Below are 102886 nucleotides of genomic sequence, written 5' to 3' on the forward strand. Positions count from 1 at the left end.
TTTTATGTCTACATTCATGGGGGCTCCTTTTTGGGCCACGCCGAGACCTGACAAATTTCATATAAAAAGCTTTCGTTTTTAATTGTGATGAGGAGGTTCTATCCACTAGCCACACCAAAATATCCTTCTTTAGCCTCCAGCTTCTGCCAGTATAGGCGGTGTGAGTTTTCGCACTTGTGCGGGATGCGTAATATTGGAAAGATGTCCGCTCGCCTCGCCATAGGCTTCGCATTTACGTGGGAGCAGAAGAACTGACACACCATTTAAGCCGTGTCGCGAGCAGAAGGCATGGAACGAATGGCGCAGATGTCGGAATTCAGAGCGTCAAAGATCACACGGCCTTCCGCCCGTCTCAGGGTTCAACCGCTTTGTAGAGGGAGTCGGGGCCGCGTGACATTTAGGGCCCGCGGAATTGTCGGCACTCTGAGATGTGGCGCTATCGACGACTCCCCGCCGACCCGCCTGGGGGAGGGTCGATGCGTAAGCGCCAAGGTGGAGGAAAGACAACATGAGGGCAGAGAAGAACCTTTCACACTGAATCGATTTGCACTACTGTATTGCTGCTTTCAGTTCCAAAAAATAAAAACTGTCCATCAAACAGAGTCCTTGAACACAAACATAAAGCCGAAGCAATAGAAAAACAGTCTTATTCTTAAAGACTTTCACACCAGAAATGCTGCCAAATTGCCACTTCGCACTCGCAGCCATGAAAGCTTTTCAACAATCTAAGAGTGTAAAGTCGGGTTGAAGACTTAAAACGTTTCACGCAACAAAGCTCCTAAATTGCTGCATAGAGTCGATAGCTCAGTTTGCGTTTTACACAGAAAACATAGAAAACCGTTGTGGGGCGAATTAAAAATCTTGCTTTTATAGCCTTTGTAAAAAAAAAAAACAACACCAATATAATTGTCACATGGATAGGTTGTTAAACTGCTGCATCACTGCTCTGACTGTTTTCTTTGCAAATCATTTTTTACAAATAATCCATGTAAAATAGTTACAGGTTGAAAATTATCTCACCTAAACGGGCTTTATAAAATAGAAAATTATTAATTTACACACAGATATTACACTCAAAAATCAACTCACTTAAGTGCATGCTGTTAATACAGAATTCGGCCTCTTGAAAATGTTTGCAGGGTACATGAAACTGCATTAAAACATTTAAAAAACGAAACCTTGAAAAAAATTTAGTACTGTCGCCTTCAAAGTGCAGTTATTTTTTTTTACACAGAATCCAGCCTCATGGCACTTATACTGCTGTTTAAGCATCTAGTCCAGGGGTCAGCAACCTTTTTGGTGTGGAGTGCAACTTCCAAATTTCCTTGTAAATCAGTGTGCCACACCAAGATTAATGACTCGCACAACATTTTTTTAATATCCAACAGAGCTGTAATTTTACACCAATCCAAATCAAACAACAACATGGATATACATTTTAATCGAATAACTGACCAATTTATCTTCCACTATTCTTGTTAGTCAATCAACTAAATAATGAATGTGAATAACAAGTGGGAAGGCCTGTAGCCATCCATGACTTCAACTTTTTGCCACAAGTATTAACCAGAATCAACCATTCTTCATTAACAATGAACTACAATCATAAAACAAGTGCTATGGACAGCTACCATACCATTCATCAATGATTGTTGCAGAAAATATCAAAACTTGAAATAACAGCAGCAAAGCAGAAGGCATGCGCGCGCACACTTGCTTCTTTAAAATATTCGCCATGAATAAATGGTTTTCTGTGCTCTGCTATGCAGTGAGCAATGTGATAGCTTGCTTCAGTGGTGGTGTTTTTAGCAATGACACAGGTGTTCAGGGTCTGTGTTTGTTTGCCGTACCTGGACACTACGCATTTTAACGTCTCCGCCATGTCAGACTCATCCCTGAATTCATGATCATGTTTCGTCTTGTAATGACGTTTAACACTTGCTGTGCGAGGTATAACGCTCTCGAGGCATATTGCACAAAACAGCACGGTCATTTTTCGCACAAAGCCTCATTTGTCTGTCCACGCTGGCTGGAAAGAACGAGATGTTTTCGCTAGAGGAGCCCTCATGATTCGTTCAATTATGGCGCGCGTGTGTGTTTCGTTGGCTGGGTTAAAACACGGATCTCTCTTCTGCGAGGCGCCGCGCAAGCCCACACTGACACACGAAGCAGAGGCGGAGGGGCGCTAACGTAAAGCCTATAAACAACAAGGAGCGCAACTGAAAATGTCTAAATTCCAGGTAAAAATGCGCATTTTTAAAATATAATCATTATTATTTTGCCGTGCGCTCGCGTGCCACCGGTTAACCGCTTGCGTGCCACTGTTGGCACGCGTGTCATACATAGTTTGCCGACCCCTGATCTAGTCGGTAATAAGATCACAGAATAATCTTCCAAACACATTGCAAAATGTCTTACCTTGAGCATGGCAAAGGATGTCTCTCGTATTTAAACCCAAGTAGTTTGGCTACATTAGAATAATAAAGGTACTTTTCACACAGGGATACAGTGAAATTGCAGAGCAAGAAGTCACAATTTTATCTCTTTCATACAGAACCCTGCAAAGTCAGGACAAAGGGAACATTGTCAAAAAACAATCTAAATATGGGTTTTTCACACAAGTGTCGCAATATGGTAAAACAAGAATTGCAACAAACTCCAGTGTTGTTTTTTTTCCAATTTCCCACATAACACAGTGAAACACGCTTTTGCCTTCATTGTTTCATACTAAGGAGTGTAAATCCGTGTTGAGACAGTGACACCTTTTATTAACAGCTAACTCTTTTCTCACAGAATTTAGCCACGGTGTGATATTTCTATATCTTTGTGTGCTTTCTATATTTCTATATCTTTGTGTGCTTTTATTACACGACCATTTTTAAAATATGTCAATTATATCAACACAACCCCACCCGGTAATTTTTCGTTCTGTATATAAGGGCCACTAGCCAGTAATTATTTTCTCTTAAAAGAAGATTGTGTGTTTGTTTTGGAAATTAGTCGAAATGGCCACCACGATTCAATGTTGTATGCCAAGGGTGGGCAAACATTTTGGCTTAAACTTCTTTTTAAAGGGCCAAGAGGAGAAAAAAAATATATACAATGTTTTGTATATAGCGATACAGTCTCGAACACGAACCTCAGCAATACCTGAGTGCAGCTCCTATGCTGTTAGACAGAGGAACGAAAAGCTACTGGACTTGTTGTAGCTTTGAGGAGTGGTAGGATTTATTTTGTTAAATCTGTTTAATTTCTGGCAGCATGGCGGTGCAGTGGTTAGCGCGTGTGCCGCACAGTTCTGAGGTCATGAGATCGAACCTCCTGTGAGGAGTTTGCATGTTCTCCCCGTGCTTGCGTGGGTTTCCCCCGGGCATTTCCTCCCACATTCCAGAAACATGCATGTCAGGTCAAATGGCTGGTCCGAATTGTCCCTTGGTGTGAATGAGCGAGTGACCTGTCTGTCCCTGTGTGCCCTGCGACTGGCTGGCAACCAGTTCGGGGTGTCCCCCTGCCCACTGCCCGAAGACAGCTGGGATGGGCTCCAGCACCCCAGCGACCTTACTGAAGATAAGCGGTGCAAATAATGGATGGATGGATGGATGGATGTTTTATTTATTTTTCAGTTTGACAGCCCGGTCATCTACTCAAATTTTGTTGTTAACCTATTTTTAGTAGCAAAATTTACGTTTATCTGCACTGATGGGGTTTAGAATTAACGATCAATCTATTTTGTGTCAGAATAAGTTACACAAAAATACACTTTGAATTTCAATGACAGTTCAAATGTATGACAAGAAGGTTCATTAAATAAGCAAAGAAAACACAATTACAATGTTTTCCAGTTCAGGGGATCCCAAATGCAATGGGTGGAGAAGCACATTTTCCGTTACTGGCTCCATCTAGTGTTAAAACTGAGAAGTGCAACAGAGTTGAGCTCAAGCGCCATATTCGATTATATTTTCAGAATTTGCTGCGGGCCAATAAAAACAGCAGTTGGCCCGCGGGCCGTAGTTTGGACGCCCCTGTTGTATGCGGTTCAAACATCATTTGCGTGCGGATAAAAACAACAACAGGAAAATGGCTGACTGTAAGAGGTTGGTTGATAGGATCCTAAAGCATTTATGACCAAATGGAACCCTTGTGGTCTTTCAAGTCAAAATGAGTTAGTTGTTTTTCGGTCTGACCCACTTTACCGCGGCAGTTCTATCCCGCCAGGTGTCGTGTTCGCCGTCATAAAAGATGGAACTCCAAATTAGTTAGAGCAAATTTTGAACAGCTTCCAAGTTAACATCGTTTTTTTCAGACTTACTCTGCAATGAAGTTCTACTCTGTATTAAGGTGGAGCTTACACTCTTTTACAGCCGTTAGTGTACGAGATGAGTGAGAGCTAGTTTTTGTTTTAAACTTTGCCTTTGGTTAAATGGTGACTGATCCTTTTTATAATAACCATCAAACTGCTTATGTGGCAGTTTCACAATGTTGCGTGGGACCATGTCAATGGGATCTTTACTTATTCGCTCTGCTTAGTGTGCTTGGAGCTCATGTTATTTGTTGATGTTGTCATGTATGACATATAGCATTCAATTTAATTGAACATGTCTACCCCACGACGGTGTGTGTTCCATTGTTTTGTGTTTATTTTTCTATATGACGCGCTGATTAGCATTCCACTATGTTGTGCTTTCTTTTTTTTACTTTCTTTTTCAAGGAACCACACAACTTAATACATGTGTGGCTCCTATCTCACTTTAAATTGAGAATGTCTTTTACGGTCATTAAAAGAGACGAGGCATACCATTACACCGAGTTGGGCCCTCAATGTCGTGGTTGCCTTTGTTAATGGGAGCCATGTTACTTTTTAGCGTTTCAGGATCTGATTTGGATCCCATACTATATGGCGATGGCATTGTTTTGTACAATTCCTAATCCATTAGACTCGAATGCAGTTGTTCCACAATGTTGTGTTTCCCTTTGTCCGTAGGCGCAATGCTACTCATTACCCCTCCTCAGTCTGCTTTGGATCTCACCCTATATGGTGATGGCATTGTTTTAAACAATTCCCAATTCATTAGACTCAAATACGGTCTGACCACAATGTTATGTGTGCTTGTTCCGTGAGAGTCATGCTAGCTTATTGCTTAGCCCAATATGCTTTGGATCGCACAATATAAGGTAACGGCATTGCTTTAGGTGATTAGCATTTCATTAGACTCAAATGTGATCGCTCCACAATGTTGTGTGTGCCCTTGTCTGTTGGACCTATGCTACATATTAGCCTTGTTCTGTCCGCTTTGGATCCAATGCTTTAAGGTGATTGCATTGTTTCAGACAATTAGCAATCCATTACACTCAAACACGGTCACTCCACAATGTTGTGTTTGTCTTTGTTTGTGGGAGCCTTGCTACTTAGTAGCCCTGTTCAGTTTGCTTTTGATCTCAACCTATATGGTGTAGGTGTTGGTTTGGACCATTAGCAGTTCTTTGGACTACAAATTCACAATATTGTGTGGGTGTCCTTTTTTGTTCTACACTTTCCTCAAATTATTAATGCTACCAAATGTGCCTAAAGTCTCACATTGTCTGAATAAGTAATCTTCAAGTCTAATTACCATCGTAGTAGAATCTGACAGGTCGCTGCTCCATAGGGTTGTTTGCCTTTCATGGTTGTTTTCCACTTTCATCTTGTCATAAACTATGCCTAATTTCTCTTGGGTCAAGCATTGTCTGCAGACAATATCTTTAATCAAGATTATAAATGTGGTAGAATCTGACAGACGGTCGCGCTATTGTGTTGAGTGTCTCCTTGTTGGTTTTCCACTTAGCTACACAACTTGAAAACTGTGCCAAATGTCCCTTGGATCGTCACATTATGTGGAGACGGCATCTTCAGTAATCTTCGGTTTCTATAGCATCCTTCCACAATGTTGTGTGCGGCCTTGTTGAATACAGTAGATGCTGCCCTGCCACATCTAGGTCTTTCAATACAGTATAGCACTATTATTGTGTGTGCATTTGAACAACCTAGTCATTTATTATTCCAATTTTCCCTTTTTCTGGGCCAATCCGCCTCATCTGGCAATACCGTCAAAAGCTGCTTTCAAAGCGACGGGCGGTCATGTTGTGGGGTGCACGTGGTGGGTCGCTTATGGGAGTTCAGATGTAATTCAAATGCAATTCTGGTGTCGGGAGGAAATGCTGCTGTAAATGTTTGATGAGCATAGGGCCACTCAGCCGGGGCCTCCTGCCGTGGGACACCATTTTCATTCTATTAGTGTTTCTTCATCTGGAGGGACGAAAGCATGACCAACTTAGGTGCCGAGGTGCCTAACTTGTTTGGGTGTTTGGGCAATTGGGTTGGCCATGGTCCAAAACTTTTTGTGTGTGTTTTTGCTTTTTTTTCCCTTTTATTTTCTTAGTTATTGCATTGTCTTGTCACCCCTCTTGAGGGATATGACCAAGGTAGATAGATAGATAGTGTTTCTTAACCCACATCTCGACCCTAAGCAGTCACACACGTGCGCTAATACACTGGTCCCTCACCTTTTCTGTACCACGGACCGGCCCTATGTCGACTATTGTAGAACCTATGCTGTTAGGCAGAGGGAAGTAAAGCTACAGGACTAGTTCTAAGTTTGATGAGTGGCAACGTTAATCGGGGAAACACCAAAGTCAAAATGAATTTGACCAAAAGCTGGCAATTTAATGGACAATAGACAAGACGATGAAAAAATAGACAACATTTAACACGAACTATGGTAAAAGAACCCTCTGCCTTGGTTTAAGGTGTTGAATGCGAAGTTTGAAATGTTGTTCATCTTTTTTTAACAATTGTGTTATATTTAAATTTCAGTGTAATGACCTGTCATCTACTTTCAATTTCGGTTGACTGAGGGACAGCTTCTTCCCCAAAGCTATCAACACACTAAACCGCAGTTGTGAAACAGTTTTAAAGTTCAATACCCCGGTTTTAAGTGCAATATCCTGGTTAAAGTAATAGTTTTATTTCGTACTGTTAAATGTTTGCTATTGTATTGTTTACTTTTTTAAATACTTTGAATTCATTTTCAAAATATTGTGCAAATGTATTTTAGTTGTCATGTTTACTTTGTTAGTTTTAAGTGCAATATTTATCTTTTCCGGTTGTAAGGGAAATCTTCTGGTTGTGTATTGTTTTCTATTTTAGATATGAGTTTCACTGGTTTCTCAAGGTTCAGCAGTCCTCAATCAAGAGCAAAGGAATAATCCAATCCCAACCGCGACCTTGATGTAAAGCTTTATGATGGATCAGATCCTTGTTTGATTCAGAGTTTAGAGTAGCTCACCACTCGGATCACCGAGTTTTCCAATGGGCCAAGGAACCTGATCCACCGCAATGATATTGTCTCTGACTGGTATTATCGGATTAATTGTTGCTGCCCTAATCCCTAGTAGTCTAGTGGTTAAAATTTGGTATTCTACCCGGCCTCGAATCCCATTGCATTCAATGTTGTGCAAATTAGTTCAACAACATTTTCCGACTGATCGACTATTGGTCCTCATGTATAACATGCACCCAAACTTGGATTTTTTTTGTGGGGGGGCTAAAAAAAGGCGCGTCGTACACGAATAAATGCGAGACGAGCAAAAGTAAAAGGGTTTTTTGCTCGGGATCGGCCCAAGGCCCTGAGGTTGCCGATCACTGCAATAATAGACAAACCCGAGCCTTTATTTCTCCGACGTTTATCGCATATGGCAGGTGAAATCTCCCACTTCTCACTCCCACACACCCGCGCTTGGGCGACATCCTGTCGGCTTATTATCATTTATTTAAGGGAGGGATGCGGAGGGGGCCACGGTGGGTTTGGTACCATCTGGGCCACGCTGGGATCAGCAGAAGCCGAGAGCTTGATCCAGAAACATCACTTGACATCAGCGGCCTGCTCTGCCTGTCAAGTGAAGGGAGACACCGTGCTGCCCCAGCTACCATGATAGCATCATCATCTAAACAAAAACGCCCCCCCGTACAAAACTGCCCCGACATCCCTGTCAGCAACAAGGGGCCGACTGCCGGCATTGGCACATCACACGCTCTCTCGATGGAAAACGACACGCTACATAAATTCACTACTGTATTATGCTAATGCTACTTCCTGTCAGATGGAATTAGAATTCTTGTTTAGACCTACCTCGGTTATTAATACCAATTAATGTAACTTGACCGTCTTTAATTTACTCAGGGTTCGTACGGGTGCTCAAAAACCTTGAAAATGCTGGAATGTTTTTATTGGTTTGAAAAGTGTTTGGATTTCGGGTAAAATGCTTGTAAATGCTTGAAATTGTTGCCATGTTTCTCGGCCTTCTGACTCGATGGACCACGCATTAGAGGTAAGGTCTTGGGCCCGAGTCTTAACCCGGGTTTGGGTTTAAAAGGTCAATCATTAAGTCGGGCCGGACCAGAACTCTCTCTTGCCATTTTTTTCTTTCTTTTTTTCCTTTCGTGGAAGATCTGCACAGCATCCACTTACTTAAGTATTTTTTTAGATGACTGTTTTTTTACTTCTACCTGAGTCAAATTTTTCTGAAGTAACAGTACTTTTACTTGGGTGACGGACTTGCACGCTTCGGCGTCAAAGTTATATTATTCAAATAACTCATAAAGAACATGCTTAACATACTATAAATTCCAAATCACAAAATCCAAAGAAATGTTTATCCCCGGTGTCTCAGTAGAAGATGCGCAGCTTACTCTTTCTACGTCCCTTACTTCAGATGTCATTTCCGCTTCTCGTCAACAGCTTACAAGCTTGGCAAATTTTCTTCCTGTTTTTCACCTGCATATTTCACTATTTTCAGCCTGTAATCACAAGAATATGATTTTCTTTTCGGTGCCATTTTGTTCAGTTTCATTTGACTGCACTTTAACAAAATGCGCACTTCAGACCCAAGTGTTCATTTCGGCGCTGCACTTCGAAGTGTAAACTTGGTTTGAGGGACTCGGCACCGAGCAATGTCTCTCTAATTTTCCACGGGTCTGAGCGTTCACACAAAGTCGGTGAGCAACGCTTGAAACAGCAGTGAGCAACAGCAATCCCAAGTGTGGCAACTTTTTATCAAACATGTCCAAAACTTGACATCACGTTATATTTTGCCGGGTTTCGGGCAATGCAAAAAAAATTTTCACTTTTGAATGAATTGACCAGTGTATTATTGCAAAGGTTGTACGGCCAACAAACGTCATTTGTTTTTACAACAATTCTTTCACAAGATTTCCATTTCTTTTTTTTCTCCTTTTCTTAACTCCTTTTTTTTCCTAGTATCTTTTGTCGTTGACCAGCTCGGTGGCCTTGGGGGTATGGCGCCCGCCCCGAGACTGGGAGGTTGTGGTCATACCTAAGACTTAAACATTGGTACCCGTTGCCTCCCTGCTTGGCGTTCAGCATTAGGGGTTGGAATTGGGGGGTTTGGTCACCTAATGACTCCCAACACCTCAGTTGGGTTGAGCGAAGGGGCTGGGAATCCCCTCCTCTGAATCAATCTCCCAAAAAGTGTCAGAAATGACTCTAGCCACCTCCCACTATGGGGATATGGCTGTTGTATATAATATAATAATAATCTTTTGTCGTGAACATTTTTGGGGGCTTATTTAGCTTTTTGCTTGTTTACGTGACATAACACTTTAGGTCTCCCTCCAAACTCGTCTTTTATTGATTTCGTCACTTCGGAGCAGATGCTCGGCATCCTCATCTTCGTTCCCCTCCCCGTCGGACCTGGAGAGCCAAGATGGCGGCGTCATGTAAATTTGATGGCGCCCTCTGCTGAGGGAAGGCAAAAAGAGAGAGAAAACAGGCTGCCGCGCGCCTGAAATATTTAATAAGCTCCACTTTATGTTGCATTCTGGAGTCTCTTTAATGCGGCCGCCTCGGCTCTGGCTAATCAAGGGCCTTCGGTCGGAGAACGAATCTTTGTTTGTTTGTTTACGTTGGTTGAGAGCGCTTAATTAAGATACTTTTCAATTAACACTAATGTTTGTCTCTTATTTTCTTTCTCTTTAGAAACCTTCTGGACCGAGACACATTCTCCAAATCTGATCCGAGTAAGACGCACAATACTGGGCACACACAACGCATCCTAGACATGATTGCATTCAACATTATGGCACAATACAACAGTTTTACATAATACATTATCTTGCAGAATGAATATACAGCATATACTCGCATATATGCCTAAATCACATAACCGAACCCCTCATAATGGTTTGAAAAAGCCACATACTAAAAGATGGGTAAAACCTAACTAAACAATGATAATTATTGATAATATACCGGTAATAAAAATCCAATAAAACAATTTGAAACCATTAACTTTACCTTTAAGCACTGTTGTCCCCAAAAATCACACAAAAGACAGGAGTAAAAATACGCCTTGAAGTTGGGCCTACCATAAGCCCAGTTCTTTATTAAACATGCAGTTATATACTCTCTCATTACTGTATGTTACGGTTAAATAATGATATAATCAACACTGGACATCAGTAGCAAAAACATCTCCATGTTTGTTCAAGAGGTGTTATTCCAACTACTCGTTCGGCAGGCTTCCTCTGGCAACTCAAATAAGACTCACATTTTATTGCGAGGCTGTCCTTTAAGGTTTGTATTGAGTTGACTGTTCCTTTCGACATCATTCCCTACTTTGTCAGCTGAAAGATTTCTTGGACGTTCTTGTTTTATTGCCGAAGTTGCCACTAACGCTTGAACCAATCCATGCCATGAATACAGTCAAGAGCTTCGATCGTAGACACTCGTACACCGATTTCATATTTCGCAATCGATTTTTTTTGTTACTTTTTTCACATTTTCTTCACCTTATCACTCACTTTATGGGAACCCATTACCATGGACAAAAGGGGCAATAAAACACCCAAAATCACAATAAAATGAGATGTAGTCTCTCTCAAACACAATTTGTTCAGCGCTGATTGACTGAATAATGAGAAGATGGCACGGCCATCAGCCATTGTGGACACATGATTGAGGCTGAGGTACGGATGCAAGGCAAAGCACCTGCGTCAACAAGACAGTCTGATTTACGAGGATTGGGCTCAGCAGAGCTAAACCGATAGAGACTCTGTATTGGGTGTTTATGCCTGTCTTAACCTCCTTGTGTACTGTTTTTTTTTTTTTTTTACACATATAAGCCAATACCTGTTTCAGCATTCTATTTTGTAGTTTAAAAATCAGCATATATGCGAGTATATACAGTACTTTAAACAAAACATTGACACACACAACATTGTTGGGTGACCAGGCTACTAGAATGTTAACTTTCAAAACATCGTCTCCCCGATATATGATCTGGGTCCAATTTCCACATGACATACAATTATGGCACATACATTTGTATTCACACAACACAGTGGGGCGACTGTGTATTATCTGGAATACAACGTGCCATCTAGCCTGTTTCATTTAAACACAATGTAGGATTTAAGACGGACTGAGTGGCTAAGAACAAAAGAAACTTGGATACACAACATTTTTACTTTACATTGATTGAGTGTCTACTGACAACGAGAGTTCCACTGGAGTGCCTAAGTCACTCTAGAATAGGGGTCTCCAACCTTTTTCAAGCTGAGAGCTATTTTTTGTTACTAACTAGCGGAAAGGGCTCCCAGTTCAATATGCATTTATAAAATAACAACTCGTCTTGTTATCACTATGTTATTGCTAGGTTAATTATTGGAAGTAGCGTTAACTAGATGTCGTCAATAACTTAGAATACATTTAGTAGCAAATATTAATGAATATAAGCTATTTTCAGAACAGGTCCACGGGCACCTCAGCTGTCCTTACGGGGCACCTTGGTGCCCCCAGGCACTATGTTCGGGACCCCTGCTCAAGAATGTTGTTGACGTTCATATTTATCCTGTAGAAATAGGGGGTTTATTTGTTAAACTCAGTGGTCTATTGACCTTATTATTTGGAGACAGCGGCTTCGGTTTCAATTCCAGGCACTCCACAATGTAGGTTTTTAATTAAGCTTACCCCTCTTTCCACAGTTTCCACACCGCTGAAGAAGGTTTTAGTGTCGATAGACCACATTGACTCACGCGACATTTTAGGATGATCACAAGACTTTTAAGACACTGTCTCCCTGATATAAATTCTGGTTTGCATTATCACTTTCCATACAATTCTGGAACAGTTTGTATAAACACAACATTGCGGGACAACCTTGTGAATCTTTGGAATACGGCATGACATCATGACTGAAACGCGAACAGATGTGATGGTGCTAATGAAACTTAGATGCACACAACATTGTGGATTGACCACTTACAGGGATACCCAAAATCAAAAACATACAAAATGTGAGAAAATTGTACATATTTTTGCATTATATATATATATATATATATATATATATATATATATATATATATATATATATATATATATATATATATATATGTGTGTGTGTGTGTGTGTGTGTGTGTGTGTGTGTGTGTGTGTGTGTGTGTGTGTGTGTGTGTGTGTGTGTCATTCTTTTTCGAGATAAAGCATTTTAAAGTCTCTGACTTCCTGAGCTCTGAAGAACACCAGCACCTTAGCAAACCAGTCAACGTATTGGTTTACATGTTAAAAAGTCAAAAAGTGTTTGAAGAAAACTTTTGGTAGCTTCTGTGGAGAATGCCTAGGTGCTGTGAGCAGGTGGGTGCAGCAATTGCACAACAAATGGCATGCACTCAAAATGTGGCGAACTGCCAAAATAACACCCAGAGAGCAAAAGGGTGCTAAACCAGCCGGAACAGGGCAGGCTAACCGGCTGCTAAATGGGCTAACCGGGACCAATCGGCGGAAAAACGGGATGCTGGCTGACCAAAAGCAGCCAGGATATCCAGTAGCCAGCAACAAAAAAATGACTATCTGAAACACACATGATGAACCCAGCCGGGAAAAAACAATGAGCAGGGCAGGCGAGCCAGCTAGCTGACTGCTAACGGGGGCTAACCTGGACCAAACAAAACTGGACCTTCGGAAGCCTGCAGGCTAGCTGGGAGCTATATGGACAATATTATATTTATTGCACACAATCAGAAAAGTCACAATCGCATACCTAAAAGAAAGCGAAGGCAAAAAAACGAATGCTGTACACAAGGGCATGTAAACTTACCCCGCGCAGCTTTTGATGATCAAAGCGCGCAAATCGGACAAAACAGTCAGAAGTCCCCCTAGCGACAGAGTAAAGAAAGTTTATATCACTCCAAGAGAAACCATCGCCGTCTGTTTTTCAAAAGGTCTTGCCATTGTTTTGAGTCATTGTTATCATCCGTAGACGTCTCTCTGGGGGATATGAGGTCAAACTGTCAACTTTAAGAATTAATATTTGAGATCCATGGAGCGTGGAATATTTTGGAACATATTTGCATGATTGTGGGGAGGGACACAACACGTTCCGATATGCAATGAAGGATTTGGGACCCACTTGAAGGCTTGACACGCAAAGTAACCACTGACAATAAAACACAACGTTTTGGATCAACCACTTAAACAAGATCTTGTCCTATGATGTAAAAGCTGATGTAAACTGGAAAAATATAGGGAATATCTTAATTGCAATGGGAAGTATTTATATCTGAGACGCATAGCTAATGAATAAATAAAGCACAATAAATACACTATTGTATCGCCAACCTGAAACGTCTTCGAGAGGCACAAAAAATTGAATTTAATGGAGAAAGAGAAAGGCATTGTAGGAAGTATTTCAGCCAATAGCATATCGGAATGCTCATGATGGTGTGACACAAATTCCAGACCAGTGTATTCATGATGTCGACGTATATTGGACAGGCATTCCAGAGAGGGAACTTGACATACAAAAATTTTGGGTACGCAAAATTATTTATTGTTTATGTCGTACAGTGAGGGAGATGCCATAAAGAGGGGCCAAAATATATTAAGGTAGTAAGGCAGGGGTCACCATATCCTAGGGGCCTACTACACTGACTAACAGCAGGGATCCTAGAGGGATAACTATACATACGCGCTAATTGCAAATTTTGAATTAATATGTATTTGGAGAGGGCAGCACGGCGGCGCAGTGGTTAGCGCTTGTGCGGCACAGTTCATGTCATGGGAACCTGTCGTGGGTTCAAATCCAGCTCCAGACTTTCTGTGCGGAGTTTGTATGTTCTCCCCGTGCTTGCGTGGGTTTCCTCCGGGCACTCCGGTTTCCTCCCACATTCCAAAAACATGCATTTCAGGTGAATTGGCCGGTCCAGATTGTCCCTAGGTGTGAATGAGCGAATGAGTTGTCTGTCCCCGTGTGCCCTGCGATTGGCTGGCAACCAGTTCAGGGTGTCCCCTGCCCACTGCCCGAAGATGGCTGGGATGGGCTCCAGCCCCCCCGCGACCCTAATGAGGATAAGCGGTACGGCTAATGAGATGAGATGAGATGAGATGTATTTGGAGATGCGAAATAATCAGTTGCTGATGTCGTATAGTGGGGAAACCGCTGTAAAGAGGGGCTGAAAAAAAAATCTTGTTTCTCATGTTGTAAAGCGGGGGCGCCCGTATTTTAGTGGTTTACCATACTTACCAATAGCAGGCAGGCATCTTAGAGACGTAACTACATACGCAGGAATACAGGAAAATTTAAATTGTTGCATTTTGATCAAACAAAATGATGTTGCGCGTTTCGTATCATGGAGAAAATGACGTAAAGAGGGGCAAATGTTGCAGAGTGGGATCACCGTATCCCGGGGGATACTGTCGCATTCATAAAAAAGTCCATAATATAAGTGCATTTTGAGGGCATTTCCTTCAACATGGCCCCTTTCTTTCCTTCCAGTTTAACGAAGTACAAGACATAAACATGCACGTGCATATATAAGAGCAACAATATGCACCAACAGTGGATTTTTATCCGGCTTTATAAGCTAATACGAATACGGTACGCCAGCGTGTGCCGGAGGCTCCGAATATGTGGCCGTGTATGTGTGTGTTGAGGCGCTCTAATGCTGTGTGACTGTGGCCAGTGACTGTCAGCATAGCAGAGACATGGACGCAGCACAAGTGCCTCCTTGTATAAACGTTGGCCCCGGCACCGATACTCGTCTTTCCTCCCGCTCTCTCGGATATCCCCAAAAGGACTACCTTGATTTACGTATTTCATTTGCACTTACATCCTCTCGGCTAAAAAGAAATAAGCGTTTTTAATTGCGTTGTGCATCCTATTGAACTGCTGGGGTCATTCCACATTGTTGTTTGGCTGTGTTGTTTACTTGGAGTATTTCAGAAAATCCAGATGGAGGGTGGTACTTAAAGTATTCCCCTGATTTTTGCTGATAATCCATTTTATAACCACCCGTATTATACATACAGTACTCAGTAAATAAACTGTATGTACATAATATATATATATATCATCTCATCTCATCTCATCTCATTAGCTGCACCGCTTATCCTCAGTAGGGTCGCGGGGGTGCTGGAGCCCATCCCAGCAATCATCAGGCAGTGGGTAGGGGGCACCCTGAACCGGTTGCCAGCCAATCGCAGGGCACACAGGGACAGACAACTCGCTCGCTCATTCTCACCTAGGGACAATTCGGACCGCAAATGCATGTCTTTGGAATGTGGGAGGAAACCAGAGTGCACGGAGGAAACCCACGCAAGCACGGGGAGAACATACAAACTCCGCACAGGAGGTTAGGTAGCTGGATTTGAACCCACACAGGAGGTTCCCAAGACCTTAGAACTGTGCCGCACACACGCTAACCACTGCGCCGCCGTGCTGCCTGTATATATATATTGTGTGTGTGTGTGTGTGTGTGTGTGTGTGTGTGTGTGTGTGTGTGTGTGTGTGTGTGTGTGTGTGTGTGTGTGTGTGTGTGTGTGTAATTCTCTCTGTTTTAGAATATTTTCATGAAGTTTCTCCAATGCAAATAAAAAATAAAAAAAATCATACATTCTGGATTTATCATCACTCAACCAAAATATTACAAGCCTTTTGTTAAGAACCAGAACAGGATCAGGACCCAAACAAGTGACGTTCTCACACAAGCTTTTTATTTTACGGGAAATAGGGGAGTCATGCACGTTAGGCAGTGGTCTGCCGTGAAATAAAAGGAAGCCAGAGGCTGACGAGATCGATACCAATTGCCGGAGTTGATATTGGACAGATGGGGTCGATACCGGACAGGACGGGACAGACAGGATGGATAATGAAACAAGATATCGAAAATAAACATGGCAAACTAGACCGGAACGAAAACTGGAAACCAAAATTAAACAGGACAAAATTAACGGGAATAATACTGGACAGGAAATACCAACAGGACCAGGATCGAGTCAAAACTCACGTCTTCCGGGGCTGAAGTTTGTTGACAGACTGACAAAGGAAAAAATAAGAGCACTGAGCTTAAAAAGACAGAAAGCCAATCTGTCAATGAGTCGCAGCTGGCGCCACACGGGCGGGGCCAATTGGGCGCCATGGCAACCGTGACAGTTATTGGTTTATTTTAGTTTGTTAATTGACTAAACTGTTGACTTGTGATTTAGTTACTTGTTAGATAAGTGACCGACTGACTTTGTTGAGAACACATTATCTGACAAACTCATTGCCGTAGTCTCTTACTAATTTAGTTACTAAAGACGAATATTACTCAAGTATTTTGATGTCTGAATGAGTGACAATTATTGACCTATTTTTATTATTTTGATATTGCAAATTAGTTGACTAGCTTACTCGTACATCTTTAAATGATGTTCTAATATGTTGAGATTAAATATTTGAGTATTTGCCATTATTCATTAATTAATTAATTCATTCATTCCTTCATTATATACACCACTTATCCTCAGTAGGGTCGCGGGGGTGCTGGAGCCCATCCCTAGCTATCTTCAGGCAGGGGGCAGAGGACACCCTGAACTGGTTGCCAGCCAGTCGCAGGGCTATTTGCCATTATTAGCAATGTTAAAACAATAAAAAAATACCGTATTTCGAATGATTAATAATGGAACAAGAATCTTTTTTGTATTTTTAATTGCTTCATAGAAAATGAGGAACTTTATCATAATATTTAAATTTTTAGAGACTTAGATTAGTTCAGTGATCCCCAAACCTTTCTGTATAAAGTCTGACAACATGTTTACAGTCCAGCTCAAGGGTGGCATTAAACATGTTCATACTTTTTCTATATTCACAATAACAATAATAATAGTAATAATAATAATAATAATAATACCAATTGGTGTGTATCTATTGTGTAATTACTTTCAACATTTGGGCGTCCTCATAACATCCCACCCCAAACAAATGACAAATGCGCCAAATTACTGCATCACACTAGTCGCTAATGTAACGTTTAGCGCAAAATGTCACATCTATCTGTTTGCCAAGTGATCAACAATACAAACTTACCACATAAATCAATAAAGTGCGTTGGCGTTGTGTGTTCTCGATATAAGGATTCCACAAGCTGCAGTGATCGATCTTTCCTCCATTTAGCATTTGTCTAGTTTGTTTACTGTCTTTGTAACATGACATATGGACTGCACTTGACCATTCTCCACCCTGATTGGTTATAAGCCAAGAAGTTTGGTTTGATTCATCCCTCGTTCTATGGTCAACACGCGAGGGTTTTCAATATCGACGTGACAGTTGCACCGATCGACAGGGAACTAAACCCGCTATTGCGAAGCCCACTGATTTTAATTCAAACGCCCCGTCCTAAAACCCTCATTTTAAATTCCGTGCGATGTAGTGGTTCCAATAAAACAAGGAAATAATAGAATTCATTTTTCTGTGCAGCGCAGTACCTTCATGGCCCGGTGGTTGGGTATCAATGAACTGTGGTACCTCTACTTACGAATTTAATTTGTTCCAGCAAGACATTGTAAAATGAAACGGTTGTAAATAGAGACACCTTTTCCTATTGAAATAAGTGCAAATATGATTAATCCGTTACAAGGTCATCATACGCAACCAAACCCCCATTTAATCAACCGGAACTGCCATGGAGGTACATTCATTCTCACTCAATGTTCATAAATATAGCGCACATTGGATACAAAACAAGAAAAAAGGCTAAATAAATGCTTAAGATGAAGTTACTGTACAGTACAACGCTTTATTAACCAAGAACAGTTTAAACAGCAGCAACCGAATGAAAGTGTTAAAATGTAAAAAGTCTGTGTAAATGCCATCCACTTGGGCACACTTTTCCATTCCCTTTGTCCCACTTGCGTTGCGTTTCCCACAAGTTGTATTTGAAGAAAGAGAAAGGGTTGCGCCCACGATCCTGTGATTGCTGGACGCGGGAAGCAGGTCACTCTGAACGCGGAAGTGGATCCTCCGTGGCGAGCGATGGCGGTGTCGGGAATGGAAAATATGGGTCAGCAGCAAAAACGTGGTTGGGGGCGGAAGCAAGTCGTAAGCCAGGAAAGGAGAGTAGACGTGGTCGGGGACAAAAAGAGGTCGAAAGCTGGGACGAGAGAGTAGACGTGGTCAGGAGCAAAAACGGGTCGACAGACGGGAGCAAAAAACAGGTGGGAGTCAGGGTCGGAAAAGGCTTGCCTAGTGTTAACTGAGGTTCGCAGACGGACTGACAAAAGGGGACAGATAGGAGTGGGTTTAAATAGGGACAGGGAGCCAATCAGAGTCGGAGGCAGTTGGCGCCAAAGGTGCGGGCACAGGTGATTCACATCTGTAATCATGACAGATTTTCTGTATCATTGTCTTCGTCAAAGTGCCAATTCGCCAACTCCCACTTTCACTTTGGCGATGATATTTTGTTTTTTTTTCAATCGTGAGGGGAGCACTTGCCCTTTTTTCCCCTCCACTTTTTGCAAGACCCATGGTTAGAAATTAATTATCTCTGTAAACTGTAAAGAGCACTATAAACAAAGTGCAATGACGAAATAATTTAACGGACTAAACCATTTGGCAATTGAATGCATGGGTTTGCTAGGCTCTCACCTCGCTGACACATGCAGGATGCTGTTGGTAAAAAAATTTAGTTGCGGCGTCACTGACTTCGGATACTGGAAAACTGATCGTATAACGAGGAAGATTTTAGTCGGACACGAAACTCAGAGGTCAAAACTTTCTTTAACTGTTCAATCGTACATACAGTAGATGTACCACTGCATTTGTATAACACACGGTTTACGTTAAGTGACGTTTAGGTTTCTGTTTCACTTGTGCACATTTGTATTATTTTGATGGTCCTAAGCTTTGTGGGACTTTTAGTTCACAGTGGAATGTTAGACACAATCTCTGCCTTACTCGTTAAAAAAGCCTCATTTGCATTGGTTATGTTCTCCGGGATATTTGTGTTTTATATTCTGCTCCCACGTTGAAAATGCTACATTCCATGTATAGTCGATGAAGCAGTTGTATGCATCCATATGCAGTGTAAGTCTATGCTTCGGGTAAGTCGAGTAGAGAGCACGTCGTGTAAATAGACGCAATACAGCTATTGAGCAAACAAACCCCGTACTGGGTTGATTTTGGTGAGTGACATGAAAGAAATGATCGGTTATTTAATGTCAAACATTAACTGCAGGAACAGTCTATTTGCATAATAACGTCAATCGTGCTTGCCCTCCTGATGTGATTTCCCTCAAATGGGATTATATTTTTTTTTACTTGACATGAAAATCCTTAATTTAGATATTGCCAATCAGTGCCCAGGAAACAGAAGGTATTTCTCCAATTGGTTGAGGACTAATTCATAGAAAAGAAAACGCAATAGGCTGAGGTAACACTGTACTCTGTGAAGACAGCGGCTTCAGTGATAGTTGTAGACACTCCACAGAGTTGTGTGTGCACCATTGTTTTTTTTCCTGAGAGCAACATAAATCATTAACTTCACTCTAGCTCAAATGTTGCATTAAAAATAAATTGCCATGAACGGCAATTAGCCTTACAAGTAACAGATTGGACCTGTCCACAATGTTGTGTTATGTTGACGGTTGACTTCTAGAGCGATGCGAGATTTATGTGTTCCACTAAATGGGCTCTACATATTTTGTGATGGTTTAAATTCAATTACAGTAGATTAATGAAGCCGTTCGGCAATGTGCTTGTTTCATTGTCTTCTTTAGAGCTACACAGCTAAGCTTCACTCTGTCCCTGATGTTACATTAAAAGTAGAGATGGTGCTAGTAATTCACGATGGTAACTAATATTGGCTCCTCGTCCTCACCTGTCGTCACACGTGTATAAGAGTCATTGACAGATTGGGTTTCTGTCTTTTTAAGCTCAGTGCTCTCATTTTTTCTTTGTCAGTCCGTCAACGAACCTCTGCCCCGCAAGACGTGGGTTTTGACTCGGTCCTGTTTTTCTGTTGGTATTCCCTGTCCGGTATTGTTCCCGTTTATTTTTGTTCTGTTTGATATCGGTTTCAAGTTTCGTTCCCGTCTATTTTTGTCCTTTTTATGATTCTCTCCAGTTTTTGTTCCCGTCTAGTTTGTCCTGTTTATTTTTAATATCCTGTTTCATTATCTATCCTGTCTGTCCTGTCCGATATCAACTCGGGTAATTGGTATCGATCTAGTTTGCCTCTGGCTTCCTACCAGACTGCTGCCTCACGTGCATGACACACCATTTCCCGTAAAATAAAAGGCTTGTCTGAAAATATCACGCGTTTGGGTCCTGATCCAGTTCCGGTTCATGACCATATCCTTGTGATATGTTTACTAATGAGCTGTTTTGTTCCACTTATTTTGTTTTGTTCCACAGCTATCTTCAGTGGGCAGGGGACACACAGAGACAGACAACAATTCACTCGCCCATTCACACTTTGTGACAATTTGGAACGGCCAATTAACCTAACATGCATGTTTTTGGAATGTGGTAAGAAAACCACGCAACATGAGAGAACATGCAAACTCTGCACAGGAAGGCTGGTAACTGGATTTGAATCCATGACAGCAGAACAGTGCTGCGGGCTAACCGCTCAGCCGCCATATATATATAAAATCTATATATTGGGAAGAAGGGCTGGTATAGAAGGGAAAACCAGGTACTATTGGCATATCGGTACTCAAGATTTGGGTGCTATTATTTGTTTGGGAAAAAAAAAAAACCATCATCGACAAAAATGCCTGGGTTGCTCAACAATGTTGTGTCATTTTAAGTTTGTCTTCTAAAGAGATGTGCAGCCCCCCAGTCGCTTTCAAATCTTTACATTCTGTGAAGACTGCAGCTCATCGATGGTTTGAAATCAATTCCATTAGACGGATAATGTCACTTCACAATGCTAAGCGTGCGTCATTTTGCTTCTTCCTGAGTGTTACATAAACCCATTTTTAAATTCACTTTAAAAAGAATGTGTCGGAAATTGATGTTCCAATTGAGTGTCTGGGTTGCTCCACGATGTTGTGTATGTTTCAGTTCTTTTAAAGAAATATGGGAATTATTTGTTCGACCCAGTTGGTTATAAATCTTTATATTATATGAAGACAGCAGTTTAAGTTTTGCTTTAAAATCCATCCTTTGAGACTTAAGAAGCCACTTCACAATGCTGTGCATGTGTCATTGTTCATCTTTCCGAGAGTTAAATGAACAAATATTAAATTCACTACGTCCCTGATTGTTTTGGGTCTGACACACCTCCTATGGCCAGAGAGCCCCAACTGGGGTTTGAAATGGACACGGGTGTGTCCAATCGCAACCCACCGGTACCCAATTAACCTGAACCCTTTGAAAAGGACATTTTGACCTGCACACATTTAATGGGTCATCTTCAGATTTAATTTTCTGGTTTCCGGTTTTCATTGTAATTTTCACTTCCACTACTACGCGATGTTTGTTTGTGTTTGTTTCCAGTTTCTTTGTTCCATGCAAAACTTAATGTCCAGTTTCGGTGTTTGACTTCAAGTTTAGTTTTTGTTTCTGGCTTCTTGTTTGGACGTTTTGTTTGTTGCTTTGTGCACTTTGTTCCTGGTTTTCTTATTTAATGCGACCTCCTTTGAGCACCTCTACCCTCAGATCTTGCATCCCATACATGGGTCCACACCTGAAAACAAATTCACCATGTCCCAGAAATTACATTAAAAAGATTATGTGGGCAAATAATGTATCAATAGAGTGCCTGGATTACTCCACAATGTTGTGTATGTTCAAATTTGAGAGTTCTGCCAGTTCTGCAATCAATCTCTATATTATCAGTGTCAGAAATAATGTGTGCCCGGACGCCCGAGGCGTGCATCTTTTCGTCGGGCGTACAACTTACACAACCTTGGCTGACAACTTTTTCAAGAAAGAAAAAAAAATATTTTGTTTTAATTTTTTTCTTTATTTTTCCAAAATCAAACGTTTGCTTTATTCCGATTTCAGAATCTTCGTTCGGTTTGGAAATGTCGGAATTTTGGTTTGTTTGGCAATTTGCATACTCGGAAGCAAATCAGAAGCCTGCATCGAATGACTTTGTGCTTCCGGACTTTCCCGAGCGTTATAAGGTCGCGCATTTGCATATCATTTTCCAAATTAGACGCACAGAGAACACAAGAAATATGGATAAGTGGTTAGGGATCAAGCCAAATCCTCAGCCCCAAAAAAAAACATTCAAAAGAAGCTAACAAAATTGATGACGCTACAAAACATAAAGGTAAATTAAAAGCATCGTGGAAAAAGGAGTTCACGTGGCTTGTAGCAGATGACGCAACGCAAACATTGCATGAATGGAGATGAGTAAATACAGGAACAAACTGATGGCAGATGGAAAACAGCAATGTCATATATATGCCATAAATGTTATAAGTAGATTTATAATAAATTTAATTTTAAAGTGTTGTTCTGTTATGTATTCTGATTATTAATCCTTAATACTTTGCAACAATGTTTGTTTTTTTTTGCGATTAGTCGTCTTATTGTATTTCAAGTTGTGAAAAATGGAGCAGGTAACTTTTTCAGAGTTGTCTGCCCTGGTGTCCGGTAAATTTTTGTCATGAGTTTCAGACACTGATATTATGATGTTATTAATAAGACAGCAATTTATGTGTTGGTTTGAAATTTATTCCATGGAGCCGATGAAGTCAATGTTAAGTGTGCGTCATTGTTTGTCTGATCGGGAGTTACAGTACATAAACTGATAGTTGAATTCAGTTTGTCTCAGATGTTACATTCAAAATAATCTCTCCAATTACCGTTCCAATTTCAGTGCCTGGGTTCCTTCACAATGTTGAGTATGTTCAGGTTTTAGATGCGATTTATTTGTTCCTCCCAGTTGGCCACAAACCCTACTTTATGTGAAGACAGCAGCTTAAGTATTGGTTTGTAATCAATTCTAGGAGATTGATAAGTCGCATCACTGTATTACGCATGTGTCACTGTTTTTCTTCACGAGAGTTACATGACGGATTGTTATACTCTACCTCCCAGATGTTACATTTATAAGAATCTGTTAAGGTTCCAATTGAGTGCCTGTGTCGCTCCACAGCGTTGTGTATTTCACGGTTCTCCATTATGACATCATTTCCTCACACTCAGCGAGACGAGCGCATCTCCAGTACAGTCACGGCGGCGGCACAACGCTAATGAAATGTCACTTTAGTGCCGGATGATCGCCCCGCTCTGCTTTTCCACCAGCGCCGCGTCTTCACGGCGGGAGAAGGGGGGATTTGGGATCCCTACGGAGAACCAACCCCCCACCCACGATCTCCACTCCCCGAGGGAGGCGAGGCGGCCACGTGCCGATATTATCGAGCGTCCTCACTCAATGAGGACATTCCGCCGCACTCTAACCTCACTTTCTTTTTCATCTACCGCCTACGCAAACAACAACCTTGTCCCCCCTGTTGCCTAGACCTCACTCCCATCTCCCCTCTGTCATACCATCATCCTGCAAGGCAAACTTAGAGTGACATTTAATTAGGGGAGTTTTCCCGCCACAACGCCGTCCGCAGGGAAACTCGCTCTCGGCTCGTCGGCATGAAGTCGTCAAATGTTGCTTTTTAAATGCTCTCTCCGTCTCTTTGCAGTTTGTGTGCTGTACACTCAGGGGATAGCGAACAGAGAATGGAGAGAGGTGAGTCACGAATTGCATTTTTTGGGGAGGGTAGGGATGTATAAAATGCTGATTGTCAACTGGCCAGTCGGAGCGAGAGTGTTGTTTTCACGTCTATTTGGGCTCCACAAGAGGAAGAAACCTTTTTTGTCAACAAATGTATCATGCATCACACACGGGGAAACACACAAAAGCTGGCGAGCAGGTTAGTGCCACGCTTTGATGCTGTTTAATGGGCAAAATCCGGATTAGTGTAATTGTGTCCCAGGTGGGACACAAGATGTTTTCAGATTGTCAGGCGGACACCCTGCTGGGTGCCACACATGACTGCTGGCGACAATTTGTGTTTAATAGATACCGTGATACCTCGGTACTCTACCGTAATCCAGGATCAATTCAAGTCAAATTTTTTTTAAAGGCCTTAGTCACAAAATTTGTCCAAAGACTGCACAGGCCACAATTACACCAGCCCCTGATCTTAAACCAACATGCGGGCAAGGAGTAACTCAAAAACCTCAGCATGAGGAAAATAAGCAGTGTTGGGCATGTTCCTTCAAAAAGTTATTAGTTAGAGTTACTCACTACGTTTTCCAAAAAGTAACCGAGTTATAACTGAGTTACTCTGTAGTAAAAGAAACTAGCTGATTTAAAACCTACATGAGAGCAAGGAAATTTAACCTCAGCACAAGGAAAATGAAGAAACCTTGAGAAGGGGCCGCACATGAGGTAATCCCCCTTCCAGGATGACCAGGCTGCAATGGATGTTGTAATAACAATTAACACACATCTTTTAGTATCATTCCGCCTGTGGTTTTTTTATGTTTTTGTATTGTTTCCCTCCAAGACAGTAATTTACATTTACGCTAACTTTTCTGCTATTTTCCCCAAAATTTACCTGAAACATTTCCTTCTGTAGGCCTACGGGTGGTAATTGTTCCTTAAGATAGTAATCTTTATCTCGCCTAAAATCTTGTCATCGGTAATTGCGTATTAAATATAAAGTTATATTTAGGTACATAACTAAACAGCAAACATTTTACATTTAACGATTACATATCGTATCCCTTCCAAGGGGGAATAAAGCCCAATTTTTCAAAAAAAAATCCAATGCAAAGAAAGGCGGTGCTCTGAGTTGTTTTATATATGCTTTGGACTGAATGACAAACTAGGGTACTGAACATCAGCCATTTTGGTATTTTCTCCAAATTCTTTCTTCAGGTCACATGGTCGCGAGCCTCTGAACACTTGCTCTTTTATTCGGAAGTACCACAGGGTTCTTACTGGTGCTTGAAATTCTTGGAAATGCTCGAATTTTAATGCTGTGTTCTCAAGGATTAAAAAATGCCTGAATTTTGGGTGAAGCGCTTGTAAATGCCTGAAATTGTTTCTCAACAAGCCTGCTTAAAAAGGACGCTCACACTGCTCTCTGGTGGCTTTGCTTGGCCATTGCGTATTGTCATGATTACCGATATGCTTCACCTGTACCCGCTCCTTTGGCGCCAACTGCCTCGGACTCTGATTGGCTTTCTGTCCCTATTCAAACCCACTCCTATCTGCCCCCTGTTGTCAGTCCGTCTGAGAACCTCAGTTTACACTAGGCAAGCCTTTTTTTTCGACTCTGACTTCAATCTGTTTTTTGCTCCAGTCCGTCCCCCGGCTGTGACCCGTTTTTTTATTCTGATCACGTCTACTCCCCTGTCCCGGCTTACGACTTGCTTCCGACCCCGACCACGTTTTTGCTCTCCTGTCCCGGATACTGACCCGTTTTTCCGTTCCCGACACTGCCATTGCTCGCCACGGAACTCCCACTTCCACGTTCATAGCGACCTGCTTCCCGCTCCCAGCAATCACCAGATCGTGGGGGCAACCCTTTCCTTTTTATTCCAATAAAACTGAGAGAAACGTAAAGGAAGTGGGTCCTGTCTCCGTTCTGGTCCTGACACATATGGTCTTGCTCGTGATTAACGGCAGCTGGCATCAGTTTGTATGGCATTGTATTGTAAAACGCCATCGCCCTCTAGAGGACAGTTGGATGCTACACCTAAACTGGGCAAAATGAAGTGTGTATTGGTTCAAGGATTACGCATCAAGTATGGACATTTATTATGGGACATGAAGTGAATTGCAATGGGAAACTACATACTATCCATCAATCTTTTGTCATATTTAGCATTTTAGCCACTAAGTTCCAGACTATATTTAGCAGCTGTAGCATATAGAAAATACCAGCGTGTGTGTTTCTAATTTTTTGTCTATTTTTCTCTTTCAGTTTGGCAGGACAGAAGTGATCGACAACACACTCAACCCTGATTTCGTCCGCAAGTTCATTTTGGATTATTTCTTCGAGGAGAGGCAGAATCTGCGATTCGACCTGTGAGTTAACCAATGAATTGTGCACCTCACTCCATGCGTCGTAGCAAAGCTAAGCGTGAAATATTCATGCCGTGCGCGGGAGGGGCGATGTACGTTATTCGGCCTTTTAAATAAAAGACACGTTTTCTTGTCACTCGCGTTTTTTTTCTGTTTTTTTCCCCCGTTTGCGAGCGGCGTTCTCATTCTGCTCGGTCGCACCCGAAAAGGAAAAATAAGTCAATTTGACTTGAAGATGCTTTGTGGAGACAATGATGGGAAGGCAAGGCCGCCGTGTCCATCACCAGGAAGGCATCTTGAGGAAAAATGGAGCCCTTCGAGGCGTTTTTGTCATTAGTACAATCGCAAACGAAGTCAATGGAGCAAAGATATGGCGTAGGGAAATGGAGGTGCGACCAGAAAATTGGAAATTCTAACTAAACAAAACGGATTCACCATTAGACATTATTCTTCTTCCATGTCCTTCCTTATCTTTCCTCCATTTATCTTCTTTGTTTCTTCCTCCTCTTCATTTTTCATGAATTATATACAAGTAGTACAGTGGTACCTCTACTTACAAATGCCTCCACATACAAATGTTTCAGGTTACAAAGTACCTGAACAGGAAAATATTGCCTGTAGTTCCAAAAGTGTTTCAGGATACAAATTCAAAAATACAGTGCAGTACACGCTGCCATTCTTTCTGGCAACACGGTGCATATGCATGAATCCCGGCATGCTTTTCTCGTCCCCTTTCTGCTCTGTAAACAGTCAACTGTATGGATCATTTCCACTTACTCCATGAAATAAATGCAGCAAAATGGACAAGGAGAAAAGAAGAAGATACTGAGAGATCGTGCTAGGAATCAAGTTGACTGAACCATTTCAAGGCATTGGAGTGTTTCCGGCATCCGCATGAATCCTGGCATGCTCTTCGCGTTTCCTTTCCGCTCTGTAAACAGTCAACTTTATGGTACTGCTCCAATAAGCTATCATTTACAATTGACCCAACGAAAGACAGGCAGCAAAGTGGACAAGGAGAAAAGAAGAATAAGATACTGAGAGATGGTGCCAGGAATAACATTGACTGAACCATTTCAAGGCATTGGAATGTTTCCGGCATCTGCATGAATCCCGGCATGCTCTTCGCGTCTCCTTTCCGCTCTGCAAACAGCCAACTATGTGGTACTGCTACGAAGAGCTATCATTTTCAGTTACCCCATGAAAGACATGCTGCAAAGGAGACAAGGAGAAAAGAAGAAGATACTGAGAGATGGTACTAGGAATCAAATTGACTGAACCATTTCAAGGCATGGTTTATTGACATTTTTGTTTTGTTTTAGTTTTATTTTTTTAATCTCGCGTTTTTCACTATCCAGTCTCCATTATCTGCACCGCCTATCCTTGGTAGGGTCGTGGGGGTCTTCGAGCAGTGGGCAGAGGACAATGAACCGGTTGCCAGCCAGTCGCAGGGCACAAAGAGACGTACAACTCACTCTCTCATTTACACCTAAGGACAATTTGACCAGTTAACCTGACATGCATGTTTTTGGAATGTGGGAAGAAACCGGAGTGCCCAGAGGAAACCCACGCAAGCACGGGGAGAACATGCAAACCCCGCACAGGAAGGCTGGTAGCTGGAATTTGATCCCATGACCTCAGAACTCAGCTGTGAAGGAAAAGAGTTTTTAAAATGCTATCATTTTTGGGGGTGCTTGGGTTAAAATTTGAGGGTACTTGAGCACCCCCAAAAACGGGCTGGTTACGCCCATGACCTGAACTAATTGCTCAAACGTTTCTCCTTTCTCCGCCGTGTCCTTTAACATCACTAAATGAGATCGCAGACAGCACAAGGAAGTGGAATCCTATGTGGAACAGTGCCCAGTGATGTCATCCACAAATTTGGTGCCCACGAGGCGCCGCCGGGTATCTGCCTGTGCACGTTATTGTGTGCGCGTGCTCAAATCAACGTCCATCCGTCACGTTTTTTTTGTTTTGAATGCCTGCATTCCTTCCACTTTTTTCTCGTACACACATACACACACACTAGCTTCTCCTTACGAAACGGTTTCAGATGAATAATTCATGAGACGTCCAAAGTGACAGAGGCCAACGGAACGCATGAAGCGCACCTGTGCCTTGCGCCGCTAGCGCACACATAGCATTGAGACAATGCTAACTGTTCCATGGTGTGTTGGTCGTTAGTAAAGAAATTGAAAAATGTAGTTAATTGCTTTAACTACAGTAGAAACTCAGGTATGACATTCACTGTCTTTGAGGTGGGGGTTGCAGAGGGAATTTCAGGGTTGGTACGGGCGCTTGAAATCTATGAAAAGGCTTCCATTTTAATATTGTTTTTGTGACAATGCTATTTCTTCCATGGTGTGTTTGATGTCATCATAAAAAAATTGTAAAATGTAGTTAACAGCAATAAATACAGTAGACCCTCGGGTGTGACAGACATTCGTTCTGAGGCGGGTGTCGCAGAGGGAAATTCAGGGTTGGTACGGGTGCTTGAAATATTTGTAAAGGCTTGAATTTTAATGTTGTCTTTTTGGGACATTGATAAGACTTTCATGGTGTGTTTGTTGTCATCATAAAAAATTAAAAAATGTAGTTAAACGCTATAATTACAGTAGACCCTAAGGTAAGACATTCATTCGTCCTGAGGTGGGGGTCGGAGAGGGACATTCAGGGTTGCTACGGGTGCTTGAAATCTTTGAAAAGGCTTGAAATCTAATATTGTTTTTCGAGACAATGCTAACACTTCCATGGTGTGTTTGTTGTCATCATAAAAAAATTGTAAAATGTAGTTAGGCGCTATAATTACACTAGACCTTAGGGTAAGACATTCATTCTGGGTTGGGGTGGCAGAGAGAAATTCAGGGTTGGTACGGGTGCTTGAAATCTTTGAAAAGGCTTGAATTCAAATGTTGTGTTTTTAAGTCATTGCTAACTCTTTTGTAGTGTGTTTTTTGTCATCATAAAAAAATAGTAAAATGTAGTTAACCACTATGATTAAAATGTAGTTACAATTACAAATACAGCAGACCCTTGGGTAAGACATTTATTCAAAAAGTGATATTCAGGGTTGGTACGGGTGCTTGAAATCTTTGAAAAGGCTTGAATTCTAATATTGTGTTTTCAAGATTTGGAAATGTGTGAAGCGTTTGTAAATGGTTGAAACCGTTGCCTTGTTTCTCGGTAGTCTGCTTTAATAGACCACGTATTAAATGAAGAAAAGTAAAACAAGTCTGCTTAAAAATGACGGCAATGCTGCTCTCTACTGGGTTTGCTTTGTCATTGCATTTATTTTACATTCGGCATTCAAGTACAGTGGAACCTCGGTTTTGGAACGCCTCTCAGTTCGAACAAAATTTTGAGAAATTCTTGCTTCGCTTTTCGTTTAAAAAAGTTCGAATGCCAGTACGCTAGGGGCGATGCTGAGCGGCGTACGGGTGTAGATTGCCCCCACCCCTCGTGAAGAACTGTTGTCACGTGACCAAGCACTTCTTTTTGCTTTCGTTTTTAATATCGGTGAACGGTGTGTTTTAACCCCTAATTATGTCTCGGAAGAAGGTCGGTGCAAGCAGCAAAGTTGTTACAGGTGAAAAAAGAAGAGTAGTGCGTACAACTATTGCATTTAAGAAAGAAATAATAGCAAAATATGAAGAAGATGTGCGAGTTTCCCTTCTTTCGAGGGAATAGAGCATGGCTTCTGCAGACCACCTCAGAGGTAAGAAATCCTATTCATAAATCTTTTCTTTATCCTTCAACCGCTCACCACTTGTTGTGGAGACCCCGGTGCTAAATGACGTGTAAACGACCTGATTTTTTTATTTTCACTCGTTCATGTTAGCGTAATCTTTCGTACGGAAGATTACGCTAACGCGAACGTACGATTAGCCTGGGTTAGCTTCATGTTTACGTTCATGGTAAGCCTTCAAGGATTTGGAACGGATTAAAATGATTTTACATTACTTTTAATGGCAAAAATGATATTCGGTGATCGACCAAATCGGTTTTAGAACAGGGTTCTGGAACGGATTATGGTCGAGAACCGAGGTTCCACTGTAAGTCTAAATCGCCACCATAACTCACCAGATATGACACGGATATTCCTAATGATGCCCAGCTCGACATGTTGTCTTTGTCAATTGTGACTCTGAAAATGCAACTCACCATACAAATCTTCCCTGGCTCTATTCAAACTCGTACTCCTACTCCCACTGTTTTCGGTCTACAATGCGCACGCATTCTGTGTTGGTCCGGTGATGACGTTGGCTGGAAAGGGATCCATATAGGGAGAGGTTTGTCTTAAAAGTTTTTACACACGTATTGTTCAGATCCACAATATATTTACGATCGATTCAAGAGCTAAATACTATGTCTTGATAAATGCACATGCAAGATTAGAAATTGCATGTGTAAATCAGATACATATTTGTGAAACTGAAAAACACGTGTGAAGATTGCAGACATATTTTAGGAGTATTTGATGACCTCTAACAACAGGGTTATGGATTGATTCTCACCAGATTTTTTATTTATTGGTACTGGAGAAATTGGAAAAGTGGCTTGAAAGCTTCTTAAATTCAGCCTTGAAAACAATGTATGAACCCTGAATTTTGAACTTTTGTCAATCATGGGAAGACACACCCACACAATTCGAGGATTCTGAGCACGTCTGTCATTTTTGGCTGTCTGAGGCTCATCTGGACCGTTTCCAGGTGACATTTCGTCCTTTTGCTAGCAAATTCGGATCACGCGAACTCGACAGATGGCTGCCGCTTAATCGCAAAACGTTTGAGTTTCAGGCACAGGAGGAAAAATCGGATTTAGGACGATGTACTGAACTTGACCTTTCCTTGCTTTTTTTTCTCAGGTACGATTTGGATTGCAAGAGCGACAATCTCTCCAAACATGTGAGTTTTTGCTCGTATGTTGGGTTCGTAAAAGACAACATAATAATGTCTCACCTGAAAAATGAAGTTCTCACTAAAATATACAAAGCTACCAAATACAAAAAGAAAAGGTCAGTATTTAGCATTTTTATAAGCAGGATTCTCATTGTACAACCACAATACGGTAATAAAAATGTTGTGCTTTTCACTTATAGTGAGAATTGAAAGTAGCTACCATTACATGATTCAGATAAGGACTTTATTACCATCCATGGATTGTAAACAACAATATCAGTGTTTCCATTTGGTCATTGTTCTTTATAAAACTTGTATGTGAGGCTCCCCGATACTACTATTTTTCAGACTGATCCCATCACATGTTTTCACTTCAAATCAGGGCTCACCAACTAGTTTTCAAGCCGAGAGATCATTTTTGTTGCTGGTTAGGGCAAGCATCTTCAAAGTCCGGCCCGAGGGCTAGTTACGCCCCCAATCAATTAATAATATGTGGGCTGCCACTAATGTTGACCGCAGTATAAAATACATTTGTACAAAAAAAGGAAATCGCTATTTCACCAGATGATGTCATGACCACAATGGAAGTAGGACCCAGAAGCGTAACGTTAATCACAAGTTTATTGAGATACAGAGGAAAAGCAGCGCCCGCGATCCGGTGCTCGCTGGACGCGGGAAGCAAGCCACTCACAGAATCGGACCGTGTTCCGGGGAGGGAGATTGTAGCGTAGTAGACGGAAAAAACGGGTCGTTAGTCGGGACGGGAGAGCAGAACATGGTCAGGGTCAAAAAACAAGTCGTTAGCTGGGACAGGAAATCAAAACGCGGTCATGGTCAAAAAACGGGTCGTAGCCGGAGACAAAATGGGAAATAAGGAACGAACGTGTGGAAAACGGGTGAAAAACGGGACCGGCGGGCCTTGTGAAAACAGAGGTTTGCTGACGGACTGATAACCGGCGAGTGAAACGACGGAGCTTAAGTAGGACGGGGAACCAATCAGGAAGCCAGCAGCGTCTGGCGCCAAACAAGCGGGCACAGGTGAAATAATTCAGTCATCATGGCAGATGATTGCAATAGCCACCTTGCCCTTGGCTTTCTGAAAGATTTTTACCCCAACCCATTTCTGACATGGCAACCGCAAATAAAATTTAAAAAAGAAAGTTAACTGAGAGGGCTGCCGCTTCCAGGACAACACGACATTGGAGTAATTTTTACACCCAAACTCCTGCGTCTGCCTAATTTGCCAAGAGACTGTGGCTGTTTTCAAATAATATATGACAAAAGGCACTGCCAGACTTAACATGTTGACTGCAAAAGGTTAACTGGAAACGAAAGCTGTGAAAAGGTAAGGCAACTGGAAGCTGTTGACATTGCACAGCAGCGCTTTTTCACAAGACCCTTTGAGGCAAACGAAAGTGCTACAAAGGTGAGCTAGGAGGTCCCGACGCTGATCGCCGAGCACTGCAAACCTTTCACGGAGGGTGAATTTTCTAAAGACTCTTCAAAGAAAGTCAGGTCGTCTAGTTGGCCCTCACTTGTTTGCCCCTTACCAAATCTGGCCCGCTTTCCGAAAATTTTGGACACCCCTGGAATAAAGAAAAGGGCTACCTGTTAGATATGCATTTCTTAAATAAAACCTTATTTTATAAATATGTCATTACTATGTTACAATAATGTTATTACCAGGTTGTAATTATTAGAGAATGGTTAAAATAGGTTTTGTTCACCGCTAGCTCTATCGCTAAATATTGGGCTAATTTTTAAAAAATTGGGGGAAAATGTCCAGTTTATTTAAATATACTGATCATCAAGTTCTGATGACGGTGAGGAATGGAAATTCCTTAGAAAGTGACCATGACCCATCTCCGCTAAGCTTTTTTTTGAGAGCAGGTCCACAGGCTACTCAGGTGTTCTTAGGGTCCTACCCTGATTATTGGGTCATTACATTTGTTTTATTTAAGTTATTATTACCACGATTATTATTGTTAATTTTACTACAGTATTAAAAGTATTGGAGCGTTGGGTACGTTACGATGGTATACCTGCAGGATCAGCTGCCTTCTAGTTGCCATTTAACAAACAGGAACTTAAAATTAGACAATCTATAAATTACTTGGTAGCAATGTAAAAGAAAAATTAAATATTGCAATAAATTGTTTTTCGTACAGAGGAAACAACATTTTATGCACTAGAGGCATTGATATGTGCTATCGCTAATTATGACCACCAAGATATAAGTAAAAAATGTATCAAACATCCTTAATTCAAAGCTGTTTGGTGTGGGAGTGACTTCAAATGTTGTATTGATAAATGCAATTTTATTTATGAATATTGTCTTGAATTAAAGGAAAGATGGCCAAGATGCATTAGGTAGAAAAACAATGGTTTTGAATGTATAATACTTAAAAAGATAATTACATATTAATTGGGGGGCTTCAAATGTACTTTTTACTGAAAAATATTTTTTTATTGTTTATTTTTTTGCTGAATTAAAAAAAAAAACACATCAAAGAGGCGAAAACTGGAATTACAGCGCTTATTAATAGATAATAATAACAATAAATTAGATAATGAAAATGGGACTTCAAACGTCGACTTTTTCTAAAAAATACGATTTTCTTTTTGAAAAACAAGACTTTTAATGGCTAATGATCATAAACTAAATGGCAGTTGGGGGTAGGGGTGGCTACAAATGTCGATTTTTCTTTAAAAAAAAAAAAATCCCCCCCTCAAATATATGGTGAAAAAGAAAACATTGGAAATACAATGCTTTTTAATGGATGATAATAATTAGTATTTTATTACATTTTGATCCCGGAGTGCCACGTCTAATCCTGTCGTGAACGATGTACACTGCGTTGTAAACAATGACAACAAATAATATTTTATTCAAAATTAAATAAAATAAAAATCCAAATGTCCAAGCTTTGGACTTCCCGTCCCAGCTTTTCTCATCCCTTGAGCTATCCATTGCTTTCCAAATGGAATCCTCCTTGTACAACCTAACGCCTCCTCCTCCTCCTCTCGGTGGCCCCTCGCCCATATTTTACTTCAATGATGCTGCCGGTCTCTTTTTGAGCGAGGCACCAAGGCCAAGAATGCCGAGGATGCTCAGATGCATCTTGTCATCGCCGCAAATGTGTGGGATTGCAGACGGCCCAAGCGGCCCCCTCCCTTATTATCCGCAAACTCGCCGACATCCACTCGCCCGACTATAAATAACACCTTTATTGGAGAAAGCGAGCTTTTCATTAATGAAGGCAATTGTGGTACAATGACCAAAAGAAGTGAAAATCTTTGCACCTTCATGAAATCCCTCAACGATCAAAATTACCCTGACATTACGTCATTACCGACTGAGAGTATACAACTGTAACACAATAACAATTATAGTAAGGCTGCAACTAACGATAATTATTTTCATAATCAATAAATTGGTCGATTATTTTTTCGTTTAAACGATGACTAGGATCTCTTAAATACGTTTTTAATTTCCTCCTCTTTATTAAACGCACAGAATGTTATTTAATATAAAATAATTAAAAACAATCCAAGTATTTTACAATTATGCGTGTGTATATGTGGGGTTACATTTTGGAACAAACTGAGCTAAAAAAATGTCCAAGTATTCACCTGTTCAAATCCAGATACAAAAGAAAAATATTGGCATAGTACGGAGAGGAAGAAAATGGCGTTTGAAGGATATAGCAAAAGATAGAAGTAAGCAAATCAACATTGCTATAATTATTATTATTTTTATATTAATATGATAATAATCCATCCATCCATTATCTGCACCGTTTATCCTCAGTAGGGTCGCAGGGGTGATTGTGCCCATCCCAGCCATCTTCGGGCAGTGGGCAGAGGATACCCTGAACTGGTTGCCAGCCAGTCGCAGGGCACATAGGGACAGACAATTCGCTCGCTCATTCACACCTAGGGACAATTTGAACCGGCCAATTAACCTGAAATGCATGTTTTTGGGACGTGGGAGAACATGCAAACTCCACATGGGGAGGTTGCGGTAGATGGACTTGAACACTGAACCTCGGCACTGTGGGGCTGCGCGCTAACCACCCATCCACCGTGCTGCCTTATAATAATAATAATAATAATAATAATTGTCATAACTGTCAGTGAATTGTTACTATTGTCATTATTGGTGACTGAGGATAAGCGGTGCAGATATTCGATGGATGGAAGGATGTTAGCTCTAACAAAGAACCTTGCTTATAAAAACGGAGCAATATATGGGGGAATTTATAAATTAACACTGTGACAAGCTTAAAAAATGATATTGTACTGAAATTGCCCAACTGACAGATATTTTGCTCTTTTTATTAAAAATAGCCATGTTTCTTCTTGAGGAATACAAGAGAAATTATTGCGAATTGGAATAGAATTGTATAGTGTTGGCTTTTTAATTGAAAAAAGACAATAAACAACTAAAAACTAGGAAATTAGGTTAAAAAGATCAAATATTCTCTCAACTTGTGACTCATGCTTGTTGTAGATTAAAAAAAAACTGCCCCCGGAATGTAAAGCAGTAAATACATCGTGGTCATCCTACATGAGTGCTTATGTGAAATCCAGCGAGCTCCTCTCGGAAAGGTGGCATGTTTTGTCTTGCTGGGTTACAGTTCTGTCCTAGCCGCCATCTTTGCAGAATGTTTGTCCCCGCGGGATGTGAACGAGCACTACGTTTGTGTATATGTGTTTCTATCATTGCACAGACCTCTTGTAGTTTTTGAAGCTTTTGAAGCCAATCATCTTGCGGAATCTCCCCCCCCCACCTAACATAAACAAGGACACTACTAGAGGTCCTCATCTCATGCCAAAACTATTGTGCTGCGTTTAAAAGAGCCAGGAAATTTACAGTACCTTGGAAATGTATTTCACCCCCCATAGAACTTTATGACATATTGTAATATTTCAGGCTTTAAAGTTATTGATTAGAAACTCTTAAGTTTTTTCTAAGATTTAACAACATGTAAGATACAATCCTGAAAAGAAAAAAAATGTATCCAACATTTAATATTGTGCTAACAAATAAAAAATGTAAACGTAGGTGTTGCATAAGCAATGGCCCCCTTTAAGCTATCACAGCCACAAGTCTTTTGGACATCTTTAAATAGAAATATTGGCCCATCCTTCTTACAAAACATCTTATGTTCCTTAAGGTTTTCTGGTGATTGTCTGTGCACAGCATTTTTCAGATCAATACGTTCCCAAGTCCCCGTAAGTGCTTCCACAAGGATTCGTTCTCGTTTCATTCATTCATATTTTAACAGCACAAACGCGGGTTGAGAACATGCAAACTAACTTGTCAGGATGTCTTTATTAACGTTGAAGTTTGGGGGGGATGTTTGTGTCTCTAAGGATTTCCTTGGACAGGCCTTCTGCACGCTAGGTGAGATCGTGGGCTCGCTTGGAAGCCGTCTGGAGAAAGCTTTGAGGTAAGTCGACAACAAAAACGAGGACAGAAAACTCACAGGAAGAGTTCTAAAAGCAAGGTCGTTTCCTTTGAGACGAGACACTGAAAACATACATTTTGACCTTTATTTTTGGATTGGTTAGCCAATTATCACCAGTTACAATATAGCACGATTTTAACGTCAAATTGTTCCCAGTAAACCAGCTGCTGTTTGCCAAGACAATTATTAAGTTCGCCGCTATTTGCGAAAAGGACAGCTACGTTAGTTGCAATCTGCCGACTAGCTATCTAACACCTACTCGCATGCTTTTTTTTTGAAGATTTCATTGAAGATGTACCGGTAAAAACAAATAAGATATTAAACAGTAAAAAAAGAAAACATACATGAAAACTTCAAGCATCGGTTATATGTTCAAAGGCTGTACGAGAAAATAAAATTATCGAGTTCAACCTCTTATGTTTTTATGATTGAACGTCTTTTTTAATATTCAACCATCCATCAAATAATATATACATTCCTGTCAACCTCAGCCAATTGCTCCCATTATTAGTCTTTGCAATTCCCCCATAATAAACTTTACAAATGCAATGTGGCACCTATTTACTCACAACAAGACATACTATGAAGAATTAAAACAAATAATTCATGTAAACAATTATACCTTATATACCAAATAAATGCACGATTAGGAGAACATCTAGTAGTGTACCGAAACAATATTAACAATCTACGATTACGTTGTTTTTTGCTACCATTGACCGAAACCATCCGGATTACAGTAGAGCCAAAACGGGCAAGACAAGATCGCTTTATCAGGACCAGAACAGGATCAGGATCCAAACACGTGACCTCACACAAGCATTTTATTTTACGGGAAATGGGGAGCCGTGCACATTAGGCAGCGGTCTGGCGTAAAAAGACAGAAAGCCAGAGGCCGAGGAGAATGATACCAATTGCCCGAGTAGATATCGGACGAATGGGGTCGATACAGGACGGGACAGACAGGATTGATAATGAAACAGGATATCGAAATTAAACAGGACAAACTAGACGGGAACGAAAACTGGAGAGAATAATAAACAGGACAAAAATAGACGGGGACGAAACTTGAAACAGATCTAAAACAGGACAAAATAAACGGGAACAATACCCGACAGGAATTACCAACAGGAAAACAGGACCGAGTCCGAAACCATGTCTTGCGGTGCAGAGGTTTGTTGAAGGACTGACAAAAGGAGAGTGACAGGACTGGGTTTGAATAGCAGGGAAGCCAATCTGTCAATGAGCCGTGTCTGGTGCCACATGGGTGGGGCCAATTGGGCACCATGGCAACCGTGACAGGTTTTTTCATAAAACTTTTTTTTTTAATTGCTATAAGGCATAGTCAATTTAAAATGATAAAAAATATCTTATAAATTAAGAGGAAAACGTACAAGTTGATAGCTGTGCCGATCACAAAGAGAAATTGCCATGTAGCAAGGTTAGAAACCTATGGTAAGGAAAAGCTAATGCTTTCGCAATACCCTGGTTTAAAACATAAAATAGCAAAAAAGCATATGGTAAGGTCCTACTTTTGTATAATATACATACAGTATCTATGAATATATATTATTATAAATACATAAGTGAGGGATAGTTGAAATTGTATTTACCTTTCGTATGACGTGACTTGAGCTGGTACAAGGGAGTTAGTGGTGGATGCAGGGAGGGAGACGGAGGATTAAAAGTGAAAACTCATTTTAAACTTTCGTTTGCGTCGATTGTCATGCCCTTAGAGCAGACCGGGGTGCCCCAGTCCTCGAGGGAAACATGTCCTGCCTGTTTAATATCATTAAAATGAGTCAAAATTTGGCTCATTTTTCTTCTTTTTATGCATACAGTAGTTTCTTTCTTTTTTGTCTTTTATATTCAGCTCAAATATAACCCAACACCTATAGAGCCCTTTCAGTGTTTATAAACAAGTGTGATGTAGCTATTGTTAAAGCAGAACGGCAGAATATATGTCAGTTTATAGCAGCCCTTAAACACAAAAATATCATAGGAACAGCTCAAAATAGCACGAAATATGTTCAAGCAGCAAAATAGCGACTTTATTTTAGTAATCAAAGTCAACAGAAAAAACGTTCTTTTGATCGGCGCTAGAAAAGGGTGTACGAACTCTGTTATATGTAATAAATCTATGAACAATACTATGCTCAAAACAGTCTTGTAACGCTAAGCTCAGCTACTTGTCATGTTTTATGTTTCAGTGGGATTCCCGGAAAGAAATGTGGAACGTTCATCGTGAGAGCAGAGGAGCTAAGCAACTGCCGGGTAAGACTCACAAACATCCCAGGTATCCTAAATGCACCACAAAGAAAATGCCTTGACATTTGATCGTCGTATACGCAGATATCTACAGAACACTAGAACCGATTTCTAGTCCTAGAAAGCCTGAACATTCGCCCAAATTAGAATGGTTTTACAAGATTTTTTTTTTGTTGACCTGGAGAGGAATAGGCGCCACCAGGCTGTACTTGCCCAAGACACATTACAGAAAATGTTGCCACTACGACCCTAGTTAAGGGATCCAACCAACCAACCTTTGAGAACAAGTAGAAATATATGTTGGCCTGTTGGGCGCCTCCAGGCTGTACTTGCCCAAGAAACACCACAGGAAATGGCGCCCCTACAATCTTAGTGGATAAGGAATCCAACTAACCATTCAACTTCCAAAACGGGTGGAAACATTTGTTGGCCTGGAGAGCAATGGGTGGCACCAAGCTGTACTTGTCCAAAGCACACCACAGGAAATGGGGCCTCTGCCACCCTAGCTGTTAAGGGATCCAACCAACCAACCAACTAACCAACTTCGAGGACAGTTAGAAAAATGTGTTGGCCTGTAGAGGGGATGTGCATCACCAGGCTGTACTTGCCCAAGACACATCTCAAGAAATGGTCCCCCTACGAACCAAGTGGTTAAGGGATCCAACCAAACAACAAACCAACTTCTAGCAGGGTGGAAACATTTGTTCACCTGGAGAGGGATGGGCACCACCAGGCTGTACTTGCTCAAGACACACCGCAGGAAATGGTGCCCCTACGACCCTAGAGGTTAAGAAATCCAACAACCAACCAACTTCGAGAATGAGTGGAAACATTTGTCGGCCTGGAGAGGGATAGGCACCAGGCTGTACTTGCTCAAGACACACCGCAGGAAATGGTGCAACTACGGCCCTAGGGGTTCAGGAATCCAAACAAATAACAACCCCATTTCTGGAACGGATGAAAACATTTGTTGGCCTGGAATGGGATGGGCACCACCCGGCTATACTTGTCCGAGACACACCGCAGGAAATGGTGCTCCTACGACCCCTAGTCGTTAGGTGATTCTACCAACCAACTTCATGAACGAGTGTAAACATTTTTGGGCCTGGAGAGGGATGGGCGCCACCAGGCTGCACTTGCCCAAGACACACCACATGAAATTGTGCCACTGTGACCCTAGTAGTGAAGGGATCCAACCAACCAACCAACCAACTTTAAGAACAGGTAGAAACATTAGTTGGTCCGGAGAGGGATGGGCGCCACCAGTCTGTATTTGCCACAAAAACGGTGCCCCTACAATCCTAGTGGTTAAGGGATCCAACCAACCATCCAACTATCAGAATGGGTGGAAACATGTGTTGGCCTGGAGAGCAATGGGTGCCATAACCTGTCCATTCCCAAAACACACCGCAGAAAATGGTGCCACGAGAACCCGTGTGGTTAAGGGATACGCCCTTATACCCACCAACCCCTTTCCACCTTGCCAAAGGCCCGGGCTTTCACGGGCGTATCGCAGCTGAATCACGGCCAGAAGTTTCTGCCCGTGAAGCAGATGCGGTGGAAAATGTGCAAAATTGGCTAAACCCGCTGTTTACCGGTGGTATGCCCGCGAAACAGACGCCGGCGACTGTTCCACGTCCTTATCGCGGGTAAACGCGGCTGCATCGCGTTTGACCGTGCTTACACGCGGTACACACGCTAATGCACGTGATTACACCGCGATACAGGCGCAGAACAAACGTGCTATGACCGTGCTCCACCCGCGATTACCCGCTAAAATTTCGCGTCCTACCCGCGTGTAACCACGTCTTGGCCGCGGCCGTAGCACGTCCTAGCACGTTCGTTCCGCGTCTTTACCTCGTGTGTACCACGTGTGCCGCCCGCGGTTACCCGTGGTCTAAAGTTTTGAGCAGCTCAAAACTCTTTTGCGCGGCCAACCGCGTGTGAATTTCTTACCGCGTGTAAAGCACTGCTGTATTTCGTCTATATGGCGATCTCAAAGCGTCCAACATCGTCTGCTTCACGGGCAGAAATTTCTGGCCGTGATTCAGCCTCGATACGCCCGTGAAAGGCTGTGTGACCGGGCCTCAATCAAGAGAAGTAAGTCTGGGGATGTGGTGCGGCCTTATTTTCAAAAACATCGAAACAATGTTAGCCTCCAAGAGGGACTGGAGCTACTGGAGTTCTCAACAAGATTGAATTATGAAAGAAATCGGGCCAAAAGCACTTTCACCTATGAAAGGTTATTCCATTCCCCGGGACTCTATGGTACGGCGTTTAGGATTATGGCTCCGCCCACATGTACCGAAAGGTTCTGATAGGTTGGCCCGACAATCTTAGGCTCGCAGCAGTCATGCCGCTCTACAGGGCATGGCATATCTAGCCTTCTATACATATCTGTGGCTGTAAATCTGCACTATTAGTGTGCTAATCAATAGATGTTCTGCCTCCTACGTTCACTGAACACACCACGCCGAGAGTGTCACTCAGCAGTCATGGCATCACAAATACCCAAAACACACCCCAACGGGAGGGTTTGTCAGTCAACGGCCGCTCCGATACACAAACGTCCTTCACGTCCGGAATTTGTTTGTCTCTGCGACTCTCTCGACGGGGAGCTAAATTTAGAAAGCCAGTGGCCGAAAGTGGACTTTCTAAAAATAGATTCTCGGCGCCGCATAGAGCAAGAGAAGCAGATGATGTCAGCACGTTTGATGTTTCTGTATTGAGAGCTTCGTTGTGTTCGGTGTTATGCGAGCTCAGCGACAGCTACTGTAATTCTCTACGTTGCGCTTGGTTGCTAGTTGCTATGGGAACAAGAGTCTGGGAATTTTGACCCCCTGGGTTTGATTCTTTTTTTTTTTTCTTTTTTTTAAATCAATAGATAGCTGTTGTTAGGAGTCACTGTAAAAGTGACTGTAAAAAGGATCAAAAGTCAGCTTTTGGTTTACATAATTTTTAATGTTTAACTATTAACTTTTTTCATACATTTTTATTGAATTTATTTATGGATGTTTTTTCATAATTTAGTTTTTTTCCACATTTTTATATTATTTTAATGATGGCCCCACCACCTATTAGCAAATAGCTGAAAATGTGCATTTCAAAACTGTATCTGTATAAAACTGTATATTTTCCTTCAGGAGAAAATGTCACCCATTGGTTTAGATTATTTGTAATTATTAATCATTATTATACATTTATTTTTTATGAATTTATGTACAGATATTTTTCAGAATTTACATTTTGTTTTCTTCCTAAATCTTCTGTATGTGGTAACAATATGTTCCTTTTTATGTATTTGTGTAAAAAAGAAATGTGAATTTTAGTTTGGTCGAAAAAGTCACTTTTTTTTATTATTTTTCATTTTTGTCAAGAACCGAAACAGGAGAAGAACCCAAATGCTTGACGTTTCTCACACTAACTTTATTTTATGGGAAATGGCGCAGTTATGCACCTTAACCCAAACGCCAGTGATTCGGTGATCGTTGAGTGGAAGACGTAGGCAGCAGTCTGGCGTGGAATGACAGGAAGCCAGAGGCCGACGAGATCGGTGTCAATTGCACGAGCAGATATCGGACAAATGGGGTCAATACCAGACCGGATGGGACACACAGGATTGATATCAAAACTGGATATCGAAATTAAACAGGACAGACAAGACGGGAACGAAACTGGGAATAGATATTAAACAGGACAAAAGAGACGGACAGGAAACACAAGCAGGAAACTGGACAGTGTCAAAACCAACGTCTTGCAGGTGCAGAGGTTCGTTGACAAAGGGTGAGTGAGAGCACTGAGCTTAAATAGAAGGGAAGCCCATCTGTCAACGAGCCGCAGCTGGCGCCACACAGGCGGGGCCAATTGGGCGCCATGACAATCGTGACAATTTTATTATCAACTTGTATTTTTTCATTTAATTCATTTATGTTTTTTTTTAAATTATATTTTATATATATATATATATATATATATATATATATATATATATATATATATATATATATATATATATATATATATATATATATATATATATATATATACATATATATATATATATATATATATATATATATATATATATATATATATATATATATATATATATATATAAATTTAATTCCTTTTTTAATTCATATATAATGCACCCCTTGCAAAAATAAAGAAAGTAAAAAAATAATATATATAGAAAATACTGAAAAATAATAAATAAAATAATGTCTTTTAATAATGACAAATGTGCCACAAATATACTCGTGAAAACTATATATTTTTTCCAACATTTTAGAAAAAATAGTGATCATATGTATTTAAAATCACAGCCCTAAAACCCCCCCAAAAAAACGAAATAAAAAAAGACAATTTAAAAAATCATAATAATGTAGAAAAAACGTAAATAAAATAAATAAATAGATAAATATCCGCACATGTACCTTATGAAGAAAGGGGAGAAAAAGTCACGTTTAGATTTTAGATTTTTTTTATATTATCAATTATTTTGTTTTCTTTTTTAGTCAAGCTATATATTCTCTTCCTCATTATTTCCTTTGAAATCAAAATTATCCTATTTGTATATTTTTTAATTATGCCCCCGTTAAACGCAAAAGTAATCAGCCGCGAAATGTGTCTCTGACGTGGTTATAATTACAAAGCCTTTTAATATCGTTCAAACCGATCTGACAATATTACTTCCAAAAAGGAAATGACTTGTATGATTTGAAGGAATATCAATTGGAAATATTCGTAGACATGCATTCATCTCCACGAACAACTCAGTGAACGACCAAAACGGAATCAGGACCCAATTGCGTAGTGTTTACCACAGGCTTTATTGAAAGGAATAGGGAGGGCTGCGCCCACGATCCGGTGTTGGCTGGACACGGGACGCTATTCGCTCTCGCACTCAGATTGTGATCCGAATATGGAAGTTGATCTTCCGTAGCGCGCGATGGCGGTGTCAGGGACGGAAAAACAGGTCGGTAGCCGGAACAGGGAGAGCAAAAACGTGGTCAGGGTCGGAAATGAGTCGTAAGCCAGGACGGGAGAGCAGACGTAGTCTGGATCAAAAATGGGTCGTAAGCCGGGACAGGGGAGCAGACGTGGTCGGGATCAAAACAGGTCTCAGACAAACGCGAGCAAAAAACGGGACAGGGTCAAAAAAGGCTTGCCTTGTATCAACAGAGGTTCGCAGACGGACTGACAACAGGAAAGTGACAGGACTGAGTTTAAATAGGGACAGAGAGACAATCAGAGCCCACAGCAGTTGGCACCAAATGAGCAGGCACAGGTGATTCACATCGGTCATCATGACACCCAGGCTAAACAGATTTTTTTTTTTATTGTATTTATTTGTTTTTTGCTTTTCTCTCTCTTTTGAGAAAGCGAGCCAAAACAAATACTGACTCTCATCAAAACGAATGTTACGTGACTCCATTATTTACGGCAGAAAACAAGTCGAACGGAAATTCTCTTAACGGCTTCCAATCGTGTTTTTGTCGCCATGGCAGTCGTCACATCGTGCGTGTGCATTTGTTTGTATTTATTCCCTTTTTGTTTGTGTGCGATGTTGTCAGGAGTCGGTCATGCTGCAGTTCTGCGGCAACAAATTGGACAAGAAGGATTTCTTCGGCAAGTCGGACCCTTTCCTCGTCTTCTACCGCAGTAACGAAGACGGATCGTGAGTTGACAAGCTGCCGCTCGCGTTTCTCTATCTAACGCGCAAAAAGGCACACAAACGCACGCAAACACACATATAGACGCCGATTGTTCACGCTCCAGAAAGCCGTCGCGTAGACTCCATAAGCACTCAATGTGTTGTTCTTATATAATCATCCTTACGGGATCTATAGATTCATGTGTGCTGTGCACACAGCAAACTTGAAGGGGGGAAGAAAATCATCAATTAAAAATAAATAATGGTAATTATGATAATGGTAATCATAGTGGTAATAGGTAATAGTAAAATAGAACTATAACTGCTACTTTTACTATTCAACTGCTTAATAGCCTTTAGTCTACTGTAGATTTAATCAACTGTTCCAAGTGTTTTTTTCTTTGCTTTGGTATCTAACTATTGTCACGAACCGTACAAGCAGGGGACCAGAATGCGTAACGTTTCACACAATGCTTTATTAAGGGTGTTCATAGGGCAGGAGGAGCTGGAAGCCCTCGCGAACAAAGTGTGGTCGGAGATCGAAACAAGTCAGGTGGCAGGGACAAGCGGAAAGACAGGGATCGGGGATCGATATCGGAAAGGCAAGGCCTTGTAACACTAAAAAATTGCAGTACTTGTACAGTATGGTTTTTTTGTAAAAAAGGTCAACTGAATATTAATTTAAGTCAAGCAAAGTCAAGTCATGTTTATTTATGACGCCATTAATCTCAAGGAGTCTAAAAGGGCTGCACAGACAACAGATTATTGCAAACTACAGACTATTATTACAACAACCTCTGATCTAAAACCTACATGAGGGCAAGGAAAAACTCAAAAACCTCAACATGAGGAAAATGAAGAAACCCTGAGAAGGGACAGCACATGAGGTTATCCCCTCTTCCAGGATGACCAGGCTGCAATGGATGTTGCAATAACAAATAATACACCGATATTGTCAACAGGAAATATAGGTTATTCATAAGCTATAAAATAGAAGTGTGTTTTAAGCCTAGAGTTAAACAGTTCCACTGAGGTTGCAGATCAAATCTCAGGGAGAAGAGCATTCCACAACACCGAGGCCCGAATAGAGAATGCTCTTGAACCTGCAGATCTCTTCTTGGCTCTTGGGATCAATATTAATATTAACTGTATTAATTATTAAAAATATTCCCAAAATAATTATTTATTGTATTGGTATTGTAAGTTCATAGAGTTGGACTAACTATATTATTTTATTATTATGAAAAAATCTTGTGAGAAATCTTGTTCCCAAAAATAGTACAACAAATAGAAGAATGAAGGAAGGGAGAAAAGGAAAGAAAGAATACAATAGAGAAAAGCTGCCACTTGCATGTTTGCTTCTTCTGAAACCATCAAATGCTTCTGCAGTTTTATGTCCACCAATTGTCTGAGTCAGAAATAATGGCAGAGAGTTTCTTGGCTGGATGGGTCAAACTGTGGCCATTGTGAAGCTTCTCCAACATTCCGAAAAGAAAAGGCTGACGTGCAAGTGCAGTCTAGTTGCCCCCGCTGGGAAAGCCAGCCCGCCACTTAACAAATTCCGCTTTTGTCCCCATTTTGAGTTCCACGAAAGCAGGCTAAAAGTTCCGCCGGCGGGTTCCTGCAAGGTTAACGTACGTTTGTGTGTGTCCGACAGGTTCACCATTTGCCACAAGACGGAGGTGGTGAAGAACACTCTGGATCCTGTGTGGCAGGCCTTTAAGATTCCCGTCAGGGCCCTCTGCAACGGGGACTACGACAGGTACGACAGTGGTTAGCATTGCTGCTAGCGTGAACATAGCTAATATCAGTCACTATTAACTCTTTTAGTGCAAGGCGTTTCTCACAAATGGGAGAAGCCGGTGCCAGACTAACTTTTGAATGTCTACAGGACGTTTAGTAGCTATATAGGCATAGGACATATATAAAAACACTTCAACCCTCATCTTATGTTTCTAGCTTTTACCATGGTGTAGTTTCTTAAAAATGCTTGACAAAAACATCTTTTTGTTTGACGATGTATTTCAAACAGAAATCTCACTTCTGTGCTTTTATTTTACATTTGTGATTCCTACAATATTCAAATAATGCTTTCTATTTTTTAAGAAAAAAACGTAATTGCGAATTTTCAGTAAGTTTAGGACTTATATAAGTAACCTGTATTGTTTTGAAACTAAAAAATAATATGCTCTAGAACGTTACAAAGCAGGCTGAATGATATAGCATAGTACTGAAAAACAAAGCTACACATTAGGCATTGACATTCTGTGGTCTGCGAAGCCCTTTGAGACACCTTGTGATTAAGGGCTATACAATAAATAAAGTGAAGCTTAACTTACTTTTGGAAGAGTTAGGCGTCTTCCTCCTCCGTAGTAAAAAGTGTACAAAAAAAAATGATCTAACCATTTTCTCAACCGCATAAAGCTTCCTTATTCCACATTCATTTCGAAATAAACGGCTCGCCTCTTCTTTACACTTTACACCAACCATATCGAATGGATGCACGAGATATTGAACAATAACATGTCAAAGCGCGCTAGAGATACAGTGCAATGTGTTTACACATGAACTAGGAAGAGGAAGCGGATTTCTTCTTCAAGTTGGATGCTGGGTGACCTCTCACAGCACCACCACACGGCGGTAGCGGCAGAAAGAAGCATTATAGCAATGTCCTCTATTCGAAAAAAGGTGCACACAATACAAAATCTAACTTACAGCAATGTCCGGATAATTTTCGACATCCCGAAAAAAATGTTATCTATTGTTTTGGGTAAGTCGAATGGTCAGGAATCAAAACGGGTCTTAGCCGGAGACAAACAGGAGCAAAAATGGGACAGGCAGGAGTCAGGATCGAAAAAAAGCTTGCCGTGTAAAAACAGAGGTTCGCAGACAGACTGACAACAGGGGATAGACAGGACTGAGTTCAAATACTGACAGGGAGCTAATCAGAACCCACGGCGGTTGGCGCCAAATGAGCAGGCACAGCTGAGTCACATCAGTAATCACGACAGTAGGGAGCGCCTTTAGTAGTAAGATTATAAGTTATTTAAGAAATGCATATTAAATCGGGTGCCCTTTGCGTTAACTAGCAACAAATAGTAGCTCTCAGCTTGAAAGAGGTTCAAGACCCATAAATAGCCAATGGTCAATCGTGAAATGTGTGCTTTAAATATCATTCTAAACAATGAATTAATAATTAACTCATTCAATGCCAGCCTACTCAAACAGAATATGCAGGATAGTTCTTTTCTGTCGACGGCACTTAAGTAAACGATTTTGAGCGTTTTTTACTACGCAATTATCCTTTCCAAGTTCCCACTGCGGCGCGGTACATTTTTTGCAGCAATTTATCGGAGCTAAAGCATAACACTTGTACAACCACCTGTGACAAAACGTTGGTGCGAGTCGTTTTCGCAGCTAATTGCGTAACATTACAACGAATTAACCTTGAGTCGTGATTCGTGTGGAACTCTTAAAGCTGGAACGTGCGGTGTAATTTGTATTAACGGTCACCGCTTCGAGGCTAATGAATAACCCAAAAGGCAGACTCACTCCAGATACTTCAACGCCTATGAATCTCGTTCCATCTTCACTCGTTGAATCCATCATATTAAAAACGCACGTTTCATATATTACATTGAAATATATATAGATAGCATATGCGCATGGGCGAAGCGGCACTCGATAAAGATTAAAGCGTCGCCTTTGGGCCCCGAGATTAAAAAGATGGAGCGCAGCGGGTTTTAACGCCGCCACGTTCTCTTACTTAGACTCCTCCTACTTGTTAGGGGGAGAGATTTGCATTTGTAATGACTTGACCTTAAACCCGCAGCAGCACATTTTTTATTCATGCACTTTAAGGTTAAATAGCAAATCGTTTGGTGGCAGTATCTGTCAGAATAGTGTAGAAAAACAGCCTTTTTTAAAATTCTGAACTGAGAAATTAGTTGAATAATGTTTGTAAAAGAATTCTAATATAAAAAACTGATTTTCTTTTTGTCCTAGGAGCATCAAGGTGGAAGTGTACGACTGGGACAGAGACGGAGGGTGAGGACACGCTGTGACTGTTTTCTCACGGTCATGCTTGTTTCTAGTCTTACAGTATGAAATAATGTCTGCCCGGACACCCAGGGCGTGCATCTCTTACATCGGGCGTACAACTTACAAAACGTCTTCGCCCGGGTGTCCGACAACTTTTTCACGAAAGAAAAAAAAAATCCTTCGTTTTTTAAAAATGTTTTTTCTTATTTTAAATTATTTTCAAATCAAACGTTTCCTTTATTCCGATTTTGAAATCTTCGTTCGGTTTGGAAATTTCGATTCGTTTGGCAATTTGCATACTCGGCAGCCAATCGGAAGCCTGCATCGAATAACTTCGTGCTTCCGGACTTTCCCGAGCGTTATAATGTCATGCATTTGCATATCATTTTCCAAAGTAGACACACAGAGAACACAAGAAAAATGGAGAAGTGATTAGGAATCGAGCCAAAACCTCAGCCCCAGAAGAAAGATTCAAAAGAAGCTAACAAAATGTATGACGCTACAAAACATAAACATATATCAAAAGCATCGTGGAAAGAGGAGTTGACGTGGCTTGTAGCAGACGACGCAACGCGAACATTGCATGAATGAAGATGACTAAATACAGGTACATACTGATGGCAGATGGAAAACAGCGATGTCATATACAAGTAGATTTTAATAAACTTAATTTTAAAGTGTTGGTCTGTTATATTTTCTGATCATCAAACCTTAATAATTTGCAACAATGTTTTTGTTTTTTGCAATGAGTCGTCCTATTGTATTTCAAGTTGTGAAAAATGGAGCAGGCAACTTTATGGCAACTCTGAAAAGTTGCCTGCCCTGGTGGCCGCTAACTTTTTGTCATGAGTTTTAGACACTGTTACTACTCTGTTGTAACTATGTTATTACTATGTTATTGTCGGCTTGTAATTATTAGAGGTACAGTTTAAATGGGCTCAGTCAACCACTATGAAATTTGCATGAGTGATTCACATCTTGTTAAGTATATGTTAGTAGACACTCAAAGTAAGGAGAGAAAACAATAGATTTTGATTTTGCAAGGAGAACAGGAGAGGGCCAAGTCCTCAGATGAAAACATTGCTTAAAGCTCTCACCTCAGCCGTTCCTTTTTATTAAATCTCATAGGTTGCAAAAATAGATTTTCCCAAAAAGGTGTGGTGATCAAAGAACAATAACATTACTGGCCAATAGTAACAATTACATAAAGGTCAAAATAACAAACAACCATGTTCAAAAATTCAGTCATTCATTAAAAAATAACAATATTCTTTAAGATTATAAGCAATATGACAGGAACTCTCATACATCATACATTTTCCTAGAGGGTGTATTGGTTGACCACTACATGTTGCTGTATTGTGCAGAGCCATAGAAAAGCAGTGCTAGAATGCACAAGGTAGAACAAAGACTACGGAGGCCCAAAGTGACCAAAAAGCAGCATTTTACTTTTTTTTTTGCCCAAACTCTTTGAGGTGTTTAGGTACCTGTAGCAGCAAGATTGCGTACAAATACAGAATTTCAGCTCTTTTTAGGTGAGGCTCATATTTTCTTAAATGGATGCTAATTTCCCAACCTACGAGTATTTTAAGAAAATGCATGTTCATGTATTTTTGCTTATAGTTTAGATCAATATTGTTTTATTTCCCCTTTAAATATACCACTAAGACACACTCAATAGTACGCAATGTATATATGTATAGTGGTTAAATAATAAACACTGTCCTTTTAATGACTACATTATTATGTTGCCCTAATTGACAGGAAAGAGTTTTTTGTGGTCACCGCGGTCACAGCATAGTTATAATGGGCAGTCATTTTGTTGTAATTTGGAATTGATATATTTTATATTCTTTTGTAGTGCTATCTTAAACGGATTGAATGTTACAATTACCCTGCTGATTAATAAATGCTTATAATGAAAAGATGAAATTTCCTGCGGTACACTAAACAAGGTCTCATGACACACCAGTGTTCCCCGGCAAACTAGTTGAAAAACACTCGTCCACCGTACAATCTGAGCGGAATGCCGATTAATTTACATTTGTTAGCAGCATTAGCCAGATTAGCTACACGGCTCAAACTTATATCGGCTTTCACGCAATTTGCCAATGTCAGATCGGCCTACGTGGCAATTAACGCGCACGTCTGTCAATTACGCGAAGAGCCGAGTCCTTAGCGAGGCCGCTGACGCGATGTCACGCTTCTAACGGGACGATCGTGCGTCTTGGCGTCCGTAATCTTGCGTGTCTTCGTGTTCCTGTCCGTAATCTTGCGTGTCCTTCCTCACGCAGGCATGACTTTATCGGCGACTTCACTACCAGCTACAGGGAAATGTCCAGGAGTCAGTCACAATTCCATATCTATGAGGTAATGTTTCAACCCCTCATGCACACACATGCAATTTGGTTTTCTATTCACCAAATGGATGATTTAAGCCACTAGTTACTCTTGTTATTATTATTAATTATTTTTATCATAACAGTTATTATCACTATTGTTCTTAGTGTCATTATTATTGGTGTCCTAATGATATTTGGTGATAGGCGCCCTCTGTTGGCTGCGGCTGCATCGGCTCGCTACAACGGGTCAGGTGCAATCGACATTTCGTTCTGTGTACATTGTTACACAGAATGACAATACAAGGAAATTATTATTATTATTATTATTATAAGTAGCATGATAGAGTTAATAAATGGGTAAAACTATTAATTCACCCGGTTTTAACTATTATGATGATGATTATTATAACTATTATGTGACTATTGTTGTTATTATTATCATTATTAGTAATTTTGGTTTTCAAAAAATGTTGGACCAGGGTGCAGACCAGTACTTCGCTTAAACCATTGTCACAAGCCAGGAACGGAGACAGGACCCAATAGCGTTCGTTTACTCAGTTTTCATTAAGAAAGAGAGCAGTGCTTGCATCCACGATCCAATGATCGTCAGTCACGGGGAGCAGCTGGCAGGAACGCGGAAGTGGCACTTCCGTGTCGAGCAAGGGTAGTCGTTGACAGCGAGAAACAGGTCGATGGCCAGGACGGGGGAGCAAAACAGAAACAGGTCCAGAAACAGGTCGGCAACAGGTATCAGGCAGGAAAACAGGGCAGGATAATGTCGGAGAGTACAAAGCTTGCCTAGCTGAGTGCATAGGTTTATAGACGGTCTGACGGGTTCCTTTTGGAAGACGGGAGTTTAAAAAGAGTCCAACAGCCAATCAGATCACGTGGCTGTTGGCGCCAAAGGGGCAGCCGCAGGTGCCCTGAATCAGCAATCATGACAACCATATTTACTTGTGTATATATATATATATATATATATATATATATATATATATATATATATATATATATGTATATATACAGTGGGACCTCGCTACTTTGCGGTTCCACGTTCGCGGGTTCAGAGCTTCGCGGGTCTAAAAAATAATAATTATTATATATATATATATATATATATATATATACCACAGCCATATCCCCCTAGTGGGAGGTGGCTAGAGTCATCTCTGACTCTTTTTGGGAGATTGATTCAGAGGAGGGGATTCCCAGCCCCCTCGCTCAAAAAATAATAATAATACTATACATTAAAAAAAAATATATATATATATATATAATTTTTGGTGCGCATAATATATGGATTTGAAAAATGATCGATCAATCAGGAAATACCACTAAGCAAATTAACAAAATTAAAAAGTAGGCGTTGGACGCTTTTAGTTGCAATCAGAGCCACAAGTCTTTTTGGGTATGTCTCTATCAGTTTTGCACATTTTCAAACATTTTTCCTTACAAAATTTCGTTATGATTCTCATTTATTGTATTTTGTGACATTTTTACACAGGACTTTGCTTGCACCTTGTTGAAAAGTGGGCCTCATCACTTTTAAGTAACTGTGGGAGGGGAGACAATTTTAAAATGGAATACTTGTTGATTTGGGACTCATGCTCTGGCATTAATATTATTTCTTAGATTTGAGTGAGATAAAATGCACTGAAATATTAGTTTTTGACTGGCGAGCCGGTTTGAGGTTTTTTTTTAATTGTGTCTTAAATATATAATGAATATATGGTATGGCTCTCTCATTTTTGTTTTTAGATATTTAGCTTTCATGGCTCTTTGGGTCAAAAAGGTTCCTTGTCCCTGTTCCAGACCGCTAGATGTTTTATGGCCAACATGCACAGCCTTGGAGTTTATAGCCTGCTTGATAGTAGTAAATCACTGTTGATTTATACTGTTGGGCAGGTAGATTTGGGAAAATGAAAGCCAAACGCGGTCAATGTTTAAGTTTTTTTTGGCAGCTAGTTGCTCACACCAAATTTGATTAAAGATTTCTTAGAGAGTGCAGTTATGATTAGTAACAGTATCGGTTTTACTGACAAATTTGTGTAGATTGAGTAAGCCTCAAAAATGGGACTTAAACAGCAAATGTGACTAGATGCTAATGCTAACAGTGACCTCACCAATATCAGGTGTATTAGAATTAGCAGTACTTGAGCTGCCAACATTGACGCTAGCATCTGGTTAGGTAATGCTAGCCACATGAGCAGATTTTACAATTATTTTTAATATATCTCTTACAGCAAACCCTTGCTATAACACAGTTCACTTTTCACATTCTCGCTACTTCACTGATTTAGATTGTACATTCTGTTCTGTAGTTTGAAACCTGAAATATGGCATTATGTTAAAAAGTTCTTGGTGGGGGGGTCAATACTTTGTAGATAATTTCATAGGCTTAACCCCTTCCATCTCGAGTCATTCGAAAATGGAGATAATAATAACAATTCATTGCATTTATTGGAGGGCGGCAAGGCAGCGCAGTGGTTAGCGCGTGTGCGGAACAGTTCTGAGGTCATGAGATCGAACCTCCTGTGTGGAGTTTGCATGTTCTCCCTATGCTTGCGTGGGTTTCCTCCGGGCACTCCGGTTTCCTCCCACATTCCAAAAACATGCATGTCAGGTTAATTGGCCGGTCCAGATTGTCCCTATGTGTGAATGAGCGAGCCAATAGTCTGTCCCTGTGTGCCCTGCGACTGGCTGGCAACAAGTTCAGAGTGTCCCCTGCCCACTGCCCGAAAATAGCTGGGATGGGTTCCAGCACCTCCGCGACCCTACTGAGGATAAGTGGTGCAGATAATGGATGTATGGATGGATGCATTTATAGGGGCCTTTCTTGTACGCATTTCGTAAAGCATTGTCACAATATGCTGTTGTCATATTAGACCCACATCGTCTATTAATCATTTAAAAGCCATTACTTTGAACAAAACTTGAAGTTTCCTGAAACCCCTGACACAAACAAAGAATAGTACTTACTAAATACTGTGGTATTTCTTGAACAAAATCAACCACGTACTTGAAAAATGGTTCAGTGCAGTGAAGCGATGACTTTCGCTGATAAACGTTTGACTGTCGTGCAAATATTAGTGTTGGTTGGTGAATGAGCCACATAATCATTCGCATAATTACTTGGAGGAGTTCGTCAAAGGTCGAGCCCCATGAAAAAAAAACGCTGACGAGAAGAAGATGAAGAGGAGAACCCTACGCATCCTTCACATAACATCAAACACGGGTGTTACCATAGCGACGCAATACAGTAAGGTACTTGTTTTTTTTTCTCTCTATAGGTTTTAAATCCAAAGAAGAAAGGAAAGAAGAAAAAAAAGTACCAAAACTCAGGAACGGTAAGTTCAATAACGTGGATTTTTCGAAAGACTCGAGAGAGAGTTTTTTAGGAACTAGATTGTTTTGTGATGTAATTTCATTTTAATCAATTGTGCAGGATTTTTTTTCACGTTTGTTTTCATTATTAATGTTATTTTCAGTGTTTTTTCTATTACTATGTAATGTTGAAGCCCCAATGTGAGTAGTCACGAATAGCAACAGAATTTATCGATACAAATAACATTAAACAAACTGTGTATTTTCAAAGAAATACTTTTGAATTGCATTGTGGTATTTTTTCTTAAAAATGCATAATTTTATTTGATACATAATTCACGACCAGAACGGAATTAGGACCCAAATGTGTAGCGTTAGCCACAAGTTTATTGATAGAAAGAGGAAGGGCAGCGCCTGCGGTGCGGTGCTCGCTTGACGCTGGAAGCAAGCTGCTCACACAATCGGATCGAGATCCGAGTACGGAAGTGGATTTTCCGGAGCGGGAGATGGCGGTGTCAAGGACGTAAAAAACAGGTCAATAGCCGGGACAGGAGAGCAAAAACGTGGTGGGAATCAAAAACGGGTCAGAGCCGGAGACAAACGGGGAGATTAGGAACGGATGGGTGGAAAAACGGGTGGAAAAACAGGACAGGCGGGAATCAGGGTCAAAATGCTTGCCTTGTAACAACAGAGGTTTGCTGACGGACTGACAACCGGAGAGTAAAAGGACTGGGCTTAAAAAGGGACAGGGAACCAATCAGGTAGGCCGCGGCAGCTGGCACCAAATGAGCGGGCACTGGTGATCCCAATCAGTAATCATGACAATATATTGGCCATTCTAAAACGATACTGGTAACAGCCTGCGTCACTAGTACCGTTACCTCAAAATAAGATAAGATAAAATAATCCTTTATTCGTCCCACAATAGGGAAATTTATTTTGTTACAGCAGTAAGACAATGAATAACAGCTAAGAATATCAACAAAGGCTGGTTTTAGCATTGATACCTTTACCTGTTCTTTTAGCTTCTTAAGAACGCCCATTAGCCTGCACACTGGTTCTGAAAATAGCTCCCCATTAATTAGTCATTGTGATTTTCTAGTACATTTTATTTCGTACTGGCACGAGAAATCTTTTATATCATCGTTCTCTAAGTATATGATCACTTCTTCCGTAATGATTTTTAAAATTTTCCTACAACAAGTAAATTACTAGGGCAGATGTTTTAGTAGTTGACTGAGCCAATTTCAACCCTTCTGCTACCAATTCATACTTTATAAAAAACTAATAATAGCATAGTAACAACAAAATAAGTTCTTATACTAAACAGTAACAATAGAGTAGCTCTCAGCTGTAAAAAGGGTGTTAACCCTCTATTTGCATTGAATACGTATATTGTGTATACAAAGATATCTTTGTTTTCACAGTTAATTGGGACCAGAACCACCCGCCAAAGTGAAAATCCACATAAAAGCGCCCAAAGGTTGAAACTGATACCTATTTAGAGTATATGACTGTGACAAAATACCTATAGTTCTACAAACAATAACAAACATCGCATAATTGCAGTTGAATGGATAGGTTTACTGTCATTATACAAAAGTAAAACTTAATCAGGGGGCTTCTTCTTTAAGAGTAAGAAAGCAATTTAGAGAGCGTCTGGCCGCGAGCATGCATCGGGGGTCCTCGATTTGAGCAAAGTCTGTGCAAAAATGACACTAAAAGCGTTCCAAAAGTAGCGTTTTCCCAAGAGTTGTAGTCTCAGGTCATCCGTTTCATGGGGAATGGATCTGGCGTTGCTGAAATACTGGCTGCGCGGAGGTAGTACCTTGTGAGGATTGTTAGCTAGCCATAGCTGTGGGCCGGACCTGCAGCCTTGCTATTATATTCTCTCTCGACACCGACTCAGTTGATTCCTAATAGCAATCCATAGGGCACCGGCTGGTGATCAGCTCTTCTAACTTTCCTCAGAGTCTGATTTAATTGATGAATTTAAATGTCAATGTAACAAGCCGCTTAAAACTAGCGGTAGCTGTCGCCGTGGGTCTAGATTGTTTTGATTTGGACACGTAGACTAAGCATGCCCATCCCGGCTGTATGACTGACAGCATACACAAGCCTATCACAGTCGCGCACGCAGCCACGCCCACCCATTACACCACACACAATCTGCCCCATCCAGCACTTACTCTGCCCTCTCCCTGACCACAATAAACAATATGTTAATATCAATGACAAAAAAGACAATGCAATTAGAAATCCACGATGGAGTGAACGAGCAATAATCGAAGCGCAAAGTAATGACTCTCTACATAGATATCCCATCGTATGCGAGAAGTTCCAACAACACCAGAGAAACGTCTATGATGTTTTTGTGGATTTCAATAGGTGTTTGACAGAGCATAGCAAGCCCCTCTACGGGCCACTATGGTACAACATGGACAAGGAACTAGTTCAGACCATTGAACAACTGTATGCCAATGCCAACAGTGCGGTACTGATCAATGGTACCATTGAAGCGTTTCAAACCACAGTTAGCGTGAGACAAGGCTGCCTTCTACAACTTTATTCTACATCCTCCTGGATAGGATCATGTCCGAAGATCTGGAACAACATGAAGGTACAGTCAGCATTGGGGGACACAAAATCACTTACCTCCGTTTTGCTGATGATATTGCCAGATTGGCAGGAGAAGAACAGGAACTCAGAGATCTGGTCAATCGCCTGGAAAAAGCATCAACCCAGAATGGCAGAGAAATCAGCACAGAAAAAAACTAAAATAATTATCAAAAAATGTCCTAGGTATCACCACTTACTTCCTGATCAAACACCAAGAGCTTAAACCTGTCACCAAATTTAAATATCTCCGAGCTGCAATATCAGAAGAGGGGTCATAACTAGAAATCGTAGCCAGGATAGCTCAAACCACCTTGCTGGACTTAAACACACCTGGAGGGACAAGAACCCAGCATTCAAACCAAAGATCAGACTCATGCAAGCTCTGGTGACATCCATCTTCCTCTACGCTTGCGAGACATGGACTCTCACAGCAAAACTGGAAAAGAAAATCCAGGCCATGGAGATGGGATGCTACTGGAAGCTTCAAGGCATCAGCTATTTGGTCCATGTGTCCAACAAAACAGTGTGCAACACCGTAGGGGGGCACATTGGGCCCTAGGACGAACTGTTGTCATCTGTGTGCAGACGGAAACTTCAGTGCTATGGTCACGTCACAAGATCATCAGGACATTCTCCAGGGCAGAGTCCAAAGGGGCAGGAGGAGAGGAAGACCCAAAAAGAACTGGGCCGGCAACATTAAGGAATGAGCTGGTGCCAAGTTTGACACGACCCAAGACGGGCCAGGGACCGTCAACAGTGGAGAGGACTGTCCGGAGTCGCGTCCTCGCCGGTGCCCCGACAATCCAGGCAGTTAAGGAATCCGTGAACTGTGGGCATGTATTGGTATTAGCCTGTTAAACAGTAGTATCGGACATCCCCACATACAAGTTTTCAAATTTATAATGACCAAACGAAAACACTGCGCTTATTTTTGATACTGTGGTTAACAATAAATAGATGCTGATAACAATTCGTCCCAAGGGAGGATCATAAGGTGTGTGACAGGATTTTATCGTATTGAAGTTAATTAGTCTGAAAATTAATTTGACGAATAATGTCATCCGTAATATCAGCCAATGGCAGCCTTATATTGAGTCTAGGCACAAAACGACAATGACTTAATTATGAAATAGGGTTTTTTTGTGTCTGTGTTGCAGGTGACGTTGTTGTCATGCCTGGTAGACACGGAGCTGTCCTTCCTGGATTACATCCGAGGCGGGTAAGACGGAGGCGGGCCGTAACGTGCCTTTTAATTGGGTTGTGGGTTTTTTTTTGTTCATTTCCTTTTCTTAACAGCGCCACATGACGCCAATCACAGATAGATGCCGCTGATTTAATCTCCTATCTTGCTTCTTATTTTGCCTTTGCAGAACGCAGATTAATTTCACGGTGGCAATCGATTTCACGGCATCAAACGGTGAGCCTGCGTTTTCTCTTCACTTCTTTTTATTTTCTTTTTTTCCTTTACTTTCTGTTTTTTCCCTTTGTTTCTCTTTTTGTTTCCCTTTTCCTATATTTATTTCACCTATATTCTAGTTTTTTTATTTTTTCTTGCTTTAATTTTCTTTTTCCTCTTTTTTTTCCCTTTCTCACCTTTTTTTACTTATTTCATTTTTTCTTTACTCTTTTTGTTTTTCCCCTCTTTTTTCTTTTTTTCCGTTTGATCTCCTTTTTTTCTTCCTTTTATTCATTTTTTTCTGTCTTTTATATATTTTTTTCCTTTCTTCATTTGTCCATTTTCTTGATTTTACTCCTTCATTATCGACTTATGTATTTTCGAGTGTTTCCCATTTTTTCTCTTTATTCAATATTTCTTCTTCCTTTTTTTGTTCTTGTACTCTTTCTTTTTCACTTCTTTTTTCTTCATCCCTTTTCCTTTTTTTTGTTCACATTTTTTTCATTTGCTTCTCTTTTTTCCTCTTCTTTCTTTTTTACTGCTACGTGTAACCACAAACCAAAAAGCTTGTAAAAAGGCTGGGCAAGTAAATGAGAATTTTGCTGTTTGGTCATTTGCACTATCTGTAATTTGTATTCTACCTTGTGCTTTGTAACACACGTTTTAGGTTGCACTAAACAATACAGTGGCATCTAGTGGTCACATATAACACAGTGTTCCATTAAGATGAGCCAAATTAGAAGTTTTTATTGAAAGGAAGAGTAAGGGTTGCGCCCACGATCCGGTGATTGCTGGACGCGGGAAGCAAGTCGCTCTGGTACTCAGATTGTGCTCCAAATGTTGAAGTGGATCTTCGGTGGCGAGCGATGGCTGTGTCAGGGACAGAAAAAGCGGGTCGGTAGCCAGGACAGGAGAGTAAAAACGTGGTCGGGGTCGAAAGCGGGTCGTAAGCCAGAAAAGGAGAGAAGACGTAGTCAGGGACAAAAAGAGGTCGATAGCCGGGACGGGAGAGGAGACATGGTCAGGATCAAGAACGGGTCGAAGCCGGGGACAGACGGGAGCAAAAAAACGGGACAGGTAGAAGTCAGGGTCGAAAAAGGCTTCCCCAGTGGTCACTGAGGTTCGCAGACGGACTGACAAGAGTGGACAGACAGGACTTTGTTCAAATACAGATCGGGAGCCAATCAGAACCCGCGGCAGTTGGCGCCAAAAGAGCGGGCACATCTGAGTCACAGCAGTAATCATGACATTTTTAACTCCGTTCTGACACATGCATTGACAATAATCTCTATATAGATGTCCCAAGTCCCGCAGCAATCGCTTAAAAAGGTGCAAAAAAGCTAAAAAAGTAAAAGTACTTTCCCCAAACTTTAAAGCACTGATAATGTTTCTCTAGTGAGACTTTATGAGGCGCCCGGAGGAAAACATGCGTAACAGCAGCAGACTTATTAAACGTAATTAACTTCCGACAGCCGCGTGCTGTTATGCCCCCTCCTCAACTTACCCCTACCCGGTTCCTCAGTGATCCCTTCGCTGCTTGGTGTGATTGCGCGTAGAAATGGCGGCATTAGCGGCGTAATTGTTTTATTCCTGGCAGTTTGTCTGCGGGCCACGGCAAGTTTTTATTACAGAACAACTCGAAGGCGCTGGAGCGTGAGGTGTGGTGGGGGGCGGTTCTGGTAATTATTTATGTGATACTTTGGGAGCTGTCATTTTGCAAAATATTGAAAAATGCATCATTTTTCATTGATATTCCTGCAGGGCATAATAATATCTTATTTCCGGAACATTTTTCTCCATTAAAAATAAATGGGGGAAAATGCAATTTAATGAGGTTGGAACTCGGCGTTGTGAAGATTAACAGGCTCACTTATTGTTTGCGTGCCGGAGACTTCCTCATCACGGACACTAGTTTATGCGTCCATTGGGTGCGTTACTGAAAAGTAATTAGTTACAGTAATTAGCGAGAGGTGGGGAGTAACGGAGTACATTTACTCCGTACATTTACTTCAGTAAGTTTTGGGACATTTTGTACTTTTAGGAGTATTTTTTAATTCCAATACTTTTCCTTGAGTAAATTTGTGAAGAAAAAAACGCTACCTTCACTCCGCTACATTAGGCAACATTAAAGTTGTTACTTCTTTACTTCATAAATCCCCTCCACGCAAATACGTGTCTGTCTGTCTCCGCTAAGGCGCAATTATTTGGACGGAGATCTCCGGCAGGCCTCACCATGTTTAACCAATCTAACGTTGCAGCCTCGTCACGTGACCTGATTCAACTTCAGCGGAGGAAATTTTGTTTACGGATGAAAGAGATCGAAAATGTCGCTTAGCAATAGCAACTATGAAAACACAGAAAAGGAAGAAAACCCCTGGCCTCACCTTAAAAGCAGGTTCCCCTTAAAAGGGGTTCCGAACTACAGCTACAATCTGCAATGTCTCCTTTGTTCAAGTTCGTTGGCAAGCGAGCTTGTTGTTAGGATAAGTATTGCTTGATGCCACATGTGCTTCATTTATTTACTTGATTTTTACTATTTTTATTATCATGTTTATCAAAGCATTTGAATTTACGTTGATTTTCTTAAATCTACTTTTAAGTTAAATATATTTTTTACTGATTGGATGGACTTTGATCATTTGATGATCTGATTGGTTGTTTAAAAATAAATGAATAAATACGACGTTGCTACAGTTACTCAGTACATGAGTGATTTTTTTCACCAAATACTTTGTTACTACTTCTGAAGTATGTATTTGGATGACTACTTTTACTTCTACTTAAGTAATATTATTCTGAAGTACCAGTAATTATACTTGAGTAAAATGTTTGGATACTCTATCCACCTCTGGCCGGTCTTTCGCTAACTTTTTAAAAATTTTTAATTATCCTCCTGTCATTGTTCTATCTTTCTTTTTCTGTGCGCGGTGGGGGAATCCTCCCTTTATTGTCGATTAATGATACTGGCGAAGCGAGTATGTTGTATGTGAAACATGAAAGATGCAATACAGGATCTGTTTTCAATGAGTTGCAGTATCATAGTGCAGTATTGCACTATGAAGTAACGAAGGGAGAGTTACAACATTTCATTAGTAACGGTTTACAATACTTGTTACCGAAAAATATTTGCCCTCCAGGAACACATTCCTTTGTAACGCATTAGTCCCAACACTGCATGCAATGAAATGAAATGAAAATGAAATGATCTGCATTTATATAGCGCTTTTCAAGTCAATGACTTCCCAAAGCGCTTTACATTGTGCTTCACATTTCCCAATAGCGGCCGTGATCTGTGCAGCCATGTAAGGCGCTAACCTGCTTATTGGGGGTATTGGGGTTTCAGTGTCTTACCCAAGGACACTTCGGCATGTAACACGGACAAGCCGGGATTCGAACTGGGATCCCTTAATCCTAAAACGATCGCTCTACCTCCTGAGCTACTGCCGCCCCAATGCAATGCATGCAAGCGACTTCCTCATCACCGACATGAGTTTATGTCCGTTTTATGTATCCATGCAGGCAACCCTTCGCAACCGACCTCCTTGCATTACATGAGCCCTTACCAGCTGAATGACTACGCTATGGCGCTCCGAGCGGTGGGCGAAATCATTCAGGACTACGACAGCGACAAGATGTTCCCGGCACTCGGCTTTGGAGCCAAACTGCCTCCTGACGGACGCGTCTCGCACGAGTTTGCCCTGGTGAGGAGTCACGAGGCTTTTAATAACGATACCAGAGTATCGTACGAAAAAACACAAAAATCTTTAGATAGATAGTTAGATAGACAGACGGACGGACGGACAGACAGATAGACAGATAGATACTATATTCATCCCCGTAGGGAAATTCACACCTCCAGCAGTATCCTTGTGTTGAAAAATAAAATAATGAAATACAAAAATACCCAATGTAACGTTTTGCAATAGAGTATTTAAGTTGTGCTACGGAAAATACACACTGTAATAAAAATAGGGTAATATGCAAATGTGGGGATGAGGTTGGGTTTAATGTGGGCATTTACTTCCCCGGGTGGACTTAAAGAGCCTCATGGCATGAGAAAGAAATAATCTCATTTCATTAATCGTTTAATTACTTTACATGAGAAACAAAAATCATGTTATTCACTACACTTAAAAAACATATATCTTTCCATGGGGTAAGTTGAGCTTTTGTTACATTATTTTTCATTTTTATCTCAAAGTTGGGGTGCGTATTTTGAGGTGTCCTTAAAGTTTAAAATTAAATACATTTTCTATTAAGTACTGTATGTGTTAACAATTCCCAACTGAGTTCAAAGACACTTACTTTTACCCTCTGTGTTTCGGCCACAGATAGCATTACACTGAAGGAAAGGAGGCAGAGGAATGGGGGCAAGGGGGATTTTACGTGCACCCCCTCAGTTTTTTTTTTACTTAGAAATGAAATGGTGAAAGTAAGAATACTCCTGTTTCAAATACAGGCCAACATTCGTGTTTGCTTCCAGCTCAGTCCCTCAAATCAAGTTATTTGGTCAGGTTCGGTCTGGGTCAGGTTAATAACCCCTTAACATTTTTTGTCAGATTCGCCTTAAACCCCAATCCAAGATGTACCCAAAGTCACTTGAATAATGTTCATTAACCATTTAGATAATATGGACAGATTTGGTCTCTTTTTATTGTAGTTATTTAAATATTTTGTTTAAGTAGAATAAGAAAAAAAAGAAAAAAAAAAAGGTTTGCAAAATGATGTACAATATCTTTAACACTCATTTTGTGTTTTTCCCCTTGTTTGTCATTAAAATGATTTGAAAATTCTCAAGAACCAGATCTGGATCAGGACCCAAACACAAGCCTTTTATTTGATGGGAAATGGGGAGTCATGCACGTTAGGCAGCGGTCTGGCGTGGAAAGACAGGAAGCCAGAGACCGACGAGACCGATTCCAATTGCCCGAGGTAATATCGGACAGATGGGGTCGATACCGGCCAGGACAGGACAGACAGGATAATAGATCATTAATCGGCATTCCGAAAACAAACATCTAACGGGGCAGAAGTTTGTTGACGGACTGACCAAGGAAGCGTGACAGGTCTGGCTTTAAATAGCAGGGAAGCCAATCTGTCAACAACCCGCAGCTGGCGCCACACGGGCGGGGCCAATTGGGCGCCATGGCAACCGTGACAGAAAATAATAATCATTAAATTATAACAAAATTAATATATAATATAATATGTAATAATCAGGGTTGGGTAGGGTTACTTTAACTGGATTACTTTCAATTACTTTTGGATTACTCCAATACCAAATATAAAAGACAAAATAAACTAAATATGAATAAAATTACTAAATTTTGTGCACGCTTGGCAAGCTGTTTGGATTTATTTTCATTTTGTTTCTGTTGCATTTTATGTTAGTTTTGCCGGAGATCAAAGAGATCAAAGCGAGGAGAGAAAGCTTACCACGTGTTGTGAGTCATAATAGTATTCATATTTAGTTTCTTTTGTCTTTTATTAGCATATTTAGTATTCGAGTAATCCAAAAGTAATTGAAAGTAATCAAGTTAAAGTAACCCTACCCAACCCTGGTAATAGTACATAACAATATATCTCTTTAATGTTACAATTATTATGGTAAATGGTCTCCATTTATATAGCGCTTTTCAAGTCAATGAAGACTTCCCAAAGCACTTTACAATGTGCCTCAAACTTACCCATTCACACACACTCACACACCAATAGCGCCAACCTGCTTATTGGGGGCATTAGTGATTCAGTGTATTGCCCAAGGACACTTCGACATATAACACGGAGGAGCCGAGAATCGAACCTGCGATCTCTTGATCCCAATATGAGCGCTCTACCTCCTGAGCTAATGCCGCCCTATTACTATTATTATAAATATCAAAGTGACATAATAATGCATTTTTTGCCCACATAGTTGTCACACCCAGAACAAACAGGGTACCTGGATTAAGGAATCGGGGGAATCCGGGACGAGGGGTTAACAGCGATCTGGTGCTCGCTGCGCAGGTGGAACAGGAAGCCCTTGCGGCCGGTGACAGGTGGGGAGGCGGACAACCGGGGCCGGGGAGCAGAGGGTGATCATGGATCAGAGCAAGTTTGTTAGCCGGGAGAGGAGAATGAAGCGTGGTCGGGGATCGGAAGCAAGTCAGGGAACCGGAGACAATTGGGAAGCCAGGGGCAGGGGATCGATTGCAGGAATCAGGGGAAGGAATCAGGCAGGACGATGAGGTGGGCAGGCAGGTTGCAGGATGCAGGAACAGGTGGGAATCAAAACTGGAGCCATAATCCAAAGTGCTTGCCTTGCATGTTCTGAGGTTCCCTGACGGACTGACAAAGGGTGACCGGAAAGGAAGCGCTTAAATAGGGAGAGGGATAATTAGGAAACGAGTGGCCGTGGGGCCGAAGAAGTGAGCGCAGGAGAGGGCAATCAGCGGACAACTGACAGGATCTTGACAATAATGGCCTGTCAGGTACTTGACAACTTCTTTCTTGGCCCCAATAACTATAGACATGCGTAAGACCTTTTATGTCATTTGAACTCGTTTTATTGGCTGTTTTTTTACTCACGTTCATTCCAAAATATCTTTATTCTTGAGGGGTCTCATTACGATGGACATATTTATAAGATGTCATTTTGTGAGGTCAAAATCCCCTTGAGGGATTCGTTTTTCCAAAACTACACAATCTCAAGTGTCCATTGGAAACCTAATGTTTTTACTTCTTTTGTATGGTTTCTTTCTGTTTCAGTCTAATGGTCAAATCCAACTCATTTATCTCATTTTTTCTGCATCCTTGACTCCGTTTTCCCATCCGCTTATTCCCAGTCCATGAAAAATAGATGTTTGTCGTTAGCGCTAACAGGCGCACTTGCGCTAAGGGCCGAAACGTGGTCATCTCGCTGCACGTTTGACATCATTACACGGAGAAAGCCTCCAAGTAGGCAGCTCTTAAATAATGCAGCGTAGCTTCTCAAAGAGTTCGCTGTTTTGTTTGTTTCGTCATCACTTTTGTGTGTGTTGCAGAACGGCAACCCGCAAAATCCGTACTGTAGCGGCATCGAGGGCGTGATGGAAGCTTATTACCAGAGTCTCAAGTCGGTGCGTCTCTACGGACCCACCCACTTCTCTCCGGTCATCAACCACGTGGCCAGGTACTCATTTGTGTTTTATGGCCAATCATCAAGTCTCGGGTGATGGAGAAAGCGCAAATGCTTGCGATTCAGGTTTGCCCGTTCATCTGTTTTTTTTTTTATGAGGACTTCGATTTTGGGTGCAAACTCGGCAGAAAATGCAGGATAACCGGCTTAGAATTGTGATTTGCATATTATTAGATTTAGACCAGGGGGTTTCAATCTCGATTTATTGTATTTTTGGTTGCAGTTTTTCTAATAGTTTGGGCGGGGGTGTCAGGACCAGAACGGAAACAGGACCCACTCGCGTAACGTTACTCACAGTTTTATTGGGAAGAAGGGAAAGGATTGCACACAGGATCCGGAGAGTGCTGTTCGCGGGGAGCAGGTTGCTCAGACACGGAAGTGGTATTTCCGTGGCGAGCGATGCCGGTGTCGGGAACGGGAAAAACGGGTCAGTAGCCGGGATAGAAGAGCAAAAACGTGATCGGAAACAAGTCGAAAGCCAAGAGAGGAGAGTAGACGTGGTCAAGACCAAAAACGGGTCGTTACTCGGGACGGGAGAACAGACATACTCGAGATCATAACAGGTCGTTGTTGAGATCAAACAGATCGTAGCGGGAGATAAACAGGAGCAAAAACACGTGATAGGCAGAAAAGGGCTTGCCGTGTAAAAACAGATTTGCAGATGGACCGACAAAAGGGGACTGACAGGACGGATTTTAAATACTGACAGGGAGCCAATCTGTCAACAAGCTGCAGCTGGTGCCACACGGGCGGGGCCAATTGGGCACCATGGTAACTGTGACACACAGGCAAGGCCAATTGGGTGCCATGGCAACTGTGACAAGGGGTGCGACTTATGGGTGTGACTTAAATGTGAATTGATTAACACATTATTCAGTCATTTCACATGTTATTTCACACTAAACCAAGAGGGGGCGCTCTAGACCTGTGTGGATGATTTCTACATTGCCGGTGTTCTTTTGAAAATCCCGCACCAGCATACATCACTCGTACAGACGTCACCAAAATGACTTTGTATCTTATATTTTGGGGCAAAATGTAATAGAACTGTAAAACACAATTAATTTCCGAGTTGAAAATATTTACTTTGGCAAAACAACATGCCTTTTGTTACCAATCGATGGACACTAAAGGAATTGCTTCGATTTCGATGAACCAGAGATTCGAAACAGTAATCTTCAGAATATCCCATGTATTGAAATCTCACAGTGGTTAGCGCATGTGCGGCACAGTTCATATCTTTGGAACCTCCTGCGTGGGTTCAAATCCAGCTGCAGACTTCCTGTGCGGAGTTTGTATGTTCTCCCCGTGCTTGCGTGGGTTTCCTCCGGGCACTCCGGTTTCCTCCCACATTCCAAAAAAACCCATGCCTTTCAGGCCGGTCCAAAATTGTCCCTAGGTGTGAATGAGCGAGTGAGTTGTCTGTCCCCGTGTGCCCTGCGATTGGCTGGCAACCAGTTCAGGGTGTCCCCTGCCCACTGCCCGATGTTTGCTGGGATGGGCTCCAGCACCCCAGCGACCCTACTGAGGATAAGTGGTGTAGCTAATGAGATGAGATGAAATCTCTTATGTGCTCTACCATTGAGCTTATCCCGCGAAATTGAACCGTTAAATGGTCAACGGATAAATTGGGAGACGGATATTCAGAAGATAAGGCGTCATTTCTACAAAGTCAATATTTTCTACATACACAAAAGTGATTTTTATACAAAGTACAATTGCTCTGTGTTTTACTTTTCTAAGACATTTACCAAAAACATTTGCTCAAATGACTCATGCTATGCTAGTGCTTTTTTAAATGGCCTTTCAAGATTACTTGCATGTTTTTGGTGTTTTGTTTTATCAAATAAATTGTGAATAATACTCCAGTGCAACCTATTTCTGTTTATTCCTTCTCAATTAAGCATTTTTAGCTGGTGCGATTTATAATCTGGAGCGACTAATAGTCCGAAAAATGCAGTACCTAGGGGCCGCCGGACTTAAGGTCTAGTTGAGGTTGGGTTGAGTCGTGTTTTCCACAAAAAGTTAGAATAAAAATATATATATATTTTTTTTTAATTCCCTACACAAAATAAGATCTAAAAGTTAAACAAAAGATTAAAGGAGTTTTACAGAATTTTGAACTTTGTTACTCCCTGCCACCATTTCCTGGTTCAAAGTAATAATTGTAGCCTTAGTAATTTTGCCGAGTGATGTCAGATTGAAGCAACTGACGTCATTGTCTGTCATTTTACTGGTTTAGGTACCCAAAAAAACAATAACTTGACAAAAATGCTTGACAAAAATATATAAAATAGTTCTTTATGGATTGAAACAAATTATTCTCTACTGCAATCAGTAAACAAATTGCCCAAGTTCTATTTGATCTCCAGATGTTCTCTTGAAAAGAGCCGTATATGGCCCGCTAGCCATAGGTTCCCGACCCCTACTCTAGTCATTTCTTATTAAATTTGATGACGCTGAGTTTTTTTTCCATTCCAGGTACGCATCGGCAGTAACGGACGGCTCTCAGTACTTCATCCTGCTCATCATTTCGGACGGCGTCATCACGGACATGGCTCAAACCAAAGAGTCCATTGTCAACGTGAGTTTTTGCTTTCATATCATTTTTTGTTGGGGGTTTTTTTTCAAACGTTTGTATGGAAGAAAATGTATTTTCTAAAGGCCCTGCCCCAAAGGTTATCCCGCCAGAATGTTCCCATCCCTCCACATTAACTACCGACACCGGAATGAGAAAAGCGCAGATTGATTTTGGTCATTCCCCTTCACAATGGTGCTTGTTTCTTTTCTCATGGGCTCAAGCCAGTAATTAGCAGCACTATTTCACTGGCAGCCTGCAGCCCCAAAGATAGCAAAGAGTGGCAAATCCTTTCCTCCCCTCTGATGCCTTCTCTCTCCTCTCACCCTCGCAGGCCGCCTCCCTGCCCATGTCAATTATAATTGTCGGGGTCGGACCAGCCGAATTTGACGGTAAGCGCCGCACCGATCCTCTCGTGCGTTTGCAGTTAATCCCCCCTTCCGAGCTCGCTATCTCCACTCCCACACGGCAGAAAAGCCTTCCTCTTTCCCTGCCCTCTTCTCCATAATTGTTGCTCTTCCTTTGCACGGCGCCAATGAGGGGAAAATTCCACGTTGTCACGAGCGCTTATTTCCCACTTAACGTTGCGGGATAACGCTCACCCAGTTTATTTATTCATAGAATCGAATACTGGGTTGGGTAGGTGGGTTCCACTCCAAATACGCTTTAAAGATATTTTACATACAGAGATACCTCGGTTTTTACGTTTAATTGGGACTATAACCACCCTGAGAACTTGAAAATCCGCCACCTGATAAAAGCCAAAGGGTTAAACTTACTATGAGATGCCGTCAATACCGACTGAAAGCTAATGACTGTCACAAAATAACAATTATAGATCTACAAGTAATAACACGCACCACATAATTGCACTTGAATGAGTGGTTTTATTGTCATTATACAAAAGTAAAACAAAATTGGAGGGCTTCTCCTCTCAGTTTAAGAGAGCAATTAAGAGAGCGGCCAGCTAGCTGCACACCAGCATCGGGTGTCCTAAAACGGGGACAGATATCCGTGATGATTAAAGTAAGACCGTCACAAATGTAGTGGTGTCCCACGAGTTGTGGCTCCATGTCATCCATTTCATTGCTAGTGGACCTGCAAGATACAGGGTCCCAGCGGTGGCTTAAGGGAGTCTTTAGCCTAGCCGTGAGCAGTTGGCCAGACCAGCAGCAATGCTCTTAATTTCACCCGGACGCTGCCCGAGTTGCTTCTGGAAATAGATAATAATCCACGCAGCACCCACTGCTAATCACCATTTTGTTGGATCTTTTGATTATGCTCAGTGTCCAATTTAATTGATTAATTTATTTTCAATGTATCGAGCCGATAAAATCTAGCGGTACCTGCCCGCTGTTTGACTGGCACTATACACCCGCCTATCACCGCTGCGTACACATGCAGTCACACCAACCAAACACAGAGCACCCTCTCTAATGCTCCCTATTGAACACAATGCATCATACAATGATATATGAATGACAACAAAGACAAAATCAATTCATTTAAAACCCACAAAGAAGTGAACCAGCAATAACCAAAGCTCGCAGCAAAGGGTTCTCTGTATTTCCTTTTAATCAGGTTCTAATTTGTAATAAGCAATGATAAAATGCCAACTTGCTTACTTGAGCAAAGGGGTAATGCAGCAAGACAAACTGAACAAACCTTGGAAATGCGCATTACTAATGCTGCACTCCAGAAAATTAGGAAGTCTGATTTATCCCATTCGGATGGTACAATATACGACCTCAAAGCGTTCCAAGCTAATGCAAACTGGGAAGATGACGGACAGTGGAAAGTTTCTTTCATTAAAAGACACTTGGACCTTTTCGCACTATTTATTGAACAATTAGCACAATTAGTTAGACAATATGAATATATAAAAGGAGTCGTCATAGAAAGAGAAGAACATAAGATAGAGTTGTTTGCAGGTGACATATTTATATATTTAACTCAACCCGACAAAACTTTTCTTATAATGATGGAACTCCTAGAAATTTACAGTAAATACAAAACAATGTCAGAAAAACAAAGGATGTACCAATTATTATGTTCCATCACAGGGAATAAAGGTCAGATACAGTAATAATTGAAAGAGCAAATCAATAGAATATTTAGAGGTAAAACTCTTGAAAAGATTGGACAAGACATCGGATGTTAACTATACGAAATTGAATGAAGAAATTAAGAGTCAAGTCATTTTTATTTGTATAGCCCTTAATCACACAGCGTCTCAAAGGGCTGCGGGAAGATGGATCTTGAAAAATGGACAAATGTAGTATTTAAGAATAGAGGTAGTTAAGATGAGTGTGTCAGGACCCGAACAGACGGTGGACCCAGACGCGTAACGTTTTCACACAAGCTTTATCTTAGGGAAACGGGGCAGTCATGCGTGGGAACACAAACGCCAGCGATTCGGCGATCACTGGGCAGAAGTCAGGCGCGGGAAAACAGGGAGCCAGGGGCAGGCGAGATCGAAAGCGGACAGGACAGACGGGATCGATACCAGATACAGGATACACGAGTAGATACCGGACTGGATGGGACAGACAGGATCGAGAGCTGATACAGGATGCACAAGCAAGATACGGGACAGGAAGGGACAGACAGGATCGATACTGGATACTGGATACAACAGCAGGATACCGGACAGGACGGGACGGACGGGATAGATACCGGATACTGGTTACACGAGCAAGATACCAGACAGTCCTCATGCTACCATTGTCACTTCCTTTTTTCCTGTGGATAAAATGCTAGAATGCTAACAATTGTTATGCTAAAATGCAAAAAGAGAGCACGGTTTCCAAAAACAAATGAAACAGATTTGCAATTGTTTTGTAAATTCTGACCCGGAAACGCTAACACTTTGTGTTCCGATGATATACATCTCCCCACTAGAAATGATCGAACTGGACGGGGACGAAGAAAGGATCTCCTCCCAAGGACGTTTTGCTGAACGTGATATAGTTCAGGTATGAACAATTCCCAAAGCATTTTCATTCTTCACAATATTCAAAAACGGGTTGCCTTGCAAAATTGATATAGCTACAGTAGACCCCAGGGATACAACATTTATTTCTGAGTTGGGGATGGCAAAGTGAAATTTCTGGATAGCAAAGGACAAAGAATGGTAATTGGCTCCAAATCCTGGTACCCCAGATAAAAACATTAAAATGGGTAAGTACTTGTATGTACTTTTAATGTAATATATGTTTAGATGATTAAAATCATAAATAAACGTAAAGGAAAAGTGACATTTTATTTACCTTTAGTTGGACATGGTTTGATGCAAAGAGAAGATAAGACGAGGAATTCAAATTAAAAATGATTTTAAAACTGTCACTTGCAGGATTGTCATACCCTTTCTTGTTTTAATCACTTACTTATTTTTAACAATAGCCCAGATCGTCAATTGGTTCTGGCCATACAGTTTAGTGAGTGATAATCGTAATCATCGTTTCCATGGTTGTTTTTGCTTCTCTTTCTAGCTTCACTGCAAGCCTTGGGACCCATAGCAAATGAATATAGGCCAAAGAATACAGTATAGTATCCCCAGCTCGTAAAGTCTTTTCAAAGGGAACTGAAATCTGAAGAATGAAGGGAAAGGCATTGTGGGAGGTAGTTCAGCTAGTAGGAGATTGGCATTTTCATGATGCCGTAACGCAAACCAATAGCAGACTAACCTCTTATATGATATTGATCAATAGTACACAGGCATCTTAGGAGCCAAAATCTGAATACACACCCTTGCGAAGTGATTGGGCACACGAAACAATTGGTCGTTGTATAGTGGAGAAAATGTTGCAAAAAGTGGGCCTGTCAGGACCAGAATGGAAACAGGACCCAATTGCGTGACGTTTACCACAAGTTTTATTGAAAGAGAGAGGAAGGACTGCACCCCCGATCCTGTGTTCACTGGGCGCGGGCAGCAAGTCGCTCTCGTACTCTATTTGTGATCCGAACACGGAAGTGCATCTTCCGTAGCGAGCGATGGCGGGGTCAGGGACGGACAACTGGTCGGTAGCTGGGACTTGGAGAGTAAAGCGTGGTCGGGGTCGGAAACGAGTCGTAAGCCAGAACTAGAGAGTAGACGTAGTTGGGGACAAAAAGAGGTCGTAAGCCGGGACGGGAGAGCAGACGTGGTCAGGATTAAAACAGGCCGTAGCCGGAGACAAACGGGAGCAAAAACAGGACAGGTGAGAGTCAGGGTCGAAAAATGCTTGCCTAGTGTACACTGAGGTTCGCATATGGACTGACAACAGGGGACTGACAGGACTGAGTTTAAATAGTGACAGGGAGCCAATCAGAACCCGCAGCGGTTGGCGCCAAATAAGCGGGCACAGGTGAGTCACATCAGTAATCATGGCAGGGCCAACATTTTTTATTTCCACAATGTAAAGTGAAAATGTTGTAAAGTAGGGATGTTGTATCCCGAGATTGAACTGTATTTTCCCTTAATTTCGCACTATTTCTTGTCTTTTTAAATTAATTTTAAAGGGCTCTAATCATACTATGTTTACATTTCTTCTCCGTGTCTTCAAGTTTGTTCCTTTCCGGGACTACATCGACCGCAGAGGCAACCACATCCTAAGCATGGCCCGCCTGGCCAAGGAAGTCCTAGCCGAGATCCCGGACCAGTTTCTGTCTTACATGAGGACGCGGGGGATTAAACCCGGTCCCCTGCCTCCCCCTTACACGCCGTGCCCCCCGCCGGCGCTTCACCCTCTCCTCACCAGACGGGTAAGCCGCATCTAAGCTGCCGAGGACTCGCCTTTCCCGTCTTCATCTTCTTCGTCTTCTTCTTCCGAGTCTTCACTGGAAGCTTTTGAGGTAGCGACCGATCGCTGTTTTCGGAGCACCGTGCGGTTCGATGCCAATTGGCGGCTGGACAGTTAGCGCTTTTCGGGGCAAGCGAAAGATGACGGACTTAAGGATCCCACTTCTGTTACCGAATCGCGTCTCTCCGTATTTAAATGTTTACAAGTTGAGGCCTGGAAAAAGGAGGAAACTACAATCAGTGCGAGGATGCAGTATCAGAAGGACTTTTTTTCATATTTACTATGTTATTCAATGGAGCATGTGCTAGTTAAAGAGAAGCATGCACCGTCGTCCTGCACTCAGGGCTTCGTCCCGCCCAACCGTGGACGTAAACCGGCCTTACTTTTTTGGCAGGAACCGTAGCTCGGCAGTAATCCACAAACTTTCACTCTTAAAACCGGACTAAAGCGTGTCGTCATCGTTTGGGGATTTGCGTATCTTTTATCCTCCTACCTCTCAGTGGGTTGCCAAAGCATGCTTGCCTTTTTGTTTTTCCCCCTTTTGAATTCATACTCTGTTCTCACTGTCTGATCTCAAGCACATTCATTACAAAAACAAATCAAGCAGACAAACAAAAAGGATGAGAAAACTGACTGGGAATATTTGCCGAATTTCTTGTAGCATTTACTCATTTTCCTTAAAAGTATGTATCAAGTGGTGCTGAAATATCTGTGGCTAATACGCTATTATGACTGGTCATTTATAGATTGGTTACCGTAAATTCTGGACGACAACCCAGTACGTTTTTTCTTTAGTTATTACACTACAGCTAAAATTACTGTGCGGCTTTTTCTTTTTTATGTGGCGGCACCGAGGAAAACAGTGAGCTGCTCTTTTCCACAACAAATGCGCTCTGAAAACAAAACACAACGCTGACGCCTGGACACATTGGACACGATTGCCCTTCGAGCACAATTACTCTTCTTTTTTTGTTTACACTATCCATAAAATACCTAACAGACATTAACATTACCTTTTTCAATATTTACAACATATTCACAATATTTTCCCCTATTCATCCACAAAATCCGAATTGAAAGGCAGTAGAAATTATCTATCAAAAGGGTACTCTTCTTTTTTTGTATCATCAACGTCGATATCAGGTCGCTGAAATGTCTTTAATCCTCGGGGAACGATGACAAGCGAATGTAAATAGGTCCAATACATCCGTCCTGCAATCCGGCCAAAATTCCACACAGTATGGTCGCCCTGGCTTGTAAGAAGACAAAATTGAGTTTGGGTCTTCAATTTAAACACGCAGCTTTAAATCAGGTGCGCTCTATAGTCCAGAATTTACGATATACCCAATGATAGGCGCCTTGGATGGCTGACTCAACTATCAGTGTGTGCGTGTGTGTGTGTGAGGGTAAAGTGCGAAGTGTATTTTAAAGTGCTTTGGACAGTGACTGGTCAAAGCGCTATATAAATGCAGTCCATTTACCATAAAACCCACCTTAACTGGTGATGACTTCTTTCATCTGCAAAACCCGACATAACTACTTATAACTTTTTGTAAATGATAATAACTATTATACAGTGGTGCCTCAGCTTTCTAACTTTATCCATTCCAGGTTGCGAACGAGGTCTTCTATGGGCTTGGTCTGAATTTATTTTGTCCATAAGAAATAATGCTTAACCTATCAATCCATTCTGGCCCATATGAAAAGTTGGGTTTTTTTTTTTAATAAGAAACATGTATTTAACCAAAAGTCCAAAAACAATTTCTAACCCATTGACAGAAAAATTAGCTTTTTTGTGTATTTTTCATTCTTATTTTAACACATTTAAACCGTGTATTTTTTTAAAGACAAGGGATACATTGTATAAGAAAAGTGTTGAATGCGGTAAATTGTTAGGTTCATTTAGATTAACTTTAGTAACAGCTCTGTCCGTTCTCTGATCACCTCTCCCTCCAACCTTGTGTGTGCGTTTTCTTAATTCTTCCGGAAGACCACGTATGATTGGAACAATACTGCCTTTCGGATCGATACCAGTTCTCTGCTTGAACTTAGAAAAACTAACTTTTAAAGTAAATCCCTTTTCATTGTTTTCAACATCCTCCTCACCGCATGTACCCTAACTTTCGAAAAGATGAACTTTGGTCTGAATCAAAGGCAAATTTTCCCCCAAAATTCGGCACAATGGTCGAATTTTTCAAGACTGGATGCGTTCGAAAGTTAAGGGCACCACTGTATTTCATAAACTGACTATTTTTCAGGACCTCTTCCATTGCTAAATGATGGAAGGGGTGACTATTCATGCACCCCATTAAAGTTCAGGAAAAAGGTCCAACGCCAAACTGCACCGACACATTTATTTATGATTACTTATTTTTAGCCCAGCAAAAACCAACAACTGCTCACTTCCTGTGTATAAAAATAAATACTAGTCCCGGGTATTAAGGTTTACAACATTTTCTAAAGTCAGGCCTCAAACTACACATCCAACGCACGCTTGTAAAATGTTTTCTTATACAGGACGTTTAAATACAGTATATACATATATATATATTTATACACTGTACAAATCAATGCCTTTTTTTGGTGTACGGGCTCATGATATTTATCTTCTTCTTACATGTAATGCTGCTTCTTTACGTATCATATTTTGTACCGAGGCCTGTAATCATATTTAAATTATGACTAACAGGCCTTATCCGTGTTTCTATGTTGAGTTATTCATATTTAAATGATGAACGACAGGCCTGTATTTTTTTATAAGCGTACTGTATATCGTGAACACTACGTAGCATCGTTACCCTTCGACTCCTTGTTGTGTAATCGTTTTGGCGATGAAAGGGTGGTCTGACAGACTTTTTCTATTCTTGATTTTTTTTCTTGTATTTATCCTGTACCCCGAATTTCTCACTGCAGTGACAAATGTAGCATCCGAGAGAAAAAGGTTTGTCAATACCAAGGCAGTGAGCATTTTTTAGGTATGCCCCCAACCCAAAATAAATAAACTAACAATATTATGTTGTATGGGCACCCATGACCGAAATTATAATCTTATAAGGAAATTGCTCAATTTTATCTTTACAAAAAAGCATGACCATATTCAATGTCCCTGCATTCTTCCGGGGATTAGCCAATTAACATTCATCCATATCAGTAGGTGGCAGCAGATTACATTTGGTTTTCTTTTAAATTCTAAATACTGTTATCGCTTTCTTCTTTGCTCTTTGTAATTCGCGGCCTCATTGCAGGTTGTAAAATCACAATCTAGCCAGCGCGCATTTTTCTTAGGTCAGACGAGGGTTTTTTTCTTTGTTTTTTGCAGTTCTTTCCACCAGAGAGTGAACTAGACTCATGCGATTGCGACCCATTATTCCCGATTGCTTATTGCTGCGAGTGGGGAGTGGCAGAGTACGATTTTGTTGGGCCCGGTGGCTCTTTTTTGCCGTGCTGTCTACCAAAAATGAACTGCACTTGTGTGACCGCGATCCATCATCCCTAATTGCATATTGCTGCAAGAGGGGACCAGCATAGGATACTTTTGTCTGGGGCAGTCCTGTTCTGGCCTGCTTAAAATGATGTGCACGGTTGTGGCCGTGATCCATTTTCCCGATTTAACTCGGAGCCGTGGCCGGCGGAGCACTTTTTTTTTTTTTTTTTTTTTCTGTTTCAACATTGTTGGCCGCCTAAAACAACCTGCACTTTTTTATCAGCAACCCATTATCCCCAGTTGACAATAGCTGAGAGCGGTGGCAAAGAGAGCAAATTTGTGTCATGTATGTTGGCTCCTTTGTTTCCATCCTTTTTACCTAAAATGAACTGCATCTTTGGTCAACTATTGCTGAAACCAGGGTCCGAGAGAGCAAATATTTGTCATTCATGCCAACTACTGTTTGTCCTTGTTTTTTTTATGCCTAAAATGAACTGCACCCATGCAGTCACAATCTGTTATCCTCGGTCGACTATTGCTGAAAGTAAGGGCTGAGAGAGCAAATTTGTGTCATACATATTGGCTCCTTTTTTCAGTTTTTTCCGCATAAAATGAACTGCACCCATGCAGTCACAATCTGTTAACCTCGGTCGACTATTGCTGAAAGGAAGGGCTGAGGGAACAAATTTGTGTCATGCATATTGGCTCGTTTTTTAATTTTTTATTTTTTTCCACCTAAAATGAACTGCACCCATGCAGTCATAATCTGTTATCCTTATTCGACTATTGCTGAAAAGTGAGAGCTGAGAGTGAGAATGTTTGTGTCATGCATGTCGCCCTTTCCGCCTAAAATGAACTGCGCCCGCACGGCTGCCACTTCAGTCGGGCCTGGCGGCTCTTTTTTGCCGTTCTGTCCACCAAAAAGTGAACTGCACTTCTGTGCTTGTGATTCATTATTCTTATTCTTTCCGACCTGTGTATAAGACGCAGCTTTTAGTTTCTCTTTAAACTAAAAAAAATGTGCGTTGTACAAATATATAAAGTATTTTGTTTTTGGTTTCACGACACAATACAGTGATAAATACTACTCATTGTCCCTTTAATAAAATGCAATGCTTAGAATAACAGACTAGTAATGGCCCATACAACCATATAGTATTGTTAGGGAATCTTTTAAATTCACTTCCACTTGACTTCAAGAAGTGTTTTTCAGATGTATCCCCTTACAGGTCCAGTATGTGCACAGTCCATCGGCGTATATACAGCACATAGTGCAGCAGAAAAGCGTGTATCACGAGGCCTCCCCCACCCTCCTCCTATCCCTTTCATTTATTCATGACGACATGGTCGCCCACGCTCTCCCCGTCTCGCATATGTGCATCTCGTATGAAACATGCATGCACGCTCGTGTAGCCGGACCCACTTTTGATCGTGATCTCGGAGGAACAGCGCTTTCATGTCGCTTGCCGTTAATTGCACCATCAGTGACGGCGTGGAAAAAAAAACAACAAAAACAAAAACACACATCTGACGTTTTTTTCTCAGGCAGGGATGAGGAAATACCGAGACCTCGCGAAGATGTTTGAGGCATTAGCAATGACCCGTCGTGCTACGCGGCGGGATCATTAGCTAATTGGCTGATGCTAACGGGAGCAGCTAATGAGACCTGGAAAGACAGACGTAAGCTGGTATGTTGTCAGTAATGATCCTTTTTTTTGTGTCTGTGTGTTGTTGTAATCAAAATCGAGTTGAAAATATTTTGTTAATAGTCCAGAAATAGTCGGGAAAATTGCGCACTTGATCAAAGGTGGGGTGCGCCGTTTGAGTTTTCCTTAAAAAGTTGAAAGTAGAATATTTTCTTTATTAAGTATGTGTTAACAATGCCCTTTGGGCTTTTCCGGGACGCACAAAACATTTGGAAGCAGGAAAGGGGAAGAGAGTGATTTAAGGCTCGTCACTAGGGTTTTTTGTTAGTGCAGCCTGAAAATGGTAAAAGTAGGAAAAGGCCTGTTATCGGGCTGCACAATTAAGCAAAATTGAATCAACATTGCGATTTGACGGAGTGCGATTGTGTAAACGTATGAGTTTTTTTTCTAGGATTTATGGACAGTAGGCCTACCAAACCCCTCAACAATCCTGTGAAGTTTTCATAAAATCCCAATCTGAGATGGACCCAAAGTAAGTTCAATGCTGTCATTGAACCACTTGGAGAATCTGGGCGGTTTTGGTCTCTTTTGAAAGAAAACACTCTCGAGTTTTGTCCCCAAACTGAAATAATCACTGCAAGCGCTACTTACATTTACTAATCTAAGTCGGAACACACAGAAATAGTAGGTTTTTATTCTCGGCAATCACAATCAAGGTGAGTGTAGCATAGGCATCTTAGCTTGGTAACCATGAAGCCTTACCTGGTCCAAAGTCAAAGTTGTGAAGAGTCCCCATGGGTTGTTTTTTCTCCAAAATCTTTAAAAATAAAAACAATGACAAAACCTCGAAAATGATAATATGGCAACCCATATTGTCATTTTTAATTTTCCCCCCACTAATTACTGACTCCACTAATGGACATTTGTATGTACTGTCAGGACCAACACACAGGGTAGACCGAATCGCGTAACGTTTTCTCAGAATTATATTAAAAGAAAGAGGAATACGATGTTCGCTGGACGCAGGAAGCAAGTCGCTTTCATACTCGGATTGTGATCCGAACACAGAAGTGGATCTTCCGTAGCGAGCGATGTCGTGTCAGGGACGGAAAAACTGGTCTGTAGCCGGGACTGGGAGAGCAAAAACATGGTCGGGTTTAGAAACGGGTTGTAAGCCGGGACAGGAGAGCAGACGTGGTCGGGATCAAAAACGGGTCGTAGCCGGAGACAAACGGGAGCAAGAACGGGACAGGCGGGAGTCAGGGTCGAAAAAGGCTTGCCTTGTAAAAACAGAGGTGCGCAGACGGACTGACTACAGGGGACTGACAGGACTGGGTATAAATAGGGACAGGGAGCCAATCAGAGCCCGCAGCGGTTGGCGCCAAATGAGTGAGCACAGGTGATTCACATCGGTAAAAATGACATGTACTGGTAGGTCATGCATCCAAGGGTTAAGCACTTAATAATACAAAATTAGCACAGAAAATGCACATTTCTTTTAAAATCGAAAATGTTATCAACATTGCAATACTGAGGTTTTCTATAGGATTTCTCTAAATCGTGTTGCCCTTGGCTGTTTCAAATACAGTCCAAACGCAAATTCCAAACATTCCAAAAGGATGTACTTGATGAATGAGCAATCATGAATTTAAGCCCGGAGATGGCGGCAGAGGAGAGCAAGATTTCAAGTTGTGGACACCACATTTCAAGGTTTTATTAGTCTTACCATTTTAGTTTATTTATGTGGTTTATTTGTGCTCTTTAGTATATACTTTTATAGAATTTGGGCCATTCCCGCGTACTTTCGACGACTAGCAGACTCGAGTAGCCAGGAAACCAAAAGCAGATTTAGCAGTTTGATCAACATTTATAGGTAAGGTCTGTGAAATTGGCATTAGTTCTGTTTTAAGTTTCGAAGGCTAAAGGGATGCTAGTGGCTAGAGCGATGCTATTCACCGCCCGAGCAAAAACATATGCTAAATTCAGGACAAAGACTGTCAGAACAGAAGACTACCTAACAATCTTTTAGTTTCTCGAGGACGATAATATCGTCATATCACCCACCGTTTCTGATATTTTCGGTGTATTGTGGGGCATTTCTATTGGTTTCGAAGACTTGTTTGACCTGTAGATCGATTGTCTTTCTATTGTGTTGCTCAGGGAATCGGTCACCGGTGATGGTACAATGAGATTTCCTAAGACTGTCGGTGAGGGATATAATTTTAAAATGTAAACACTTAAAGATTTATAAAAGTGGAAAACAGTAGAACAACCGGATACAACAATAATCCGTTCTGAGGTGGGAATTGCAAGCGAAATAGCTGATAGCAACCAATGGTAATTAGTTCTGAACACTGTTAACCCAGATAAAAACGTTAAAGTAACAAAATAGTGGATACTAATTACAACATAATGTAAAATACGTTCATATGATTCAATCACATTATAAAAATTAAAGGTAAGGGAAAACAAACTTCAATTTATCCTTGACGTGACTATCTTCAGCTGGTCGAGTGGAGTAGCGGGTGAATGCACGTGGAGGGGAGACAAAGCTGATTTTAAATATTCCTCTAAAGAGGATTGATCAAATATTTTTTAAAAACTATTGATCTGATTACTAATCAACCATACATTCACTATAAGATCTCATCTCACTAGCTGCACCGCTTATCCTCAGTAGGGTCGCTGGGGTGCTGGAGCCATCCCAGCAATCATCGGGCAGTGGGCAGGGGAAACCCTGAACTGGTTGCCAGCCAATCGCAGGGCACACAGGGACAGACAACTCGCTCGCTCATTCATACCTAGGGACAATTTGGACCGGCCAATCCACCTGAAATGCATGTCTTTGGAATGTGGGAGGAAACCGGAGGGCCGGAGGAAACCCACGCAGGCACGAGGAGAACATACAAACTCCGCACAGGAAGTCCGGCAGCTGGATTTGAACCCACGCAGGAGGTTCCCAAGACCTTAGAACTGTGCCGCACACGCGCTAACCACTGCGCCGCCGTGCTGCACTCACTATAAAATATATGTGCATTTTAAAATACCTATAGGTTAAGAAATGTGTATTTATTATCCGTAACAGGCTCATCTAGAGCGAGATGACATAATTGTCTGCCATCTTGCTTCTATGGGTACCAAATCACAAGTTCCTGGTCACTTTGAGTTTCCATAGTTTGTTTTCTTCCTTTTGCTTTTTACCACTCGCTTTTGGTTGCACTACACAATACAGCGACATCTATTGGTCAAATGTTACTGTTAAGTTTATTGTTTAGTAGACCCTCAAAATATAGAGATAAGATATCACCTGATATTGAAGTTGCTTGGAGAGCAGAAGAGAGTTTCCAATATTGAAAAAAAGATTCAAATGATCAATTACAGTGTCGAATTATAACTTTTAGCTTTTTGTGTACAGTGGTACCTCTACTGACTCTACATATGTAAATTTCAGGTTATGAAAAATGGAACATATTGCCTCTAGTTACAAAGGTGTTTCAGATTCCAATGTCATAAATACAGTACACGCAATTATTAGTCTCTCACAGAGTTTAACGATTGTAAACAAACTGGCTATCGCTTAAAATCTGCCAGGCAACCCAGCGCACATGCATACTCCCAGCATGCTCTTCGCGTTACCGTCAGAGTTTGGAGACGACAAGGAGGACGGTCCTAGCAAGATAGTGTGGAGGAGGACGCAGCCATCATTCAATCAGCCCGAATTAAAGACATTTAGCGGAATTCCATGAAAATTTTGCGGAAAGGGTTCATCCGGAAAAAGGGTTTAAAAGTCAGGCTATTGCCATACTGCCTCGCGCATTGCTAATAGATTGTCAAAAGCCAGCAAAAGCAGACATCATTGGATCAGTTTTTCAACAAACGTGAGGCAAAAAGTTAAATAAATATTTTAATAAAAATGTTATTGAAGTATTGTGCCTCACATTTTATCTTTATAAATCAAATTTTAACATGCTCTTTTATGATGATTTAAAAAAATTATACTGTACCTGTGCGTGGCTTGGAACGGATGCACATTCACATTCAAGCTAAAAAGTTTTCAGGTTACGAAGCTACTCTGAGAACAAATTCATTTTGTAAGTAGTGTCATGACTCACCTGTGCCCGCCCATTTGGCGCCAGCTGCTACGGGCTATCTGATTGGCTCCCTGTCCCTATTTAAACCCAGACCTGTCACTCTCCTGTTATCAGTACGTCAATGAACTTCTGGCCCGCAAGACCTGGGTTTTGACTCGGCCCTGTTCCCTGTTGGTATTTCCTGTCTGATATAGTTCTCGTTTATTTTGTCCTGTTTAATATCGGTCTCCAGTTTCGTTCCCGTCTAGTTTTTGCTGTTTATTTTCGATATCCTGTTTTGATATAAATTCTGTCTGTTCTGTCCTGTCCGGTATCGACTGCATCTGTCCGATATCTGCTGGGGCAATTGCTATCGATCTCGTCGGCCTCTGGCTTCCTAACATTCCACGCCAGACTGCTGCTTAACGTGCATGACTCCCCATACAATACAGGATAACGGACGGGTCGGGAACAAAACGGGAGCCAGAGTCAAAATGCTTGCCTTGCAAGTGCGGAGGTCCATTGACGGACTGATAAGGAGTGAATGAGGGCACTGAGTTTAAATAGGAGGCGAACCAAACAGGCAACGAGCAGCAGCTGGTGCCAAACGAGGGCAATGGGTAATAGTGACACAAGTAATTATTTGGATGACTAGTTTTTTACCTTTACTTGAGTCATATTATTCTGAAGTAACAGTACTTTTACTGTGAAATGCTTGGCTACTCTCCCCACCTCTGCCCTGGACCTCTCCTTAGAAAAGCTTGTGTCGATTTTTTTTTTGTAGTACTGTTGACAAATTTGAAGCGGAGCTCGGTGAAGCCTTTGGGCTCTAAAATCCTGTTGTGTTAATCAGGCCTACTACCCTGCTACATTTGTTTTTCGGGATTTCTGGACAGAAAAAATAGGAAATCAAATTTAGGATACTTTTTTGTGTGTATTCAAACTTCCATAATTCAGTGTCAGTCATAACTAAACAAATGTAGACGAGGAAATTTCAATGTGTTATTTTCAAAAAGAGACCAAAATCGTGCGGATAATACTTTGGTTGGATGTTTTTAGGCGTTCAGGTAATAATACCAGGTGACCCTGCAATGGGTTAAGAAATGTGTCCCAGACTAAGTAACCGAGAACACTCCTTAGTGATATTCAATATCTCTCATTGTTTTCAAGTATAGTCGGTGACGTGAGTGCAGGCGGAGTGAGTCATAAATGAAACTCCAATCTTTTAATGCCGACAATCATCGTTCCTTGGAGATAGGAAAGCACGAAGGTCTATTTGTGTCGGACAATCTGTGGTTTGGCACGCTTTCTCACTGCCTTAGGGAGAGCCAATGAACATGACGACGGGGCGCTCGGCGGAGGTCGCATGACTAGTGTTAAATCGCTGTTCCTCCGAAAACGCGTAGGAGTAACAATAGGGCGCATTGCTGGACCACCGGGCATAATAAAGGACCACCGCCTCCGTGCGTTCAATCCCAGCCAGGCCCCGTGATTTCCTTGTTTGTTTGGTTTTTTATCGTCTTTTAAAAAAAATCTTATCCTATTCTGTGGAATGCTTGTGAAGAATATCCTTTCTTATCCGAGCATGCATTGAGTTAGCATGTGTTTAATGGATTTTCAACGTAAGCGTATCGTTGGGAATTGTTTGTACTGTTTTGCCTTAAGAGAATCTTACAGGTCGATTTTGGAACCTATACAGACGTTGTTACGATTTTTATTTTGATTTACTAAGTCATTCCTCTGTCAGACTCATCCCAGGTGGTTGCCAGGTTTCCAACAAGCAGCTGACTATTTTTGGGGACTTAATCGATTAATCAACAGTTAATCGATTCATTGACAACTACTGTTTCTGCATTATAAGATGCATTGGGTTTATTAAGCGCACCCCCTGAAAACATTGTATTTTGTCATGTATTTTTTATATATAAAGGGCCCTGGCCTACACCGGGAATGGGTTGCATTAAAAAATTAATACATACAATTCAATTTAAATAATTTGTTTCATACAACCAAATTATCATTAGGACTATTTTTCAGTTTTTATTTTTTATTTATAGAAACCAAAATATTTTTTAGCTTATGCCATGAATCAAGAAAATGACTCACGATCGACTATTTTAATATAATTAATTATAATTAATATAATCGTTCTTTACCGACCTACCTGTCCTTTCAGAATAAAACATTCGCGAAGGTTGATCTCTGGGGTGAAACAAAATAAACTGTTTAACCATATTTTTTTTCCTTTTTCAATTTAAAAGACACAGATGCATGAAATTGGACCAAATTCATTGTTTTCCTTTTTGCAATAAATCGAGATAAATATATTTACCTTGAAAGGAGAGAAAGGAGTCGGAAAAAATGATCCTAACACAAAAAATTTTCCTTTTTTGAGTAATCTTTTTCTATTATCTTGCAAATGGGCAATTATTTTGTTGATGTTAAGTATTTTATTCTTGAAAAACAAGAAAATTTGCTTACTTTAAGGATGATCTTTTTATTTTATTAGAAAAACGAGATGAAATGTTTAATATAAACAACCGTTCATGTCAATGAGCAGAGTTCCCACGGATCCTTGAAAAGTCTTAAAAAGCATTAAATTCATTATTCTAAAAATAAGGCCTTTTTGGAATTAAAATTTCTTAAATCTAATTTTCAAAAGTCTTAAATGTGAACATAAGATTTATATTTGTTTGAAATAAAAAGATAAGCAAATTAGTCATTTTTTTCATGATTACAGACGCTGCCCTACTCGATCGTTCGTAATTTGAATTTGTTAATAAGTTGCTTCAGTGACATATTTTGTATGTTTAAGGTTTATATAAGTCTGTTTAAGGCTTGTATAAGTAACCTGTATTGTTTTGTACTAAAAAATAAACATTTCATATAATAATATGCTCTAAAAGATAAATAAAGTTGAGTTTAACTTACTTTTGGAAGATGCGCTTCAAGAGGTGCTCCTCCGTGGTAAAAAGTGGCTGAAAAAAAGGCTTCCGACCATTTTCTCAGCCACATCAAGCTTTCTTATTCCACTTTCATTTCAAAAGAAACGGCTCGCCTCTTCTTCACACTTTACACCAACCATATTGAATGAATGCACAAGATATTAAATGATAAAAATGTCAAAGTTCTTAGCGTGTTAGCGATACAGTACACATTATGTTTACACGAACCAAGAAGTAGAAGCCAGATTTCCTCTTCGGTGTGGTTGCTGGGTGAGCTCTCACAGTGCCACACGCCGGTAGCGGTGAAAAGAAGCACTACAGTACTGTCCTCTACTCGGAAAAACGTGCACACAATACAAAATCTAACTTACAGCAATGTCCTGATATTTTTTGAAGAATCTACCGTTTTTCGTAACTCGAATGTTCGTAAGTAGGGTAGCGTCTGTAATAATAAAAATGTTCATTAATGTAGCAGAGTTCTATGGAATTAGTAGTCATCTGCCAGTGTTGACTGAGGATCCAAGAAGTACTGTAAACATCCTTTTTATGTATTGTTTTCCGTGTCTAAAACTTTGGAGAGACGGAACCTTTTCATCTGGACCAAAATGTGATTTAAAAAAAAAAAGAGAAAAAAATAAACATTTGTTTATAATTGCCTCTAACTCATCTTTTTTGTCGAGTTGGTCTTAAATTTGATTTTAAAAGGTATTAAAGAAGTCTTACATTTTTTTAACTTGCTTTCAGCTGTAGGAACCCTGATGGGGTCTAATGCCAGCTCTTAAAACAGAGTCCTTTAGAATCTGCATCTGAAAATAGTTACCGAAAATTCCCTTAATACGGACGGTTATTGAATGGACTTACAGCAAAAATCGAGGTAATACTTTATACATTTAATATCCCTTTCAATCTTCAGTTTTATCAATAAGTATTTGGGGTATATATTTGATACAATCCCTTCAAAATTGAACTGCTTGATGGAAACCTTCATTTTATGGACCGGGGGGAAAAAGCAGGGATCAGACCACAGATCCCACTCCAGAATGAAACAGTCAGTCTTCCTGAACTCAAAACAGACGAGTTTTTACTCCTTTCAACAAACGAGTTTGTATTCCTTTCCTGGCTGTTGACGCCATTTGCATGACGCTTGTGTAAACAGCAAAACACATTTGATGAGCAAACGTGCCATGTTTTTTGCCACGTCACTAACCAGCACCCGTTTACTCTTCTTCGTCATCAAATTGGTTGGAAAAACATTATTTCTGTAAGAAAATTTCAATAAATGTGAATATTTGAAAACGAGTGCGTATTCTCATACTTGCAGGGACGAAGGAATCAAGAGGCAAAATGTTTGGACCAAGTCAAATTCAAGTTCATGTCAAAGTCGAGGCCCGCGGGCCATATCATGCCCCAGAAAAGATATTCTACGGCCCCTTAGTGTCTCTCTTGATACAATATCATATAATACACAAAGAATCTTTGGGTATTTCTTTACCTGTACATTACTTCTTGAAAAAAAGGTTGTACTTAGATAATACATTTCTATTCTGGACCAAACCTGCCATTTGTAGAAATGATTATATGAATTTATAGATATCTACACATACCATATGCAATATAATGAATCAACACATAAATTAATCACTTGATAACCAAATGTATGACCTAAATGCAATGTATTCATTTGTCATTTATTTAGTGAATTATTTCTATATTTATCTTGTCATGTATTTGCCCTGGAGAGGGATGGGCGCCACCAGGCTGTACTTGCCCAAGACACACCACAGGAAATAGTGCCCTTACCACCTGAGTGATTAAGGGATCCAATTGACCAACCACTTTTTTTTGTTGTATTACGCCACAACAAAGAGTTATTTGAATGAAGAGGCTGGTAATATGTACTGGTTAAACTTTTACTTGTGTAGTAGCTGATTCGGTCATCACTGATTAACCAATGGGTGAATATCTCAATCTGTTTGACCCGCCTCCTCCTTTGAATAGCATGCACGACAAAATGAATGACAAATACAAGACAAAATACATGACAAAATAAATAACGAAATAAATACGTCACAAACTACATGGCAAAATACTCGACATAATGCATGATACAATAAAAAGCCAAAATAAATACATGACAAATCAAATACTTGACAAAATACACAAAACAATACACAACCAAACAAATGGGAAAATACCCAACAAAATTCCCGACAAAATACACGTCAAAATATATACATGTGTCAGAACCGGAAAAGATGGTAGGCCCAAACGCGTAACGGTTCACACAAAAGTTTGAGATATCAAGGAAGTCAGGTGCAAGGAAACAAACGCCAGTGATCCGTTGATCGCTGGACAGGAGAAGCGAGCAGCTCACGGGATCGCAGCTTGATCAGGGGCAAAAGCGGGTCGATAGCCGGAGTGGGAGATCAGAACGTGGTCGGTGGTCAAAAACGGGCCGTTAGCCGGAGCGGGAGATCAGAGCGTGGTCAAATGGACAAAACGGGTCGATAGCCGGAGACAAAAGGTAAATCAGGAACAGACGAGTAGGAAACGGATGAAGACGGGACCGATGGGAACCACAGTCAGAGTGCTTGCCTTGCATATGCAGAGGTTCGCTCACAGACTGAGAAGGAGTGACTGGAGTACTGGGAATAGATAGGAGGGAAATCAATCAGGCAACTAGGAGCAGCTGGCGCCAAACAAGCGGGCACAGGTGAGTGCAATGAGTAATCATGACAACATGCCAAAATGCACGATGGAATACACCCAAAAATATATGGCAAAATACATGACAAAATAAATAGTGAAACGAATACTTGACAAAATACACAATTGAATTCATAAAAAAGCAAATACCGAAAAAAGAAATGCCAAAATGCATAAATATATGAATAAATTATGTGATCTATTTATGTGTTCATTTATTTAAAGGAATTACATTTGTAAGTATTTATTTATTCATACATTCATTTCTACATTATAGCAGGATCAGTTCGTCTCAAATTTTTGCACTTTATAGTATTTCACGCCAGTTATACTTACAAATACTTAAACTGAATGAATGATAGGTTTTTTTTTAGGGGAATTCTCTCACTTTTGATAAAATGTTGCCTAATAGAGGCTACAATTAATTTAAAACAATGAAAAATTGAAAATGAATGCACATTATACACAAAAAAACATGTCTTAGTTATTTCAAGTGATAAGCTCATATTTACCTTTAGCAGTAAGCTTCTATCTTTCGTATCTGTATTGTCATCACTTTGACTAGCACATTAGCAACTAGCATTAGCAGTATTTTCCGTTTATGTCTGTTTTATGGGGATTTTTGTCTTTGTACCTGATGCTCTTTTTAGCATCCCAAAAAAAATGAAAACAATGGCTAAATGCTTAACGCGTGGCCCGGCCCACACAGGGAGTACGTGGGCCGCTTTGCTAACAAGTGACAGGGTGCTAATTACAACTTTGACAAAAACACCCCCCCCCCCAAAAAAAATCCTTTTAAAGTTCTAACATTTAATGAGCCTCCGTCGGTGTGCTTATCGGCGTATGACTTTTAAGCGCCTGTTTGGCCCTTATTATTATTTTCCAATAATACTCGCCTCCTACCGCTAGCTAAGTTTAGAAGCTCTAATTGGCGCTGGCGCGCAACACGTCGGAAACACGTGGCAGGTTAATATTTTAAAGGCGACTCGCTTTGTATCCACGTTCAGTCGGCGACAAAACAAACGGGAGCGAGTCGTCCTGTGGCAAAAAGTCGGGAACTCGAAATCCCCGCCGTGGTTTTTTGTTTTTCTCATCCCTCTGAAAAGAACAAAGGATTTGCCTCAATGCCAGTCTGTTGCTTTCAAGGGCCAACTCGGCTATAGGAAACTACAGAACCCATGACAACATATTCTCCAGGGAGCAGCAAACGTGGGCAATGAAAGACCTTTTCTAGATATATGAGAAGGTAGCTGGATTGAATTCAATTTATTGAATTGAAACGTCGTTATTGTCATTGATATCAACGTAGTGAAACATTGTATGCAATCAGATTAGGCAAGGCACTCCAAGGCATTTTCTTACTTTCTGCAGTCTTACGAGAAAGGGCACTTTTCACACTGCTCCGGAATATATTTTCTTCTTCATTCTTTAATGTTATGGCTTAGATTTTTTTTGTTTTTTCCTGCTGCTGCTGTTTTTTGGGGGTTTTCTTTTTTGTTTTTTGTTTTGTATTTGTTTTTACAAATCTCTATTTCAACTCACATGGTAAATGTCCAAAAATAAAGAAAGGAGATGACATGGACTCCATAAAATCAGCTATAAATGAAGGATTTGAAAGGATGGACTACCAAATAGAGAACAATGCTGAGAAAATCTAATGGAAACAGAAAAGGAGCTGGAGGACTCCATGGGACAACGCGGTGAAATTGGAGAAAGAACTAATTAATATCAAAGGGTAATCCAGCCATATCGACAGATCATCAAAGAAAATCAACAACTAAAGTGGCTTGCAAAACTATTTGGCCCCCTTGAACTTTGTAACCTTGCGGGCCGATCTTGGTAGATTTGCAGTGGCCTATTACTCCTTCTGTCTTGACCAGAACGGAAACAGGACCCACTCGCGTAACGTTTCTCACAGTTTTATTGGAAAGAAGGGAAAGGATTGCACACACGATCCGGTGATCACTGGTCGCGGGAGCAGGTCGCTCTGAACGCGGAAGTGGGACTTCCGTGGCGAGCGATGGCGGTGTCGGGAACGGAAACAAACGTGTCAGTAGCCAGGATAAAAGAGCAAAAGCGTGATCGGGATCGAAAACAAGTCGAAAGCCAGGAGAGGAGAGTAGACGTGGTTGAGAACAAAAACGGATCGTTATTCGGGACGGGAGAACAGACGTGGTCAATATCAAAACAGCTGGTAATTCGGGACGGGAGAGCAGACGTGGTGCAAATCAAAACAGATCGTAACGGGAGCAAAAAACAAAAGCAAAAAAACAGCGAAAAAGGTCTTGCTTTGTGGAAAACGGATTCGCAGATAGACAAAAGGGGACTGACAGAATAGAGTTTTAAATACTGACAGGGAGCCAATCTGTCAGTAAGCTGCAGCTGGCGGCACACGGGCGGCGCCAATTGGGTGCCATGGCAACCGTGACACCTTCCATTTCAATATTATTGCTTGCACAGTGCTCCTTGGGATGTTTAAAGCTGGGAAAACTTTTTGTATCCAAATCCAGCTTTAAACTTCTCCACAACGTTCTTCATGATGCTCTCTGCACTTTAAACAGACCTCTGAGACTATCACATTTATACAGAGACTTGATTAGTAACAAGTGGATTCCATTTATCATGGTTAGTCATTTAGATCAACATTGTATCATTCAGAGAACCTCACTGAACTTCTGGACAGAGTTTGCTGCACTGAATGTAAAGGGGCTGAATCCTTTTGCACACCCACCTTTTGTTTTTTTTTAATTTGTTAAAAAAGTTTAAAATACCCAATAAAGTGTGTTCTACTTCATTAATGCGTCCCACTTATTGTTGATGCTTCACAAGAATTTACAGTTTTGTGTCTTTATGTTTGAAGTCTGAAATGTGGCAAAAGGTCACAAAGTTCAAAAGGGCCAAATAGTTTCACAAGCCTTTGTACACAAAGAAATGGAAGAGAAGATTAAAACAACATAAGGTAATTGATTTTCACTAATGTCCTCGTCCTAATGATTCAATCCTTACAGGACTAAAGGTTCAGCAAGAAATTCCAACCTAAACCAAAACATGGAGATAATGACTCAACAGGTTATTTCTCAGCTTCAAAATTTCAACCTAACAGTAAATGAAGACCTTGTTGACATCTGCTATCAGCTTCCATCAGGAGGGAAAATACCACCATCTGTTTTGCTACGGGTTTCCAACCCAATAAAAGAGCCATTTTGAAGCAAGGTCCTAAATTAAAGCGCCAAAAAGTCTACATCAACAAATGAGTGCCAAAATCTCCCGGAAGGCACATGAGATGAAAAAAATGGAATGATAGACAGCACCTGACGAAGGAAGTCTCCTAGATCAAAATAAAACACAGACCTGGGCACTCTGGCCGCTTGTCCTGCATGATTCTTTTCAGGTTTCTCGACTTCAACTTGGAAGATACCAATTATCAGCTCATTAGCAAGCTGGCAGGAGCTTGTTCGCGATCCTGGGGATTGCAATCACCTTTCTTAGAGCAGAGAAACCTCCAAAATCATGCAGGACTTTTTTCATCATTATTTTTAATTTCCTACCCGAGATCAGTTGCAGCTAGAAGTAAGTTTTTAAGCCCAAACCAGAACCCGACCCTAGCCCGAACTGAAATTTGGGTCGAGACAAAAATATCAATCAATATGTTCGGGTTTGGGCCTGGCTTCTTTCTTGCTGACGTTTCATTTTTTAACTAGCCACCCCTCATTTTTATTGTTTTTTTTCTGTGTACTGCACAATGGTTTCTGTCCCTCTCTTGAGCAGCCTGCGTCCAACCCCTTGGTGTGGAGGGGGTGGGGGGGTACTCCGTAAGTGGGTGGGGGCGGTTGCTTCGGCCCAAATCATCCCTTCCGGAGCCCTCACACATAAGATTATATTTTCTATTATGAAAATGTGTTTTTTCAACAGGCTGGAGTCCCAAATCAAGTTTATTTGGTCTGGCTCGGGCTGGATTTCTTCAGACCCGATCTCAACTCTAGTTTCAACCGAGCAATCGCGTGATCACTCCTTCATCGGTAGCGAGCATCCCAGGCCGACGTCCCGGCAAGTAGGAGGCGCACTCTGCACCCAAAGAGGCACGGCTCGCTATTAATAGAAACGAGGGAGGCATCGCTCCGACTAAATATAACCCCCTTCCTTTCCTTTCCGTGTCCGCCGTTCCATTTTTAGCCTCTCGCAGGCCTCCCTGAGCCGTGCTTGACTTTTTTGGGGTCGCGTTACGTAAGGGTGATTCTTAAGGCGAGTGATGCAGACTTTTGAGAATGAATTATTACATCACTACGTGTCACACGCATTGCACAAGCCGCGTTAGTACCAAGAGGTTTTGCACGACAGCAGACTCTAAACATGCTACGTGGGTCAAAGTGAAGTCACTTTTCGACCTTTCCATTTACTGGCAAATTGTAGCTTTCTTTTGTTCGAATTGCAATTGGCTTTATTGTCATTGATAGCGACGCAGTGAACATTGTTTTCAACCGGACATCCCACTTATCGTCAAATGACATTTTCTTCTTCAGATTCTGGGTAGTGAGAAGGTAGGGTACCAAAATAATGACTGGAAAAGGATGTTCGGATCCTGACGATTGTTTCGGTTACATAATTTTCCAATCACTGACAATAGTGCTAAGATTTCCGGCTTACTTTAGGGACCCGGCTCTTTCAGCTCGGCTCATTAAAAACATCCGGCTCTTTTGGTTCTCAAACGGCTCTTCAGATTGTATTTGTTGCTAATCCAAATATTACACCTTATTATGCAGCATTTTGCATGAAATGACGTAAAAGGGTAGGGCGATAAGAAGAAAAAAGAAGAAAAAAAGAAAAAAGTAGAACCTAAAGACAAATGACACAAAAGAAGGAGAAAGAAAAGGGAAATCAAGCAAAAAAATAAGCAAGAAAAAAGAAGTAAAATGCTCAAACGAAACTCAAGCTTGAAGAAAAACGAAACTTAAAAGTATAGCAGCTGTGGAAATTTCCATTGCAAAACTCCTTTTGTCTAAACTGGTTGTAGCAAGTCTGATGTGCTAATGTTCTTGGCCAATTCTGGCAACAAAATAAAACACAACTGAAATAAGAAGAAAGTTGTAGAATTACGTCTGAATAAAAAAAGTCATATTTTTACGACTAAATAAATGAAGAAATTATCAATGAAAAAAACATACAATCACGACATAAGACTAGTGAAAGAAGAAAACATTTTTAACACAGATGAGAGACTAAAGTTTTAAAATGAGACAAGAATATCTTCTACATGTAGTTGCTGAGTCCTGTCATTCGCCCATCTCTGACTTTTTTCCCATTTTTTCCCTCTCCAGCCACTTGGCTTTAGGCTATGGCTGGCCGCTAGCCATTACTGTTAGCAGCTGCGTGTAAACAAAGCATGTTTTTACCAGACTTTACTTGCCTTTTATCAGCTTCTCCCATTTCCTGCTTAATTCGGCTACTTAAACCAGCTCTACCCAACTCCATCTAGTTGCTCTTTTCAGCCGCTCCAGGGATTAAAACAGCCTCAACTCATTCTTGCTTGCGCAAGAAAATATTCAAATTTTGAAAAACGGCATCCATAGTGTTTTTTATTTATATGCATATGCTTAGCTCCATTCCAGACTACAGGGACCTCTCGTGGTGAATTATTAGAAAATGTTATTTTACACGTTGGGGTTTAAACTATGTTAAAGTAATCGGTGTAGGGTAGGCGTGTCAAACATGCGGCTCCGCGGGCTCGATCAGGCCCACCAAGGGATTGAAACTTCGAAGGGATTTTTTTCCTCTTTCTCTCTTTGTCTTTTTCTCTTCTGTTTCTACCTCTTTTTTTCTTTTTGTTTCTCTCTTTCTCTCTCTTTCCAAATCAAAAAATAAATGTCCACTTCTCCAATTTTCACAAGAGATTGTAGAATATATTAACCTTTTTTTCAATAAACAAAATGACCGCCAAAACCAAAAGGACTGCAAGTACGGTATATACTCACATATAAGCCTACATCACAAATAAGCCACTCCCTAAAACTGCTTAAAAAGGGACACGTATAAAAGAAATTCAAAATATTAAATAAGCGTGCGCCTAAACATCTATCGTTATTTAAGTATGTAATTAATTAAGATGAATGTACTGGTAAAAATGTTAAATGTACGATTTTTAAAATAAATACTTTACCTTCCTTTACATTACCTTTTCGTAAATTCGCAGTCGTTTCCTTCTTCAATCGCTGTTGTCACTGTTTGCCATTTTTCCTTCCCCTTATTTTTTGACACCCATTATTATGGGCACAAAAAGGAAAAAAAAACCAACAAAATGAGATGTGGTCCCTCTCAAAGACGACGAGACAGCTTACCCAAACCACACTGACTGGGGACGTGTTTGAGGCAAAGTGCCACTGCGGGAAAATCTGTAAAAACGCAAAGGGTCTTAAGATACATCAATCCAAGACCATCTGTGGGAAAGGGGTAAAACAGATGCAGCTCATAGTGGAGAGACTCAGTGAGACGCAGGAGGATTCCAGTCAGGAAGCACCCCACAGTACAGGAGACCTCTCGGCATCTGCAATACCCCTCGACCATCGGGTCCCCCCTCACACTATCCCAGGCGCCCAACCCCCAAAAGAGAGAGTGAAATGCCCTCCAGCAAACAACAACCTTACGTGGAACCGACTTGACCAGGACCTTGATAGAGTCCTAGAGGCCACTTTGGCAGGATCAGCAGAAAGGAAAATCAACAGCATGGCTGCTTGTGCTTACTCCATGGCCAAGAGGCGTTTTGGTACAAAGGAGAAGAAAGGCAGCAATATAGCACCTGCAAAACAGTCCAACAGAAGGGAAAAAGAGATCAAGAAGTTGAAAAGGGAAATCAATGCTCTCAACTTGCAGTACAAACATGCCAGTCCCAGAGAAAAGGAGGGCATAAAAGACTTGACCATTGGACTTCAAGGACAATTGTGCAGACTAAGATGGGCAGAGAGGTCTCAGAGACTGAGAAAGGAAAAGGAGGTCAAACGTGCTCAGTTCACTAAGAACCCGTACAAGTTCACCCAAACCTTGTTGGGGGAAGCACGATCTGGGAGACTGAATAGCCCTAAAGAAATGGTAGAAAGTTTCCGTAAAGAAAGTCACAGCGACACCTTTTGAGGCCAAGCCTTGGACATCCATCCAAGGATTGGAAGCACCAAAACCACAGAAGAGAAGCTCAACACTAAGGAGCCATCATGGAGAGAGTTCCAGGACGTTGTGAAAAAAGCCCGGTCATCATCTGCCCCAGGACCCAGCGGTATACCTTACAAAGTGTACAAGAGATGTCCAATACTTCTACAGAGGCTGTGGAAGCTACTGCGGAGAATTTGGATAAAGGGCATAACCCCGACATCCTGGAAGAGAGCGGATGGGTGCTTTGTGCCCAAGGAAAAAGACTCATCTGACATAAGCCAATTCCGAACCATTTCTCTACTAAGTGTTGAATGTAAGAAATTGTTCTCAGTCCTGGCACAGAGGCTGACAACGTACATGGTCAAGAACAAATATATTGACACATCAATCCAGAAAGGTGGCATCCCAGGGTCCTCTGGATGTCTGGAGCACACAAGCGTCATCAGCCAGTTGATCCGCGAGGCCAAGGAAAGTAAAGAACACTTAACAGTCGTCTGGCTAGACTTGGCCAATGCATATGGGTCAATTCCCCATGATCTCACCAACACTGCGATGGAGCATTACCATATCACACAGCACATAAGGGGAATGATCACCTCCTACTTCAGTGGATTCAAGTTCCGGTTCCAAACCACCCAGTTTACCACCCAGTGGCAAGACTTGGAGAAGGGGATCGTCACGGGATGCACCATCTCCCCCATCCTGTTTGTTATGGGCATGAATCTACTCATCACTGCCGCGGTGAAGGAGACCAGAGGGTCGATGACGAGGTCTGGCACATGTCAACCTCCGTTGAGATGCTTTATGGATGACCTCACTTTTACAACAGTAACCCATGTGCAAGCAAGATGGATCATGAAGGCACTTGACGAGGTTACAACCTGAGCTCGGATGAAATACAAGTCTAGAAAGTCAAAAAGCATGGTGATCAGGAGTGGGAAGGTCACAAGCAGGTTTCAACTTTGAATCCAAGGAGAAAACATACCATCAATCAAAGATAACCCAATAAAATGCCTCGGAAAGTGGTACGATTCATCTCTGGGCGAGAGGGGAAGCGTTCTCAGGACAGTGGAGCAGGCTGCAAAGGATTGAGCGATCAGGACTACCAGGCAAGTTCAAGACTTGGTTGTTCCAGTACGGTCTGCTACCAAGACTGCTGTGGCTGCTAACGATCTATGAAATCTCTATGACGGCGGTCGAAGGAATTGAGAGGAGGGCAAATAAGCATCTCCGCAGGTGGCTTGGGATTCCACCAAGCTTCACCTCAGTAGCCTAGATGGTAAGGCGCCCGCTTTGAGACTGGGAGGTTCGGGTTCGCGCCCCGGCCGAGTCATTCCTAAGACTTAAAAAGTGGTCGGCGGCGCCCTCTGTTGGCTGCGGCTGCATCGGCTCGCTACAACGGGTCAGGTGCAATCGACATTTCGTTCTGTGTACATTGTTACACAGAATGACAATACAAGGAAATTATTATTATTATTATTATTATTATTATCATTAGGGCTTTACATCAGGTCGGGGCAGCTGCAGTTTCCCCTGTCTTCGGTAGTGGAAGAGTTCAAGGTGGCCAAGTGTAGGGCTGTCATGATGCTCAAAGATTCTAGCGACGAGATGGTTAGGGGTGCGAGCGTGATTACATGATCAGGGCGTAAATGGGCAGCAGACAGCCAAGTACATCAGGCAGAAGGCAGGCTGAGGTTGAAAGATCTCATCGGGAATGCATGTGTAGGGCGTCAGGGACTAGGGTTTACTCATTTCCAGCAATGGTCAAAAGCTGATCCAAGGCAGAGGAGAGACATGGTGCAGGCCGAGGTCCGTTAACTGGAGGAGGAAGGCAGGTGGTCCAGGGCGGTGGAGCTTGGAGTCCAAGGAGCCTGGACGAAGTGGGACCTACGAAAGCGGAGGATCACCTGGCCAGAACCCTGGAGGTTGGAACCGTTCCGGATCTCTTTCTTGCTCCGGTCAGTGTACGATACTCTTCCAACACCAACCAACCTGTGCAGGTGGGGGTTGAGGGAGGACCCAACGTGCAGGTTATGTGGTGGGAGAGGGACACTGGCGCATATTCTGGCAGGATGCCAGATTGCTCTTAGCCAGGGCAGATAACGCTGGCGCCATGACAAGGTCCTCGGTGCACTGGCTTACATCTTAAAGCAGGAAAGGCGGAAGAAGCACCAACCTCAACCCAGTCCAATAAATTCCATCCAGTTTGTCAGGGAAGGGGAGAAACCAGCATCCTCCAAGAGGACCAAAAAGAGCCTCCTGCAAACAGCACCAGCGTGGGAGATGAATCTAGGCCTGGGAAGGAAATTACACTTTCCCCGGGTAGTCCAAACTACCTTGAGGCCAGACATCGTGATTTGGTCAGAAGAGGCTCAACTGCACCATGGGAAGAAGGATGCAGCGAAGCCCATGAAAGGAAAACCGCCAAATATCAAGAGATGGTCCAACAGTGCAGGGACAAGGGATGGCAGACCTGGCTATTCCCAGTGGAGGTCGGGTGCAAGGGCTTCCCAGGACAGATTGTATGGGACACATTAACAGCTCTGGGAATAAGTGGAAGGGAGAGGAAGGCAGCTGCCAAAAGGTTGGGGGAAGCCGCGGAGATTGCCTCTTTCTGGCTCTGGAGTAGGAGAGAGGAGTTTAGCTGGGGACCAGGAGAAGATGGCTAGTGACTGGCCATCACTGCCGGCCCGCCAACTCGAGGGCTTTGTGGTTAAGGGTCAAAACGCCCAATGACGGTTGGACACCACCTGACGACATCTTCTCCTGGTTGAAGGCTACAGTCACTGTTTGAGTGACTGCAGAAGTTGCACTTATTAGAAGTGTATGTAATAGCTATTTCTTTATTTTCCGAAGGATAGCAAAATAAATGAGGTTTTTAAGCACTATGTTTGGTATGTAGTTTCGTACTTATTGTGTAGTATTTTTTGTTGTATTTCTGTAGAAGTATTTTGGAGTAAACACACAAAGTGACAATGTTGGCACGAAAAAAGAGAACCACTCTTGGGTGCTCCCTAGTGGTTGTGAGGCGCTAAGCAGACGCTTGGGCCGGCTCTGGGTGCCACCTTTAATGAAGGAGACGCCGGTGCCGAGTGCGCTGTGGAAAACGCAGAAATTATTGATGGAGTGCGCCGCAGCGCTGAAGTTTGATGGCGGCATCAAAAGCGTCTTTACTGTGAGCTTAATGGGCTTTTCCTTCTCTCTTTTTTTCCCTCCCGGCGCCTATAGAAAGATACGGCGCCCCCATTGTTCCAGCGCGACGCTAAAAATAGAACACGTTACACTTTCAATATTTCACAAGCTCCGACGCGCTCTTCCGTATCAATCATTCATAGTTGGCTCACGGGCGTAACTGGCCCGTTTTTGGGGGGCCCCCAAAAAAGCCCTCTTTGACTTGATGAAGAACAGCATACCTGTCAACCTCCACGGCTCCATGCCCGTACAAACTGTCGTATTTTCCCGTACAAAATAATCGTATACCATTTTTTTTTGAATGATGCCTGATGGGAAATCCCCAGGCGGCAGACGCATGCGATTGACAAATTTGCGTTGTTCCGTACAGATTTCCTTGTACGTCGTACCCGTCTTAAAATGAATAAAAAAACGTACTTTGTACGGCAAAACCGTACAGGTATGGAACAGTATAAGACAACCCAGCGTCGGAAATACGCCACTGCCTTGAAATGGTTCGATCCGTTTGATCCCCCAGAGGTAAGATCTTTCACGGACCAGAAACGGTGGCGGGACCCAATTGCGTTCGTTTACTCAGCTTTATTTAGAAGGAGGAAAGGGGCTTGCAGCCACAATCCGGTGATCGTCGGTCACGGGTAGCAGATCGCTTGGAACGCAGAAGTGGCACTCCCGTGTCGAGCGACGGCAGTGTCGAGAGCGAGGAAATAACAGGTCGATGGCCGGGACGGAGCAGCAAAAACGTTAAACAAGTCCAGAAAAAAAGGTTGGCAATGGGAATCAGACAGAACAACAGAGCAGGATAGAGTCAGGAGTCACAAAAGTTTGCCTAGCGTGTAGCGTAGGTTCACAAACGATCCGACGAGTATTGTCAGGAAGGCGGGGGTTTATAAAAAAGGAAACAGCCAATCAGCGTCCGCTGCTGTTGGCGCCAACGGAGCATACTCAGGTGCCCCGCATCAGTAATCATGACAAGATTGAGCCTAACAAATTCAGCCCGACACGACCAGAGTCAGGGGTATATAATCCCGAAGCCGTCCAAAAGTGCATTTCGGCGACGTGCAGCGAACGAAAGTGAAACTAAACAAAATGTCACCGGAAAGAAAATCTTATTTTGCAGATTACAAGCTGCAAATAGGGAAAGATTTGGCCGAAAAGCGGAACGTTTGTGAAGCTTGTAAGCAATTGGCAAGAAGCAGAAATGACGTCTGCTTAATTGGCGCCAACAGCCCGGACAGCTGACAGGCTGATGTACTCCTTTTAAACCCCCGACTTCCAAGAGATACCTGTCAGATCGTTATGCGGACTGTTGCCCCCAGCTCGGTAAGCTTTTACGTCAGACTCTGTTCCTGCCCTGCTTTTCTCTGCCCAATCCTCGTTGCCAACCTGTTTCCGGACCTGACTCTGCCCCGTTCTGCCTGCCTGTTATCCGATCTGTTTTGCCCCGTTACCTGCCTGCCTCCTGTTGCCGACCTCGTTTCCGAACTTGACATCGCCCTTGCTCTCCAGTCCCGGCTAGAGACTTGTAATTCCCGCCTGTCTTCGACCCTCCTCGCTAGACACGGAAGTGCCACTTCCGCATCTCCTGCTCCTCTTGTCCGTCAACCATCGGATCGTGGAAGCAAGCCCTGCTCTCCCTCTTTATCAATAAAAACTGAGAAAACGAGCGTTATTGGGTCCTGTGTCCGTTTCTGGTCTGTGACAGTCTGACATAAGGGAGGTGAAGGGAGAAATCCACGCGTCTTTTATCCCGAAACCGAAGAAGACAATTTCTTTGGATTTAGTGATTTGGAGTTAAACTGATAGATTGGTAAACCTTCTTTATTGAAATAGTTACTTGAGTAAAAGTAAGTACACGATGTAAAGATCCCCACGAAGGGGGGAGAAAATCATCATCGATTTCAGGCCGCGTTTGGATTGGGTTCAAACCCAAGACCTCTAATCCCTGGCACCGCATAGTAGTATCTCTACAGTGGAAAATCGGGCCGGGTTCGGATCGGGTTCAAACTCAAGCCCAAAATCTTGTATTTTTGTAGTATTTTCTATATATTATTTCTGTAGTGATATTTTTGTAGTATTTTCAATGTAAAATCTTTGTAGTATATCTGTAGTATTCTTGGAGTATTACTTGAGTTGCTTTTTTGTAGTATATCTGCAGAAAGAGTTTTGGAGTATTGCTATAGTATTTTTATAGTAGTGGGTGGATGGGTGTTTGTTAAGCCGCACCATTTCCTTTTTTGGGGAAGTACAGCCTGTTCGCACCCATCCCTCTTAGGGCCAATTCACGGTACTTTTATTTTGTAGTATTTCTACTGTCTATTTTTTGTAGTATACGTGTAGTATTTTTGTACTATCACTTTAGTTGTATTTTGCAGTATTTCTGACGTAATATTTCTGTCAGGACTAGAACAGAAACAGGACCCAATTGCGTTACGTTTGTCACAGGTTTTATTGGAGAAAGAGGAAGGGCTGCGCCCACCATCCGGTGTTTGCTGGACGCGGGAAGCAAGTCGCTCTCGTACTCGGATTGTGATCCAAACGTGAAAGTGGATCTTCCGTAGAAAGTAATGGCGGTGTCAGGGACGGAAAATCTGGTCGGTAGCCAGGGATGGGAGAGCAAGTCAGGGTCGGAAACGAGTCGTTATCCAGAACGGGAGAGTAGACGTGGTCGGGGACAAAAAGAGGTCGTAACCTGGGACGGGAGAGATAACGTGGTCAGGATCAAAACAGGTCGTAGCCAGAGACAGACGGGAGCAAAATGGGACAGGTGGGAGACAGGGTGAAAAAAAGGCTTGCCTTGTAGAAACAGGGGTTCGCAGACGGACTGACAATAGGGGATTGACAGGACTAGGTTTAAATAGGGACAGGGAGCCAATCAGAACCCGCGGCGGTTGGCGCCAAATGAGCGGGCACAGGTGATTTCCATCAGTAATCATGACAATTCCAGTATAAGTATTTGGAAGTATTTTCATACTCGTATCCTTGCAGTTATTCTTAAGTATGTTTTATTAGTACTGTAGTTGTATTTTTGTCGGTTTTTTTTCTGTTTTTATATTTCTGCAAGAGTATTTTTTATAGTATTTTTATATTAGTATTGTTATAGCATTTCTCTAGATTTTTTTTTAATCAGACTGAAGACAAAACAATATGTTAGATCTGGTAAAGCACTAAATTTGATATGTAGTTTTGTCGTAAAATTATAGTATTTTTGTAGTATCATTGTAGTTGTATTTTGCAGTATTTCTGTCATAATATTTCCGTAGACGTATTTGGAAGTATTTCCATACTCGTATCTTTGCAGTTATTCTTAAGTATGTTTTAATAGTACTGTAGTTTTATTTTTTCTGTTGTAATATTTCTGCAAAGCTAATTTGATCTCTAGTTGGAAACCCTAACTCAAGTTCCAAACGTAATTGTTTATCTTTAAAAATAATACTGATCAAAAAGTTAAAAATTTCTTCTGCGCATCATCGTCGTCGCCATTAATTTAACCAACAGCACACCGTCCCCTGCTGGCTTTAAGGCAGAACTGCAGTTGCAAAAGTGGTGAAGAGTCACGGTACTTGAATTTGACGATTTGTTTTACACAATTATTATACATTTTCCACCAATATGTTCATTTATCTATTCAAAGTGACTACATAATGTCTGACAGTAGCTATTTCCGAACCAAGTATGGAAACTATTAGGTTCTGCCCATAAATATAGACAGGAAATAACATTTTAGAAAGGGATGAATTCACAGAAAATATATTTGTATTTGGTAGTGTACAGAAACCAAAAAATGAAGATTAATAGGATCTTCAGAATTCAAAGAGAGCAAAACTACTTTAACACAGGTTCGAATATACTGTACATCCTTGTGTTAAAACACTAAATCTAAATGAACAAAACATAAAAGGAAGAAGATGCATGATATAGTGGAAAAGCAACTTGTTCAAAACATAAAAGAACAATGATGCAAGGAACATACTCACACGTGGAATCCATTATTCCCCACTGCTGAATGCACGGGGCAGGCAGAGAATGTTTTCCAGGGGGGCGAGCCAATTTCTTTCAGGCTGCTGTAACTTGTAGCCAGCCTAAAATGAGCTGCACTGTTTTGGCCGCAATCCATTATCCAGAGTCAACTATTGCTAAGAGCAGGTGACGTGAAAACAAATTTGTGTTTTTTTTCCGTACTTTGCACCTAAAATAAACATTACAGATGCGGTTGCAATACATTATCCCCAATCACCTATTACTTCGAGAAGAGCCCAGCAGAGTGGATTTTTTAGGACCTCACTGCTTTTTTTGGTCATTCTGCCCACCAAACATCACCTGCACTCGCGCAGCCTTGATCCATTATCCCTCGCTGCTGATAGGTGCTGGCAGAGCATACTTTTGTTGGGCTGTCTGGTTTTCTCCGTTATTTTCTGCCTAAAACAAACTGCAGCTGTGATCCATTATCCCTAATCACTTATTGCACTAGACAGGGACACAAGTTCTCAAGGAACTTTTTTGTCGGGGGTCAGCCAGCCCAAAATGAAATGCACAGTTCATGGGCATGATCCATTATCCCCGTTCGACTATTGATGAGATCAGGGGCTGGCAGAACACATTTTTTCAGTGTTGGCCATGAAGGGCCAGAACCTAGGGTCAGTTTAAAATGATCTTCATTGATTCAGCCGAGATCCGTTATCCCAAGTCGAATTTTAATGAGAGCGGTGGACACAGTAAATTTGTGTCATTCATGACAGCTCTTTATTACTTTATATTCACCTGAAATGAACTGCACCCATGCCGGTGCCGTTCATTATCCCCGGTTAAATCTAGTAGCAAGCTGGCATCGGCAGAGCGCATGTTAAAAATTTGGTGGGTGGGGGGCTGTCCGG

At 41.4% G+C, this 102886-nt stretch overlaps 1 protein-coding gene across 1 annotated transcript; it reads left to right on the forward strand.

Moving 5' to 3' along the window:
* Window positions 1-23899: 23899 nt before the first annotated feature.
* On the forward strand, window positions 23900-86276 carry LOC148362885 (copine-8-like). Its single transcript, XM_088340470.1, has 18 exons — window positions 23900-24013; window positions 26262-26365; window positions 31227-31266; window positions 36640-36716; window positions 38945-39008; window positions 44579-44682; window positions 46316-46420; window positions 48664-48705; window positions 50994-51069; window positions 54332-54388; window positions 58142-58203; window positions 58355-58401; window positions 61900-62081; window positions 65403-65530; window positions 68018-68120; window positions 68449-68506; window positions 71016-71089; window positions 72660-86276. The coding sequence occupies exons 1-18, from the start codon at window positions 23930-23932 to the stop codon at window positions 72870-72872; spliced, it is 1620 nt and encodes a 539-aa protein (XP_088196596.1). The 5' UTR covers window positions 23900-23929; the 3' UTR covers window positions 72873-86276.
* Window positions 86277-102886: the final 16610 nt, after the last annotated feature.

The sequence above is a fragment of the Urocampus carinirostris genome, chromosome 7 (assembly GCF_059441175.1).
Source record: "Urocampus carinirostris isolate Australia breed hairy pipefish chromosome 7, RoL_Ucar_1.0, whole genome shotgun sequence".
Classification (NCBI taxonomy): Eukaryota; Metazoa; Chordata; class Actinopteri; order Syngnathiformes; family Syngnathidae; genus Urocampus; species Urocampus carinirostris.

Bases quoted from the DNA above. Each gene is read 5' to 3' on its own strand.
- LOC148362885 (XM_088340470.1), top strand. From the start codon at position 23,930: ATGTTGCTTTTTAAATGCTCTCTCCGTCTCTTTGCAGTTTGTGTGCTG. The intron at 51,070-54,331 runs GTAATGTTTCAA...TTCTCTCTATAG, and splicing joins CACAATTCCATATCTATGAG to GTTTTAAATCCAAAGAAGAA. The intron at 65,531-68,017 runs GTACTCATTTGT...TTTCCATTCCAG, and splicing joins GTCATCAACCACGTGGCCAG to GTACGCATCGGCAGTAACGG.